At 42.1% G+C, this 121,896-nt stretch overlaps 2 protein-coding genes across 3 annotated transcripts; one reads left to right on the top strand and one right to left on the bottom strand.

Moving 5' to 3' along the window:
- Nucleotides 1-2,094: 2,094 nt before the first annotated feature.
- On the top strand, nt 2,095-17,660 carry RNF20 (ring finger protein 20). Of its 2 annotated transcripts, none has more exons than XM_050912914.1 (20): nt 2,095-2,158; nt 2,417-2,587; nt 2,720-2,887; nt 3,005-3,152; nt 3,313-3,495; nt 4,742-4,860; nt 5,752-5,898; nt 6,085-6,162; nt 6,475-6,594; nt 7,878-8,057; nt 8,253-8,388; nt 9,055-9,176; nt 9,508-9,899; nt 10,504-10,621; nt 12,226-12,375; nt 13,345-13,557; nt 14,687-14,812; nt 15,887-16,027; nt 16,384-16,485; nt 16,690-17,660. In XM_050912914.1, exons 2-20 carry the CDS (start codon nt 2,459-2,461, stop codon nt 16,864-16,866), a joined length of 2,949 nt encoding a protein of 982 aa, XP_050768871.1. In that variant the 5' UTR covers nt 2,095-2,158; nt 2,417-2,458; the 3' UTR covers nt 16,867-17,660. The 2 variants fall into 2 exon arrangements, with proteins under 2 accessions (XP_050768871.1, XP_050768870.1); XM_050912913.1 differs by having other exon boundaries at nt 2,120-2,158; nt 2,421-2,587.
- A 3,375-nt stretch (nt 17,661-21,035) lies between these two features.
- On the bottom strand, nt 21,036-94,565 carry GRIN3A (glutamate ionotropic receptor NMDA type subunit 3A). Its single transcript, XM_050913469.1, has 9 exons — nt 93,879-94,565; nt 64,500-65,104; nt 58,134-59,181; nt 41,573-41,718; nt 40,018-40,133; nt 37,523-37,674; nt 26,365-26,529; nt 25,542-25,615; nt 21,036-21,935 (listed from the first exon to the last, which is right to left on the bottom strand). The coding sequence occupies exons 1-9, from the start codon at nt 94,563-94,565 to the stop codon at nt 21,599-21,601; spliced, it is 3,330 nt and encodes a 1,109-aa protein (XP_050769426.1). The 3' UTR covers nt 21,036-21,598.
- Nucleotides 94,566-121,896: the final 27,331 nt, after the last annotated feature.

The following is a 121,896-nucleotide window of genomic DNA, read 5'->3' as shown; positions in this document are numbered from 1 at the left end:
ACGGGAAGAGGTGTTAGGTAGGGCACGTCCCTGAGTGTCTGTGGGCATCGGTGAAGTGGCTCCCTATGTGAGCTTGGGGACTCAGTGGCGGTTTGGAGGGGGCTTCTTGCTCTGTGTGGAGAGAAGTCTCTGGTGGGCGATGTGGAGGTTTATGTACCCTGTGTGGGGCAGTGTCTCTGGGGGACATGTCTGGGATTTGAGTGGGTGGTCACGAGAGATTTTTGGGGAACTCCAAAGAGCTGTGGGTTCTATACACAAAAAATGAAAGTGTAGAGAGTGGCTGGTGTGTGTAGGAAGCCGAATGGTGAGCTTTGACAGGTTGCTTGACTAGAGGTGCCACGAGCGTGTGAAAGGGCTCAAACGCGGTTGGTGGGCATGGGTTGTAGATGAGTGGCTAAGTATTAGGCCTGGGGTAGTTTGCTCTCTGCAGGTCATTGATGGTGGTCAGAGTAGATGACTTTTGGCCAGTGGTAGGTGTGGGGAGTGCCAGGTGGAGGTGTATTTCGGTCTCCGTGTAAGAGGATTTTAACCATAAGAGGGGGATTAAGATGAAGCTGAGTCCCTGACAGGGGAGGACAGTCAATCTTTGATGAGTTAGTGTGATCTTTTTGGGGGGAGAAGAATGTGAATAGCCTGGAACTGAGGGTAAGGTTGAGTTCCTAAAGGAAAGAGAGGATCTGTGGTCATGAAAACTTAGTGGGTCAGGTCTTGGCGTACAGTATGTGAGGAAGTGAGTAGTGGGGAGAGGGGGAGGTAGAGCTGTGAGGGATGGTGTCCAAAGGCAATGGAAGAAATATTTTGTCTGTGGACAAAAAATGTGAAAGGCAATAGTCACTGGTGGCTCGCTGGACTGATAGGTAGCAGATGTTTTTAAGTGACAGCTGTTCCCTCCACCCCCTCCAATGGCCTAGTCATTCTAGCTAAACTCAATACCCACTGAATTCTGTTGCTAAAAGGAGGAAAACGGTTAAGTGGAAGTTGTCTTTGTTTATTTTTTAATTTTGAGATGTATTTAATACTTATGTTAAAAGACAGGTTACAGGAACACTATATGTGCTGTTTCAGTAACTCATTTAGAAATAATCTTTATATTATTTTGCATATGGTGAAGGGCAATGCCAAGCTAAAATGCTTGTTAAATGATAAGATTTGGCAAAGCAGTGTACCAGCTTAATCTTAAAAATACAGTAGCCTTATTACTTTCAGTAGAACTGCTCAAGTAAAGCACATACATAAGAGCTGGCAGGTTCAATTTGTAACCCTTAGTTTAAGTGTAAATGCCATTATAGATTTAAATGGAACAATATGATTCTTACTTGTATGGTCTGCATTTTGTTTACTTCTGGGTTTCATTTAGTTTAGAGGTAGAGATCTGCGGATCAAGTTGGCACAGCATCAGTGAATATGGGAGAAGAATGCTCCTTATGTCTAGTGAAGACCTAATTGGTTTAGTTTTCCATCGCTAGCAGCTATATTTGTTTTGGAAACCCTTTAAGGAGATATTTGTTATTTTGCTAAATAATATTTTAGGGAACTGCAAGAAATACTGTTCAAACATAAGAAAAAACTGTTTTAATGCTGAGGGTCATCAGGTACTGGGGTAGGTTGCCCAGCGACATTACCGAGTTTCTATGTCTGGAGATACTCAAAAGCTGACTGGACAAGGCCCTTGGCAACCTGCGCTGGCTGACCCTGCTTTATTCAGGAGCACTGAGCAGCTGATCTCCAGAGATCCCTTCCAGCCTCAACGATTCTGTGATTCTTTAACTAGTAGTCCAGAGCTTTTCAGATTGCATTAACTGGGGATAAATACTCTTCAGACGTGTCTGTGTCTCTCCTGATACACAGGAAAACTCTTCAAATGTGTCTTTACAAACCTTGGCTTGAAATCACTTTTCAGTTCCATAGGATTTGTAAGATCTCTGTGTAAGCTCTTTCAGGGCTCATCTTCAAAGTGTTGCTGCCCTCGGCTTTAACTGACTTTGAATGTTGATATAGTAAGAACAATTTGGTTAGTATGAAGTGAACTGGTGCCACATATACACAGTCTCAGTTGCTTGTTAAAGTCTAACCCAGATAATTTTTGTTAATACAGAGAGAGATCAAAAAAGCAGAGACTGAACCTGCATGAAGATTTTTTTCCAAAGAGCGTGATAAGGTACAGTGCTTCCATTTTAATATTACAGAGCAGTGGATTTTTTTCCCATCAACTTGCTGTATGCAGTGCTAATTCTAGTGGTGTCTTTTAAGACTTAATGTTTGACCAGTATTTTCCAAAACCTTTTGAGTTACGTGGTCTGTACTGTGTTGGGCGTCTTGTTATTATGACGGATCAGTATGTTAAAAACCCTAAACTGAGTTGATTGTGTGGGTGTGTGTTTGCTGGGTTTTTTTGATAGTGTTCTTTAACGTTCAGGAAGAAGTTAGAGAAGGCAGGAGTTTATATGCGTCAGCAACCATGTCTGGAATTGGCAATAAACGAACAGCTGGAGAGCCTGGCCCTTCTGCACCTCCAGAGAAGAAGGCAGGGGTTGAAGATTCAGGCACCACAGTGGAGACCATTAAGCTTGGTGGTGTTTCTTCAACGGTATGTCTTCCTTGCACACCCCCACTCAACCTCTCGATTTTTCATCTGGAAACAAAAATATCTGTCTGCCTTCTGTATGAGCCCAGTGATCTGGCTTGTGTGCAATGTGCCCTGACTTGTGCCTCTGCACAGGAGGAGATGGACATCCGGACCCTACAGACCAAGAACCGGAAACTAGCAGAGATGCTGGACCAGCGGCAAGCCATTGAAGATGAGCTGCGGGAGCACATTGAGAAGCTGGAGCGTCGGCAGGCCACCGATGATGCCTCTCTGCTGATTATCAATCGATACTGGAACCAGGTTAGTAACACGCTTTGTTATTTTATATACACTGTTCTCTTGTCTCTTCTTCTGTTCCACTGCACTCCTTTTATTCACGTACATTCTTTGTCTTGTCTTGCCTGTCCCATCATTCAGTTTGATGAAAATATCCGCATCATCCTTAAACGCTTCGACCTGGACCAAGGCCTTGGAGACCTTTTGTCTGAAAGAAAAGCGCTGGTGGTACCAGAACCTGAACCAGACTCGGACAGTAATCAGGAGCGCAAAGATGAGCGGGAACGAGGTGAGGCACCTGGCTGGGGACAGTGGAAAAGATGGATTTCAGCTGTGGACAATGTTGATGGCCCTTTCTAAAGGGTGACAGTGGCTCTCTGATTGTGAAGACTAATGATATGTTGCCTGCCAGAGCGCATTTACTTTTTTGCGCCTCTTTCTGTTCCCAGGTGAAGGACTGGAGCCGGCATTCTCCTTCCTAGCCACTCTAGCCAGCAGCACTAGTGAGGAGATAGAATCTCAGCTGCAGGAGCGTGTAGAGTCCTCCCGCCGTGCTGTTGCCCAGATTGTGACGATGTATGACAAGCTGCAGGAGAAAGTGGATGTGCTGTCCCACAAGCTGAATAGTGGAGGTATGACCAAGGTGGCTGATGCCTGGCTGATACTCAAGAATCCTCATCTACCCCCAGCTTAAATATGATTCTGCATTGTAAGCGTTAAGTCCTAGTGCTCCTTGTGCTCATTTATTTTCTAAAATAAATTGGCTTAGCTTTTCAAACTCTCAGTAACCAAAACCTCTAATAAAGACTAGTACTATATGCTAGAAGTGTATTATAACTGTCTCTAAATTTGAATGCTGAGAACTCTGCCCAGTGTGTCAGGCTAAGGAAAGGCTTGTTTCTGCCAATAGTGTGTTCATGCACCTGAGAAGTTACAGATTACAGTTGAACCTTATCACCCAGTTGTCCTCAGCCACTGCATAAAAGGCTTCATGCTTACAAGTGAAGAAGTGAAATCAGTATTGCAAACTGATGGTGGACTCCTCCTCACTTGCAGTTTAGTAAAAGGTGTAGGAATAACGAGCTCCTCAGTTTCCACTGAATTTTGAACAAAATGGTAGCCATCTAATGTCTTGGTATGCCTAGTGTAGGAGTCAGTTTTGAACACAAAGCAGAGTTCTGCAGAAGAAAGCTAAATGACTAGCTTCTGAAAATTAACGTAGCAGATTTAATTTACACTCAGATGACTCTCTGAAAAACTTCATTAGCTTAAGGTTAGAATTTTAATCTTTTGAATGAAAATTTAGGTGGAATATCAACTTCTCCTTGATTTGCCTTCTGTCCAGACTGTTCTATATGCTCTGATCAAGGAGCTCTGGCAAGTCTAGCATTGGTGTAGCGAAGCGTTATTGTCCTTAGTTGGCACTCTTAAACTCTGTAGTAGCATCGGCATTAGTGCAATGTCAGCCTGTACTCAGTTGCTGTAATTGTCATCTGGTATGTTAGCTCAAGCCACCTGTTGTAGCAGGTTTACAGATGAATTTGATCTGCATTAGGTTGTCACTGGCTTAGGAGGGCATGTTCTGTGTTACTGATACTGACACAATTGGACTGATCTCTGACATTAGGGGATGGTAACTGACAATCAGAAATGGGTAGTATGTTAAACTGCAGAGCCTTTTGCTTAGTGAATGCAGGTCAAAGCTCTGTGTGGCTGGAGATCAGACCCTTGGGAACCACCTGCTGGAGAGATACAGTGAGCAGAAGTTAAAACCAGAAATTTCCTTTTCCATTTTCTTTTTTCTCTCTTTGCTGTTTAAGAATTAAAAACAATCTTCCTTGATTTCTGTTCATTTCCTTTTCTTTATGCATCTTTCAGATATTTCATTGATGGAAGAAGCAGTCCTGGAGCTCAATACCTACCTCTCACATGAAAATGGACGGCTGCAGGAGCTGGCTGATGTTCTTCAGGAGAAGCACCGAATCATGTCTCAGGAGGTATAAAAAGGAGAGAGAAAGAAATCTGCTTTGGGGTCCTGCTTAGAATAATTTGTAGTTACCATAGTTTGGAAAGCAGTTTATTGCCTTGGAGAGGGACAGGAGCAACAAGGTTTGAAAGTTGCCTTCTGAACAAAGGTTATGGAAACGGTTGTTGTTGTGGAGAACTGTATATAGATTTTTTGTGATTCGGGTTGATTTGCTTGTTACATCACTGAATGAAAGAGTGTAACCAAACCAGTGAGTTGAATGGATTTAATTTTAAAAGAAGGCAGAGCAGAGGAAGTGGTAAGGTGATGCTAAGGTGGTTGTGTAAACATCTGAGACACCTGACGTGACATCCCTGTCCTTTCAAATTCCTTGGTTTCTCTGGGTCATTTATGAAAATGTAACGACATTAATTACAAGATGATCCCAGTCATTGAGGGATTCACGTTATTGGCAGTATTTGTTTCAGAGGTTTCAGTTCCTTTGAAAGCTGTTTGTGTTAACACTGGCCTTGCTCAGTGTTAGACCACCAAGCACTTCAGTGGTCTGTAGAGTAGATGAACATACGGATTGAAAAGCTTTAAAAAAAAAAGCCTTTGAATAAGCGGAGGTGGCTGCCTCTGTACTTTGCCAGATATTACCAGCTTCTTGCTCTTTTTCCATTTTCAGTTTTGTCTTACTTTCATTACTGTGTTGCGATTCAGCCAATGTAAAATTCAGGGCAGTTCATTGAGTAGTCTGTCGCCACAGCAAAAGACGCGTGGAAAGCACATGAATCCAGGGTATGATGAGTAAGAGAAAAATTAATACTGAGCAGTCTCAGAAAATGTTGATTCTGTTCAATATTGGCTGAATAAAATGAATTGGCTGAATCAACTGGCTGAAACACTCTTTTGATTGCAGTTCTCCAAGCTGCAGGAGAGAGTGGAGACAGCAGAATCTCGGGTGTCTGTTCTGGAGACTATGATTGATGACCTTCAGTGGGATATTGACAAGATCCGTAAGAGAGAGCAGAGACTCAACCGGCACTTAGCAGATGTTCTGGAACGAGTAAGCACCATTCTCTTTGCCAGGAAACCAGAGAAATGGGTGTAGTTTTGAGATGTGTGACATCATCTTATTGTACTTTGCTGTGAGAAGTGAGAATCTAGTGCACTATCTCTGGTCTTGAATATGCTATATTAGTGGTCTTGGCATTTCATTGGGTGTTGATGAAATCCGTTGCCTTTTTTGCAGGTAAATTCCAAAGGCTACAAGGTGTATGGAGCTGGGAGCAGCCTCTATGGGGGCACGATCACCATTAATGCCCGCAAGGTAATGTCAGGGCCTTGGTTGTGGGCAAGAGGAAGAACAAAGTCAAGGAGAGCCTGTGTGTAGGGCCATAGATTGGAACAGAATTTAGATACATCCTTTGCCACAAATCTGGGTGACTCTGGGCAAGCCATTTTGTCTGTGTCCAAGTTTCCTACTTATGAAACAGACCTGATGGAAGTAGACTTTGCCTCACTTGGTAATGTTACCTGACTGTTAAGTCTGTAATTTCTGTTACTGTATGAACAGTTACTTAATTAGTACCCTCATTAGATACATTAACAGTAGGGTTTACAAGCAGTTTCTTCCCAACAGTTTGAGGAGATGAATGCAGAGCTGGAAGAGAATAAAGAGCTTGCTGGGAATCGCCTCAGTGAGCTGGAGGAACTACGCCAGGATCTTGAGGAAGTAACAACACAGAACGAAAAACTCAAGGTGAAACATCTGTACCCGTTTGAGGATGAAGGTGCTCTGTGTGGTTGGTTCCCCTCTGTCTTGCTGTACTGTGTCTCTGGAAAACCTCATTAATATTATTCTGTTCTGTATTTGCTCTTTAGCTGGGTTGTATTTTGTACAAGGTACAATTTAGCAAGTTTGTGTGACTTACACTTGCAGTTCAGTGCATTGGTGACACCATGTGGTGATCACTGGAAATTGTAGTGGTTTCTGATTTCCTGTGTTCCGTTCTGATCTGTTCGGTACATTTCAATGACGTCTAGTTAAAACTAATTTCATGTCTTTACAAGTATTGACCCCTCTTCCACCTTCCCTGTGCAAGTGGAACCAGAGAACTGAAAAAAGTCAGGGAACTTGTGTAGGAGAGCTAGGCTCTTGAAAGAGCTAATGAACTTAAGTCTTTCCCAGTGTGGTAGAATGGATAGATAGGAAACATCGTGTGAGTTTTTTATGTCTTAGAGGTGGTAACACAAAAAGCTGTGAATCTATAGTAGATAAAATATAGATTATTTTCTATATCATATACTTATTTTAGTGATCAATAGATATGTTAGCCTGTTGTAAGGAATGTCTGAGCTGATAACCTAAGTTTCAGAGATGAGATTTCAGAAACCGTCTTGAGGCACTTCTAAATTCTGTTGATCAACATGGGTTTGTTTTGAGAGAAGCACCATTTGGCTTACAACTTTCCTTTTCTCTTAATTAGCGTTAAGCTGTATGTGTGTACATATGTGTCTGTTTCGCTGCTGGTAGTCACAATCATTTGCTAACTTTTTTTGTAAGGAGAATTCAGATTCTGTACTTCTGCTTTCTCTCATTTCCTTTCAGTCATTATGTCTCTTACTGGTAGAAGGCTAACATAATGCCTACTTGCTTATGTATTTTCTCTAGTTTTCGTATCATATCTATGTGTCCATCTATTGATTTAGGTGATTGTAGTTTTACAGTGAATCCATTGAAAAGGTATATCATGTTTTCTAAACTCATATCTTTGAGAGAAACTATTGCAGAACCTGAGAATCAAAAACTCTTGTCATGTGACTATGCAAGAGAAACAGCCTAGTGCATACAGAGAAAGTATAGACTTTTTAAATTGATACTGAAGCATATCACTTGCATCTACTTCACAGCAATGCCGTTAAAGTTCTACTTTTGTCTTTGCTTGTGGCAGCTTGATTCACTGTTCTCCTGCCTTGCAAAATAGATGCCAAAGAAAAGGAGATAATTTTTCTTTCTGTGACATTTTCTTGTGTCCTGACTAGGTTGAGCTGCGACGAGCAGTGGAAGAGGCTGTGAAGGAGACCCCAGAATATCGCTGTATGCAGTCCCAGTTTTCTGTTTTGTATAACGAGAGTCTCCAGCTGAAGGCACATCTTGATGAGGCCCGCACTCTGCTTCATGGCACCCGCACCACACACCAGCGCCAGGTGGAACTAATTGAGGTAGCACCTCTGCTCCATCAGACTAGGGAACATTGTCATCCCATTGACCATCACTGCTGGGTTTGGGTGGCTCTGGGAATTCTCAGGAAATTTATCTTCCTGGCAGTAATTCATCTGTTCTGGTACCTCATGTTGGTGAGGTGAGGGATACTCCAGGGTCACAGCACCAAGTTCTGTCCCCTTCTTACTCCTCAGAGGGATGAGGTCAGCCTTCACAAGAAACTACGCACGGAGGTGATTCAGCTAGAGGACACCCTGGCACAAGTCCGCAAAGAATATGAAATGTTGAGGATAGAGTTTGAACAGACACTTGCTGCCAATGAACAAGCAGGTATGGAGTTTTTCTGCTGTACTTAAAAACAAACAACCCCCCCGCCCCCCAATGCCCATTAGAGGTTGCATTGCAGTAAAACACCTGGTCTGATTCTTTGTTATTGTTAAATACCTGTTCTAGCAGGTCTCTATCTCAAAAAATAAAGCTCTTCACCTGTTTTATGGAAGGCCAGTTCGATGTTGTCTGGCTTCCTTTTAGATGTTGCAAAATACATACATTTTGCTAATAATTTGGTTTATGACAGTATTTTGTGTTATTAAAAATTACTTTTTGGAGGGATTCATTTACAAGTCTGGAATGACAACCTGGATAGGAAACCAATAATTTTCAAATGTCATCAGAGGAAATAAAGAAGTTATTTCTAAAGTAGCATTTAAATCATAGGGATTTCTTGTAGCATGACACATTTCCCTTAGGAACGTGGGGAAAAAGTAATGTTAAGGGGAAATTAGGACTGGGAATTTGCAAGGACTTACAGATGCGTGTAAAACTGGTGTGACTTTTTTCTGCAAATGTGTTGTGTTGCTCTGTTGTGCGGCAGAATGATAATAGTCTTATTTTGGTTCTTTGTCATTGTCACTTAGCTTGTTATCCATCTCCATGAAAGTCCTCGCAGAAGGGCAGCAAAAGTGTGGTTTTACAGTTGTGTTTCTGTTTTTGTAGGCCCAATTAATCGGGAGATGCGTCATCTCATCAGCAGCCTCCAAAATCACAACCACCAGCTGAAGGGAGAGGTGCTAAGATATAAGCGCAAACTGAGAGAGGCCCAGTCTGACTTGAGCAAGGTATCAGAGCAGGAAATGCCAGAAAAGAGCAGAAAGTGCTTAGGAGAAGGGGGAATGCTGTCACCCTTGCCTGCAATATCAGCCTTTCTGTTACAGCACGCAGGATGCAATGTAATTTTTGATGGAGCTCTACACTCTGCTGCTTCCACTTACCGAATGAATGGTCTTCTTTTGTAGCTGTATAGTGCTCCATGAAAAGTAGTAGCAATTATGGAGGGGGCATGCAAGCATGGATCTGGGAAGACCAGGGAAGGGGGATAAGGTAGATTTCTGGCTAAGAACTTAATGGTTTGTTTTCTTCTGTGTCGTCTTTCTTGCTATTCCACAACAGATCCGCTCTCGCAGCGGTAGTGCTCTCTTACAGTCCCAGTCCAGCACTGAAGACACAAAGGAGGAACCTCCAGAGATCAAGCAGGAACCTGATGATCCTTCTGCCCAGGTGTCTGTCCCCAAGGCTGCTTCTGAAGATGTTAATGAAATGAAGGCCAGGCGAGATGAAGAGGAACGGGAGCGAGAGAGACGGGAGAGGGAACGAGAGAAGGAAAAGGAGAAAGAGAGAGAGCGAGAGAAAGAGAAAGAAAAGGAAAAGGAACGAGAGCGGGAAAAGCAGAAGCAGAAGGAATCTGAGAAGGAGAGAGAGTCCAAAGAGAAGGAGAAAGGGAAGCATGAAGATGGAAGAAAGAAGGAGGCTGAAGTGATCAAGCAGCTGAAGGCTGAGCTGAAGTAAGAGTTGTTGTCCCTCGCTTTCCTGCTTGAGTAGTGCCCAAACTGTGGTGTTTGTGTGAGATGACTTGTAGCTCACTCTTATGAGATTAGCTTCACTGAAGTGAGAAGTTTCTGGCACCCTCTGTATCTGATTGTGATTTGGACTATGTAGTAACATTTCTTCTACAACATCCTAAAGCATGGATTACCAAACCAGATACTTCATGGTGTGGGTCAAGTAATCTTTATTTGTTGCTGTCATAACAATTGCGTAAAGCTTTACAGCAGCAGGTTATTAATAAAGGGCATAGTAGTCTTCCCTGTCTTGGATGAGTACCAAAGCAGAGATGGATAGTTTGTTGCTTACTATTAGGGTACATGTTTCCTCCCCACCCCACTTCTCTTGGCTTTTCAACCCATATGTGCCTGAACATGTTTCTTTTCAGCCTCCAGCTTGTACTTCTTGGCTATTTTACATTACCAGGGTAAGATGAGCCAAGGACAAGTCCATATGCATGCCATGTGGGAGATGGAGAGAATATTGCTCTGACTCTTATGCTGGATATGTAACAGCATAGCTTTCCTGCTGCGTTCTCAGAGTTGTCTATCTCCCTGTCTCCAGGAAGGCCCAGGAGAGCCAGAAGGAGATGAAACTGTTGCTAGATATGTACCGCTCTGCCCCCAAAGAGCAGAGAGACAAAGTGCAGCTGATGGCAGCTGAGAAGAAGGCAAAAGCTGAGGTAAATCTCATTTCTCATCTCTTTTTCTCTTTAGCATGTTACTGAAAACTTCTTTTTGGATACTCTGCACCTGAACTGTGTTGTTTTTGTCTTCAAAACTGTAGATTGTTCCTCTTCTCATCTTTGTCACTTAGAGAGATTGGAACGTTCTGGAGATGAACAGGGAGATTTTGGGATATCCTTCTCTGGGAAGAGATGATCCCTTTGCCCAGGCTGAGGGACATGGCTGCCGCTTTCTCAGTTGCAGATTCAACCAGTAGCGAAGCTAAGCACATGTCCCAGAGACATAGGCACACAGAGGACACTGACATGCCAGTCAGACTGCCACAGACAAGGTGCTGCCTTCAACAGCATGTACATAGAAGACTCATAAAACATAAGCATAGACAGACAAGTCCCCTTCCTCCTCTTCAGCTGGTAGAGATAGAATGTCACTAGTGCAGGCACATGCACAACAATCTCTAGCTTCACAAGCACACACACATTCATAGATCCCTCAAGTACCAGTATGGGCCCTCTGTCTTGTCTGGTACCCCTGTGATCCCAGGCCCTCTTACCTTCCACATACAGGTCTCACCTGTAGCTGGCACTTATTCCATGCAGCACACATACATATGGGGTAGAGAGTTAGATTACACAGAGGTAGTTAAAAAAGTATTTAATAAGAAGATACAAGAAGATAGGACAGGCTGCAGTGATCATGCACAGGGCTGAGCCAGGCAAGTGTGTACTGACTGCCCACATTTTACATGTGACTGGCTCCTTTTATATCCTTCTCTGTCTAACCCCAATTTGTTCATCCTTGCTCTCCCTTCCCCTGCACGTCCCTCCTGGGTTTGTACAGCTCTATCGATTCCCACAGCCCTCCCAGTCCAGGATCCACCCCTGGTTTACAGTCTTATCAGTTGCAAAGTCCAGGTTGATCTTCCTGGAAGTGGTGCCTGTAGTTTCTTGGTAGCCTATCAGCTATTGTGACTGGGGAGGTTTGTTTCTTGTCTTTGTCTCCATGTTTGCTTTGTCAGGTCTGTGTCTCTGTATATTTTGTTTCTGGTTTTCTCCTTCCCTGCCCCCTTAGTTTCCCAACTGACAGGATCCACAGTCAGATAACCTTGCTGGAATAAACATTCTCACACTCTCACATGCTCTCATCAATTAGTGTAACTGACCAGGTTTGGTTCTCATCACTGCCTCCCTTATCATTTGTCTGTCAGGTTTGTGTCTCTGTATGTTTTGTTTATGGCTTCCTCCTTATTATCAGTTTTTGTATTGAAAAAGGTCCTTGACCAGACGCCCTTAAAGGAGCAGATGCTCTCCATCCACATACCCTTACATATACAACTCCAAGAGACTAATGTTCCTACTCTGATAGAAGATGCTATGGAATTTTCAAAGGTTTTGAAATCAAGATCTTGGGCTTACAGCCCATCTTTATGGTCCATCTGCCAGTAATACACTGTCCGGTCAAGATGAGATGGGTTTTCTTTTCCCATGCTTTGAAGGCAGTTTCTCCAATGTTTCAGAGAATTGTGGGGAAAACAGGCTCTTAACAATGTTCAGGCCACATTCTTGTGTTTAGCGTCATTTCTGTTTTGTCCTTGCTGTAGCTGGAAGAACTGAGGCAGAGGGTGAAAGAATTGGAAGACAAGGAGAAAAAGGAGAGTAAAAAGATGGCTGATGAGGATGCTCTCCGCAAGATCCGAGCAGTGGAGGAACAAATTGAGTATTTACAGAAGAAACTAGCCATGGCTAAGCAGGTGAGAAGTTTCTAACAAGTTCTGTCTTGGCTGGAGCACCTGGGAAGGAACTGCCTTCAGGTTACAGCCAGGAAGATTACCTGAGAGAAGGAATTTCTGTCTCTGTATGTGCCAGAGATGTGAGTTTTGTCCCTGTTTATCAAAGGGGAAAAAACCCAACCAGCCAAAACACCAACAATGGTCAAAAAACCCTCACAACACCAGGGTGTCACAAAGCTCATGCCGGGGGGTGGTGGGGAATGTTTAATTGTTTGTGGCCTGGGTGAAGAGCATAGAGGAGAGATGGCTGGATCAGCCTTTAGGGGAGGAGGTTACAATTTCTTTTTAAAAGTATTATCTGCACAGTTCATACAATTAATGCAGGTGCATGGTACTGTGACATACCTTCTTCCACAAAAAAGGGCTTAATCTAATGATAAGAGAGCAGGACCACCTCAGTAGGGGAGAGGCAAGCCAGTGACTTGACGTACTTTTTTAGAATTCAGATTCTTTTCCTTATAGTACAGAACTGTTCTATCTTGTCACTTACTCCTTTAATGTTGAAGTGGCCTAAGTGAGTTTAAGGGGCTTGGCAGCCTGTTAGTTGGAAGTTGTTGAGTTGTCCACATGTAGAATTCTTGGCGTAGTGTATATGACAGCTATTCAACTAGCTGCCTGAAGTTGGGAGTCGGTTTCTGCCCAGCTCTGACAACAACTGTGTCACAGCTGATTTTGCCAGCAGACAAGCCACAGTCTGTGAATGCTTTTGGAGATGACCATCTCTTTTCCACACCTTCTAATTCAGGTCATCTCTGCTGTGGTGCAGACTTCTAGGGAGCACTTTTTTCTCGTTGCTGGGAAGATACTGTTCTCTGATACTGAGATATCTTCCTTCATCTGTACTAGGTTTGGTGTCTCTGAGTAAAATGTTCAGGGTCATTGTAGGGGGTACAGGAGACAGTTTTGCCAGAGCTTGTGATCCTTTTGCAGGAGGAGGAGGCCCTGCTGTCGGAAATGGATGTCACAGGCCAAGCCTTTGAAGACATGCAGGAGCAGAACATCCGCCTGATGCAGCAGCTGCGGGAGAAGGATGATGCCAACTTCAAGCTGATGTCAGAACGCATCAAGTCCAACCAGATCCACAAGCTGCTGAAAGAGGAGAAGGAGGAGCTGGCAGACCAAGTTTTGACACTGAAGACACAGGTAACCTGGGAGAAGGAGAGAGGACAACAGAACTGATGGGGGAAGATGGAGGTGTTGTGGGTTAACTCTGGTAGGCAGCTAAGCTCCATGCAGCCGCTTGCTCGCTCCCCCGCAGTGGGATGAAGAGAGAATCAGAAGGGCAAAAGTGAGAAAACTCGTGGGCTGAGATAAAGACAGTTCAATAGTTAAAGGAAAGCTGTGCACACAAGCAAAGCAAGACAAGGAATTCCTTCACTACTTCCCATGCCAGGCAGGTGTTCAGCCATCTCCAGGAAAGCAGGGCTTCTTCATGCGTAATTGTTACTTGGGAAGACAAACGCCATCACTCTGAACATCCCCCGCTTCCTCCTTTCCACCAGCTTTTATTGCTAAGCCACAGCATCATATGGTATACCACATGTCAGTTCGGGGTCAGCTGTCCCGGCTGTGTCCCATCCCAGCTTCTTGTGCACTCTCAGCCTACTTGCTGGCAGGCAGCATGAGACACAGAAGGTCTTGATGCTGTGTAAATACTGTTCAGCAATAGCTAAAACAGTAGTGTGTTATTGATGCTGTTTTGGTCCCAAATCCAAAATATAGCACCATATGAGCTGCTATGAAGAAAATTAACAGTATCCCTGCCAAAATCAGTACAGGAGGGAATGTTCCCCTAATCAATCTAGGTATGCTGCATCAGACTTCAAAGGGACCTGTCTTAGTAAGAAACAGAGACTGCTGTATGAGTATAAAATATCCTGCAGGTTCATTGCTATGGAGAGCAAGAGGGAGAAGGCAAGTGGGAAGTCACCTTCCTGTCGTAATGGTACTTCTACATATATATTCTGCCATCCTTGGAACCAAGGTGGAACTGTTCACTACCTTGCAGCAATTCTCTAAGCCACCTTCCAGAAAATAAGACATCTTTGTTGCGAGTATTTGACTGCTAAGTTTTAAAGTGTTCACCGGAGAAGTCTGGATACAGCTCTTAGACTGCTAGTGTGTCTGTTCAGGGAGAAAAAGGCAAGCTGAAGAGGTACTCCTTGGTGATGGGGAGGCAGGGATAGTTCTAGCATGCAGCTTTAATGACAGCTCTGAAGACCTGCATAGCATGCATTTCAGTCCTTCTGTACCTCCTCTCTCGCTTTCCAAGGTGGATGCCCAGCTGCAGGTTGTACGTAAGCTGGAGGAGAAGGAACACTTACTGCAAAGCAGTATTGGAACAGGCGAGAAAGAACTAGGTCTCCGAACACAGGCCCTGGAAATGAACAAACGCAAGGCAAGTGCTTGATTTCCTCATGGATTGTAAGATGGAGTTGTTGTCTTGTGGGAAGCATACATATAAGGCTCCTAGCTCTCATTGGTATTACGGAACCTGATATTCCCTGGTTTTGGACTAATATACCAGAAGGCTGAGGAGTCCCGAAGAGAGTTCTGATTAAAGTATTGTAAACTGATGTTTCCTTTGATAAGGAGGAGCAGGTCATAGGTGTTTCTGTGAAAGTCTGATTAGGGAGCTGAAGTAAGGTGCCTTTAAAAGGAAACCTATCATGAAAGAAGAGGCAGCAGCCAGATGAAGTTAACTGAGGTCAAAGCTTTTATAGGAAAGATGGAATAAGTAAAAGGAAAATATGGCTGGGGAATGTTAAGACCTTTAACAAATGTCTAAGATCCATAAATTAGGTCTGTTACAAGTAAAATAAGACTAAGTCTCATGGTTGATGCTGCCTTTGTTGTTAAATCTTTAGTAGAAATGCAGGAATGACATTAAAACAGAATGGAAAGCAGAAATATCACTGTGAAGAGGAGATGGGGGGGAATTCAGCACAATCACTTGTGCTTAATACCACAATCTGTGGTATTGAGGGAACTTGGCTACTAGGTTCATTGGTGCAGGGACAGTTAGAAAGCAATAGGAGAACTGGCAAAGAGAGAAAATAAACACTTATCTTGCAGTTCTGACTAGTTCAGCTATAGAACTGCCTCTTAACAATTTAGTAGAGAAAATGTAGAAGGTGGAAGGCTGAAAATACTTGAACAAGAAGAGAATTGGGTGGTCATTAGTATTTTTCTAAGTGACATGCATTGCAGTGTGATGCGTTGGCTCTACTAAAGAGGAATGTTGAAGCTAAATGATTAGAACTGGTTAATAAGATATTTTGCTGTTGAAGTAATGTTTAGGGAGTAATTCCAGTTGTTCCATTTGGAAGTACCAAAATTAGATTGAAAAAATAGATCTCCAGCAGCCCGAGGAGTATTCTGTGAGCAGTCTTGGATTGCCACGCAGAGGGACTAGAAATCACTAGAGCTCTCTTTCCATGTTTGGTACTTCTACACTGGTTTTCTTTTTCAGGCCATGGATGCAGCCCAGCTTGCAGATGATCTGAAAGCCCAGCTAGAGCTGGCTCAGAAGAAGTTGCATGACTTCCAGGATGAGATTGTGGAAAACAGAGTAACTAGAGAGAAAGAGATGTTCAACTTCAAAAGGGCTGAGGTATATACCTCATGCACAATCCTTCGATATCTGTCTGCTTTGGTGTCTGTCTCCTTGTACATTGAGCTTGGAGTGGGTTTCCACTACACTACTTTTTTCAGGGTCCAGTTTCACTTTGATTTCAGCTTCATCAGGTCTTGGCTCTTTCAGGTTTTGTCCACTGATAACTGAAAATACATGTGGCACCAGACAATAATGTAATCTGTCGTAAGTCTGTTGGACTATCAGGGATGAAAGTATGGGTGGAGTGACTTAGCCAGGTGCACTGTTGCCCAGGTGCTAGTTCTCTTTGGTCCCTGAAGAAGCTGTGGCAGAGAATATACTGCTCATTTACTTGGTCTCTTGGTTTTATGCAGGAAGATATTTCTAGGTTACGCAGGAAGCTGGAGACTACTAAGAAACCTGACATGGTTCCCAACTGTGATGAGATATTGATGGAAGAAATCAAGGATTACAAGGTGAGTAGCTGTCTCTATCAAATTGCATCTTTAACTCTACTTTAGTCACGTTTTCAGTATTTGGTATCTCTTGTCTGTACTCTGGCCCTATCTTGCATTGAAGAAACCACCTCCTGCTTATGAGGAATAGAAGGACCTTCAGTCATCTTCTAACATACCTAGTGCAATGCAGTGGGCCCTCACTATAATGTTTGTGTCTTGCAGGCCCGCCTGACCTGCCCATGCTGCAACATGCGCAAAAAGGATGCTGTGCTCACAAAGTGCTTTCATGTCTTCTGTTTTGAGTGTGTGAAAACACGCTATGACACCCGGCAGCGTAAGTGCCCCAAGTGCAATGCTGCCTTTGGTGCCAACGACTTCCATAGGATCTACATTGGTTGATTCTTTCCACTGGAGTGACGGAAAGTTGCCGCTTATGCTGACCACGCAGCCTCGCTCACTTTCTGTGATTGTCACCTTTGGGGCAGTCAGTGCTTCTCTCAGCTGATCTGCAGTCTCTTCTGGGAACTGTGGTTAGGGTATGGAAAGAAACGGATTCTGGATCTTGGTTCCTTTCTTGTCCTTTTTCTTTTATTGCCCTCAGTTTTTGTGGATTCTTTGTGCCTGAGAGGACATTTCCCATCCATCACTTTCACACTGCCAAGTTGGGAACATCTAACTGAAGTCCTGCCTTGATGGGATGGAAGCTGTCTGTGGTGCAGCAGAGATAAATGAGGCCTTCATTTGAGGAGTTTGCTTTGGATGTTAATTATTAAATCCCATCAAGGTATGGTAGTGTTTTTGAGAGTGAATGGTTTCCCAGTTAAAGGGCCAAATAACGAATGAACAGGCACATCTGTAGACTTCAGTGGAGTGACTCCTTAGACATGTATCTTCCTGAGTCAGGGCAAGAATCTGTGAAGGCTGGTGCATTAGTAAACATCCTCCCTACACCCAAAAGCAAATGAACATCTTTGTGTTCAGAAGAGGAGAAAGATAAGATATTGGAGAATCTTTGAAAATAGCATTCCACTGATGAACCCTGGTTGATGTGGACATCTTCCCCTAGGTTGAGGCATTGCTGCCATTGTCCTTAGTTTCCAGAAAAGAATTTGTAGGGGTTACTTTGTTGCAACTTTGCCACAAAGATTAATCTTGTAATGCACAAAATCTAATAAAAGCTGTTGTCCGGGTTATTTTTCTGTTTTTCTTCCCCCTGGTAGTATCTGTCTGTGCTCCTGTCCTTTGTCCAGTTATTGGAAACATTTTTCAGAAGCTTTAAGCTTCTAAAGTAGAGAGATTAATTTCTTCCTTCCTCCTGTTTTGGTTAACTAAACTAAAATATGGTTAACTAAAACAACCTTTGTCCTTTCAGCTTTATCTTCACTACCTTATTCCTGGCACAACAGAAGGGCCAAGATACTGGATTATTTATGCAGTCATTTTGTCGTGGCCGCTGTGAATTTTGTGACAGGACATGGCATAGGTTATAGTCTCTATGCTCCCTGTAGGGCAAGGCTGTATGTGAAGTCTGCTCCTAAAATCAAAACGTGAAGTCATTTATTTACAGCATTGCTTCATAGGGCATAGCGTTTTTCCTGTACACTTAATTTTCTTGGAAGATGCAACTGTCAGAGGTTTGTCTCATCTGTGTCCCTTCCCTGAATCATAAAATCTGTATTACCTTCCTGTGTTTGCTGTAGGAGATAATAGAAACAATAGTAAAGTGAAAGCAATTAATTGCAGATTGTCTTACAGTATGCATTATTATTTTTATCTTTCTGAAAACATTCAGAAAGTATGAATTAAACCTTGTAAATTATGAATCCTGAAAAGTGAGAAGGAACACATGACCCGATCTTTGCAAGGGGAAGCTGGGATGCTGAGAGTTTGTGGTATGGCTTAAGTTCTGTTGCAGCATGTGTAGAAGAAACAAAAGCAGAACCCTCTCTGCTTTCACTGGAAGTTGCTCCCTAGATTACAGTTTGTGATGTCAAGCTGGAGAAAGAACAGTGCATTAGGAATACTAATGCTGATGGTAGATTTTGTGGTACAAATGCTTGTTCATCAAACCCAGGACCTGGGTCACCCACAAACACTGGATCTTCCAACAGCTTTGCTATAACAGCAGACTTCCCTTTACAGCTGTGAACAACAACCTGAATTAAACAGCCCTTGTAGAGGTGCAGAGCCCCTTTACCCTTTCCCAATCATTAAGTCACATCACTTTTCTGTTGAAAATCAAGCTTGAAACTTTTGTGTGCATACTGGCAGTGTTGGGTTCACTCTGGTCATGGTAGGAAACAAAGACTTGAAACAGTCTGATTTTGTTTCACAGATGAGGTTTGGAAACTCCTATTTTCTCTTTCCTCACCAAGAAAAAAGTATTTTCTTATTTTAAAATAATAGTTAAAGCTCAGGAAGTCTCTGAAGCTCATTTTGGAAGTGACTAGATTTCTCTCTGTGCTTATAATTTAAACATTGAGAAACTGAAAATTTTAGATGGTCTGATTTGACTTGCCAGAATGAGTGGAAATAAAAGTTTATCAAGACTAGAAGTATTTTGGGGTAAAAGAAGGGAAGGGGTGACAAATTTTCTTTATCAAAAACCTGTCTAAATTTGGCGTCTGAGCCAGAGTAATTAAGTGTAAACAGAGAAAAAGCCTCACCTACAGTCTCCAGTGCATCTTCTTGTCATAGCCAGTGTTCCCCGACTTACGCAGTCTGCAGGCGTTGACAGGTGTGTGGTACTCCCTATCCCGCAGAAAGCAATGGCAATCTTTTTTTTCTGTCTCCTACGGGATCAGGCTGGAGCAATAGTTGAATAAGAAAATAACATTGCCAAGATGTGTCTTTGGGCAACAATAACTTGGACCTTCTCCCAAAAGGCTTCTAGTTGGTGCTGCAGTAATTTGGAGCAATCCCTATTCTGCATTTGACATGGGAGTAGTCCCTAAGGCACCCACCAGAAATACAGATTTTTGCTTAACATTAATTATCAGGTGGTTGACATTTTTTCACTTAAACTTTTGTTTTAAATGAAGAGTGATTTGTTGAAAGACTGGGTGTTTGGATTGGAACTTTGAACTAAACCATACATTTTCGTTTAAGATACCATTAGCATTTTCAATTACTTTTACTTGTAAAAAAAAAAAAAAATTTCCTGGGCTCATGCATGTAGAGATAATAACATAAACTGTTGATAAACATACTGATAAAATTGGCCTAAAATATTTCTTTCCTAGTGTTTGTCTCATAATAATGAAAAGAGCAGTATTCATCTGTTCTAGCCAAATGATGCTGGAGGTTGTAAGGTACTGGATGCTACACAAATAAAAAGCTCTTCCTAAAAACCTGATTATCTCAATGAAGGAAGGATGGTAAGGGAAGGCAACAAAAGCAACCTAAGTGACTTGCCCGTAGTCATCTAGCTTGTCAGGAGCAAGGAAAGAAGGGACATCCTAGGTCTTTCAGACCTATCTGATGTGCAGGGCTCTGGATCCCACTTTCCTGTTTTATGTCCCAATTACTCTTTCCTGTGTTACGCACTGTATTGAAAGAAGCCGACACACTTGCTGCCCAAAAGCAGAGGCCAAGGACTGAGCAGGGAATAGAATATTAACTCCTCTTGATGAGGCTAATTAGTCTGGGTATCGCTGCTATCAGCTTTTAGTGGTCCACGCAGAGCTCTTAATTTGCAAGTGTTTTTCACAGGTTAAAGGTGCAAAAAGGTAGAATGCCTTTTTCAAACCCCAAAATACAGTTTCAGATCTGCCTTTAGCTTTTAAACCGTGCCTGGTGAGAACATCACCCCTGGCAACATTCACACAGGTGGCTGGAGATACAGGGAGGGTAAAAATGACTTTGGTGACGTATCTGGGAGACCAGAGTTAATTCTGACAGTGTTACAAATGTTCTTTTTCTCTGTAATACGGGATGTGTTGGGAAGTGTTGTTTAAAAATTCATAGAAATCCTGTTTAAATAACAGAGTCAGTTGGGTTGATGCAGTATTTATTCAGATGCTGAACAGCTTACCCTTCCTTCCCCTCTACTCATCATCCACGTGGGAGGGAGCTCCACTCAGTACATTGCCTTTGAAACCACAACTCTCATTCTCCTTCATGGTGAGCCCTGGTCCACAGGGAGGCTTTGGTGACTCTCTTTGACTTTGGTGGGAGCTTAGTGTCAGAATAAATCATGGACCAGAGCCCCCTTATGTCACTTTGGCTGTGAGAAAGAACCTTATTGTCAACTGAAGACAGAGAGTATTAAGGGAGTAGTTTCACATTGGTAAATACTTCACCTTCAGCGGCAAATAATGATTCACAGTACTGCCACCCCTCCCTTCCCCTCGTCCTTGCTCTGTGCCACCATGAACCCATCCCCTCACATCTGCCAGTGCAGCTGTTTGCATGGCTTCTCTCTGGGTGGGAGTGGAAGCCGAGCAGGGGCTCAGAAGCAGACAGAGGTGGTGGTTTGGTTTTTGCCAAGTTATTTTTAAGCTGGGTGAGTTCCTTTATCACAGTCACACAGTACCCACATCTGCATTTGTGCTGACAGAGCTGAGGGAATGGTGTGTACTGGGATGGCTACCAAGAATTTGTCTCGTGAAACCGCAGCCTGTGCCAGGAGGGAAGGGATTGCCAACACAGAACTAGCACCTGGTGTAATGAGGCAACCATAAGGAGCCTTAGCATGAACAGAGACTAGACCCATAGATATCACAACAAAAACATACCAACAAGGGACATGCTTCCAATGAGCAGTTTAAATTTCCTTCTTTTTTTTTTCCTTTTTCTTATTTTGAATTAATGCACAGAAAGAGCTAAAAAAGTGGGAACCTCACTGTACTTTCAAGTGGAGGAACCAGGAACTCTCGCTGTTGGGATGCTCCTTGTTTCTCCAGTCCCTTGGGAATGGCTGATGTTTGCCAGGAGAATGAGAAACTTGTTATGAAAGGAGGAGGACTCAGGAGGGTGGCAGTGGCTGTGGGCTGCTGCAATTCTGCTCTCATGAAGAGCATATTGCCTGCTTTATTTTCGCACCTCTTTCTGGCATTACAAAAGTGTGTTACAAATTTTACAGAGGAAGGGGAGAAAGGAAGAAAAGGGGAAAGGGCCCAGGTATGCTGGCCTAGGGCTCTGCAGTCCTGTTTGTCCTCTGATACTCTTCCAGCTCTGATTTCCTGTCCATGGCGAGTTGCAGCTCCTGCTTGATGATTTCGATCTGCTTCTCCAGCTCTGTAAGCTCTTGCATCACGGAGGTCTTAGCAATATTGAGGGACTCCGCTTTCCCGTTGGTCGTTAAAAAAGCCGGAGTCTCTCTCCTCACCTGTGGCAGGGGAATGTCTTGGTGCTGTCGGATCGTCACCTCATTTTGCCCTTCATCGGTGCACATGTATTTTTTCCGGTGACAGTTGCCCAGATTGGCTGTATTCCACACAGCATGCTGGCTGTTCCCTACGTGGGACCTGAACAGAGATGTGAGAGTTAATACGAAATCAGAGCCTGCTCTCGTGTGTATGCAACCCTCCCCTGTGAGCCATCCTACTGGAAAAATATGCTGCTGTTATGAATTACATAGAAATATTATTCCTTTATCCTTGGAATTATTTTTCTTGAGAATCACAAATCATGAACGTAAATGGCCAAATTTTTGTGATTAAACCATAGCAGGGACCAGAACAGATTCCTAAAATTCATCTTCCCCAAAACTTTTTTTTTGTTAGTTATGAAATCACAGTCCTCTCAACTCCAGCTCAGGAAAATGTGAGTCCTCCTCCAAAGCTTTCTGAAAGCTTTTGTGGTTGCAGTGTCCTAAGTTTATTACATTGTTAGTCCTTTGTGTTAGTACTCTGTGCTAGCTTGGGCATTTGCTCCCACGGAGGAGGAAAGACGCTGCCTAGAGTTGGTGTGGAGAGATGAAGGGGAAAGTGTGCCCTTTGGACTTCAAGTTGTGTTGAGTAGCTGCTTGCGCTTTGGGGGATGGACACAATGATGTGGTGTATCCAAACCTTGCAGGTACAGACATGAGCTTCCTGACAGAACAAATAGAATTTGGAGTTTTTGTGTTGGGGGAGAAATTCCCATTTGGGAACTTTTCCAAATGCTTCAATGTTTTCCTGCGGAAAAGTCTTTCCAAAATATTTTGACTCCAGAGAATCTTTTCCTTCTTTCTTGGGAACGCCACTCTGCAGCCCTCCCAAATCAGGGCATTTCCTAAGGTTTCTTCCTGAACAGAGGAGCACCCTGTGGTCTGCCCTCTCCAACTGGAACACAAAGAAGCACAGTTTGCTGTTGTGGGAGAGGAGCTTGGCTCTCCTACCTGCTTTACCTTTTGGATAGATCTGTGTGCGTTCATTTTATAAACTGAGGTTGAAACTCTGAAGTAGTTGCTCTTAAATCTGCTCCATCATAGAGGTCTTCTGTGGGTATCCTTGGACAAAAAGCCTGTTAGTGTGAGCTACCCATCAGCAGGTTGAGGAAGAGGATTACCATTTCAGGATTGGGATTGCTGAAAACAGTTGGTTTCAGGAGGAGTCCGGAGCTGGGAGCAGATACTTTTCTCACCTGTCTGCAGAGAAGGAAGTTGGAAAGTGGAAATTTCTTTAGAGGAGGTGGCGATCAGGAGTGTTCTCAAAAAGATGGGATGGCAGAGAGGGAGGAGGGGAGGCTTTAGGCAGGAGTGGCAGCCCCAGCCTGGGTCACGCTCCAGAGGGCTCAGGAAACCCCAGCGGGGACGTATATGTGGGGTTGTTTATTTTTGTGTAGATTAGCGATTTTCTCATATTTCAAAATAAAAGACAGGAAGACTCTCAAGTCTTGTGCTAAACTGGATGTGTGTTTTGTGATGCAATTATGTTAATCGCCTGAAGAGATGAAAACAAACAAGTACCTCTTAAGCACATTTCAGACAGGGAATAGGATTAGCCTGGGCAAGTAGAAACTGGCAAAGCATTTCCAGAGCCAAGAGCAGAAGGCCGCCACACTGCATTTCCACACAGACAGCGGTCTGGACAAAAAAGGCCACCGAGCAAAGAGCAGAACTACTGACAAGGGGCTGCGGTGCCCGAAGCTGTCTCCTTGCTGCGTAGCTCTGCAGAGCCCGTGGTCCCCGGGGTCCTGGGCAGCCAGCGTGAACAACTTGCCTTGGAGCAGAAGTACATGTCTCAGAGAAGCTGCAGCCCTTTGTTTTGTAAATTTCTCAGAGTCATATCATTAATCCATAATTTCTGATACATTTTTCTTTCCTCTCACAAATCAAAACAGCTTTTTGATAAAGTGTTAGTAGCTGACATAGCTTCTGCTGCTGCTGGCGGTGGTGCTTTTGTCTGGGGGTCTGGGCAGGTGGTTTTAACAAAGGCCAGAGTCCACAGTTAACACTCAAGTTTCATCAAGTAAATAAAACCCTTTACAATTTGGCTACTGATGCTGAGCAGCTCTCCTAGTTTTTGGAAAGTTATGACCTGAAAAAAACAGTCGATTTTCTTCCCTGAGGAAAACAGCAGTAGCATAATACAAATTCTTTCCACCTCTCTTCTGTATCTTGGTGCTTTTAATAATTCCACAGTCCCCAGGGGGAATAAAAGAAAAGTGTAATAATATAATTGAATGGAGAGCCGTGGGTCGTACCTTGCCACATCAGTGTTCAGGACAAGCTGGGCACCATGTTACTAGGTGTCTTGAGTTAAATTCACCGTAATTCTGTGCAAACAGCAGCTCAGACTGTGAGAAGAGCAAGGATGGTGGGTGGGTGTGCATGCACTCACACATGGGCTGGATGCTGTGTGGGCAGAAGTTTTTGGGCAGCAGCACATCTTCGCTCTCAATGTTGAAAGAATATTTGTGTGGTTCTTTTTTCTAAGCCATTTTCTGTGGGCCTTATGTCCATCTCTTTGTGTTACGAAATTTTTGCACTGCTCAGTATCTGGCAAATAATTCAGCTGGTGCTTTTTGTATCATCGAAGATACAGAGAGCCCCCTCCTCTGGAAGACTCTCCCTCTGGCTGAGTTACTGCCTCAGGTTGTGGGAGTGTGAATGCTACCACCCAGCGAGGGGGGGTGTAGGAGGAGGAAATGTTTTGCACCAGTCAGCGCCTACTGCTGTTCCAAGATCAAAAGTGACAAGTTTCTGTGTGCAAGGAGGTGCCATGCTATGGGGTTTTGTGGAGCAATAAGATGAAGGAATGAACAGAGGAAATTAATTGCATGCGCTCTTATATACTTCTTTGTATACAGTCTGGAAGCTTTTAGATGCTTACTTCTTACATTTGCTGCCATTAGTGCAGGAATGACAAACTAAACGCAACATACCTTTACATAGGTGGGTTTCAGTCATGCCAAATACCCAGCAACAGCCTGGAAGACAGCTTTTTTCTATAGTCTGCGACTAAACTTACCTGTAGAAAAGCAATACTGCTGCCTGTGTCCTTAAAAAGTGCACTAACAGTTTTGAGTTACTGAGCAAATGTATAGTTTTAATAAAACGCCTTGCATCCCTGGTAGCTATAGATAAGATTGTTTCCTCTTCAGAAGACATCGGCTCTGAAAACAAGGCAAGGTTGTACCTACTCTCTTTCTCCAACAAGAGTTGTTTGAGACAAAGGTTTCTGAAAAGACTGCATTTTCCTCTTCTCAGCTTTCTTACTTCTCATTCTAAAAAATGTGTGGTGGGTTGAAAGGTGAAAAAATTTCTAACATATATACTGTCTGACCTGTTATTCACTGTGAAGCTGTCTCACAGGGCCCTAGTTATCTGCCAGTGCTTTAGTATGTGAGTAATTAATTACCTAAAAACAAGGGCAGCAGACTTCACTGCAACGCCTGTCTTTAGAATGGGGGTGCTTATATTAGCTGTATGCGAAATCAAGAAAGAACGAAATTTCTAGATTTGATACTTTCTATTGGAAACAACTAATTAATTTCTGCCTCCCTCCCTTGCCACTTCTATCTTGTTTCTTTTTTTTTGTTCTATTATCTTTAGGGAATATTAGATCCAGAAGTAGATCCAGACACAACATATTTAATTTCAAAGTAATTTTTGTCATTTGTGTTTTAAGGCAAGCAAAACTTCCTACCTCTTTTCTACTCGTTTTGTCTTAGGCTGGTGTTTGTCCTCAATAAATGAACTGTTCAGAGCACGATGTAATCTCTAGAGGGAAAAGAAGAAAATAAATTAGTAAAAGCAAGATTAAGAATAGCTCCATAAATAAGTAAACAATTTGGGCTTTGTGTGATGGACTTGAGCATAAATTATTTTGCATGTTCAAGGATACAAACAATGTCTGTGCTTTGTCATTACAACACATTTATTGTCCCCTGGTTTCCCAAGGAAGAGCAATCTGAAAGGTTGATAAATAGTTTGCAAACAATCCTTGGCGTTAGAATTCCTCAGGAAAAAAGTGGATCTTGGCAAACCGTTGTTTTCTAAAAGATCCCTTTCACTGTGCTGCTTTAAAGGAATAGTTCTTCCTTTTTGTGCCTTTTGCTGCAAAGTAACCTCTTCCTTTAGAGCAAACACCTAGAGCAATTTTCTTCCATTATTTTCCCTAGCATAATGAAGGAGGTTACCCAGTATCTCCTGCATGCATCAAAAGTTTGGGAACCTGTAACAGTGAGATAAAATGTTCAGGATAATGTTGTTTCTGGTGTCCAGAAGAATTGTAAGGTTACAAGTGCAAAGGGAAAGGTCCCTTCTGTAGGCTTTGCAATTGTGAATATTTGAACTGTTTCCTCTGTGCTTCTCATTCCATCATTAAGTAAGCCTCTTCAAATTCCAGAAGCTGCTGTCACACTTCAAATGCCAATCATCAGTGCTCCTACAACCTGTTACACCATGTTCTTGTCCAGACTTTCTTAATCAGCCACATGACTTTCACAGGGTTCCTTGTGAGTACGTACCTGACTTGTATGGAGCCAGTACTTCATCTTGGATTTCTTCTTGATTCGTGGTAGGACCAGTCTGTACACGATGTGCTCCCCAATGGTAGTGAGAATGGACAAGCCAAACCCAATGCATAACATCACAAAGAGCCCAGAAAAATGCTTGATGCCCATTTGCAGTGTCTGTGAATAAAATCAAAAGGGGAAGTTAATGAAGTAGGCTGTTAGTGTATTTCAACAGATGCTTCTGTTTTCTCATTTGGAAGTGTGGTCTGACTGAATACAGAGTGGTGAAATACTGCAGAATAGTCTGGATACTGTTCACAACAAAGCCTTTCTGGGCTGCAGAAAACTTGGTGTTCAATCAGAACAAAGGACCTGTCATGGGAATGAGGGAATTTTTTTCCTTGTGCTGTTTCCGTAATGAGATTAATTGTTGAACACGTATGAGAATCCAGTATTTGTGGTGTCTCTGCATTTGTAAAAGCAAATACTGCTTGACAGAATACAGTCAATGAACTGTAGAGCAAGTCCTTCATCAGCAGTGAGCTAAGACCGCCTGTTCATATTTTCTGGGAATTGATCATTAACTTCCCCTTTTTGTGCTTTACCCTTGATGGAAGGTCATGGAGAAAATGTTTTGAAGTAGTAGCACAAACACGGCATCTCTCCACTCCCTACATTAACAGGACTGAAATTGTGTTTGTTAGGAACCCGACTGCAGTTATGAAAAACAGGAACACTCTCACCTTGTTCTGCCAACCCACCCTTTTCATGTAGGGTAGGAAGCCTTTAATAATTTGAGACTCTTATTGGCATTAGTCATGTCTGAAGACCAAGAAACCAAGTACAGCAGCAATCTATACTACAAACACCTGCACCCCAATGGGTGGGTCAGGTTTGCATGTTATGTATAATCTTAGTACCTTTCTTCTCATGCCTCCATAACTCAGTTATGCGTTTACCAGTAACTACAATCTCTTGCTAATAATTACTGCCCACAGACTATTTTGGAAATATTTCCAAGAATACAAGTTCTACTTGTGCCTTTCTATTAAAGAATGTTATTCCCCATGTCAGAAAAAAAAAAAGGAGCAGAAAATTGCTTGGGTAGGGTTGTGTGTCAGGAGATGATATCTGGGATGCTATCGCCCTGGATAATTGACCTGTGTGTTCCTTCAGTTTGTTGTCAGTTTGGTGGGTGGGTGGTGGTGGGGATTGTGCTTTGTTATGACTATAGCTGTGTAATCCAGAAAAGAAACTGGATTTAGTCAAAAGATAAATCACAGAATGTTTGAAAAATCTTGTTATGAGGTCATTTTAAGCCAAAGGGTTAATTAGTGATTAGTCCATTGAAGTTGAAGGCTTGGAATTCCCTTTGTGTACTTTTGTTGGGCGATTATGAGCAGTATTTCTCTCTTCTGGTTTTTGTATTTGATTTCTGTTCTTTAAAACACAATGATATGAGACAGCACATCACAGATTTTTAACAAGAACAGAGCTTCAGCAATCTAGCAGAGTGAGAACTTTTGCATGTGGCACTGGCAATGAACTCTTACTTCAGGGGTTCTCTGCCAAAATCAACCTGCTTGCCCCAAAGCCCACTGAGCAGAATTTGTGGGAGGAGAATTTTTGTACCAGTGAATAAATACTTCAAGGGTGTTGAAGGGTATAATGGGGGTGTAAAAGCAATTTCTAAAGAAACTTACTGCAGCCTGGAAAGAAAGTGGAAAACCACAACAGAGCGATTCTGGGGTAGAAAGGTGTCAGCGTCTTGGCACGAGGGTTTTCTGGTGCTGAGAGTGCATCAGTTCAACCTAAAAGCAAAACTTCCCTCTCAGCATTGGAATTTCTTGTTGGCAAGAGCCTGTTGTCCTATACTTTGTCCTTCCAGTTAGGGGAACAGGAAGGTGACACAAAAATCACAGGCGGTAACGCTTTAAACCACTCAAAAACCGAAGTGTTTGACTGGAGGTCTGTGTTACCTGGCCTGTTTCTTTTAATTAGCAGTGATGCCCAACTTTTAGCCCATGTAGCGTAAAAGCAGAGCTAGGCCCCACGTCTGACCTTCTTCTCAGAGGTCTTTAGAGCCAAGACCTCAGTATGGCCCATCTCTGAATTCAGCATGTATAAGTATCTGTAAGAAGCAAAAGGACTGCTATCCGTACTAGCCGAACATACTGGTTAAATGTGTTTTTGCTAATTCTCCAAGAAGTATTAATGCAAATCACTTGCTTCCAAAAAAGGATGTTCAAGGGCAAGTATGAAACAACTTCCTTAGAGATGTAGAGTTAACAGTAGATATAAGAACAAATTGAATGAGAAATAGAATAATAATTAAAAAGGAATAGATTTGCTCAGTCATCTGAAGAACACACCTATATATATATATATATATATATGCTCCCAGGCTACTGCTGTTTGGTGTCATACAGAATAACAGTCTACAAGTGGGCATTGCCATAAACTCCCTTGGTGGCAGGAATCAGTGAATCAGCTGGGTGAAGGTCCTTTTGCTTAGCTACTTGAGAAGTAATGCAGAAGTCCCCAAAGGCAGGGGAGATCAGTAAGGAGGCCTGATCTGCTAGTGTTAGGTTGCTGTATGGTAGGGAGCATTTGTATTGCTCTGAGAATAGGAACTAGGTCTAATGGAATATGATAAAACTCTAGCCATTCAAAATAATAATAAAAAAAAGAGACACAGTGGCAATTGCAGTGGGGATTACTGCATGCGCGAGACGTCTCCTCCAGCCTGAGGTCGGTGTTTGATGCCACTCCAGTACTGCTGCAGAGAGCACACCTGGCCAGCTCCTTACATGAAAAATAACTCCCTTGCCTTCAGTAAAGCTGCTCTGATTTATGCTGATGAGGGTCTGGCTCACTGTCCTGTCCGCTCTGCAGAATAGTTTTCTACCTTCCCTGGAAACAGGTGAAAGAAATTCCAGCACTGGCATCTCAGATGCGTTTTTCACTTGTAATGGATAGCTTTTGAAATTGTCCCAAACAAGACATCTTTTCCTAGGAAAGGAAATGCCAAAATAAAGCATCAATAATATTTCATCTAGGAATACAGCAGATAATGCCTTGAAAGAGCTGCCTGATAAAGGCTGCACAGCAGAGGAAAATTTTGAGACTAAATTAAGTGGGGAAACAAGGTAGGGAAGAAATAATTAGCACAGTGTGTCTTACAGCGTATGGAGTGATTATTTATAGCAATATCAGCACATTTACATACCATTGTAAAAAGGCAATTTATCAGCTGTTCATAATTACTGTAGAGACACACACATGTTAAAGAATAAAGGAAACCATCTAATAGAGGCACCTCTCATTTTCATAACCTCATGCTGACTGGTATCAGAGCAGTAAGCTTTACCACTTATTTTGTAGTTTGTGTATGTATTTGTAGGTGCATATATAGAATATATTTGGAAAGAGCAGCAATAAACTGGATTCTCTGTATCACTGCTTTCCTCTGCTGAAGTGGTAGGGGTCAGGTGTGTGTGTGTTAGGTCTTTGCTGGCAATAGAAAACCAACTGATGACTTTCTCTCCTGCAATACCTCTTCTCTTCTCTTCTCTTCTCTTCTCTTCTCTTCTCTTCTCTTCTCTTCTCTTCTCTTCTCTTCTCTTCTCTTCTCTTCTCTTCTCTTCTCTTCTCTTCTCTTCTCTTCTCTTCTCTTCTCTTCTCTTCTCTTTCTCTTCTCTTTCTCTTCTCTTTCTCTTCTCTTCTCCTTCTCTCTTCTCTTCTCTCTTTTCTCTTGGAATAAAAGCCCATAATGTGGTGTCTTCTCTATTAACCCAGGATAACAATACAGTCCTTGCTCCAACTTTGTAATCATAAATTCAGGAGGTAGATCCCTGCATTTTAGGAGAAGGACGTCAATTATGCCCATGTGGTGGTTCTGAAGCAATAAGCAACCATAGTCAATCCTGTGATGATTACAGCTAATGGGTGCTAAGCACTACACTGGCAACAGCCTCTAAGTTATTTGCCACTTGCAAATTGGGAAATTGGCAGTTTCTGAAAACCAACAAATACAAGAACAGAAGTGGAGGTATCTGCTTTTTTTATATATCCTTGGAGAGACTCTTCTGATTTATCAGCCCATATCTGCAATTGCTACCTGAGTATTTCCTGCTGTCTCCTCTGTAGTTACAGGCTTTTTCTTTGTGCCCTGAATAGAAGGAAGGGGATGCAGAGAAGAGAGTTTGATATTTGCATTCTCTTTGAAGGGGGGAGCAGAGACAAAAAACATCACTGAGTGATTTCATTACTGGATTTCATGGGCAAAAGTCCTGCTTTACTCCCTACTACAAGAGACTGTAAATGCTTTACTCTCCCTGGTTGTACTGACAGCAGTGAATTAAGCCATCAAATATGCCTGTGGTCCAGCTTTGACTAATTAGAAGCCTCTGAAGATTTTTGTGGATACTGGAGGTTGGCAGCACAGCACAGGTATTGGTGCTACATACTCCTGAATCCAAACACTAAATAGGGATATCATGTGTTTATTAGCTATAATAATAAGCTATCCTTTTTGATAGCATTTTCCCCACAAGGATTTTAAAAAGCTTTGCTGAGATCAGGAACTTAAATTCTGCAGCACCTCTGTGAAGAAGGAATTATTTCCCGCTTTACTAGGGATAAATGGATATGAAGGGCAGATTTCTAAACTGATTTGGGTATCTCGGTAGGTTTGCAAAATCCTGCTGATGCTGATGCTTGCATTTAGGTAACTGAACAGTATTAAAACCTGTCCCTGTCTCCAAATTGTGGCATTTCTTGTAGCTCCAGAGACTGTCATTTATTTATTATTCGTTCCTATGGCTTTCTGTGTTCTCAAAGAAGTGGCAGCATTGAAGTAGTATATATTTAATCTCTTTACAGAGATTATCCTTAGCAAAGACCAGTGACTGTGGCTTTAGGGCTTCAAGTGCCAAATTTTAAGATACTGTAAATCTCTGTCTCGCGTTAGCATAACAAGTTCCTTTCCCCTCTTGTTGTGAGGAGTTTTGCACAGATCTGGAAAAATACTTCCTTTTGTAATAAATCTTTTTCTTTCAACTCATCCATTATCCAAGCCCTGTCCGTAGTGGGAAGAACAACAATACAAATATCATCTGAATTAGGTACTGAAAAGATCTTTGCTTCTATGATATTACAGGCTGGTGAATTGGGAATAACAGCTTTGTCTCCTCAGATAGTGAACTATTCTTTTTTTTCAGTTTCATTTCCAGGAGACTCAAAACATGCTTCTCCTGACTCTGTTGTCAGACCCAATATTCATACACTCCTTTCTTCAGGACCATTGTGAAAAGTGTTTTTTTCCCCAGGGCAAGTCCAGATGCCACTGGCTCTTCCTACATTGAGACGACGCCTTTACAATGCAATGTCTGTCATTTTGTGATACCCTTCTTCATAACGTTCCCAGTGCTCCAGTGGGCAAGGACCAGCTCTCTTCCCCAGAGAGCATATGTGCAGACTGAGCAAATTGTCTGGGCAGCAAAACCTTTGTTCCTGTTCTTTGTGTTTGTTTTTCACGCACTGGTAACAAGGTACCGTGAAAGGTGACTGACGGGCAGCTTTTATTTATGAGCACAGGGCAGTTCATTCCCTTCATGGAGGGGTCTGCATGGCCTTCCCTTGACACCTGCAGTGCACCAGAGACAAACATATAAACCACATCTTCAAGGTAATGGCTAGAAAACTATTGAGTTGTCAGGTGATTGGTATAACAAAAAAGGAAACTAACTGTTGACCTTTAAGGAGACAAGGCAAAACTCAGAGCAGAAAGGCACAATTTGCTGGATGACAACTGGATACAATCATGGCAAGATGAATGAGGCACTGTCTGATTGTGCATCCTGGGTGATGCTGCGGCCAAAGATCGCCAATTCAGGCAAAAGCCATGGCAGGTCAAGTTTGAGCAAGTTCCTTCAAAGACTCCGCAGAAGAGCCATCAGTGGATCCCACCACTGATGAGAGAAGAAAGGATGAAAGGAGTTTGTCTTCGCTGTGTGCCTGGTCTGGATCAGATGGAAGCCCATTGTCAATGACCGATCCCCACCATTAGCAGCATGGACCTCTCCCTCAGGCACTGGCAGGAGATGCACGGCACTATGCCTTCCCCAGTGTCACCACCCGTGGAAAGCAGTAGGTCTGCACTAACAGGGTCAGTCTGGGCTGCCATTGTTTGTGTGTTTGCATATATTGTTATTGTTGTGTGAAGCCTCAGTAAGTTGTTGGTATTAATAGTTGGGATACTGTTATGTAACAATATATAATTTTTTATTCCATGTATCGGTTGTTATCTGACTGAACTGCCAGTCTATGTGCAAATCAGTCTCTAAGTTCCAGAGCTTCAGTTGTCCTGTGACACTTGCGAATGGAGAATATATAAGCCTTTCAAGTGAAATAGAAGATACCGTTTCAACAATAACATTTTTTAAAATGTAGCTAAAAAGCTGTGAAACAGTCTGTACGCATAGTTAGCTTTTCCCAAAGCCTGACTGCTCCCTGGACCAGCAGGGGCCCTTCTCTTTCATACTGTCTTGAGAAACGGCAGTGTGCCAGCTCATCTCCTAAACACCCTGCCCTGATCATTACTGCCTGGTCTGAACAGTCAAAACCACTGCTAATTGACAGGCAACTTGCCTGTTCAGGCCATCCACCCTGCCTGCTGTCACAGTGGCTTAGTGCCGTAGCTGTTTCGCTACCATGAGCAGAAAGTTGCAAAGCTGCCAATTCAGTGTATTTTGGTTCCAAAAAATGCCACAGAAAGAATTTGCAGTCTCTCCTGAGCTTGGGTGGAGCTAATGTGCTGGAGGGGAAAGTCCTAGGAGCCTGGCTCCTGCTGAAGTGGCATTAATGAGATTAACAGTAGGGCAGAGGAAGGGCTAAGTGTATTGTATAAAACGAATGACACTGATTGTGTCCAGATGTAATATGTGCAAATGTAACTCTGCAAACCCCACTTCCCTCCTGCACCATGCTCTGCCCTAAGTAGGGACTTAACAAATTTACAACAAAGAAATTCCTTTGCAGACTAGCGTATGACAATTTTAAATCAAGAGTACTCAAGCAATATTGCTAGTGACTAGCAATCAGCGTGAACAGCCACTGCTACCAACAATTACTTGTGGTGGAGAGGGTAAGATGCAATTCACTGCAGCAATTCATTCCAAGTTTGAGTTAGCTGCATCCCCCATGAATGATCCCGTGGGTGCCGGCCAGAGTAAGATGCCTTGGGCAAGTACTTTTGCTGAAAATGTTCATACAGAACAGTGGAGTCAAGCCCTACTGACCTCTGCACTTTCAAACTCATCTTTATTTGGTTTCTCAGCTTGAGGAGTCACTGCAAATTTTCCAGCCCCAGTCTGAATCATGCCTTTCCAAGACAACTTTGTTTTCAAATGCAATTTAGAATGAGCAAAGTGCTGCCAGATAGAGAGAGATGGAAAGAGCTAGCAGTGAGTTGTGCCACAGGAAATATAATTTCCCAGTGTAAGATTAGAAAAAAATTATGAATAGGAAGATGAATCTCAAAACAAATCTAAAGAAAAATTAACCTCAGTGGGCAGGAGTGGCAGGTGGATAAGAATCAGGTACAGCCTAAAGAGGTAATGACAAAAAAGGAAGATGGATATTTATTTCACCCATTTAAAGGCTATACTGATCAATATTTCACCTACATATATTCCCATTTTTGGGTGATTACTCTTCGTCACCAGGTGCAGTGTGTCACAGACCAAATTTATCAAAAAGACACAGAAAAATACAAAGCCTTACTCTAGCTATCAAAAGGCAATTGCTGGGTCTTAGTTTGGTATATAATCCATGTGAATGACTACCCACTTAGAAGCTGAGACTTTTCTGAAAATGAATTATCTGCTTGTGTTGAACATTGTCCACACTTCAGTGAATCTGTGGAATGTTACTGCGACTGACTGCAGGGAGTTAAATAACGGAGATTTCTGGGCTGTACAGGAGTAAAGGATACAAACTGACATAAAGATAAGACCAAGAATAATTCCCATGCTTCTTGATGTAATGATGGGGAAGCTATGCTTTAGAGAGTGTCTGCTGCTTGGCCCTGTTTAGTTCAGTAAATTTGTCCCAGCTATGAAATTGCAAGTTCTAAAATCTGCAAGTTCTTGGCCAAGAGGAGTAGATGAAGAGGAGGCATTGTTCATGGGAGATATGGTAGAAGAATTCAGGAAAAGGAAGGTCTGGACTTAGCAGACCTTACCCCCCACAACAGCACAGACTTACAAGTGGTCTTTTGTTTCTGCTCGTTCATTCTGATTGCATAAGGCCTTTGAGTACGTGAGGATTTGTTCAAAGACAAAGTCTTTGAGTGACTTTAGAGTCCTTCAGTTCAGTCACCTGAACTAGTTTGTTGGACCTCGGCCTCTGCAGAAAAATGCAGTTATGCATGTTGGGTTAGCGCAACTGAAGATCAAATAAGTACTACAGTCAGATAACCAGCCTCAGAGCAGCTAGACCTGCCTTCCTTTCTGGTCATGACATGGAGGTTACACTCAAAAGACTGAATTATTTTAAAGCACAGCGTGTCTTCCAGCTGTGACCCCATGCTTAAAACCTTCTGCTATTCAACATTGAGAAAAAAGGAATTCCATGGGACTACTGATGCGACAAAATCATAATTTTCTTTTCAGACTGGAGCACCTTTTTTCCCACCTCCTCTCCCTTTGTTGGCAGGCCTTGAGGAATCTTTGAGTACTTAAACCATGTCATTGTTTTTTCACACCAGGAACATAGGGAAATTTAAGGCTTACCTGGAAACCAGTGACTCTCAGTATTGCATCACTGAACATCAAGGAGTTAATGAAAATCTAGGGAAGTGAAAGAACTGGGTTTGCCTCAGAGATAATGTATTAGCAGTAGCTGTGCAGGAAAATGGTACGGTCTTTCCTCGTATTTTTAAATTGCAAAGAGCTTTCAGAAGAGTAACTGTAAAAATGACATGCTGCCTACCAGATTTTTTTCTCTCCAGTTTGAATGCAAGGTTTATTCTATCATTGCTCATGTATGCTTTTCTTCACAAAAAGACAAATCCAATTGGTTTTATAATATGCCTTCTGCAGTTTGCCCAGCCAGGGCTTATTTCTTCTACTACTGTATTTGCTATGGCAGAAAAAAGTTCCTGTTTCTAGAGACAGTCTCGAGATCCTAAGGCTTAGAACAGTGGTCTCCAAAATTTTTTGATCATGCACCTCTGTCAGTAACTTTTTGAGCATGCGCTCCCATATATGTATATTTATTTATAATTTTTTTATATATATAAATACACGTATTACTGAAGTTCTAATATTTTCTTCCTGCAACCCAGTGGATCATCTCACACACCCCCAGGGGCTGTATCACCACACTCTAGAGACCACTGGCTTAAAGGAGAAAATATATATTCTGGGAGAAAAACAGTACTAAATAAAACCTTATTTTTTAACTGGAAGATGTTTAGAATTGATGCTGTGTCTTAGCTATTTCTCTAGGAATACCGAGAATACAGCCCTGGATACAGCTACTGGAGTAAGATTCTCATGATCAGAGGAAGCTCCTTATGTCTCATCACTGGGGAATTACTAAGAAGGTAAGTTTGTCTCTGCTATAAGAGTTTTCAGTTTTAAGACAGTTGTGGTTATTAATACCATACCATCTGGTAATTTTCCTGAGATTTAATTCAAAAGATTCTGCTAAAATGTAGAGTAACAAGAGGTCATTGAATGAAGTGCTTGTCAGGAACAGATGTCAGCTACATTAAAACGAAAATTCCCCAGATACATGTCTTGTTAGATGATAATATAATCTTCAGAAATAGCAGTGAATACACACTTTTGTTTAAATGTGCTTTCTTGTGTTGAATTAATCACAAAAAAAAGAAAAAATTGAATTAAGTTGAATAAAAATAAATTGAATTTTCTTCTTTGAATGTCTGATGTTAAAATATAATTTATTTCATATTGACACAATCTTAATGAAAAAGTAAAAAATGTAGTAAGAGATGCAGAAATACCCCAAGAATCTATGTATTAAAAAAGTCAAATAAAGATTTTCTTTGTCTTATCTCTAAAAAATGCTAGTTTTCTAGTGATTTAGTCAGCAGTCAGAGGTTTGCAGACAAGATGCTCAGATGACCATTGAAGAGTGGGAGTCAGAGCCCTAGGAAACTCGGCTACTCTTTTAGGGGGAGAATGGCCATGCTACCACTTCCTCAGGGAACACGTAGCGTTGGTTAGATATCTGGCTAAAAGCTCTGAGGAGGAGATAGCATACTTCTAGCTACGTGTTTTGTACCAGTGAGAATATGTAACCTACGTCTTTTGGAAGACCTTGAGCTAAAAGTGTATGCTCTAAGCTTCAGGCATGCTGGATCTTTTGATTCCTCAGTACTTTACATTTTTTTACTTGACAGTCTAGGCAACTTGACAAAAACCTGCTGTTCCGGTGAGTCTTTTTCTCATAAATAATGGCCTACATCTTCAGCTGCCACAAGCTAGCATAACTCCTCTGATTTGATACCAGGACGTAAATCCATGGAGATTTACTTCCATTTCCTGTAGATTTACTTAGGCGTGAGACCTGCTCCTCTTCTGTTCTTAGCATGGTATCTTAGTGGATCGTTTCTAGGCTGAAGTCCTATCTTTGGTATGAGTAGCTGCCACCTATGTTAGGAAGTGGTCAGGGTTATATTAGAAATTTGGGATGTACTAAATTCCCACTCTCTCTGCTTCTCTTGCTCTCCATCTCTGTGTTAGCTGTTTTAGCTATCACTCCCGTGTGAGATGGTCCAGAATCACTGACAGATCCTGCAGATGGTGATACACATAATTGAGTGGAATCAGATAGATTTGTTGTGCAGTGTGCCAGATCACTTTTTTTAATGCTATGTTACATGCCCCATTTGTCTCCAGAAGTGCTCTCTGATGCATGCACTGCATGCCTAACTTAGCAGCACAGTCTTGCTGATGTTTTTCTTGTGCTGATCTGAACCCTGCTGGGCTTAGCATCTCTTGCTTTTGAAGCCTAATGCTTCCCTTCAGCTGCAGCCCATCTCTGTCATGTGTGTATGTCTACTGCACATTGTGAATGAGGGAAAATAATTGGCAACTTGAGCAAATCCTCATTTATGTGACCCAAGTTCATTGCTTACCTCCGTGACAGCAAAGCTTCTTTTCCCACATGGAACAACCTTGTACCATTTGTCATGCAGAACATCCATGAAACCGTGGGACTTGTACTGGCTTATCAGTTCAGAGATGTTTGAAGTGAGTGGAGAGTTGGGGGGAAGACCAATACCATATCCTAGAAGGAAAAACAGTACAATCATCTCTCTCTTACTTGTTTGCTTTTTGCTAAAGTATGTTCATTTCAGCTATCAACTACCAGCGTGGCAGATCAAGTTGGCATTCTGTTTCAGCAAGCCAGTTCAAACCTGGATGCTGGCTTACCGTGGACTGAGAATACTAAGATGAGACTTTTTGCTGTGCAAAATAAAGTAGCCTAATACAAACAGGATATACAAATTCAAAATTATCAAGGCCACAAAAGTAATATGTAAAACTGGAGGTTCAAGACTTAAGATGGAGGTACAGATAAATAAATCTGTCTTATCTCTAGAAACACAGCCTTTTGCATGCCCTTGCCATGGGTTCTTCTTTTTTACCTTGTTTTAGCAATGCAAAAAGGTCTTAATGTCAAGTAAACCATACTGTGATCCCTTTACATATTGTTAGAGCAGTGGCTGTGACTGTGGTGTCATGTGACGTTTTCTTTTCTTCCTATGTATTTTCTGATGAGGAGCTGTGTGCATGTAAATGTACATGGGAGCAGTCTGTATTGTTGTCACACAGCAATTTAAAGCCGAGGGGCTATGCTTTCCGCTCATGCAGTTCTGCTCTGGCAGTGACATGGACCTTCAGATACTAATAAATACAGTTTTTAGCCACTGTGTCATCTTTTACCACATTAAAGTGCTGGTAAAGGACTTGGTGTAAGTGAAAACGGACTCAGTAACTCTAAATATGGTCTTTCAATTTGCAGAATCTGAGTTTTGACTTTAGAAAAACAAATACAATCCATGCCTGGAAGACACAGAGTTGCATGCAGAGATGTCCTGTCAATTGCCTGCAAAGATTCCTTTCTAGTCCACTGTGGATTTTTGTTTTTCAGTTCAGAATTCAGAATTTCAGACTGTTTCCTTTAAAAAAAAAACAACAGAGGAAGAAAGAAAAAACCTCATAAATGTACAAGTGGTAAATTTGCTATCACAGTGGCTTGCTTTTCAATGATGCAGAGTGATGTGGTGATACACGTACCTACAACACAATCGTTTCCCTTGCTGCTGTTTTTTGTACATTGTGCCTATATTTCCACCTGAATATATTTGCTAACATTGAAGGAATGGTTTCAGAGAAGGCATAGGTAGGGTTCACGAATACCACATTTTCAGCATATTGAAGTGTTTCACAATTGGGTGATATGAAGTCCAGTTATGTAAAGACGTATAGTTCGGGGTTTATTTGGGGTTTTTTTGTATTGAAATTTGCTTTACTTGATTCAAAGTTGTGGAAGCTGACGGTTTACTTCAGTAGAGCTGACCTTTCTGAAATGGAAGATTTATCAGGTTGCACGCACATGGTGAAACATGCAGCTGCACACACACTAATCCTGCTACAGCCTGAATAGCTCTGCATGCATCTATCCTCCCCGATAACAAAACGAAAAGAAGAAAATGGATTGCTTTCAGGTCTCTGGTGTGAATTCAAATGGGAGACACTGATGAAGTATAGCAAAAAGGAGCGTTCCACAAAATGCCTAGCGCTGGTGACTGGCAGCTGAAATGATTAAAATGCTCAGCTTCCTCTGGCCTTCATTTAGCGTATTGACTTCCTCAATCCGGTTTGAACGTTTCTGAAGGAGGTTGTTTTAATGTGCGACGGGAGCAGCCAGATTGATTGCCCGTGGAGGGGAGGAAAGAGGGAGCTTCAATCATTTTCATTGGCCATCTATCACAAAAGTGATTCCTGAAGTCTAATAGCTGCTAATGTGCTCACCCGCGCTGGAATCAGCTTCAGACAAGCCTTGCTTCTAGGCTGCCTTCCGATCTGTCCTTGCTAATACACCAGGGCTGCAGGAGGCTACGTACCAGGGTAGGCTCCCTTCTTTAGCTTCAATTAGCTACAGATACAGTGGGAATCTTAAGCTGACCTTTAAAACGGGAACAGTATTTATCTGCTTCAGATGAGAGCAAAACTGTAGAACAGCATTTTGAACATGTTTCACTGAGTTTTGAACATGTGTAATGCAAGTGAGCCTACAAAAAGCAAGCCTCATTTCAGGAGCTACTTTATTTCATTGTGAGCAGTGAAATGGACTGTACCTCCTACTTGTTTGGAGACGGACTGTGTGAGCACTTTGAATAACTCCTATATGGAGCATGGCAACAGACGGTACAAGTGATCTGAAAGCTTAAAAACCACAAAAAAGGGCGAAACCTTTGTTCTGCTTAATCACTGAGAATTTTACCATAATATTCAAGGGGTCACAGTTTCACCTGCATAATTTCCTTGACAATACCAAATCACAATAAAGCAAGTGCAACACATGAGAAATAATAGAACAGTATGTTATAAAACTGATTATTACCTTCAATGGCAAAGGGTTTTCCCACAGTTAGAAGCTTGCAGTCAGCATCTATTGATACTTCATAATCTAAGAGGGCTTTATCCATGATAAAGGCATCGAGTTTCTCTGGATCATGCCTGTATTAGACATCAAAGTCAGAAACAGAATCACTTCACAGTCTAAGACTCAGTGATGCTCACTGAACATTTATCTGTGCAGTTCTCTGGAAGATTACTGACTGAAAACAGACACCAGGGACTGCTATTTTAAATGCAAAACTGATTTATATTTTGAAGAAGGGAATTGTGCATGAAATACAAACTTTGCGCATCTAGAGCAGGACAGCGGGCGTAGGACTTACTTTGCTCCCGTGAAATACTACTGATCTGAAAGATGGAAAATACTACAATATGTTAGACTTTGACTCAATTGAAAGGTAGCACGAAGAAAAGATCAAAAATTGCTAAAATACTAGTGCTGTCTTGGTTTCTTTGTGATGTTAAAGTTACAGTCATTAGAGCAAAAATGCAGGAGGATAACTCATACAAAGGCGCTTCTCCTCCTTTCTCCTTGAATGTGAGGTAAATTAATTTCCTTCACCCAGATCAGCTTTTCTCTATGTTCAGTTTTCATGAATACAAAGGGCTGAATTTTACTAACATAATCATTTATGAATAGCACGCGTGCATAAAATGATGATACAGAAGAACAGTTGCAGTGCCTGTTCTCATCTGCTCCAGAGACTGCACCCTCCACTCTTGTCACCTTAAAGGTCCAGGTGTTGTCCTGATGTGAAGTTACATTACTTCATTGATTTTGATGGATTGATTCCACTTTAACCCAAAGGAACTGCCACGTATCTTAATTATCATTAGGATGGGTCTGGGAAAAATACGTAAACAGGGAACAACTTCTGATGAAAAATTCTCAGGCCATCTGTTATGCAACTTCTATGTGTACAATGAATGAATAATTTCAGGCTTGTTATCACCTCTCCTGTTGCCTGGCAGAGTGAATCAATTGTGTGACCCCAGATTTTTAGGCACAAATGTCTCTAAAACACAGTGACACCATGATTCCCTAAAGCAAGAAGACTTGGTGTTCATTACTTTTTACCAGTCTAATGCTTCTTTTATTAATTTTAATGATAAATGTTTTAAGGTTTCTCTCTGAAAACCTTCTCTCCTCCCAGCATGCTGAAGATGCTGAGGAACCTCACTCACAGCTTTTACTTGGACTGTGATGTTTTTTTCTGAATGTTTCTCACTGCCTGACAAAGGGCTCCCAACCACAGAAACCTGCCAGGATTTATATGTTGCCCATGCTTGATGGCACCCTAGCAATTGGTGCGAAGCGCTGCTTCCCCTGGAAACACTTCAGCAGGTGCTATGCTAGCTTGCTCTCCAAGTGTCGCTCCCTCCAGGTGATTATGCACTTTCTTCTCTATCATCTGCCACACTCCCTTCAATGACTGTTTTGTGGGATAAGTGACACTGAAAGTGGGAAACCCATCACCATCTCACTGCGGTGCATTCTGGTCAAGGGATCACATCTGCTGTTGCATGCAGAGGCTCACTTTAGATATGCCACTCCATCCGGGGTTGCAGGGACATTGTACCGTCGCATGTACTCATGCATCTCTGGGAAGCTTTGCCTCACATAGTCTTCTGCGCTGCTTTCTCGCACAGTTCCAAACCGAAACCCTTGGGATGGGTGGTGGAGCTGAGGACATGAAATTACATATTAGCAGAGTCATTTGCCTCCTTCACATCCAGTATCTTGGTCTTATGTGTCAATAGTTTGTCAGAAATTCTCAGCATTCATAGACCTGCCTCTGATGTTTTCCTGCAGTCAGCTTTCAACATCACAGAAAAAGTCTGAAAAGACTTACCAGGTGACTGATTAGCCTGTTTGTGTACTCTCAGGATTTTCTTCAAATGTGAAAAACATTTCCTTTGAGACACCCTGAACCCCCAAATCCAGGTGTTTAGTTGGATTAGGCTTTAAACCAGTCAGTGTTTCAGGAAGTGTCATGAGAAGCCTCTAAGCTTGCTAGGATCCACTTTCTGGGGCTCCAGGTAGCCAGCAAAGGACCCAGAGTCTGGATTTGTTTTTGCAGAATGTCTTTTACTGACTCCTTAAGGATGAGATTTAGTCTTCTGCAGAAGGTCAGCACCACCATTTCATTTCTAGAAGCCTAGACACCATACCACAGACCACCGCTGTCTTTGCTGCCATTCTCCACAGAGAAACTATGGACTGAAGTGTCGTGGATACCGAAAAGTCTCCCCTGGCAGTGAGAAGGAGGAAGAACACCCCTCAGCATAGCCCAGCTTGTAAGCTTGATTACCAGGCTATACACATACAGACTATGTTTGCAGTTCTGTGTCCTTTCCTTTTCACAACTCGCTCCACCTTCTGTATTAAAGCCCTGAGTAGTTTGGATGCGTACAAGTTTCACAGATCTCTGTTTCTAAAGTACCTTGTTTGTCTTTGGAGCATTTAGTGACTCGTGGGGAAATTCTCAAATTGCGGTGGAGGTGTCAGGCTGTGTCCTCTACTATGCCAAGTACTTGAGATGGCTGAGTGTTGCCAAGACCATACTACTTGGAAAGCCTTCAGCAATGTCCCAGCCTCTAAAAGGTCAAACTTTCAGAGCACAGGAAGCCAAATAAAGCTAAGGCTGAAGTAGTCATGCTCTGTTTGCTTCCCAGGAAGCTCATGGTCTTCACAGCAGCTTGCACAGATGATCTCACCATGGCCATGCTCTGCTTTGCAAAGACCAAGCAAAGAGGCATTCTGCCGGTCCATCTGGCTCGCTGCATTATCATCTATGTAAAACAGAGTGTAGGGCAACACAAAGCAATACAAAAGACCTTTCCCACTCTTCTCTTCAATTACCCCATGGATAGAAGAGTATTCCTAGCTTTTTTAAGAACAACAGAGGTAGGATATAAATGCACAGTCATTTAGTTCAGTCTGAAATGGAACAGAAAAAAGTCTTTTGGATGGTATTTTGATGTCCTGGAAGCTATGAATATACGTATTTCTGGTAATTTTTATCTGGAAAGTGGGCAGGTGCTTTCCATATTGTGCTCTGCTGATCTGGTCCCTGTGTTGCAACCCAGGAATCAGACCTGCGGGTAAGCACAAGACTGTGGGCATGGAGGGAGTCTTGGCATGTTTTTTGAGGTGTTCTGATCTGGATGACCATGGGACAAGCAATGCAGGTTGTGCCTCCATCCAGAGCTGGCCATAGTGCATGCTGTGCCAGAAGGACTGTGGGCGCAGAGGGAAATGTTCTTGCCTGGAAGTGTGGAAGCAGCATTCAAGTGCCAGAAGACATAAATAAGAGAGAGTTGTGCTGTGACAATACATCATGGAGACTTCCAGCACAATGCTGTCAACCCAAATCTAGGTCTAGTCTCGCGGCACTGAGGATGACATTGTTAAAGAATGAGCTTGGAGTGGGCTCCATGCACTCTATGTCCCAAGAAGCTTGTCACCACAGTCAGTACTATTTTTTTAGGTTTTATTTCTTAGCAGTTTCAGTGAAGAGACCAAAAAACCCACTGAGTCTCAACACTGAACCGTATTGCCACCTTCAAAGTCAACTTCAGTGTTTGTTGTGGTATTTGTGGCCCACCTAGTCATGCCAATGGCAGTGCAACATCTGATCTGCAGATAAAGACTACTGATGCCTGACTTCACTGGAAAGTATCCCTCACTCAGACCGTCACCAATGTCTACATCTAGCTAAGTATTTAAGCCTGTACGAGAAAGGCTAGTACAAAAGAGAGACTAAACTGCACCTCCGTGCAATTTTCTGTTCCAAATGCTTTATTGAGGACTGTCCATGCTTTGCTTTGTGTTGGGCACATTGTCAAATTTCACCACAAATGATGACAACATTGGAATATGTATTAGATCAAAAGTCCATCTGGCTTAATATCCTGTCTCTAGCAACACCATATGTCTGGTGGGAAGTCTTGGAAAGTCTATGTAAGGAAGTTATGCAGTGATCTTTTGCATCCCATGCTCTACCTGCTTTTGGTAATCTATGCTTTTTCTTAAGCATAATTATGTGTCTGCAACTTTGTATTTGATGACTCTTGACTCCTCTTATGAAGGATAAATCTTAATATTGTTTTAATCCTCTATGTCTTTTGGGACTTCTATTTTCTGCTTACTGCTGCTTATCTACATGAGGAAAAGGTTTGCTTGCAGCTATATGAATAGTGGATTAACAACGCAAAATGCTGCCAAAAGCAGATAATGGACTACCTGCACTACCTTCACTGCTAATCTACTAAGACTGCTAAGGGTTACTTTCTTCAACAGAAGATAAAAACTTCAGGATGGAAACAAGGCTCATCAGTTGTCACTGCTGCCTTCTTACTTTCTGTAGTCCTCTCCTGGGAAGATTCTGTGAAAAGATGGAAACCACAAATATCTGTGTCCCGACAGGACGGGTAAATTTCATAGTCTTCCTGTGAGTCTTGCCTTATTAGCTGTCTCTGTTTTTATTTAGCTTTTCTGTTTCTCATGCTCTGTTTCTTTTGTGTTTCTTATATTTTAAGAGTCCTATAGTGAAAGAGTCTTTCTGTTTTCTTTAAACCAATTCAGAATCCTAATGCCTAGGGCTTCAGAGAAATCATGAACTCTGAAAAATCAGCATTTGAAGAATCACAATTTGAAGAATCAAGAATGGATTATAGTTTTTTTTTAAAATGGTGATTTGGGGGAGACAGTTACTTGATTTTTTATCAGTAATAGCAAATATAAAAGCTATGTTATTGAGAACAAATAGCTGTCCAAATAATAGGCATTTCTCGTACGTGCAAACTACACTTCTGTGTATACTCCACTGTGTTTTTCCATTCAAAGCTCGGTCAGTGTGAAAGGTGAATAACCATCACAAAACAGGTAATGGGCACTAGGAACTGTTGACACTTTTTGTGTCCATAGAGTACCTGGAGATTTGTTGGTGATTCAAGTACGATTAAAAAGAAATGAATGCAATAGCTGCAGATCCATATCCAGACATGAGTCTTCTTGGCACTCGGCTTAGATAACCTTACAAGGTCCCTCCAAAATCAGATACTTATGGTTGTAAGAAATCAAAAGAACAAGGTTTGGTTTGACCTAGAGAGAGGCTTGCACGGGACAGTGAAGTCCCAGCTTGACAATTCATTGAACAAGATGTAAAGATAGTTATGGGTATAGATGATATATCCCTCTTTATTTGTCTCTTTAACTGCCAGACCTCCCTTTTGAAGACCTGGGAGCAAAGGAAATCACTCGTTTTTTAAAAAGGGTCATTGCTCCTGAATACAATTGCTCCTTAGCCAGTAGGCTAACACTGTGCTCCCAAGCAGCCTCTCCCATGCAGTGCACAGGACCTAAGCGTTGCTGCCGCACGTGGGACTCGTTAGTGTTTAGCGAGTAACCAGCCCTTTGAATGCTAGCTAGCAAGGCCACCACAGCACCACAGTGAACTGCAAACTGTGCCGGCCGAGCTGCCAGGTGGGAGAAGTAGGGGAATGCCAACGGCCTGGGCAATGTAACAGTGTGTATATGAATATATCAATGGAGTAGTTAAAAGCCGATGTTTTTCAGGGGTTAAAAAGCTGTTTAGTGTTGCTGGTTAGTGGCTCTCCCAAAAGAGCTGAAGGCTCTAGCAGCTAACAATATCATTTTTGCACCTCAAATACTGGAGATCAGGGATTTCATAGTAGTAAACTGAGTTTTATACCTGAAGCACTGGTGTATACCATGAATGGCCATACTACTTCGGTGCATCCCAAATTTTTAGAACCATCTCCCCAGTCTACTGTGAGAAAGCTGTTGCACATGAAGTTGTGAGACAAATGGTGACATCCTATTTGGCTCTGGGTTAGTACGTGGGGAAAACTGAAGAGACGGTCATGAGAGCCCTCACAGCAGAGGGATATAGTGCCAGAGCAGGCTGAGCACTTGTCATCTTGAATCAGTACTCTTGACTTCACAGGTTCAGGGCTGTGGCAAGACCAGAGGATCTTGCTGCATAGGTCAGGGACAGATGGTTCAGGAAGATGACCCACCTTCTGTGAAGACAGAGCTCTTGGGAGGGAGGACTAGGAAATGCTGCTGAGAAGTGCAGGATGAAGGTGTCGCAGAAAGGCTAAAGAGCTTTGGAAGTGAGTACGCTTTCTGGAATTGGGGTACCAATGCTGTCCCTGTGACCTCTAAGGACAATATCTACTGTGGGATGCGTAGGCTGTGCCAGTATTTCCAAGAATAAGTCTCACTGTTTAATAAAACATACCATGGCTAAGAAAACAAACAAGGGATAATGTTTTCTTACACTGTGTAAGAAAACAAGGGGTAATGTGAATGCCTCCAAGTGCTGAGGAGGTGAAATGCTTGTTGGGTCACTTGAGCACTGATACAGGGAGGTCATGTAGTGTTTAAGGAAACTCAAGAGCTCTACAGAACATCCAACTTCTCTGACAGTGCCAGGAAAAGCTTTGGGACTTCTCAGAACCTTCTGTACCTCGTATAGCATTGTGCTACTAGACAAATGATGTTTGCACTGCTTACTGCCAAAGGCAAATACTGCAGCTACCAGTTCCCTTGGCTTGGCACCTTACTTCTAGATCTTGGTTTCTGTCTTCTGTTGTTAAAACATCTGCTGAGTGGGAAGTGGAGAACTTGTTTTATTTGGAAAGATGTTGAGAAGAATTGGGCATCTGCATACATCTATGGCTTGGGGTGCCAATTATGCATTAAAATACCAATGTGACAAAACTACAGGGGCAGAAACAGGAAAATACAATCCTAAATGTCAGGGATTTTGCATTACTTGGCACATTTCAGTTTATGTAATGCAGTGCCATTGCATTCAATACCATCAGCTAGTCTGAGAACACCTAGACTCAGACTTGAAAAGACTCAGGCATAGAAATATCCTATGCAAGTTGGGATTTAAAACTGAAAATGCATGAGGTGCTGCCAGCAGTTAACCTTGACATACTCCAAAGTCGGGCTGTTGGGTTTTGAAGTCTTTCTAGCAGGTTCTGGCTTATGTATGACCTTTCAGTGCTGCAAAGCTAGAAAATTTGGCTCAAAGACTTTTCCCCCCTTAGTGCCCTGTTGTTATGTCTACTATCATTTTGAGGTTTGTATCACACTTGGTTGTCGTGTATTCTTGCAGTGTGTAATTTATTATTTTATATTCAGGTGTTCTGAATATAAATACAATGAAAAGATGGTCTCAGCTCCAAAAAACAGGCAATACAATATTGCCTTCTGATCCTGTGGAGTTTGAGCTTGCTGGGAGCTGTGAAGAGACAAGGAAGGTCTAAACAGAACAACTGTTGGCAAGTGAAATTATGGCTATTTTCTATAAGCAATGAAGTGACTGAAATCTAAGAAATGCTTTCCCCAGTACTTGATCGATGGGGTGCACTAACTGCCTCACTGAATCTGATTCTGAACTATTCTGTGCACCTTGATAGCTGGCTGGAGTAAAAATGCTTCAGGAATGCAATTTCTAATTGGCATCTCAAATCATTAAAATTATTTTGTCATTCATTCAGTTAGCCTCTCCTTTCCAAAATTCAACTCCATGAATTATTCTTTGAGGGAAATGAGAAAAGGGCAACCCAGTATACAGTGGAATGCAGTGACAGTGACTGCACCCTGCAGTGACAGATGCAGAGTTAACATGGATTCAGCTTTTACCACCACCTACAACACTGCTTTTTTAATTTTAACAGGGTATAGAAAGAGGGAACATGGCTGAAAACACTCTCCTAGCTTTTACAACTTCTGAGGAAAAATTATTATGAAAAGGTTTCAGTAGCTCTGCCCCATGATAGTGCTGGTTACCTGGTATAACACCAAGTGTAGTGTTTAATGGACATCTCGCACATCAGCAGAAGGGCTGTTAGTGCCAGCATGATCTCTGCCAGGGAACTGGTGCAGAATCTTGGAAACCTGTTCAGTTTCAGTTGCTAATTGCTGGAGAGGGGTAGCATTAAGTGGTCAGCTCTGCTGTGAAGAACTGACATATAGAGATCTGCTGTTTTGCAATTAGTCTTCTGTCTCTGGCATATGAAGCAACAGCATGTTATCTTGCCTTATGTAACCAATACATTTAAGTGGTTGTCTAGCTGCTAATATATTTTTCATGACCCACTGATAAAAGAAATGCAATTGGTAGTGCTAAGCAAAGTTTCAGGGAAAAAAGAACAGAACAAATGAAATTTAAAAAACCCCAAACAATGTAGAACTCTGTTCATGGGCTTTTCCCTACTTATCTGCAAGAGTTTTTGAAAACGAACTAGTGAATATTTATGGGGTGCAGAAGGAGATGAAAGAAAATAAAATTATTCACAGTGAAGCACATGAATTTCAGATTTTAGCAGATGAAAATTCACAGCTGAACTTCTGGAAGTGGAGGCTTTGTTCAGAAACTGTCCCATGTGTTCAGGCTTGGGAAGTGGAGATGTACCCAGGGCCTCCAGGAGATGGTGTATGCAGAATACATTTGAAAGCTCACTTTCCCTTCCCTGTTGCAAAAAGTGTCAGTGGAGCTGATTCTTGGCTTGCCAGGAAAATGTCAGATTTTGTTAAAATCCTGCCACTTCGAATCCAACTCAGCCAGGTCACTGAAGTCAATAAGCAGTTTCAATCTAGAAATAAATGCACAGTTCAGTACTGACAGTTTATTCTCCTGCATTGCAACAAGAGCATACATGAAAAGAAATTGTGCCTTAGGTCTCTGTTTAAAAATATAAAGCCTCTGTACTGATGCCTCCTATGTGAGTGCTAATAATTAATTATAAGATCTGCTCTGCTCCTCTGTGTGCGGCAGAAGCTGTACAGCTAAGGGATGAGACTGGGGACTCTAGTCTGTGGTAGGTAGGTTAATTTCTGAAGATTGCCTGCTGATTGAGTTGCTGGGCAGTGTTTTAGTGCAAAAAGCTCCATAAGAACAGAACTCTAGTGAATATGAACTTAAAGGTGTGTTTATCCCTGTTTCTTAATAGCACTTAAAGTGTTTTCTGGACAGAGGGATCTTAGACCTGGGATTTATTCCGGGACAGCTGAGAACTGTAAGATAGTAATTGTAAATTATTGTAGGAAAAATGGATAGACTGAGGGAAAAAAAAGGATGTAATTCCCAACAGGCAACAGATCACTGTTTCCAGTTGTACTTCAGCAGCACAAAGCAGCCATAAAAATGCTCCACACTGAGTCACTTCATCGACCATGTTGTTCTGCTTCCTTCCTGTAAAATAGGGCTAATGCTGCTCTAAGGGAGGCAAAGTCCTTTTCAAATTAGAAGCAAGGGAAGGAGAGCTGTTTGGCTGAATACATGCTGAAACTACCACAAAGACATGGGAGATTTCTGGTTAAATAACCCCTCTTGTCGTTCCATGCCAAGTCTCAGGTCTGCGGATGAAAAGCTATCACAGCTCTCTACAAGCGACTGAGGCCTGGAGGGGGAAACCTAATATGACAGTAGCTCTAAGCGTAGGTAGCTTTCTCGCCTTCAAAACAATCATCTTTCAAATCCTTTTTCTTACAGATTTCTCCTGCTCCAGTTGTTGCTGGTTGATTAGGGCAACACAGTCAGTCCTCCTGCCCCCTGGCCATACGGCAACTGTCCCTCGGGTACCAGGGCTGAACACAATCCTCTGCAGTGACACTGTCTAAACTTGTAAGACAAGACTAGTGCTCTGTGGTTTCCAGGAACGGAACAGACAATGGTTTCGTGTTGCATATGGGTCACCAGTTACTAGGACGAAGAGGTTTCCAATTTCAGATCGTGGAACTGTCTACCAGCGCAGCCCTAATTTCTTAAATACCTTATTTGCTACTGGCTTTTGGTTCAAAAGGTAAATCAGAAGGAGTCCTTTGCTACTGACAGATCCAACGTTGGAACTAAATGTTATTTTTTTCCTTCTTGGAATCAGTTTGGAAGTGAGGCATGTGTTAAGCACGAAGTGTAAAAGAAAAATGATGGGCTTATTTGGGTGCCTTGACCTCTTGCACAGTGAAATATGGACAACAGTACTTGACTTTACCTGGTGTTCAGTCAAATCTTGGGAGGAGCTGACTGAGGACTTCCATCACTAGGAAGGTGAGCTAGGCTAGTATCCAGGTCTCTGTTTATAGATCACAATGGCTGTGACTTTTGTGAACAATAATAAATATCCTCAATGCTGCTAAAAGTCAGCTGTATGATGATCTTCCATCTGCCAGGCGATAAGATCAACCTTAAGCATCTTCACTGGCCTCTGCTCCTCTTTGCCAGTTACTTCAGTAACATCTTCTCCTCATATTTCTCTGTTTGCATTATTTCTTGCAAGGGTCTGAGCCCATCTATGATGCAGTTGCTCTTTCTGGTGGTGGGCTCACTTTTCTTTTTTTTAAAACAACATGACATATAGGTATACTGCAGCTTGAAGAGTAAGAAACTGACATGAATACAGCTGGGAAAATGCTAAAACACGTTAATTCCTTCTGGTGCTGAAAGAACAACCTTCAAGACCTGCACCACATGGAATGAAGACAGCAGGACTTCCTCCCTTCCACCCCTACCCCTACATTCTTTGGATCAAACAATTAGCATGGTGAGGTAAAGAGTGGCCAAGACAGTAGGTGACAGTACAAGGCATTCTATGTAGGTGAAGACCGGGAGGAGTAGGGGTTAATATGCAAAGACACCAAAAGATAATTGTTGGAAAGAAGGCATAAAAAAGCAGGTCTCGATGGGAAAGGAAACTTGGAGAACACTGCAGTGCACTGTCTGATAAACTGGATATCAGAATGATAAAAATCCAAACTAGACAAGATTCTGAGCCTCCAAAGCCGTAACTTTACAAGAAAGCTTTAACGAGGTGACGGGGAAGCTAAACAAGTCAAGTGTTCACCACCATAAATTGCATGGGGAAGCTAAAGAAGCCAAGATTCCACCTCCATAAATTGCAGGTGTCTTTCATTCCTGTGTGAGATTGCTCTGCAACGCCTGTTCTTTATTCTGACTGGAGTTTGATACTTAATTTCTCCTTTGTCTGAGATTTTTTCACTTTGGTCTCTGTGATGCTTAAAGTCCTCTTGAGTTCAAATCCTTCACTGACTCATTAATACTCAGAAAAGCACCATGTATTAATTAGCAGGCTGTGATGCTGTGAGTCATGACCTTCCTGTGTCCAATGACTTCCTGCACAGAAACATATGCTCTATAGATTCTGCAGCCAATTTCTTTTAACTGTAAAAAGAAAAAAATCTTGCAGTCCTGTACAGATACTAAACTCCATGGGAGCAATAAGATTTCTGTTAACTCCACTGAGTTTGCTGCTTGGTTTTTTGCTATACAATTTAATGCATTTAATGCATATTTAAATACATGCTATTTCATTATGTATTTAATGCATAGCAGTGCAAGTGGCACTCCTTATAATGATTCATCTTAGGTTGCTGCAGTGAAAGACCATGGCAGTCTTTAAGAGCATTTTCTTTGGTGTAATTCTTACAAGACTTCCTTTTTTCAGGAAGAAAATTTATCAATAAATACACAACAGTTATGGCCTCACTCTAAAGCTTGCTGAACTTGAGGGAAAATATCATTAAATGCAGGGGTATTTGAATCATGCCTCTAATGATGAAAAAGGCCTATAAAGTGGCTGGACCTTTCCTTTTCTATGGTTTGGTATTGCTAAAGCTCATCTGCAGTTACTTGCCAGTTGGTATTTCTGAACTGTTTTAATACATGTAACAGGGAGTTTTTAACTGACATAATAATGGCCATAAGGCCTCTAAATTAACTGAGATTTTCATAAATCAGAAATGAGAGCTTGCACCCTCACATTTTATATTTTAAATCTAGAAGCAAAAATGTGGGTGATTGTACATATTGAATTCCTGAGTAACAAAGTCTCACAAATATCTTGTCTGGATTACTCAAAGTGCTTACTTTTGCAATAAAAAGATGGACAGCTTGTAAGAGCAAATGTTCGGACAATGGACTGGAAGAGAAGCAGAGATTTCTGAGGACTAATCCTGAAGCACACCAAGGCTGTTGAAAGGACTTGCTGGATGGGGCTTGCCAGAGTGATTGCAGGTGTCTGCAGTGTATTCCTTGGGGTATCTCTGTTTTTTGTGAGACATCAGTGCTGGCCATGCTAGTACACCATCATGCATGATGGAGAGAAGTAGGCACTTCCAGGGAATGGGACGGTTTGGGTGATCTCGTCCTGAAGTAAGTGTCTTCAACAGCAGCCCAACGTGCCTACCTCTCTCAACTAACTGTAAAAGCGTATTAGACTGAGTAAATCATACGTAATGTCTCCACTGCAGACATGTAAAGTTAGGTGAGATAATACAATGAAATTGCTGATGGTGGGATTCACAGGTGTAACCCTTTTTGTTAAATGCATCTCAATAGGTTCGATATTTTCTGTCAAAATACAATGTGGAAAGGAACTTTGTGATTGTCAAAGGGTGTTTTGAAGGTAAAGTGATCCAGAGGAGTAAAAATATAACCACAGTAAATTAACACGCATAGCTACTCAAGTGATTCCTAAAGATGGCAAAGAAAAGCTGACAGCTGCCACAGAAGTGACAATGGTCAGATAGCACCTGAAAAGCTCATTATATCGTTGAAAGAGTGACGCTTTTAGCAGAAAGAAAGGCCAGGCATTGGACCACCTTATGGAAAACCTGTCCAGCTCCTCAGCTTCTGCTGTTGTATGCTTTCTTGTTGGCATGTTTGAAATGTTTCTTCTGTCCTCTGGGCTTCCACAATTATTTTGCCTCAGATAATGTGAACTACTTAACACGCTCCTGACTTTATGGTGCATCTCCAACATGTGCTCTTGCATTAGAAGCCTGAAAGGAAAGTCCCTGCTTCAAGTTCCCTTGCCACTAAAAAGCCCCACTCCTTGGGGAGATCCTGTAATACAAGACCTTATTTTTGGATTTAATAATGAAGAGTTTTACTGGATCCAGGCCTTAGTTGCAGGCTCGCTGGGCAAAGGAAGGCACTGACACTGCTATGTACTTACAGATAATTTCTTCTTTTCCCTGTCTGTGGCACTGAGACCTAGATTACTCACATGCAGATAGTACTGCTTTATGGAAACCATACTGGAAACTGAAACATAAAATATCTGGACATGTCACAAGACTGGCTGAAAGAGACAACAGCCATAAAGATACATGCTTCTGAAGCAGAATGGTAACAAATTCTCTTTTTTGTACCCAGAGCCCCTCGCTTATCAACGTGCCCCTTTTCTGCTCAGTCTGTGCCTAGGAGGCTGTATTGGGTCTAGCTGAGATGGAGTTAATTTTCCCCACAGCAGCCCTCGTAGTGCTGTGCTCTGTATTGGTAGCTAGAACGGTGTTGATAACACACCAGGGTTTTGGCTACTGCTGAGCAGTGCTCCCACAGCATCAAGGCTGTCTCTCCAACATTCCCCCCCCCCCCCAGTCAGCTGGGGGTGGGCAAGATCTTGGGAGGGGACAGATCCAGGACAGCTGACCCAAACTGACCAAAGGGATATTCCATACCATATGACGTCTGCTCAGTACAAAAGCTAGGGGGAGGAGGAGGAAGTGGGGGGCATTCGTTTGTTTACGTTTGTCTTCTGGAGCAACCACTACGCGTCCTGAAACCCTGCTTCCTGGGAAGTGGCCGAACATCGCCTGCTGATGGGAAGTAGAGAATAAAATCTTTTGTTTTCCTTTGCTTTCGTGCACGGCCTTTGCTTCTGCTTTATTAAACTGCCCTTATCTCGACCTGCAAGCCTTTCGTTCTATTTTCTCCCCCTGTCCAGTTGAGGAGGGGGAGTGATAGAGCAGCTTTGGTGGGCACCTGGCATCCGGCCAGGGTCAACCCACTACAGAGGCTGCATTCTCAGCTTGCTGCTGTAGATCTGTAATGAAATCACCTCCTGTCAATCAGGAGAAAGACAGTGGCCAGCTGTCCTAGACTTATCTGTTCCCATCTGCATACCTACGTGCTCCTCTAGCACCAGCTCTGTTTTAAGGAGTTACCTATTGCAACCTAGTCTTGCCACTGTGAAAATGTGCATTGGCACTAGCAAAGGATAAAAACTTTGGGTGGTGGCTTTTTCAACTGTAGCTAAGTATAATGTCATCACCAAGGGGCTAAGGAGCTATACAAAAACCAAGGTGATAAGCAGGTTTGGGAGATGTCAGGAATAAAGCCAGCTGTCTCCACGTCATTACAGGTAGGTAGGACAAATGATCAGACCAGCCCAAAGGCAGGCTGCTGGTTTGCATGCCTGTAGGCTGAATAACTGACCCTGTAAAGAAGTCAATACATACAACAGCGTATCTGGTCTGCCAAGCACTCTGACAAAGAAGAATGTTGCAATTTTTTGTGCATCTGAAGATGTGACATTAGGAGAAAAACTGAAATAAGCCTCTGCGATTCAGATAAGAGAAGGGACAAAAGCAGTATAAAATGATCCAAAAACAATGTTGTTCCTCTGTCTCTATCTCCTCTATCTGCAAACAAGCTTGTAAACTTCTTTGCCATGTACTGTAAAGAGCTTCCTAAGAGGGAATCAGGACACTGCTGCAACTTTCATTCAGGTAACCGCCACGTTTATCCTGTAGCTATCCTCTCGTGTTCAAAGAGCAGACTGAACATGCTCAGGTGAGTTTCTTCCCCAAAAGCTGTGTTTGCCAGTTTCCACTGGCAAGAGGTGATGGTCTAAAATGTGTAAGATTAGAAAATGGGGGGAGAGGGGACAGCTGTGGCCCAAAATTGCCCATTCTCTTACAAGAGTAAGATTTTAAGGTGGCAGGACATTCCTTTAATATTTCTGCAGCTTACTGGCTATGTTGTAGCTCCTACCGTAAAAAGCCACCTGAAATGTGACCTAGTAAAGGGAGTAGCCAGCTTTGATGGATACTCCAGACGTTTGGCTTTAGTGACCCACCCTTGTTAAGACTCTTACACAGAAAATACATACCAAGTTCCCCAAATTCAAGACGTATTCCAGGAACTTAATTCTCCTGCCTCCCGCTGCTTGCATTCTGCTCTTGTTTGTCTTGCCTTACTGGCTGCTCCTCCTTTCAACAGTGTGATGATATTTCTATATTCCCTTACTTCTACTTCTATATCACTAGTGCATTTAAAGGTCCAACTGAGATATCTCTAATTCTGTATTCCACTGTACCTTGTGATTAGTGGTTGTACTGCAACTCATTTTCTTTTGATTTCTGATGAAAATGTTGTACCTTTGAGACTTCAGCAACATGGGAGGACCCTGTTTCCTTTGCTGAGCTGCAACAAGCAGCTGCTAAAACACTGTAGTGATTGGTCAATTAAACATCACTGTTGTAACATGAATTTTTGTAGAAAGGCAGATGCTATTTATTCAGGCAATATCTAACCTTGTCTTTTTTTATTAAGAAGAGAGAGCACAGATATTCCCGGCAATGCTGACTTTAGATAACAGGTTTCTAATCTTGAAAAAAACCTTTTAATTTTTCCCAACTTGCCTTCCTTCCTGTCTGTTTGCAATCTCAGATGAGATTTGCTGTTTGTGGCTGACAGCCTGAAGAAATTATGTCTTACATCACCTCAAGAAGATTGCTTCTCTACTTTGGGCTTTGTTTTTTAAATACATTTCAAAAGCACAGTACAAGGGCATATGTGTCCTGAGAGCAGCAGGAGAATGTTTAAAAGTATATTAAAATGAAAAAGATTATTTCTGCATCCTGCTGCCTTCTTTTTGAAATGAGTCTCCACCACTGAAAAGAAAGAGGTAAGGAGATCTGGAAAAAAACCCATAACATCTTTAAATCACGTAAAAAAATGCTTTAAGTGACTAACTAAAAAATGGTGCATATACCTCTGCAACTGTTGTGCCCAAAACATTTCCTAAACCTAAGCTTTAAGTCTTAGAGAGAACTTTGAATAGGCATATTCAGTCATTCTCACACTCAGGCTTTGTGTGAGAAAAGGTTAAACTAGTACATTTTCTATTATAACTACTCTTACAGACGAAGACTTTGGAGGCAAATGCATGAATGAAATATGTGAAACTATTTTATAGTTCGTATAATGGCAGGCAATCCTCCTCCACAAAATCTACTTTGTCTTATTCCCACATTGGAAACTAGTAACTACTCAGAAGCTTAGATCTAGTCCACGAAGCAGAGAAGTGCCTGTCTAGGAAAGGCCAGTAATGCCACTGATTTAATGGGATCACTGAGGTTACCAACCATGAGTCATCGGTGTTTCTGTTCAGGACTAAGACCTGTGTTTGCAGCACCTGATACGCTTTAATACTCTGTGCTCAATTTTGTAACTCAACAGCCAAGCTTTACAGTGCAGCTTTAGAATAATTTCATCTTCTTGCAATTGCAGAAATTTCCCAATACCTGTCTTAGAAACTCCATGTGTGGTCACAATAATGATGCAGAAAAATAGGATGTAATCTGATGCGATTTGATTTGATGGATTAGGTGATAGCCATGCAAAGAGTAGAGGACAAACCTCATTTTCAAGCCAATATTATGGCTCACACAACAATGACTGTAACAGAGATATGCCTGGAGCTGTGGAAATTCAGCCGAAAGCTCTCATTTGCTTATTCAGAATGCTTTGAATAAAACAAATACATGATTCCTGGACTTTTGCATCTTAAATTGATGAAGTTATTGATGTAGTATTTATGATATTTTTTCTGGGAGGGGAAGGGCAGATTATTAGTAGCAATTTGCTTTAAGCCATAAATCAATTTTAGAGTGCCTCAGGCCAACCATAAAAAGTATGGTTCTTTGTTTAAAATATTTTTGGTAGAAACAATCTAGGTAACATTGGAGGAAGTGAGTCAGAACTCACAAAGTCAAAACTGTATGGTCATTAGTCTGAATGCAAGGTTTTACTAACATAACAAATGGAGCTTGGCCTTTGCTGTCTGGAGGGACATATGTAACCTTTATTTACACAATTCCAAAGCAAAATAAATGTTTGGTTCTTTAGTTCTGAAAATTACTTTTTCCAGTGGCACAATGTTGTATCAATTCAGTCACCTGAGACAAATTAATGGTGGATAGTTTCAAAGCTATGTACCAGCAGTTAGGTTATGAGTATAAAACCGTGGACAATACAATCACACGTTCACTGGAGAAGGTGCCAAACAAACAAGGGAAATTTGCTCTTGCCACCCTGTCCCCTAGAGTAACTGTCAGGTGAAGAGGATGCCTGCTCTTGTGTTACCTGCAGCCATGTATTCTCTCTACAAACCATTCTGCATGCATGTTTTCATGATCATTACTTACTGGCAAATAAAATCAGAATAGTCTTATAAAATGACTGGACTTAAATTCCAACTGAAGATCCCTTCATCCCCCCCTTAGGAGTCGGGGAGAGAGTGGGTGGAGGCAGTCCTGCTTCTGCATTTTTCCTTGCCTTACCAAAAAGTACTATGAATGAGCTATTTGCAGATGGGCTGTCTACAACATAATTCATCTCCTCCCATGACAGTTCCCCAGCAGAAACAACATTGCAAATCAAATGTCTGAGTACTTGTAAAGTGAATTCCACTGTTTTGATGCAGAAGGTAGGATTTTTCAAAAGATTTCAGTTCTGCTCCATTTGATTTAGCATTCATGGGGAATTTTGCCAGCAACACCTTTGTAAGCACCAGTATGGCCTGTGAAATACTTGCAAAATCCTACCTAGAACATCACTGGTTTTGTCTTCGTGCTGTGTGGTTGTTTTGTTTGAGTAGATCTCAAGATGACCCGAATTGTCCAACTGATCAAAACAACTACAGCCAAAGGGACACAGAACTGAAATCAAACCCTTAATCTGCATGTGGAAGCCACTTTTCTTCTCTGCAGTGGGCAATGCCAAAATCCTTCACCTTCCTCCTCACCTTCAATCTTGGAAATCTCCCCCCTACACTTCTATGGATGTTTAAAGATCCTCTCACTGAACTTTCCTACTGAAGTGCCGTCAGGTGGTTGCTAACTGTAGCGCAACTGCTGTTTTGCACACAGATTGCTTTCTGATTTTATTAGAAAACATAAATTATGCAGCAGTGAATTTTGACTGGGAAGAAGAAAAGGCTGAGTTAATAACAACAGACATGCTTTACCTTTGGGTCATGTATTCCAGAAAGCTCTTCATAGATCTTCTCTCCTACCATGACAGCAGCTAGGTTGGCTGTGTACGTGGACAAACAAAACAGACAGAAAATAGCCCAGAGATTCATTAAAAACCTTCCAGTCCAGCACTTGGGGGGTTTGATGGCAGCTGTTCTTCCAAACAAGATCGCATAGCAGACGTTCAGGGCAGAGGAGAAAGAGAAGACTTTGTTCCTATTCCTTCCCTTGGGGGTCATCCCAAAAGGACTTTTCCACTCATATAAGGTGAGGAATATAGCTGTGATATGCAGAGCAACAAATATCCCCAGCCACATAGTCCAGTGAAGTGGCCACATAAAGGCTCCAATAGGAGCTGCTGTGTCTCTGGTCCTCACCAAGATGCCCAAGCTGGTTGAAAAGAAAGGGCTGGTGAAATCAATCACTTGGCTGCGGGCAGTGTTAATGCTAAATGATGTCACTGCCATGTGAGCTGTGCCAGCAAGAAGGTCTCCCACTAGCCCTGTCCAGTGGCCATTCTTCCAGGCTCCATATTTTCCATCACCAACAATATACAAGTCAAAATCAAAATTCATATCCTCAGCTAGCTTCTCCAGCAGGTCAATGCAGTAGCCATAGCAGCACTTCTTCAGCTCAATGGGAACGGTGTCATTCCCTCCTTGAAGGGTTTCAAACAGATTATCCAGCATGGCTGAATCATTGGTCAAAGGATCCAGGCACAGCTGCCCTGCTGGGCAAAGACCTTCATCATCTACATCTCTTGTAAAGACAAATGGATGCTCAATGAGAGTTACCACTCTCAGGTGCAGCCGGGTGGGGTGTTGCATGTGATTTTTATGTCTCTGGGCCTGTTCTGGCCATATCCCATAGTCCATGATTATCTTTCCCTCTTGCCAGCTTCCCAGACGAGTCCACATTGGGTTCCCGACAGGGTCATGCTGCAGATTCCAGATGAAGAAGTTGTTTTCTGAGCTGACAATGGAGGAACCTTTCACCTTAATGTGGCCACTGAGACCGTCAAAAGTTGTGTTGGCTAAAAACCTGTTAGAGGGAGAAAGCAGAGTATCAGAAGCAGACAAGTGAAGTCATCATGCTAAAGCATATGCAGACCCCATGAATTTATGTTTAAGAGAATAGATTGGGGATGTGTTGAACACCTGGATCATTAATAGCTTTCCTATGGCACGATGAACAAGCCACTTAATTTATGACTAAAGTACTTGGGAATGCTTGCCTACATATCTTATCTATGTAAATGAAAACTCTTCAGGAGAGATATTCTTTTTACTTACTAGAAAAAATGAGTGAGAGAACACCAATTTTTTCAGTTACCTTTGCCTCATAAATTAATGAAACATAGGTTAGTTCTAAGCTGAACTCACCAGATCTATAGTCAGTTTCCTAGATAAAAATATGTATGAAAATGGAAGAGTGGAAATTATGTATGAAATGTCCTTCCAAGAAAAATCCTATAATCTCAGTAAGATCTAGCTTACATAAGAGAGGCTACTGAAGTGCTGTCAACAGCTTTCAAGCACTCTGAAGTGAACCAATCTGGATTCGAAAATGCAAATTTGGCATTGGTAAATCACTGTTAGCCACTTCAGAATGAAGAAAGGGACTCAGTGAAAGATAGTTGTCCTAGGACAGTCAGTTTTAATACTTACAAAAAAAAAAAAAAAGTTGTTTCTTAAAATATGTTCAAAAGTAATGTTCTTAAAAGTACAATTTTGACATCGTAGCAGATCGCATGAAGTGTGCCAGTTTTGCACTGCACATTTTGCTATGGGCTTTTACTATTCCAGATATTCACAATAAAGTTAAGTATTTCCTTTGTATTGGGTGGCAATGTTTGCTAGTAGTTGTCCTCCCTGTATGTTGAATTCAGCTTCTGGTAAGTCATTATCAAACAGGCTAAAATGACATGGATAAAGGAACAGGAAACTGAGCAGGAACTAAGTGTTATAAGGAGAAAATCCTTTTTAGTGTAAACATTATGACCAGCTGAACTGCATTCTGTTAATAAGAAAGGTGCTACGCATTTTGCAGGGGCTGTATAAGTCTTAGTACAGTGATTCCACTAAAAAAAATGAGTTAAATTGCTGCAAATATGGTGTAAGGTAAGTCAGGCACATATTTTTCAGTAAGAGGCATTCAGAAGACAGACTTATTTAGCTGTCATGGTAGAATATAACACCTCACATTAGTTCTGGGAATTGGATTAAAGCAAGTATTGAAAGAAGTATAAAGGCTATAGCTGTCCTTCCAGCCTCAATAAGCAAGACATAAACTTTAAGCAGTGTTAATTGTTTATCAATAGTTAGAGCGGATAAAAAATAACCTTAAATTGATTTGAAAAGGATAAATCCACAGCAAGTGTGTGTGTGTATGCATACTTCTGCCCATCTCTACCCTTTGTTTGATGACTATTGATGATTTTTGATGGAGTTTCAGCAGTTAAAACTCTGGACTGTGTAGGTCTCAAGACTGTATCAGTTTTTGTCCTCAGCAAAGGGTAAATTTACAAAACTAAATAATATAATTCTGAATGTTGTTGTGTGTGTGACAGCCTTCTCTGAGATGACTTCAAAATTCTTCTTATGCAGTCTATTTTGGGTAGGTTGAGTTTGGAGAAAGATGATACAGCCAATACTGTCAAAAGCAATTGATCTGTACTTGTGTTAACTTGGGCCTGAAAATTATGCCTAAAACCGCACATAGGTGTTTATAAATGGGACAGATGCATAAATGTGGTTCTCATTTTTAAAATCCTTTACCACTTAGTCTAGTGTTAGCTAAATGATATCGTAACTTCATTAATCAGTGGTGGCTGCCAATGTTTGACTAGTCCTTTCCTCCTACCCTGTGTTCCATATTTGATGGTGTACTTGCATGTTTGGGTATGTAAACACTATCAAGACAAAGTTTATAGAGGAAGGCAATCTTAAGCACTAAAGAAATGTTTATGTGCCCATAAACTTATCTGGTTTTTATCTCTCCTCCTCAGTCATTGTAAAAAATTGTGCAATTTCTTCCTTCTTTCTTCTTGCTGGGCTTATATGCTGAAGCCATCACTATGACACTAACAGTAAAACCACTGCATGTGTAGATGGGTCTGTACGTAAAATTTTGATAGAATTGTTTAAGTGTGGAAAATAGTGTTAACAGTTCACAAAATGCCAAAACTGAGGGAGACAAGTCCTCAGATGGAATAAGCTAGCAAAGTTCTGATGAATTTGGCCCCATGTTGCTCCTACAGCATGACTTGGATATCAGAATGCTGCAGACCAGGTGGTTTGGGAGTAGATGAAGCTATGGAATAATGCATTATTTTCTGCAGGTAGAATGAGAACAGTGGAATTTATGCACTGTGTTCTCTGACTTTCACTGTAGAAATAAGTGTGCCCACGAGGGTGGATCGAGCCCTCTGTACCTGTCCTGTGGTTGAATTGTGTTAGAAGCGGTTACCTGAGAGATTTAGTAGCATTTAAATGTATGACTTTGCTACCTTATCGAGTTAGTGGCTTACTTCTGCAGCTGATTTGCATGTTCTATATTTTTGGTAGTGACAGGACATTAATCAAAATAAATGAGGGGAACCATGTGGAAGATGATACATTTTAACAACACTTTGTTTTATACAGGAGTGGCTATGGCTTCTAATCATTTGCATACGCTGTATGCAGCACTAGTGAAACTCATGCCAGGGACTTCACATAAAAACAGATCCTCAAGTTTCACAGCTGAATGAATTTCCTTGATGCTATGTCAATATGTGTGAGCTGATGATCACACTGATAGGCTGTGATAGCTGTATCAAAGCTTTACTAGTGTCACTTCAGTTTGACCAATGAGTCCGAAGTGTGTCATTTGCTCATTTCAGCTTTGTTTTTCATGTGCTTTGTTGTAATTCATGTGCTCATTAGAGCTTTAGCAGTACTACCATAGTCCAGCAGTGATATCTTTATCGTACCTTTAAGAATGACTTAATTAAATTATTTCATTTTCTTTCAATCTTGATGGCTTGGTCATGCCACACATTTCTTGGGAAGTTTACTGGAGGCAAGAACTAGAATGGGCAAGCAAATAGCAGGCTGCTGAAATTACCCAAGAAGCAGAGTTAAAGCTGTAAGACTAGTTAAAGCTGTAAGACTAATTAAGCTGTAAGACAAGGTAAGGCTTTGAAATTTTAATGCCTTGTTCTGTCAACAAGGATGCTCCCATGAGCAGGCAGGAACAGATCAGGGAATCGATCTCATTGTAACAGGAATGAAGGATGGAGACTTACAACAGTATAACCTTCAGGGGTTTGTACATCTATATCCATATCCATATAGATAAAAGCATGTGGTGCCATGGACCAGATCTTGGTCTTGTTCACAATCATTATTCCGCTCCTGGGTGGCATTTAAATATCTGCACAGCCAATGTATAAGTGCAGTGTTGGCAATGAAAGCTCAGGTATCAGCTGTGCCAGCTTGTGGGACTGCTGTTTAACCACACGCTGCAGTTAAGGGAAGCAAAGGTCTATGCCTCTGTGCCTTCTCCATCCTTGCCCACCACAGCTCCAAGGCTACGTATCAAGACAGATGGGTTCATTCAGACAGAAAAATGCCCACATTAGTAAACACTCAATTAAGCACCAGATAAAAGTTTCATCTTTGGAGGCACACCACTTGCCTAAAAGCACTCGTGCAATGGACAAGGTTGGTCACAGTTAAGCCACTCATCGGTGCCTCACGCCTGAGAAATTACTGGTACCACTCAGAGTTAATAGCTATGCTGCTAATTCAAATACATCAGTACTGGCCATCAGGTATCTGTCTCACTTGCACACTACAAAAACAGCTGCAGTGATCAGGACAAGGGTTTATCTAACCTGTTATTCTGTCTTTAATAGGGTCCACAAGCAGACGCCCAGGGAAACAAAGGCTAAGCATATGATCCTTTTTTCTTTTCCACAATACCTTTACTGAGATTAAGGGACAAGAAATTTCATAGATGTGAAATTGCATATTGTCTCTCAAAATATAACAACAGTTACATCAGTCACTGTTCATGAGAGCTAACAGTTTTCTGTAGAAAGGAATGATGAAGAAATATTTTGCAGGAATACTTTTAAGAGTTTTAGTTTTGCTTTTTCTTTGTCCCTTCCTTAACCCTCAAAAAGTCTGTTCATAAAACTACTGTCCTCAAATACTTGTTACTTTAAGAAGCCTCTTGCTGAGTTTTACTTCTCAGGGACTTAGGTATGATCTAGTTAAAATACCCAGAATAATGAGACAAAATTAACATCACAAGTCAGTGGGGATATGGCAAGCCAGTGCAGTATTTATTCCCAAGCCTTGTTTCACTCTTTGGAAACAGGGGGGTTTTGGCCCCTAAGTTGTGGACGAGTGCTGACTAAGGAACCGTTAGGGTCTCAAATGGTTGTGTTTTGAGCAGTGCTGTTACCACATTATTGTGAAGACACATCTCAGATATCATTTCAAAAAAAGTTGCAAACATACAAAAAGCTTCAAGAACTTTTATCCTAACTCCAACCAACAAAATCTGTAGGCTGAAACCCAGGTGTAATAGGGGGAAAACATGCAACACTGGATGTAAACTAGCTGATGAATTCACATACTTAGCAAAGACCCTTTTCTTTGTTTTTAAAAAGAACCATGCAATTTTTCCTCTCATATGTTAGAAACCAGAATATTTCTAGATGTGAATCCCCAAGCAGTTTTGGGAATAACTTCAGTATAGTGACGTGCAGTGGTCTGCAGGAATAGTTTTAGCAGAAGCTGAAAGAGGAGCCTCCCACAGTAAGCAATAGAGTGCACTTTGTAGTTTTGAGTGCTCTCACCACCAGCAGTGGCCTCTGAGGTGGTCAAAGTGCATCTTTTTTGTTTCTTTTCCATGGCAGCATACTAGCAAGGGCTACACATCTGCTTTTATACTCTCTGATTGCTTTGGTAGCACAAATATTCTTACTGTGTTTTGTATTCTCTCAGGTATCTCAAAACCTCAGAGAATTTGACACTAGCCCTGACTTTTCCCTCTTACGTGTACAAACATAAATAGAAGATACTTTCAGAGCATAGTCTGTAACCTAGCCTATGTTTACTATGTGATCTCTACTTCTGTGGAACAGTGTCATCTTCTACAACTGGCTTAATCTCCCTCTGTGGCTAAGTTTGAGTTTCATTATTTGCCCAGAAGTAATGAAGCAGGAGGAAATACTGAAACAAATGTGTATATTATGGAGCAGCATGATAGCTAAGCCACTGAGAATGGTGGGGAGGGGGAGGAAAATTATTTTTCTTGTATACCACAAATATTAGCTACAAAAAAAAAAAAGGGGAAAAACTTACTTTGACAAATACTGCCCTGAACTGATATTCCTTTCATCTGTGTCCATGCAATTCATTGTACTTGGAATAAGAGCTAGTTCAGGTTGAATCATGGTGGCTGCTGCTACAGCTCTTGCTACCAGCTCCATTGCATCCTGTACATAATGCTCGAAGACTGACTGTGTTGTCTTGCCATGAGCGATGAGACCGAGCGGCAAACCTTCTGTCCTCAGTTCTTCCACGTTCTGTGAATCCCCAATAATCCAGTGAAGTTCTGGAGGCATCACACCGAACTGGGTGGTTATTTCAAAAATCCTCCGTGTTTTTTCCATGTCACATCCAAACATCACCATGGTAGACGTCGTGTCTTTGATGCTCTCCAGGTAAAACTGTAAGTAGTTCAGAAGGTCACTGGTTGAAGTGAGGTTTGCTGTGATGTTTATAATGGATCCCAAGTGGAACTTGGAGCTCTGTTGTGTGAGGAAGAGAAAATCTGTGATGTTCCACTCCTCCTGGCATAGCATCAGGCTGAAATTATACCAGCTGTTCATTGCAAGGATCGAGAAAGTGACGTCAGCATCAGAACTCAGTGAGTTTTCTAAACTCATCTGCAGGTGAAGGGGATTCTGTAGTTAAAAATATAAAAGACAACTGATCAGAAATATGCTGGACCCAAAGTTAATGAGTTTGCTTAATTTTTATTCACTCGTTCAGTTCAAAGTAATCACCTGTCAACCAAGAGAAATGTGTGAGAAACAGGGGAACTTACACCCACCCAGCTTAAATGGACTGTGATTCATGGGCTTCCTCGGCTAGCGTTTGAGTCAACCTCAGTAGTCACCAATGAGTCCGCTTCCAAGAATTTGTATTTCTTTCAACCCATTTGTACTTTTGGATTTCTCGGCATTCTCAATCAAAGCTTGCCCTGCTCTCCTAACAGGGGTGTGAGAAGGTATGCCCTTACTGTTCAGGTAAGGTGTTAACCCTGGTGTTAATGTTGAAATTCAATGGATGCTGACAAGTTCTTTGGTAAACAATAAGAAAAATAAAGATGACCCCTCAGTTCTTTTTATTCTCTCTTTTTTTTTGGTAGTTGGGGGCTTTGTTTACACAGACACATGGGTAACCTAATTAAATAGATCACAGTCTACAATCAATGCACATCATGTACTGCCAATAAAACATGAGAAGATTGATTCTTTGGTAAAGGACAAGCTACTGAATGCACAAGAGGCTAAGATACGCATACTGTGATTTCTGAGCTGAAAAATATTTGATAAATAAGCATTCCATACTCATTTTTTCCATGTCATTGGTAACAGAATTTAACCTGTTACGTTTCCCAAAGACCTTGGCTTTATCTTTTCCAGAAAAGGAGGAAGGATGTGAGCTAATTCATCTGTTCTCTTAAGGTAAATATTTCTTCCTTTCTTATTATTTGATGCATAAATACTTTTCCCTTACTCTTACTCCTCCCCCCCTGTGGTCCCAAAAATAAAGTTAAATTTTATCTACAGATTTAGTCAGGAAGAAAAAAATTAAAGAACCCAAGCAATCTCTGGCATTTTGCTATGAAATAATTCTCTGTTCTACCAAAATGTTTCTATCAGGCCTTCAGCTAGCACATTATATACTGTTCCAACTCTTGGTTTCAGCTCAGAACATGACTGTCTTCAGTGTAGCTTTGCTAAAAAAGTTATTTTACTTTACACTGGCATTTGATTCCAGCCATGAGATTGTTCAAAAAATGTGAATTATGATGCCTGTTTTAGTGCATCTTTTGGTTCGTGAGATCTTTGTTGTGACTTTGTCAACATTTGTCTGTATTCATGCCCCCTCAAATTGTATCTTATCCTACACAGGTACCTGAATTTTATCTATCCATTAAGTTACTAAACACTTAAGGTCTGTTTTTCATTCTCTTAAATTTTCAGTAGTTAACATGTATTATATATAAGAGAGATCAAACCTTTACTGTGTTTAAAGTTGGTATAAAATGCCGTCATTTTTATATTAATAGTATTTTACTGTTCATTATAGGGTCCAGTTTGTATGGATCTTAGAAATGTCATTCTGAATTTGGAATAATATATTAATCGCTCAATTTAGACTAGTTTTACTAAAATAAAACCCTGGGCTCTCCAATACAGATGTAAGGGGTGGAATGAGAAAAAAAACCTGAAGAGCTAAACACTATTTATAAGCAGCAAGCTTTCATTGTGTTAATTTGCAGCTACATGAACTCATCATCTGTTTTCCAGAGCAGATGATTTAAATTCAGAACTTGATGAAGAGAATACTGTAATTGAAGATGCTCTCAGTTATCTCTTGGTTTTGGTACCTGTGGCCTTTTTTTACACAGACACATGAATAAGCTAATTAAACAGATCACTGTCCACAATCGATGCACATCATGTACTGCCAATAAGACACAAGAGGATTGACTCTTTGATAAAGAACAAGTTACTGAACACACAAGAAGCTAAGCTGTACAGACTCTGTGAGTTCTATGCTGGAAAACATTGCCTACTAATTATAATACATGATTAGTTCAGAAAAAAAAAAGAATTGTGCATAATATCTGGGTTTGGAAAACTGATTTGAATAAATTAGTCTCTGCAAACTGAATCACAACAAACTTTTTTCCTGAGGTTATGAGAGGATGAGGTAAATTAACTTGTTTGTCTCTCACTGCAAATAGAAGGGAGTAGAAAGGATTTTCCTTGTGTCCTCTCTGTCCAAGATCAAGTAAATGTATGAACACTTTTTACACGGTGATCTGTCTCCCATCAGCAAAACTTTGCAAGCCTATTGGCTTAGTTGAGTGTTAGAGAAGAAATGAGTTATTCAGTATACATAGGACATTTTGCATATATAAATCATAGCACACAACCTGACCATACCTGTACAAGGAAAAGCAAATGTCTTCAGTATATTCAGAAGCATAATATCCCAAGCATAGTACTATAGCTATTATGGTATAGGTGCAGGTATAAAAAAAAAATCCACTGGATGCAGAAACGCACCATGCGCTGATGAGTGATAGAAGTTGGCAATAACACCTGTGTCCACACTGTTCAACAGAACAGCCCCAGGAAACAAACTTGAGCATTTGAGCTGCTTAGTGTGCCCCTGGTGTGGTTCTGGCGCATGCCAATTAGCTTTCTCATACCATGCACTGGCAGTTTGGGTCCTAGCACACTTTGGGGATCACTCCCAGCAGGCAGTATGGATAAGACTGCATGAGAACTGGCTCTCCATCTCACCCAGCAGGTTTAGATCTTTGAAGACCTCTATGTCCTTGTGCTAAACCCAGTGCATATGCACAGTTTCACATATGCAAGACTGCTGCTGCTTGCCTACAGCACAGTCCTTCCAGTATTAAAACACTTTGAACTGATAAAGGGACACAAAAGGTAAAAAATACACCTTAGGGTCACCGGGCATTACACTGGGCCCAGAGCAAACATAGCACCAAGCACACATAGTCCAGAGAAAGTGAAACTCTGCCTCAGGCCCAGAAAACTGGACATAATGTTACTCAGCAGTGCAGGTGAAGGCAGTTTCCATCTGACTTGGTATTCTCAGGACTCTCCTATAGCACTGCAGCTACGGGCTTAGTCCTCAGGAGCTCCAGCATTGGTCCCTGTCTTATGTGCAACATACTTGGATATGTCAGTGTGGTCCAACAGACTGTGCTCGTACTGAGACACTGCTCCTCACTGAATGCAGATGGATTTGGGATAACCTGGCTTAGACTGAGCCTGCGTTTAAAAGTGCTTCTTGGTGTGAAACCATCTGTGCTTCAGCTGTCACTTTCAAAAGCACACAGGTGCATCTACGTGAGCACTTACCACCACTGTGATTTATTAGTTGCTAAATTCCCTGTTAATGTGCTTGAAAGGTAAACACTCAGCCCTGAAAAAGCAGCAAACACAGTCTCTTTTCTTTATTAAGTGTATTGGGACTGCAAAGCTGTCTTCAGAATTTTTCTGATACAGTAATATACATAAAATTCAGTCACTAGGCATTTGTCTTCTGCTTAACTTTCAGCTAATTCTCAGCCCACCATACAAACACCCCTGTAGACATCTGGGAGGAACAGCAGTTAATGTTTGCTCTGTTCTGGGACTCAGGGAAGGGGACACCTGATGGGCAACATTGTTTCTCATCTCAACCAAGAACTCCTCTCTCTGGTCTCATCTAGTGAGTGGTTGGTTGACTTCACCGGTTTTATATGCAAAAGAAGATCCTTTTAGGAAGGGATGTGGAGATGTGTGGAGATGTTTGGATTTAATACCTTCTTAATTTTATTTTGAAAGGTTTATTTGGCATTTGTAGGATGCGGTTGAACATATAGGCTCTGAAAAAAATTACAAGGAAGTCACATGTCAGTATACAGCCTTTGATATTACAGTGTTCTTAATGCTTTTACATATTGTTATTGATTTGTCTTTCTTTAAAATAATTACTGCTTTTTAATGAGGAACTTCCAAAAATTGTTCATTCAGTCATTCAGTAACAATCACTGAGACAGCATAATTTCATAGCAAAGGCTTTTGACAACTTAAATGATAGTTTAGATGTGTATAACTTTGTACTTATCATGGAACAGAAGATTTGTGAGATAGTATCAGTGTATTGAACTGTGCCCATCCATCCTTATTAAAGTTCTTAGGCAAACTCCTTCAGTACTTCACTTTAGAAATTGGTAAAGTTTGGCTATTTGAGTTAAACTGTCAATTAAAGCTTATATGGAAATTCAATTGCTTTGTTTAAATTTGACTTTAAGCTGTCATTAAAGATGATATGACTTGCATCAGTTTTTCTTCAAATTACACAAACAGATAATTAAACCTCATTTGAATAATGTTAATTGTGATCTATTTTTAATAATGTGTTTGCATTTACATAGTGTCACTAGCAAAAACATTTTCTATGTCTACGAGAGCTTAATTTTTTATTGCACGTCATTAGCTCCTGTTTTATAAACCAGCCATGATCAACTGACTTCAGTGTTTACTTGGTAAAGAACAGGCCTAGAATCCTTAATTTCTGACTAATTGCCTTCGGATCAGATGATACCAACAGTCTTTCCACTGACTTTCAGTGGGCTTTGGACCAAGCCATTCATGGAATATTAAGCTTTACATGGTCTGATGTGTTTCACTCCCGTACATCAGCAGAGACTGTAACGACTTATTTGCTTTTCATATCCCAACCAGAGCAGTTTCACAGTTTCATTGCCTGAGACACCTGAGATAGATAGCAGGTTCATTTAACAACTGCAACATGATTTGCATTTCATGAATGCAATACTTTTCAAGTCTCCATTTCAGTAGTCTTTAGACCCATCCTTAGCCCTTGTAAATCTTGTGAGCACAAATGCCTGGAGCTGGACTGACTGACACCCTGAAGGATCTGGCCATTTATCTCTTCAACCAAACTTGTAATGCTAATTAAGCATGGTCACAGTGACATTTTATTTGACATTATGATAGCTTCATTAGCAGAGTTAAACATATATATGTGAATATGCTTTTGCTAACTGTGTAAGAGTAAATAATACACAGAAAATATTATTCCCCTCTGACTCTCGGGGGCAAAGGCCATGCTCAAATACATATTTATGATAAGAAACACAAAAGAGAAAACAGGCTATATAATTACATCAGAGAAAGCTCCACAGAAGGAAGAAAGCCTTCTGGCTTATAGTGCAACTGTGGGGACTCACAGCTTTACAAACAGAGCCAAATGGCAGCTGCGAGCAAGCTGATGCCGCAGCTTCAAAAACTGGGAAGCTCTTTCTTCCATGGTTGAAATTACAAAATTTAGGCTTAAAACCCAGTTCCCTAAAGGCTAGGGGGATCATCTATTGCCTTTTCCTTTCATGCCATGAAAAAAGGTGCTATGAAATGTTATTCTATTTTTTTTAATATCTGCCTTACTGCTGAAACTGCAATGCTTCAAGGAGGATTTTGTGTTGGCAGCTGACAGATCGTGAGAAGGACTTTGGATGGAGAGGTCCTGCCATCCTTCCCGACCAGCCGCTGAGCTGCCCACCATACCGCAGCCCAGTCGCCGCGCGGTCCGCCTGGCAGCAACAGAGGGAAGGTGTGCTCCAGCACGTCCACCTCCAGGCTGCAGTGAGAAACCTCCTCTGCCCGCAGGGGAGACTGTGGCCAAGAAGCCACGCACCCGCAGGTTCCCACAGCGGAGGATGACGCATCCAGGTTGTCTTCTCAAAATCCATTCTGCAGCTTCCACAGAGACACAAGCAGTGCGCAGGGCAGGCACGCATCCCTCCGCTCCCCTGTGAAGAGCACGGGGAGCTGGGCCTGGGTGTTGTGCTGCTCCCGGGCTCTCTCCTGATCCCAGTTAAACCCCTAGAGCCTTGTCATGGACATCAGTAAGCTTTAGATTTGGCTCCTAGGCCTTCATCCAGCAAAACACTTAACCATCTGTTTAAGCAGCAGCATCAGTATGATTAAAAATACCAGTAGTACGTTTCTTCTGCTATTTAGACTTTTGGTTCTCTGGGGAAGAAAATCCCAGACCTGCTTTGGCCCAAAGAGAGGAGGATGACTTCAGGAATTCCTCTTTTCCTTGTCTTGCGCATCAGGTCTCCACATACACACCTGTTTGACCAAGACTGTAATTTGAAACAGGGCAGGTCCCCGCACTAAAGGCTGTTTTTTGCAGATGGTTTAAAGGCTTCTGAGAGAGAAAAGCTAGTTTAGACTAGCCAGAGCTATTCTGATTCCTGCAGCAAAAGATGCTTGGCATCCATCCAGGCAACGCTTATATGCAGATCCTAAAAAGGCACTGACTGTTGATTTTAAAAACCACAAACCCACAAGAGTTAGATTAATTCAAGTCTTGACTTAGTTTGTCCTGAAAATTATTTCTCTCGTTAGACCAGACAGTCATGACCTGAGGTTGCTTAGCATCTCTAATGCCTACATACAAATACTCCAAACTAATCTGACTATGTACAGCTCTCTACAAGGTCAAAGAGGCAATATAAAATACGAACTTTCAGCTGTTCTTGGAAAGTAAGACCCATTATTCATCTTTATAGCCACTTATAAATTATCATAAGTAATACTACTTCAAAAACTTAAAAGTGTTCTTTGCTCCAGGAGGAAAAAAAAAAATCCAACATTTAAAGTTTGACAAAGAATATTTCATACAGATGCCAAGAGCCAAAATAGTTCTTCCTTCCCTAAAAATTATCATTATAGTTAAAAAAAGACAGATAGTTGCTAATACAAATAGATCAGGGAGCTACATTAATTCTCCATGACAGGCTTTCCTCCATCATTAAAATGGCAATGCAAAACTCTAGAGAACGACCTCTGCTCCGTGGTACATTTCAAATGGGAGAAAGAGATGGCCGGGTCCACATCTGTGACTTGCTCCCAAGTGTAACAGTATTGTAATCAATGTCTGCAACACCCTTGCAAATGTTTGGGTAAAAGATGCCACGAGATACTGAGTGTGAATACTAGCCACAATGGACAATTTTTTACTGCATGATATTATTTTCTAGAAGCTCAACACTGTTATGGAATCTGGTTGTCACAAGTAAGTGAGCACTTGTCAGCAAGAGCAAGGAGATCTTGGCTAGCTCTACCCCAGGCTTGCTTTCTAATGCCATTTCCCAGTAACAGATTTCCTTACGGCAGGCCTCATCTAGCCTGTCATATTTGTGAGCTCGATTTCTCATTTGGTGTTTGTGCTGCAGCTACCCCAAGTCTTCCCACACTTGTAAAGGATGCAAAATACAGTGATTGTTCCACAGAGGTGTATCTTTTGGGGATTCTTCTGAATGCTGCTATAAGCCTGAATGGTTGGAAAATAACATTTAGCAGAATTTAATTCTTCCCTTAAGGAGACATGGCATTCAACTCGAAGCTCTTCAGCAGACTGTCTAGGGGCGTTTGTGTGCTTTTCTTTTGAGAAGCACCTCACAAACACTGGTGCTTTTCACATCCTGGCCATCGGTCAGAAGGGCTCTGTTTTAAAGCGACTCCAAAGCAGGCAGCCTGAGTTTTCCCACGTGTGTTATTCAGGCAATGCACAGGGGAAGGGCTTTCTTCCCCCAGTTTTGGTTCATGAAGGCAGGCAGCAATTCAACTTTTGATAGCAGCAGAGCCAAAACCGTGGCAGCACCTGGGAGCAGACAGTGCATGCACTTAGGGCTTGCTGAGATCTGCCTCCTTGGTCCTGGCACTCCTAATGTCTGAGGTGCGATGCAGGAAGACCCTGTTGCTGTAAAGAAATTCTGGTAACACACCAGTGGTGCTGTTTTAACTTGAAGAATATGATTTAAGTAGCTACCAGACCACTCCGTGTGTGTGTCTGCTAATGGAAGAACTCTTCCTAGTCTTTTAGAGTGATTACTAACAACCCTAGATCAAGCATATAGGTGTGATCAGGCTGCAGTAATAAAATGATACTTGGATTATCAAGAAATCACAGTTCAAAGGCTGCTGAAAAAAAAAACAAACGGGGTTGTATCAAGGATCCCCAGAAGCACTATCACAAGATGACAGCAGAAGCCTTAACACTGCAAGCACAGGATGGCACCAGAAGTGCCAGGACTAAAAATCACAACTCACCGATGGTCAGCTACTGGTCGCTAGGAGATTGCAACCTTGGGAGCTGAGTAAAACCCGGTTTAGGGAAAGTAAAGAACAAGTATCCAGTATGTAATATGTACCAGATATCGCATACGTGGATATAAGGTGGAACTGCAAATGAATGAGGAATGGGCAAGTAAACACAGCAGACATGCAGACAGCATTAACAAACATATAAAAGTGACCAAAAGCAAACCCAGAGGAGGAAGAAACTCCCGCCATCAACATAATACTCATCCCTTTAGAGGTCTTGGGACACAGATGACTTGCCACTAACAACCCCCACCCCCTGGAAACACACACACACTTGCTCTGTCTCCCTAAAGAAGATTTGTTATGCCGACCTCGGGACCCAGAGGTGCACAGAAGGGTGAGCCCAACACCTGAGAAAAGAGATATGGGAACTGTGTGTATGACAATCTGAACCATATCATTACTGAGAATGAGCTGTAGTACTTGGATAATTTGTCTATAAGTGTTAGCATCATTGGGACCAATACTACTACTTTGATAGGACTGCTAGGACTTCAGTTAGACTAACAACAATAAATTCTTGGCTTCGCATATAGAAAGGGTTTCTAAAGCTCAGGTTAATTGCATGCGGTGTTTGCTCTGATGCCTCGCTCTTGAGGACTACCATTAACACAGTGCAAAAGCTGACAAAGAATTTGGCAACCAACGCTGTAATTACGATGCACACTGCCAAGCATTGCTCCGCACCGGGCTCCTTGGCATGTCACGCCTGCCAGGCTCCTCAGTGTAAAGGGCTCTTGCAACGGCATTCCCATCCTTGCCCTGTTACAGCAGCTTCTACCTTTCCATCAGCAAGATGGACATGTTGCAGTAGTATCACTAGAAAATGCTACTTTTTCACAAGTACAACAGGCTAGGGGTACACTTTCTGTATTACCTAGCCTTTTAGGCATGAGCAAAATTCTGGCCAAACAAAAAGAAATTTTCTGGAAGAAAATGTAGAGTAGAAGGAGAGGGAGTATGGAGAAGACTGCGTCATGTTATGTAGGTAAGAGAAGTTTGATCCCAGTTTACAAAAGCAGCTGTTGTCCTCTCTGATATGCACCCAGTGTACCCACGCAGCATTTAATCCAATTAGATTTTATTCACCATTAACATCTGCAGCAAGGAATAAAATCTAGAGCACCGTTTTCACTCACGAGTCCAATTCCAGCATGGCTTTAAAGTGTCTTCAATTCTTCCTGAGCATTTGCATTCCCCATAACCTCAGTAGCTGTGCCCCTGCGTCTCATTATTTTTACAAATGACTATGTGCCTACCAACAGGCTGTGCAACGCTATCTGGCGTTCGCAGCTCAGCAGAGTGAAACCAGGTCATTCGATCTTGTAGACAAATGGGGAAGGAGGTAGCAACTCAACAAAGACACCTTCCCCGTTCATCCTGAGCCAATGCTGTAAAACGACGTTCAGGATGTGGCGTGCAGGGCTGTCGTCCTGCAGGCAGCATCTCCAGACACAGGACAGCCCTGGCTGCTGTGGGACTCCCTGCACTCCTTGCAGGGCACTGGGTGCTGCTCCTCGAGGACAATGACCAGCAACCAAGTTAGCCTCTTCATCTCTACGGGTCCCTGCCTGTTGAAGAAATGCCCACGGGTTGTGCTGCATGAAGTTATGCATGGAGCAGTCACTGAAATGATAGCTGTATATGGCAATATACAGTGGGAGAAATTAATGCTGACCCATGTCCTGTTCCTCAGAAAGCCCGCCCGCACCAGCTCGTCATCGCATCCTCTTCTGCTGGGCCTTACTCCAGGCATGCTCCACAGGATTAATTTTACCTACAGGTGCATTTTGCTCTGCATTGATTTGTCGTATGAAAGAAAGCTGAGAATTAAGCTTGCAAAGACGGATCTCTTAGCTCTATTAAATGAGGCCAGGGTAGATTAAGTTAGTAGTTCATCTTTCTGAGGCTAGACATGTAAATCATGGCTCTAAGGTAAATTCTTGTGTATACTTGCTTGGCTTAAAATCAGGAACAGAATTTAAACATCTCCACTTGAGCTTTCTTATTTAATACACCAATGATTTAATTAGAAAGATGGCAAATTAGAAAGAAGAGTTATAATTGGATCTCGGGGCAGGGGGTGAGCAGGGGGAAAAAAAAATTAAAAATCAAACATCTGTTTTAAAAAAAAATACACTCTCCTTGTGGTGGGGCAGGGAGCTGACAGAGGGGACCGGCCACCGGGACATGCCATCCCAAGTGGCCATGAAATGCCACTCACTGCCTGCCCAAAGTCCACAATGCTGCCCCGCCGGCCAGGGCAGGAGGGTCTCATCCTCAACGAGCATCCTTGCCTCGCTGGGCACCTTTCACTAATTGTGCCAGGCTGTGAAGCTACTTTCCTCAGCAGGAGGCAGTTTTATTTGCATACGAAATAGTTCAAGGGTAAGTGCCGCTGAACACCAGCAGTTGCTGCAGAAGGAAAAAATAAATAAACTGGGAGGTGTGATGTTTGTTAGCTCCTCGGCTGCAGAAGACAAAAATCTGACTTTTGAAAATGCAGCAAAACCTAGTGGCTTATATTCACTGTAAATTTTTTAATCACTGCTCCCCATTTTTCCTTCCCAGTCCTGAATTAATACATTGTCATTAAAAAACAAACAAACCCCTAAAAGACAACTGTACAATTTAGAAGTTTTGTGGCAGCGTTTGCAAATTGCTTTTCTGGGCATGCAAAACACAAAATAAGGCATGATCCTGTAATCAGGAGGCGCCTACCCCCCGCCCCCAAAAGGCAGAAGCATTTGAGTTTCCAATAAAGCGTATAGCAACTACCCACAAAAGTGTGTGATTGCGCAGAGCCCGTTACCAAGGCACACAGGGAGAGGAGGAGGAGGAGGAGGAGGAAGGGGCCCTGCCTGGCTGTCGAATATAGAAACTGAGCGATCCGCTTTGAAATCCCCGCCTCGTCTTGTGCTCCCTTTGTGAGCAAACCTCTCTCTGTAAAATGGGGATAACCCCCTCTGCAGTGCCCTGGGGGGTACGGATCACCACTGCAGCAGGGCCAGGCTTCTCACTGCTTTGTGAAACGGCCCTCTGCTCATCTTAAGGCTTACAGCAAGATAAATATTTCACACCCTTTTACACAGGGAGGGATCAGAGGGGGAGGGGGGGGGCGGGAAAAGGTTAAGTCACATGTCTTGGAGACTATACCAAGATTTTGCCAGAAGCAGAATCTAGGGCTCAAATCTCCTATTCCTTCCTGTGCTAGACACAGCTGCCTCAATAGATAAAAGAATCTGGAAAGTGTTACAAACAGACATTTATTTTATGGGTTATTGTTAAATAACTTGGGCATTTGTACCATTACACTACTCACACTGCACTGGTCTGTCCTTCCAGACTAGTGTTACCCATCCCACTGATACTTGCCTTATCAGGACCCCATGTCTGCAAGCACTTGGATACTGTGATTTCCTCATTAGTTTTAAGTCGATAAGCACCTTAATAATTATCCATTGTATTCCAAAAAAGTGCTGCATAACAGAGTCATGAAACGAGACCTTACTGTAATAGGTACTTCACAGAGCAGAAAGTGGTTTACAGCAAGCAGTGTGATGAGGCTTGGGAGAATGTATCAAAAATCACCACCCATGCCTGTTTCATCCTTTGGTTTATAATGTGCAAGATCATCAGGGGAACATTTACAGCTCCTAGTTGTGACTCAATCTTCTACTCTCATCTAAATGCTTGACAGAAGATACATAATACCATCACCTCTCTACTATGCACAAATATTTGCACAGATAACTGCTACCGGGTTTTCTTTTACTCTGCACCTACCATGGACATTTAGACCAACAACGAAGTGATTGCATAGAGCTTGTAAATCACTATAAAATATGAATGATACTTATTAAAACCTCCTTTGTACTGAGTTTAGACTCAGTGGAGCAGTGGTAACTGATACTTCACAGGCTTTAAGCGATGTGGCCATCCATATGTACGTAGTATGTGATAGTGGGCACAGACTGAAGATAAGCATGTGACCCTGCACACTGGGAAAAACAGCATGCCATGCCTGATGGGACCATCTGGCTGTACTGAAGATTCATGTTGCCGTCTGACACCATCACTCGCTGGAAGATAGCACTAATCACAAGACACTGGCACTGGCCAAATAAATGTAATTCTCTTTTCCTTCGGCTCTGCCTGTGGCAAGTGCAGTCAGTCCCAGTATCACGCCGTCAGGAGAAGCTCATCAGCCCTCCCCTGCAGATCCCTTTCCTGCTGCAATTGCATAAAAGCATCATACGGACAAAACACTACTGGTGCCAATGGAGCCCGAAAACTGCCTGGGTGCAGCAGCTCTACCGTAAAGAGAGAGCTTTTTGCCTTACAGCCTTCCCTCCCTTTTTGTTGTGCTGCTGGTGCTCAGCGCGCAGCCCACGGGCAAGCTCTGCGGCAGAGGCCAGCACCGCGCTGCTGGTGAGGCTGGAGAGCTGCATAAACTGCACAGTTGAAAAAAAATTGGGAAATCCATACTGCACCAAAGAAATACAAGATCTTCCCTTGTTAATGAGAAACTCAACAGCATATGGACAAAAATAACTCAGCATACTGCTCTTACTAGCAAAACCTTTGGTGGTGGGGAAGTTTAATATACTTTTTACCCTTGTAGAAAAAACCAGTGAGGAGTAGCTGGACAAAATGTTGTGATGGAAATAAATACCAAATTTACTTAATTGTAAATAGTTCTTCATCCTACCTATTTATGCAAAAACTTATTTGCACTGCTACCTTACCTTTCTTGAGGGGGAAAGGGAAAAAACTGTTGTGGCAGGTTAATAGGGGTTGGCTTCGTTTATAAGAAAGTAATGAAAGTAACAGCCACAATTTAACAGGCTGGATGTTATTGATGGGAAGAATGTTTTGCAGCATGGAAATGAGGGGAAAGGCCTTTACAAATCTAGTTTTCTTTTCCATATTGGCTCTACCTTCTCTGCTGCAATTCCTTTAAATTTCCACTGTCTCCATATCTTATAAAATAATATATCTCCTCCTCAAAGTTATGTAGGGTTTGCGCAACTCCGTGACAGCTGAAAACCACTACACTCATTGCAAAGCACCAATTACCCACATACATTGGGTATTTATTTTTTAAGAGCTTTGTTCTTTAGGATCTGCTAGGGCTGCACATTTCTGTAAGCTGTGAGTCAAAAGGCCCTCAAATATGCCGAACCAAATGAATCCATAAACTCTTGTCTGTGCTTGAGCTTCCTACAGATACACGAGACGTTTTCTTCCTCACAGCTCAGCTCTTCCTGCCCTGGCCCATGTGATGACGTGTACGGATGCTACGCTCTCTCTAGGTCAGCTCTTTAACCCTGACATCAGCAGACGGCTGATGAGTGATTGCAGCTAACGAAGAGGCCCTCAGCTCCCGATAATGAACTCTATGAGCGTTTTGACAGAGACGCTCTGTCCGCAGCCAGACCAAGCTCTCTGCGGGTAGGCTGGGTGCAGCTGGGGCAAATAGCATCTTTATTTGTGTAGCTGCAAATCTGAAAGCATCAGATGTATTAATGGAACTGCCTGTGTACGACTGCCCTCCTCTGCACTTCGTGGCTTATAAACTTCAAGCACAGCAGCTGTAACTCGTTTTGAACGGCACCTCATTCATCAGAGCCACCATCCTTCCTACAGCCTTTGCCAGTCCAGCATTATAGACTAATATCACAGCTGAGTCTAACACTACCAGTGCTACGGACTAGAAGAAATAATGACATTTATGAATTTAACAAACAAGACAGAAGTTATGAATTTAATGATCCGGGAGCCAGTCTTGAGTTATGCAAAATACATTGAGTTAGGTATTCACAAAATTGCTTCAGCATAATTGTCAGCACGTGGATTGTTTGCAAACAGCTAGCACAAACTACTTAGTGTTAATCATTTGTTCCGTGACATAGTTAGTCATGCACTATTTCTGCTTCTTGAGTGGGTGATTGTATCCTCCTAAAGGAGAGGGTAAGAACCAGCGAAAATGAAGCACGCCCTGGGAGTTTAACATGGATAAGCGCTTGTGATAAAATACGAAAGCATCATGTCTCACTAATCTCAGCAAGATGTTTGCGTCTATCCATCTCCATGCAAATAATCCACGATGACTCTGCAGAGTCTGGCAAACCAAGCCCAGGCATGAGGATTTGACATCGACTATTTTTGGTGCCGTGATTCTTTTTAACTCTCTGAACAAGAGGAAGTGTTGCAGAGGAGTACCTAATTCCCCCAGACAACCTGAAAGGAAGGGATGACAGACCACACCACTCCTGTGAGTTTGGCAAGAACATACGATCACAGCTGCTGCCTCTCTCTGCAGGAAACAGTACTGCTTCAGGGAGAGAGAACCTATAATAAAAAAAAAAAATCACAAAAAATGTATATTCCCTGAAGAAATAGGAATGTATTCTTTTTTCTTTCCCCATTTCAGTTTTCTCTGTTTACATTATGCTAGCACTTGAATGCAAGTCTCGGTCAGTCTTCCAAAAGATAAATTATACTTCTACACATTTTAGTGACCTGGGATGGAACTAAGAAAGGTGAAAAACCGTAAGTTCTGAATTTTGTTCGAATACCGCTTCGGTATTTTGCATCAACACCGAGGCTGCACTGCCCCATCTGAGCAAGGGAACTGAAATATTCTGTAAAATTCCCTGCTTAAATCCCGTTACCAGGTACCACACAGAACACCACGATGTATTATTATATAAACTGGAGTGAAACAGCCAGCCAGCTGTGAGAATAAGAGAGAGAGACACACTCACAGAAAGCAGGATCTTCTGTGAAAGGTTTGCTTTTCTTTTCTGAAAGGTAAGCAACGTTTGGAGAACAATCTTGAAATGACTGAAGATTTTATACATGCTTGAGCATACTGACTGACACACATGCGGACTGTTAAACTCGGGGGGGACCAGGCAAAGAGGTGTGAATGCTGCTGGAACAACACCCTCTGAGCTCATGGTGAGGGCAAGGGAACTACCCCACGAGGAGGGCGGCGGCGGTCTCCTGGCCCACGTCGTGCGACTGGTAGCACCGCGCAGGTCAAATAAAGTCCTCTGCAAAAAAAACAGATTTCGTGCACAGCAGGGAACTTGCTCTCCGAGTTGGCTGTTTCTTCCTCTCACCGCTAATACCCTTAAAGAGGATGGACGCTGCAGCACCATGCAACAGCTCCAACAGTGACCACATTGTTGTTATGTTGGGCAGTGATCAAATGCGCACACAGACTCAGCACGTCGTTAACAGACAGGTAATGGGTTGCTGCTGATTTTGACAGCCTTGGACAACTTTTAACGTTCCAGAGGAAACTTCTGACAAAGCAAGGAAATTCAGCTGGACTCCTCCATGCCTGGACTGGTAGACCAGTAACTATTCCAGTACTCAGCCCAGTGTATTTTCCCATACGTTTTAAACTGTGTTGGAGAAGACTGAATTTCCCAACTGAGTCCCCTGTTCAATGATCAGACTGCATACTCATTTCTCCCCCCCTTACTGACAATAATAAGCCATTTTGCTGCTTATTATTCTCTAATAAGACTGTAATAACTTTGTATGACTCTCAGAAGACATGCATTTGCTCTCATAGTGCTGGCATAATACGGATCCACAAAAAGGCGAACTGTCTGAATTACTCTTGATCTTACTCAGTGAATGGCTTTCTATAGATTTTTAAGTGAAGGGAACTCTCTGGTGAAAATAAGGCAAAGTCAGGTAAAATTAAAGGTTAAAGTTGACAGCAGTCTTAAGTTCACTTATGAGTATAGTTTTAGTATCACAGCAAAAAGCCACAGATCCTGTTGGACTAGTTCTTCATCCTAAGCAAAGCCATACCACACTTAAATGAACAGGAAGTCTGACTATATTGGTTTGGTTTTTTTAATGACGGCAATTGCATCAGAAACAACACATAGATACTCACATGAATGAAATGATTCGCTTCAGCTGTTCTTGTTCTCCTCAACATTTGCTTTTCATGAACATTCCAGTAATCAAATTACACTAGGACAAATGCTCATAGAAAAAAAATAGAAAAACCAAACACTTGCAGTATTTGCAAGTTCCAGCTTCCATGTATATCTCCAATTCCTGTGTTTATCAGATTGGAAGAGGAAGAAAAAAATCATGCGGCTTAGCCAAACAATCAAAACTGTATCTCAAGCTGGTCGCTATTCAAAGCCAGTGAAGTAAAAGGAAGCACTTTCATACATTTTTTGGAAGGTTCTGGGATGCAGTTATTCCTAATACTTACATTGTTCGTGCTTGTTCCAGAAATTTCAGGTGGTTTTCAGGCAGAAAAAAATGTCTGTGATTATCAGATGTATTATTCACTGTGAATTCTCACTTCATTTTCCTCTTAAAGTACACTTCTGGGGAGGAATACAAGAGCAGTATGATCTGGGCAACAAGCTCCCATTCTCTGTCAAGCAAAGCATCTTTCTCATGTTAATCATGTGGTATGCTGCATCCCACCACAGGTCTCAATTTGCAATTTATTCTTTTGCTGTAAACCTGTAAGGGTTGAGAATACCCAAGGAGGACATCACAGCACAGCTAACTTTCACATAACTACATGTTACATATTTATATGCACTGTCAAAATGGTGGGAAGATACAAAATTGAGTTTCACTGGAATCTAGCAGGCTGAGCTATTTATAAATAAGTGTCTTATTTTTGGTGCTCTTCAGAGAATGTGATGAACAGTGAGTGATGAGCAATTTATGTTGCTGATCATTTGTATCACAATAGAGCCTTGCGGTCTTTTTCTGGAGTCAAGACTCTGTTAATTTAGGATCTGTATTATCCTACAGTGGAAGACAGGACCTCAGAACAAAGACCAACAGGCAAGATTAAGAAAGGGTGAAATGAAAATGCTACACTGAAAATGGAAGAGTAGGTAGAAAATGGTGTAGCTGAAAAAAATTTGAGGGTTCCTGGGGATTCTCAGCATCAATATTCAAAACAGACCGATCACCCATCTCTCTCTCTCTCAAAGGAAATTCTCAGTGTGAAGGAATCCATTCCTACAAGTATTCTGCACTGAAAGATTTTCTACATATACAATGAAAGACAATATTAAACAAAATATGGCATAATGAATGTGAAATAAATGCCGTTAGAAGGATTACATGTTCTAAAGAGATCTTAGGGGTATAACTGAATGAAAAAGCAGGTTTTAATTAACAAGTGTGTAAGTACCCTCTACTATGTAAATAATTCATGTGTATAAAAAGATGATCATAAGGGTGACTGAATAATCATCATTTTGGCTTCCCTGTGTTGACTGCTGATGCTAGATTCCTAATCAGAGGCCACAAGAGTATTGTTAATTGTACCAGCCTATCCAGCCTATTTCTATACTGATACATTGTGATATCAACTTTTAAAGAGGTGATTAATAGGTGGTTTTTTCCTCCCCCACATCTCTGAGGAACAAACAAACACTGATGCCATGTTTTATCATTTCCCCCCATTAGCTCTGCAGTAGACAATTTTATAGATGCCAGTGGGAGTTTGGCATGAGCTGCCCCTCTGTATGGTAGGAAGGTAGCTGGTAACAGCAGCAGATCGTTTGCCTGCCACACCAGGCAGTGCAATTGGTTTTGCAGAAACAGCAACGAAGCGGGGATGTGGGGATCATACAGCACCACACCACCTCCTTCTGCAGTCCTGGAGCAAGGTAACATCACTAGATGTTACTGGTGCAGGTTGCGTGCTTGCTGGATGACTGGGGAAAGACGGCAGAAGAGCAGAGCCTTCCTTCAAAGCGTTGCTTGATTTTATACTCTAGAAATAAGAATAAGCTCCTGGAAGCTCCGATTTGGCAAGTGCAACATGGTGCAACGACATCTGAAGTTTTCATGTCTCAAAGCTTAAGCCAAAAATAATCAATGCTTTTTGCTTTAACTATTTAGCTATGTTTGCCTCAAGGCTGTTACTGGGTATGTATTTCTCCCCTCAGAGCTCTATAGTTTATCACCTATCACATGCAATTTAAACAGATGAAACCCAGGCACATAACTCTTTCACCTTGTTGCCCTTCCAATGTAGGAGTAAAATCAATGCCATGGTATTAGCGTACTGAGAAAATGTAAATCACAGCTAAAACAGTTCCAGTACACTCTCAAAAGAGGGCAGCTATCAGCTCCAAGTAAAGGTTAGATCTATTTTTCCCACGTTCTGATGCTTACATTGAATACAGTACATTCTTAAAAACAACTGTTCTCCTACAGCGAGCTGTTTAACTGATATATATGAGTGAGCCTTACATGCTGAGAAAGTGATAAATAATTATGCTTTCACCTAAAATAGCACCGGAAAATTATCAAACTGTGAACTCGTAATACTGACTTCTCATCTGCTTTGCAAAAAAAAGTTCTTTTTAAGCCAGTTTAAGTGAGTACGCTATTAAGATGAGTGTAATGTAACTGCTTTATCAGTACCATCATTGAGAGTGCCTGGTGCATAATACAGCTGCTCATTCTGGGTATTAATTGCTATGTCTAATAGTTTGTTCCTTGCAACAAATGCAAAACTTCATTTTTAAAATCTCAGTTTATGTTTGAAGATCTATCTCGTCTTTTAACTCTGTCTTAAGTTAGAAGGCCTTGTAAAATTTCTTATGAACACCATGGGCAATCATTTCCTTCACAATCTTAAAAAAGCTGGAAGTGGAATAGCATGCCTTTAGGGAAATACTAAGAGTTTAAAATATGCCTGTGCAGCATATTCATAGATTTTTATAATGCATTTCAAATACTTTCCACATTGTAAAACAGGCTTTGGAAACTATCATCACAGATGAAAGCTGGTGAAGAAAAAGTAATAAAAATACTGTAGCAAGAAAAGGAAAAAATGGTGCCTGCTTCTGAATTCCCTAACATTTGATTTCTCCTATACAATAATTACCATCAAATGATCACAGTAATTTCCCCGTTTATTGTGCTTTACTGGCAGCTGAGGGTTCACGTCCACTCTTCTCCCCTCCTTCTCCACCTCCCCATCTGCTGCCTGCAGCCATGCAGATTCAGGTGACTGAAACATTTCAGATAAAAGTTAATTAGCCAGCATACTGCACACCAGATCTTTTCAAACCGGTGCCAAGTGGAAACCTTCCAGTTGGTTCCTGAGGGCTTTCCCAGCTCACCACTCCTGCAAGGGTGCAGTCCATTGCAAGGGAGACTCCATGCAGCAGGGTGCATCCCAGAAGTTCAGCATCATCTCTCGACTTGCTGATAATGCACTCATATACCTCGCAGAGACAGGGATGGCTGCTTAGCACAGCAGTGGTACACACATGCTCTCTGCTTATACCAACAGGGTATATATATGCCACAGGGATGCAAGATGCTTGTGAATAGTTGTATTGTACCACACTGTGGGGAAATGATACAGTGAGCTCAGGAATGAGTGGTGAACATCAAGCCTGAACAGAGATATGTTTTGAAACCCTGTGTACAGCCAAAACCAAGTCTCAAGGCCAGCTGCACATAAACATTTGGTTGCAATGCCCTGCAAAGGTGACATGTAACAATTACTGTGGTTTATTGTGGTTTGTGGTATGCCACGCTGTCAAGTCCCTTCTCAGTTCTTCATGTAGTTGTCCGTAATTACCAAGAGTAATGTTAGTAGCTTGATGTGACAGCTGTGAAGCACTTGGGGCCAGATTGTGAACTTCTCAGTCACACTGACAAGGAGTCCCTTGCACAAATGGCTTTGCTCGAGTGTGACTCCCTTAATAAATGAATCATCTATCATTGCTGCCTACTCAAGCTTATTTCTTTCTCCCAGTTCTGCTGTTACTTCCACCATCTGCACATCCTCTCCCCGTGGTGGTGAGAACCAATTTGGCTCATTGACAGGGTGTTTGGGAAAATGTAGAGACCTTCAGGGCCAGACCAGAAGTAAAGAACAGTCACTGATGTCCAAACCTGCAATCCTAAAGCCGCTGTGCCTAAACTTGCTCCCACTTATTAGGAAATCCCTTTTGGGTACCTGTTGGTATGATGCTGCGTGTATCCAAGTGACCTTGGTCTGTCTCCTGGTGCTCTGAAATGCTGACCAGAAGATGCCTGACCCCAGGTGCCAGAGCATCAGGCGGGGCTGTGTCCTGAGATGCCCAAGTGTGTCTCTCTTCCTGTAATTCTCAGCACCAAGGAGGAAAAAAGGCTTCCACTAATTAGACTTGCCCACACCAAAGCTTCACACCCTTTGCAAGAAGCCCCTCCAGCAGCAGCAATAAACCACTATCTATCTTTGATCTAATCTCTATTCCTTTCACTGCTTCCTCGATGTTGGCTTAGCAGTTCCCTGGGAGGTCTGCACTATTTTTTGGGGAAGCATTGCTCACTGGAAGTAACCGTCCTTAGCCAGGGATCAAGACAGCCCTGTTAATTCAACCCTGACTTGGGCAAGCTGTTTTGCTCTGTGCTTGGTGATCCCAGCTCTTTGTACAGTGCTTTCATGTAAAATTCAGTTCCCTTGTTCTTATGCTTCTGGAATCACAAAAAAGTAGAGAGACAGAGAAGGGCACCTCTTCTTTTTTTCCTCAATTCAGTTTCTTTTCTCCTTCTCTCTCCCTATGTCACTGACATTTATGTTTGTAGTTTCCTTGCTTCCTTTTCTTGTTTTCTTCCCTCTCTTTTCTCTGGCTCCTTTCAGCTATTCAGAATAAACTCTGCAATGCATAGCTATTGGTATTGCAGTGAGGTTTGGTGTACTCTCTTGTTCAATCAAACTGAAAAGATGATCCTTCCCCTCTTTAAAAGCCCTTCAGTAAGATCTACAGAAACATGGATTTATAGCCTGATTCCTCTTTGAAAGACAAATCTACATTTTTAAAAGAAACTGTGCTTTTTCCAGTTTTCTGCTAATTACAATAAATGCATAAATTCTAGCCATGCTATGCCTGGATTTCTTTCACATTAAAAAATTACATGGAAATCCACAGAGGAAAAGAATAGAACACATGAGATGGTAAAAATTTTATTTGATGCCTTAAAGCTGTAACTAAATCCAACATAGCCTGAAGTTCTAATACTGTGAGTTTTCAATATTTCATCAGTTTAAATAGTAAACAACTCATTAAATATACCCTAGATGAGAACATTTGTAAGTAGTCTCTGAATTTAATTGTGAGCATTGAATGGAATAACATATAGCATGACCAGATCCTTGGCTGTTTTCTAATTTCCATAGCTCTGCTTCCATTTTAGTGGAAAGATGGGGTGCTTTCTCTGACTTTTGTGAACAAATTCTTGGGGGAAGTTATACTGAACACCCCAACTTACATTTCTAGAGAGTGTTTTCTTTGTTAATAATCTATTTGGTACCATAACTTTTGTATTCATATAGTATCTGCTAGCAAATTGTCTTTAACTTTGTCTTTTTTGGCCAAATTTTAATTTTTACTTAGTGAATAAAGCTAAGTATTCTTTGGCATTTCTTCTGATAATGCACGTCATTCATTAAAGTAATAATCAACGATTTAACCCTGTCATAGTTTAATCACTCATTCTCAACAAGAGCTTGTGCAGTACATTATGAAAGACCTCTTCTAGGCTATGCAGTGAGGAAGACACTGTTTTGTGAATACCCAGAATAGCAAAAAACCACAAAAGAAAACATCATGTATGGCATTGGATTTGATGTTAACTCAGCTTTTTCTGCATCAGAGAAGCACCACAGGATGAGGAATGAGAAAATCTTGTTACTAGCCAGCTCAGATATTTTCTCCAGAATCTAGTATGAGTACAGCAAGGAAGGAGGCTAAGAAACAGATGCACATCAAACTACAAAGCAGGTATCTTTGCTTTTGAGTTTTCATATCAATTCAATATAAATATTTGTTTTCCATTTATGTAGGAAATGTCTCCTGGTATAGTATTTAACTACAAGAATCACCTTCCCACCACCCCCTTCCCAAATCTTAACTCTTCACCACCCTTTTCAAATGGAATTGATGTAACTGAAAATACAACAGAATTTATAAAGTTGACTAAGTGATTTGATAAAACTTGACAGAACTGGATGTACTTCAAGAACAAAATGATCATTGGCATAATTTTATCTAAGGATACCCAGAGTCAGATACCTTAAATAATTATAGACTCAGTGCACATTCTAAATCTGGGTAATAACCCCTTGCTGTATTTGAGATAGATTGCTCACTGTTGATGTGAAGCCACTCAAACAAATAATCTCTGGTGTATGTATTTCAAATAATGCTGCACTATCCAGTTTCAAAGTCTGTAGTACTTATATCCCCCTAACTTTGAAATAAGCAGACATTCAAGCTGTGGCATGTCCAGCATTTCCTTAAATAGTAATTGCCAGGAAAAGAAAAATGCATGGAAAATTATGGATGGTGAATAAAGCTGTGAATAGTGCTTGTGCAAACCAAGCCTCACAACTTATATTACAAATACTATTAAATAAGAACACCTTTATGCTATCTAAGCTAAGTGTTGAAGAAACTCAGGGGAGTTTAAGAAAGAAGCCTGCTGTAAGATTTCAGTGAGACTTGGGTGGTAAGGAATACTAAATAACTTTCTAGTATTACAAACAACTTCCAAGTCTTGAACTAATATGCCTGAAAACACTTCTTCACCTCAAAAATTTGCTCCTCCATAAGCAACAAAACACCTGGGAAAATAATACATTCTCATACCTTGAAGTGTTGTATACATTCACCATATACCATGCTAAAATACTCTAAGCTGCAAGATCCCTTAATTTCAAAAGCCCAGTGACAGGACAGTGAATTCAATGGGTTTCTGAGGGGCTTTCTTCTGAAGCAGAGGGGTTGGAGATAGCACTGAAAGGTGCTACTCGGAAAAGTTCACTCCAGCAGAGTTCTGGCTCCATCTGTCTCAACGGGATGTCAAAATTAAGGATCCAGATGAGAGAACTGAAAGTAAAAATATTCTCACCACTTTCCTGCATTCTGACAAAGGATCTTTTGCAGTCATGATGAACTGAATCCTCCTTAAACATTTTAACTGGAATAAACAGACTAGTTCTTTTTCTTCTTTTCATTGTCCCATGCTTCTGAGTATGCAAAGCTTGTTGATAGAGGAACTATCCTTACAGAAGTCCCCATGGGTAGGTAGGCTGCAATGTTCTGTTTTGCATGACTGGATGCCTTTAGTGGTGTTTTAAATAGTGTTTATTATGACTCTGAGAATTTAGGAGACAAGGATAACTTCTTGTATTATCAAGGGTGCAACACACAGAGAAAACAGACCCTGAGCATTAAACAAGGTGAAAAACCACAAAATACAGAAGGTGCCAATACAAATCCCAAATGCTATGCCAACACCACTTTGTCAAAACTTGAGCACTTTCTGACCATGGACAAGAATATAAACAAGGACTCCTTTCCCTTCAACACACATCCTTTATCAGCTTAAAGGTAACAGATTGGCTTCAGCTGACAACACAGTGAACTACTCTCATAGCTGACAATGTTCAGCACAGCACAGGAGCACAAGTAAAACCATTCTCAAAGTAACAACCTGAGAAAAATGTATGATATTGGGGAAAAGCACGTGAGAGGCAGGAAACTGGATGAGTTAGTAAATATTGCACGATTGCTTTTTAACAGAGGACTGTCACAATGAGAAGACCTCTCGCATGATGCTAGGACCACAATGCTGCCAGCAAAATGTCAGTTATGCCTCTGAAATCTGTGTTTAAAAGAATTAATGACTCTACAGGATACAGGAGCAAAACTGTCAGTTACACAAAGCTTTTTTACATTACCTGGCAATGTAAAAGGACTCTCACTTTATAGCAGATCTGTGGCCTAAATTGTGCAAGTTTCAAACGCTCACTATGAGCAAAACTGCACAGAGACTTTTGGCTGAAAGAAAAGCAGCTGAACATTTGTTTGCACGTCCTTCCAATCTCCATCCTTTTTTCCCTCAAGGCACCTCTCATAAACCCTCTTGAAGTGCACAAAAGGTATGTGCCATACTATTTATGCAGTGTGAAGTAAGGAGGGTTGGTAGTCACAGGGAAAGACCGAATACATATTCCTCATCTACGCAGTAACTAGTACAAACTTCAACATTTGGACTAAGTCAGATTAGCAATGATAGTTTGAATTACCAGAGCCTGCAGCTAAGCATGTGGTTTGCAGTCTCTCCGGGAAAATGAGATTTTAAAAATTTTGGGTTTTTTTGGCAGAAAAGAACACTTTTCTGCAAAAATGCAATTCTGGCTCGAAGGAGGAGAGAAAGTGTCTTTGGGTATTTAGTTGGACAACAGCTTTTCCACGTCTCCATTCCCTTGCTGTAATTTCTGCCTGCCCGCATTGGTGCTCTGCATAGCCAGCGTCTTGCAGGTCAGTATGACTTCCAGGGATACCGTACACACAGTGGTACTCCTGGCTATTTCCAAAAGGGAAAGATGTATAATTCCCCACCCAGGGTGGTTCGATACATATAAACTACAAAGCTGTTTTCACAAGAAAGCTTAATTCCTTTAAAACCAAACCAAAAATTAAATGTTAACGATCAGTTTCTTTTTGCAGCATCTGTTCTGAGGCTGAGCTTGCTACTTCACCAGGAAATTCACGGTTTAACCTAAAACTCTTGACTTGATTTATTTATTCTTTTGACCCTCTCTGAAGCCGTAGCTGTAATCAGCAGTGCTGCAATTCCAGTTTCTCAGGAAACAAGATAAAGCACGGACTGGCCATGCGAGGACTGATGATTCAGATGTACTTTATTCTGTTTCGTTGCTCTGAGAAGAGTCCTTTTCACATTAAAAGACATCAGAGCTACTGATTTATCTGAAACCCACTGAAAATACTCCTTAAGTTCTGAAGTTCAGAGAACGCTGCTGCAAACATTATCTCCCCTGTGCTTCTGATAGTATCACCTATAAAATGGATATTATAGGCTATTCTTCCCAGACTCTTGGCTCTGAACTGTAGTCCTAGAAGTGATACCACTGTATTTATTTATGGTTCATGTTCCCTGGATCTTTTCCTTGTTCCATCCCTGGGAAAATTATTAATGATGTTGGAAATCTTGGAATGAAAAAATGAAGTGTGTTTCTTCATACAAAGGTAGGTAACGTGACAAGCCTTGCCTCAATGGCATCAGTGCTCATGAGCTGTTGTCTCCAAAATAATGAGCTGTCCAAACTTCAGTGCAATCTGCATTCATGTTAGTAGTAAAGAAATCCAGTGGTTTTTTCCTTGTTGAATGATAGTGTTGAATTGTTACTTTTGCTTACCAAGAGTGTGAAAATTTACTGGAGTGACAGTAAACTTGGAAAAGTAAACAGCTTTTTTCAGGTCACAACAGCATCTGGATTTACTGTCAGTATATGTTAGTCGTTAAATCACATATACAAATGAAAATGAAAAAAGTATGTCACATTTTACTCTGTGTAGCATCCCTTGAAGCCATGTGTGCGTTTTGCACACACACAATCCTCCACCTCCAGCAAAAGCTGCTGCTTGTGAGAGAACAAATGCTGTACCACACTTTGTGATGGTTGTTGTCTTGTGACTGTTAATTGTCATGGGGGAAGACTGTTTGCTCTTTTTTTTTTTTTTTAACTTCAGGAGAGTACAATTTAATGAGAAACAGACTTTGAAAGAAGTTCAAACAACCACAAAACTTTTGAAAACACTCTAGGTATCCATCTGACGGTAGTTGCCTAGCTGTCACACTGTGGATTTCCTCTCGATGTTACACGTTTGAACTACATCATCAAATGTCACAGAGACAACGGCCAGTATTATTGAAACGTATTTCAGTTCTGGATCCTTATCTTCCTTTTCATTTTAAGTATGGCTTTTTGCCATGTTACGGAAGATTTGCTCAAAGATCAACGTGCTTTTCAATTCCAATTAATATCTGCTTATTATAAACTTCTGTATGAAGTAATAATGTTAACATTCAGCAGCAGTACAAACATTGTATGTGTACATTCCTGTCCTGGCGTAATGTGGAAAATGAGACCTGCTTAGAAATTACTCTCTTAAAACCATCCTAACAAAAATTCTGAATGCTGAGGAGAAGCAGCTTGACACAGCATCTAGTGAACATCAGGTTCGTCAGCATGTTTGCCCTGCTCCTCATATGGCAGACAGTGGGAAATGCTCTTCAAGGGCAAACAAGTTTTGGGTCTGCTTCTGTTCCTGCCCGGAAGAAAGCTAACTGCAGGCAGCCCCCCAAGGTGTGCTGCGGTAGCGTTTTGGAGGGAGGGAGGATTGCTCTGCCGAAGTATCGGTGGGAATGGTGACCCCAGGGAGGCCAATGCTTCACATTTCAGAAGCAGCATTAGATCTCCGTCTTTTCTTCCTGACTTTTCTTCTCTGAAAAACTGCATGCTGGGCCTATTAGCAAAATTTGTCTCACCTACAAAGACGTCATTTACAGTTGCCTCCTCTGAAATTGCCAATCAGTAGAAGCGACCAGTCTGTGGCTCCAGGGCTGTTAAGCCAGGAAGGTGAGAGGTGCATGGTACGTTCATTTCATGCCAGTGCTGGCGTGGGACTGTGAGTGACACAAAATCCTGGCCTGCAGCAGGTAGTAAGACACCAGAGGCTGCTGAGGCCAACATCTCCAGGGTCCCCGGGGTCCAAGACGCTGCTGGAAATCCTGTAACTCTGGGAAGTGTGCAAGGTAAGGCTGCTGGAGCATTGCCTCCAGAGTTAGCCTTAAAATGGTATTTATTACATGAAGGTATGAAAAAAGAGTGTTCAGAAAGATGTCAGGCCCTCCAAGCCAATCTTGAGAGACTAATATACTTGTATTACCTGCTGGCCTTTGAGTAAGGCTGAGATTTTTTTTAAATCCACAGAGCCTTGAAGAGTGATTTTTTTAGCTCAGCTGAAAAAAACCAGACTCTATTCAGCACAGGTTCAATGTCAGGCATTGCTTTCACTGTCACTGAAGACAATGACACTTAAATATCTGCTTAAGAACAAAGTCCTGATTTGGAGACATTGATCCAGTTGGCTCCCCACTGAGAACAATGTGAAAGTTAAGCAGGAGCTGTGAAGTCTGTGGAAAGGAGCAAGGACTCTAACCCTCTGCTATATGCGTTTAACACATCTTGTGTCCTCAGGCAGCTTTGGATGAACTTAGACCCATCTCGCATGGAAGAGAAAATAATTCTGATTTTAACAGAGCGAGGAGATGCTGGGTTCAGGACCTGGTCTTCAGGAAGCTTTGGCTATTGAGTCTAGCACAACTGCGAGTGTAGCTGCAAAGCTGGTAGATGTAACTGAGCAAACCTGGATGCTACTGGCACCAAACACGCATCAATAGTGGCATTCAGTGGCACTGATTACCCTTAGAGTTTCTGCATAATCTACAGAAACCTGAGTTACATGGGTTTTGCTGAGGTAGAGAAAACTAGCTGAGTTCAGACCAGCATACACCAGTCACACCTTCAATTACAGACCAGGAGCTGCCAGCACGGACTTTCTTTTCCTACCTTTTCTGTCACAATCTAACACAAAAAAATACAGAAGTCTAACAGTGATCCAGGCTGGGTTTTACATTCAGTTGGTAAATTGAAATTTAGAATTAGTTGGTAAACTGAATTTTAGAAAAATTCAGTTCAGCGAATTCAGCAAATTCAGTTGGTAATCTTTTTTTCTGATTACGTTTGAGAGCAAAGTTGAGCTATCTCTTTTCATATAAAACAACTATTCCTCCTGGCTACTTAAATGGCAGCTTCTGCCATTTTACTCATGGCTTCCCTTGCATGGGCCACACAGAATAAAGCATTTTCTTCCAACTCTTTTGCCTGAAGATGATTACTGGCATCAAACACATTTGCAAAATATTGAACTATCACCTTTTTCCAGAGTTTGTAACACTAAGTTGCCATCTCTGTATGACAGAAAGTTTAGTTCCCCTTGGATACTACTACTATTTGTGCCTAAGACAGTCAAACACAATGAATTTAGTTTCTACTATTTAAGCTACACAATCAAACACAGACACAGTCAGACTTTAGTTTCTACTACTTCAGTTAGGCAATTAGATTCAGCAAAAATCTGATCTAGCAGTAGCGCATGAACTATGAGTAAAGAAAATGCTAATGCTTTAGATGATAGCTCAATGCAAAGTCAAGTTACAGTGAACAACTTCCTTGAGAAGCGTCATCTAGTGAACAGCCTACAGTGCCCACACACAAACAGCGCACAGCACTTAGACTAGTAATAAATAAACACCCTGAATGCTGGTTTTAGCCTTTTTTTTTTTTTTTTTACTAACAACCTTCTTTTGGTCTGCAAAGCATGTCCTTCTCCAAAAGCCAAGCTAAGGACCTCCAGAAGAGCGGCTTCTCACCAGTGCATGTGCTGGACTCCCTTTCTCTCAACTCTACAACTTAACGCGGCGTATGACTCCGGGCTCACAACTTAGCTTTTGCCACGGAGCTCTGCCTTTCCACAGAGAGGATGCTCGTCCCCTTCCACCCCTGGGCTGAGAGCAAGGGCCAACACGGGAGAGGATGCAAGAGGAGGGGAAAAGACCAGAAAGAGCGATTCCGTCGGCCCCAGAGTCAGAGTGCTTCTCCCCGGGCAGGGCTCGGGCAGTGTCCCTCCCCACCCCGACCACCGCCCGGCTCCCACGGCCGTGTCCAGCCGGCACCCGGCCGGACCCCGACCCTTCCCCGCAGGGTACCCCTGCCCCTGTGCGGGGGGGAGCCCTCCCCGCCGCCCCGCGCACCCCGGCGCCTTACCGGGCTCCGCCGGGGGAACTCGCCCAGCACGATGCTGACCACGGGGATGCGCAGCGCCGCCGAGATGAAGTCCAGCTCCAGCATCTCCCCGCGGCTCTGCGGGAAGGCGAGGATGGCGGAGACCCCCTGCACCACCACGGTGTGGCAGAGGCTCTGCAGGAAGGAGACGGGGTCGTTGCTCCAGGAGGCGCTGGGGGAAGAGAAGGGGAAGAGGGGCAGGTCGCCCAGCCCCGCCTCGATCGCCATCACCACCTCCAGGGACAGGTTGTAGGGCAGCAGCCCGGCCACGCCGTTGAGGTTCGCCACGGCCAGCAGCAGCGCGTCCCGCGGCGAGGGCGAGGGGGGCGGCCGCCGGCCCCGCGGCCCCGCGGCGCTCCCCCCCTCGGGGCTGCCGCCCGCCCGCCGCCCGCTCGCCGCCTCCCCGGGCCAGGCGGCGACGCGGGGCTGTAGGTGGGTGGCCCCCACCCTGACGGTGTGCCCGATGCGCCGCAGGATCTGGCAGGGCTGCGGGTGGGACGCGGAGCCGGGCACCGCCGCCAGCAGCAGGGCGCAGGGCGGCAGCAGCAGCAGGCACGCCCGGCCCAAGAGTCCGCGCACCCCCGGCCGCCACATGGCCGGGAGCCGCCCGCCGCCTCCCCCGGCCTCGGCCCCCGCCTCAGCCGCCCCGCGGGCGGCCGGCAGCGGCATCAGCCGCGGCGGCGGGCGGCCCCCGCGCAGAGCCGCCCCCGCCGCCGCCCATGGGGCCGCCGCCGCCGCGCCCACGCCCCGGGGCTGGAGGGGGAGCTCGGCCCCCGGCCCGCCCCCCCCACGGACCCGCGGGGCTGGAGCGGCCCGGCCCCGGGGCGGCACCCCGCGCCGCCGCCCGCAGCCGCCGGCAAGGCGCCCCTGCCCGGTTCCCCCGCTCGGCTCCTCCGCCCGGGCGCTCGCTCTGCCCGGCTGCCCTGCGCGGGGCGAGAAGCTGCCCTGCCCCGCTCCCCTCCGCAGCCCGGGTCCCTTGCAAGGCTGCCCTCCCCGGCTCCCCCTTCCGAGCCCACCCTGCGCTCCCCCGCCCGGCTCCCCTCCGCAGCCCTGCGCTGCACCGCACTCCCGTCCCCGGCTCCCTCGCAAGGCTCCCCTCCGCAGCCCCCTGCCCGGCTGCCCTGCAAGGATCCCTTTTCCAGCCCGCCCCCCCCCTCCCCTCCCCTCCCCTCCCCCCGCCCGGCTCCCCTCCGCAGCCCTCCGTGCGCTCCCCTGCCCGGCTCCGGAGGCGAGAAAAGTTGCCGGGCGGGCGCTGCCGGCGGGGCTGCGGGCGGTCGCTGGGCTGCGCTGCGCTCCCACCGGGAGGGACGGCGAGCGGCAGCCCCGCGCCGGCTCCTCCCCGGGCAGCCGGGACTTGTAGTCGCCGCCGCCCCCGCGGGCCGCCCCGGGGAGGAAGGAGGGTTTTCGGGGGATTGCCCGCTCCCTCCGCGCCGCCTGCGTGCTCCCCCGGGGAAGCGTCCCGGGACAGCCCGGACGGAAACCTCTGGCCGGGTGTTGTCGCGGGGATCTCTCCCCCCCACCACCACCACCCCCCCAGAGCCGGAGAACTGAAAGAGTTTTCCGGCGCCGAGAAGAGACCCCGGGCTGCTCCGTCCCCGGAGGGCTGCGGGCCGGGGCCCGGGGCTCCCCTCGCCCCCTCGGCTGCGGGGAGCCGCGTCCCTCGCCGCCGCAGCGTGCTGGTCGGGAAAGCCAGCGCTGGCTGCGCTCGATGCCTTTCTCATGCGCTGCTGCCTCAGGCAGAATCATTATTCGGCATGCGGGACCCGAGATCCCGGCTCAGCAAGCCATGGACACTTTCTAAAATTGCTTTTGTGATAGAACAGCCTTATCCTAAGAGAAAATAGGGCAGAGTAGAGATAGGCGTTTGTGTGCGTGTCTGCAAGGGGCCGTGCAAAGTCCCGTCCTTGTCTCGGTTCTGGTAATTGGGTTTAATCCTGGGCAGTCGGGAGCCGCGCTAACGCGAGCGCTGAAACTTTGATACTCCGATCGGGGCACTGACACACTCAGCGTTGTGCCTCTGCTCCGTGATCGATCTCCAGGAGCTTAGAGGAAGCCCTCTGCCACAGCCACGTTCTCCATCAGAGGGGAAATAATGTCGCGGCTCTCCCCAGCAGCGAGGTGCAGGCTGCCTGCCGACGGGGGGGTCGCCCAGAGACTTGAATATAGTTTCTGTCTGTGGGACTCCTGTCATCTTTCCCTGGCTGATTCAGTCCTGTTTGAACGCAGTGCGGTTTCCTGCTGTCTGCTGTCCCGCGTGGAAGGACAGCTTGAGACCTTCACTCCGGGAGTGGTTAGAAACCTTTTGGTAACTTCTTCATGAGCAGTTTACCCTGACCTAGTGGTAGCCTTATTCTTTAAGGGCTCTTCTCTGAATGTTAACCTTCTCTCCCCTTTCTTTGAGATTTATCTCCAGAGCTGTTTACGAAGAAACATGATATGCTCTCTTTCTTTTTCTTCATTTGGTATGCACAAGATCTGTGTAGAAGGAAACACTTTTCATCATGCTGTATAAAAGAGGTGGTCATTACCCTCCAACAGGTCTGAACTGCACGTTTACTGATTTAAATTCATCCTTCTTGAGGGGAGGTCACCAGAGGTGTACACAGTCTTCAAAGTGAGGTCTTACCAAGGTCTTGTGCAGCTATGCTGATACTTCTCTGTCTCTTATGTCCTCATCTCCATCATGTTAGCACCTCATCATACCTGCCTGCTGTTACTATCTTCCACATGACCTGCAAAGCTAGTGTTTCTCTCTCTAAATTGATATGTGGTTGCAAAATTGGTTCCTAGGTGGAAAACTACGAATGGCAGAGTGGTGGTCTGTAGGCCAAGACTGACTATACCAGCTGCTACATGTAAAGGTGAGCTAATACTATGTTTAAGAGTTGCTAACAATTACCTATTCCCCCTTTTCTTCTTCCTTTTTCTTCTAGTCTTATAATCACATTTTTATTTCTTGGTGTCTTCTTCTCTGATCAACCCAGGTTTCTCCTGTCCCTTTTCCTCATTTTTTTTTGGAAGGAATCTATCATATTAACACAGGTATTCAAAATCTCCTCTGTTAGCAATAAGGAATTATTGGCTGGGAGAACTGGCTTTGAATATGGTAAATTTCACACAGTGCAGAGAAAAATGGTTTTTTTTCTCCCAAAACCACAGGAGTTATCTTTCAGGTTGTGAGAATGAGCTCACTTGAGATCTGTACAACTCCACAGGCTTTGTCTGTATTTGCATCCTTTTTGTCAGGTTTGGAAAAACCTGGTAAGCACGTAACTTCTCTGCTGTGCAGTTAGGTAATTACTAGTTCTCCTGTGGGAATTATTTTTATAAGAAACGGTTCCTCTTCTGTGTAACAGACAGCCCTAAATTGTCATTCATTTGAAGCTGCATTATAGGAGCAGATCTTTCTCTGGCTTTAGGGCACAGGTGACACTAGTTTAAAAAAGCAAGTGTATTTGTAAAAAAGAAAATGTAATCAAACTTACTATTGAAACAGCTCTGAAAATTACACAAGAAATTGATCAATAAAGGGAAATCATTCAGTATCTCCATCTTTTTGGGTTCTTTTCATTCATGGATAATCTATAACCAGATTGCAATCTGCTTTTTTGATGATGCAGTACCACTCTTAGGATTACTACTGTAAATAATTCCTGGTCTGGAGCTCATTTTTGAGCGAGTCATAGCAAGTGGTCACAGTTAGAAACCTGAACTGTACAGAGTGGGCAAACTCCCCAGGCGATGTAATAATTTTGACTCAAATGGCTCTAGCTCTTGAAGCTATCTTCTCAGCTTGATTATTTATAACAACAAATTATGAATTTGTCTTCTTTGCAATTTGTGTTTATTTTTACTCTTTGCTCAAATATTCCTGTTAATAAAGTTCTCTACAATACCCCTGATATACCAAAGTGCTTAAACACAGGGGTTTTTTAAGAAGACATTTAAATCCCTAAGTGCTGGTCTGTAAGAGGCCGGAATATTTTCAGAAAGTGACCTGAAAAAGGATATAAACCCCACCAAAGTGTATACATGTAACATTTAGAAAGTTGTGTCATTAATTTTTCTGCTTTATTTGTATAAATATGCATGTGGAAAAGAGCACAATTGGTTTAGTCTAATAAAGGAATTGGAGACTGCTGTGTGTCAATTGCACCCTGCTTTTTAGCAACACTGCAGTCCCTCTCCCAAGGCTGCCGGCAGAATAAACTTTTTGACAGATTCTTGACTTTTTTCATCTTCAAGCAAAGGACTGGCTGCCTTCTACTCTCCTCCCCTCTTTTCCCTTTCTCATGGTGGTTACTGCAGTAGGAATGTCCACTCTGCTCTTTTGCTGTGTTAAATATTCAACTGAAATAAGACCAGGCAGATCCAGGCAAGTGGATGGACCTCCTCTGAATGGGTTGTCACCTTGGGTAACCATGAGTACAGCAATGCTGGTGGCATTGATTGCTGGGGAATGGTGACCACAGAAACTGTTCATCCTTGATCGGTGGCTGAGCGTCACAGTTAAAGCCGGTGAAAACCCTTCAGCAATGAAAAATGCAGTAGGGAAATGTGATTAAAATCACCGCTCGTATTTCTCTTGCTGCTGTTTCCGCTTGCTTGGCTCGTTGTCATTTCTTTGAAGTAGAGTCGGTTTGTTTGCTTTCTGGGCTGCAGAACAATTGTGTTTCACAGTGACCTTCTGCAAGGCTTGTGCCCTCTGAGCAACTTGGCTTATTTGGAAGTAGGTTATCGCTGTCCTCCCGTTCATGTCTGTGTTGCTCTGCTCCCTTTGCTCTGAGGGAGAAGCTCCTTGGGCTTGCCAGAGCGTGATAGCCAGATTGCTCAAACTCATGTTCATCTGCCCCTTTTTTAGCTGCTCGCATTTTTCAAAATGCCCAAATCACTAACTGAGATGAAGGGTACCACACACTATCTCTTTAGCCTTGGAGAGGGTGAGGGATTTATTTTGGGTCAGCCTCGAATGAAAGTTTTTTTCCTTTCATAACCATCATTGAAAAATGAGAATTAGGGAAAAACAAACCATTCAGATAAAAATAATTCCTTCATTCAGTAGGAATAAATGATTTTTTTTCTATTTAAATGCCCAAATTTATCTAAATGCAGTTTCAAACATTTCAAAATGCTATGTTTTTCATTTGAATTGCCATTGAAAGGGGAAAAAAAAAAAAAGACGTCATCTGGATGTTCCTTACTTTCTGTGCTCCACACTCTTTTTCCAGCCAGAAGAAATTTGCAAATACTTTCAGATATCTAAAACTGCATTAAGAATGTTAAGTAGGGTATTATGTTTGAAAAATTTCACATTGCTGTAGTGCTCGTCTTGTGTGAATTGACAGTGCAGCGGCTACTCCAGACTTATGCCTGCAAATATCCTCCTGTGGGCAGGCCTGGTGTCGAATCCAAACAATCGCTTTGAAGTCAAATTGATTTTCACCAGTGAGGGCTACGTGCTACTTTACTGCCTCAGAAAAGAGACTGAGACAGTTCTTGCTCCCTAAACAAAACTCCCATTTTGTTTCTTCTGGCAATATAAATCCCGACAAACTCTGATACTGTCAGAGGATGCTCAAAGAGTCAGTGAGGAAAACAGGCGGTGAACCACCAACCATCTTTGGTCCCTTTTAGGTAGACGAGCCGGCAGGAGATCTTGTAACATTGCCAGATAGTGGCACACATCCCACCAACCCCTCTGGTTTTGGTAGTCTCCTCTCTGAAACTAATGCTACCACAGGAAGATCTCAAGACATTCCAGGTACCTATAAATGCAAAAAAAAAAAAGTGGCTAGTGTTCAGTCACTGCTTCTTTCCACCACTGGAACTGTATAAAGGTGCCTAAAGTAGGCATGAATATACTCTCACCGTGAGACCTGTTTCCATTGCCAGAATGAGGAAGGAAGAGTTTAGTTGCAGGTGAAAGCGCTATTTTCTCTGTTAATGTGAGCGATCCGATCGATGGTTTTATTGCTCCTTGTCTGAGGTAGTGGTGTATATCTTCCCAAACAAGTAGCTATAAAACCTTTATGAGATCCCTACTTGCCACATATTTTGTTCATGCCATATATTTTGAGTTTGACACTTAGTTATGTTTTTCTCATTGCTGGTCCTTTTATAGCGCTCCCCATTGTTCTCACCTTTGAGATACATTAATCCTGGGCAGAGCTACAACTAGTAGAGAAGCACCATAATGACTCAGTTGAGTACTAAGCCTCTGGCTATAACTACCTGAAGTTTCTGCCACTGCCTGTAGTTGTTTTTATTTTTAAGTCTTTTCCGTTCTGTTGTCACATCTCCTGTGTTGTTCCTTCATAGTTAATATGATGGGGATGAAAACAACTCCAGCAGATAGGAATGGTCCCAGCACTGCTTACAGCATCGTGATGGTTGGCACAGGATGGTTATCTGGGAATCCAGGGCTAGGTGGAATGTAAAGTCTCCCTCTTCAGTCTTGGACTCAAAATCTGGTGGAGCCAACTGCACAGGAAAGAGCTGTCTGGCTGCTCCAAACCTGAAGGCACAGGAGAGATCTGGCCAGGGGACTTTAATCTCTACTGAAAAAGCACCAGCTATATGCCAGAAATGTGTTATCCCAGTATCCACAGGGAGCTGTTGAGGAAGAAAAGTCATCCCCACTGCAGGCCGGCTTCCCTGAGCTGGCAAGCCCTGAGCAGAGAGTATGGAAGTGGTTCCTAGGGTGCATGTGTTTGTATATGTTTGTATATCACTACAGAGCAGAGAGAGCGGCTGCGTGGTGCTTAGTTGCTGGCTGGGGTTAAACCACGACATGTGAGTACACTGATTTTTTTTCTGACTTTTTGTCAGCAGGCAGGCAGGTACTCTCTTCCCCAATTTTTCTTCCAGGTAGTAGGAGATCCTCTATCATGGACCTGCTCAGGACATCCCCCATGAAAACAGGATGCCATTCCATGGGCTTTTGTAGGACCAGGCTGCATTTAATGCAGCTTTCCCTGTACATATTTGCTTCTTTATTCCAAGATGACAGTTGAACGCTTGTGAAAATTTTGGGAGGCGGAAGAGAAAAAAGAGAAACAAGTCAGTGTCAAAATTGTTACCAACATCAATGTCTTTTGAGTAGTGAGGTCAGACAAGCACCTTCTCACAGAGCAAACCCATATTTTTGAAAAAAATACCAATACTGCTTTGCTGGCATCGTAGTGCCCTCTGCATTATATAATTTTCCCCACGCTTCTGCGGCAAATATAAAATTATTATAGCCTGTGTGCAACCTTTGCACTGTTTTGGTTGGCTTCAAAAGGCCACTTGGTGTAAATGCTCAATAAGGATGACGAAAGACTGTTTAACTTTCAGGCAAAGTCTTCAATTTCCACAAGGTTGGGAGGGCACCCCCCACACTGCATCACCCTGGCAAGATCACATGATTTTTACTGTTCATTCCCTCCTGCTCCCTCTGACTTAGAGGTGGGGGTAAAAGGGGAGGGAGAAGAGTGAGAAATCATGGGTGCTTATCAAAGTTAAATTATAAGGAAGGTGTAAAAACCAGGAAAAGACTGAATAAGCAAACTAAGGAAAGGCCACAACAGCATCTGTGTAAGAGATAATTCACCCAATTTGTCCAGCTAAACAATTGTCAAGTTTACTGAGGGCTGCAAAATTGGCAAACTGCCTCATCTCCTCCAAGAAGCTCAGAGGCAGCGTGGGCTTAACCCTTCTGTTTGCTGTTTAAAGAACTGATTTTGCAAACGCTTACTCAAAGCAGCTGGGATGACCTTACTCAAAATATTGGCTTTAATAAGGATTTCAGGTACAAGCAAAACCAAGTTGGGCAGGAGTTGGCTTGCCAGCCGCAGTCATGACAACTGCGTTCCTGAAAGTCCATGGGCTCACTCGTACGTTTGGGCACTGCCTGAAGCTGCACAGCAGAAGATGCAGCTTGTCAGGGATGCACCTGAGGATGCCACCCTGAAAGAGATGTGAGTCCCTCTGAGGATGCAGACCTCGTGCAGAGCTCCGTTCCCTAGCTTTCATCACAAGGAAAAACCTCCTCAGGGTCTGTGTTTGCACAGTGTGCTTTCTAGCCCCCAGGCAGGTGTGGTACCCGCACGTGTTGATTGAGCCCTATGTGATTGTAATATTGAGCAGCAGGCTGCTGGTCTCTCCAATAACTTGCTTTTTCTGCACAGTATTAGCTCACTGGCATGCGTGTGTGTGTGTGTGTGGTACGCGCATGTAACAAATAATGGATTCCTTTAAAGATGCTTCTTGTTGAAATGTCCCTTAAGGCATGCCATACTGACAAAAAACCCCAAACCAAAGCCCACTCTATTGTGCCTAGGCATAGTGCTCAGCTAATGACTCGGGGAAGCCCTGGGAGAGGTCACACACCTCGCTCACTCTTTGCTTCAGTAAGAGATGTCCTAGGTGTCAGCTGTGCTATCCAATCTATCTTTCTGAGTCAAATACTCTGATAAGGGCATGTGCCTGAATGGAGATAAGACTCTTCTGTGTCAAGGAGGTATTCAGCCGTTTGTTCCTATGCATCTGAGCTCAAGAATAGGCTAGCCAGCAGGGGTATAAGCTGTAATATAGTCTAAACTACAAGTAAGTTCCCTTCAAAAAGATATCAGAAAAAATATGTGATACAAGTAAATGTCTTAGAAGGCTAAATAATGCTGAAATTTGGCAGGATTAGGCTCACATAGGAGATTATGTTGGCAGAAGGGAAATGTCTGTAAAATGCTGACACGTGAGATAAAGTACAAGTGAGAATGGCATTCACCCAAGGTCATGGTTTTAGAAGGAAATAGATGAACTAGATGTGTGGCTTTTGTTCCAGGGAGCCTTTAAATAATGTGATGCTGGATGCTCTCCTGGTAAGGTCGTACAGAAGAAGCAATAGTTAAATCAGACATGTACATATGACAAATGGTTTTTATCACGCTCCAGAAGCAACCTAAGAACTGAAGAATTTGCACATCTGCTCAATAAAAATGAAGTCTGATATTTATAAAGGCTGTTTTTAAAAACACAAGTTCCCTTTAACAACAGACTCGTGAAATTCCGAAGCACTAATGCCAGTGTCAAATTATTCCCATTGTACAAATGGGCTGTCTTGGAGCAAGCTCAAGTATTTTTAACATGGTGCTGGATAGCAATGGATAGGTATATCCTATGAAAAAAAAGAGTAAAGATAGCTCAGGGTTTATGATGTAATCCTGGGCTTTGAAATTGTGATGTGCTTTCCAGCTCTGTTATACACTCCATGAGTCCTTACTGAGTTTCAATTTCTTGCTATCAAATACAGACTCCAGCACTGCTCTAGCCCGTCACAGGGAAACAGAAAGGCGTTGCTGGGAAGGAAACATCTCTGAGAAAACAGAGCACCACTTCTGCACCACCAGAGATTCTTGAAGCATCCTTTTGACAAGCTGCTTTAAACACCTAAGAGCTCTGTGATGAGGAGGAAGAAAGTCAAGGTTTTTCTCTCTTGTTTGCAAGCCTGGAGAAGGAGCAAATACCAGCTGTAACTCTTACAGATGGTGTGGCTAACCACTGTTGTGTAAATCTCCAGGAAAGACCCCAAAGCATCAAAAATGGAGACATAATCATAACATGTTGAACATGACTTAGATTTCTTTTTTTTTTTTTGTGACTGAAGCCTTGTGCATTCCTATCCCCCGACAAAGAGCTACAGCAAAAAAAAAGCATTTTTGCTTTTTATTAGAAGTACTGAAAAGGAAGGCAAAGCAGCCTGATGCATTTGAAAGGTAAATTATTAAATAAGGCTCTTCAGATAGCTTGCCTTTTTGCCTTCTGTATTTTAAAAAGATTTTTATGGTAGAAGTTGGTTGGGTTAATATGACCATAGACAGTTTAGATGACAGCCCTCCAGAAGAAAGCAGTTGTCTTTTCCTGGTTATTTCCGCAGCGGAGCAGCTTCTGTGAGCTGGTAGAGAGAGAGAGGGAATCTGCTATAGACAACACATGCCTCTAGGAATAAAGAAGAAATTGCAGAGTGTACTTGCACCCTGAGCTTAGGTGATTCTCTCACTTGCTTCTAGAGAAGCAAAATTATGCTCTGTCCTTTACTTAGTTTTCATAATAAGATTCAGACCCACCACTGAAGGCCAAATGCTGCCACTGCTGAATTTGTGTGCTGCTTCCCCCCGGCAAACTGACCTCAGTGGGAGTACTGGTGGAGTGAGGCACTACGCAGTGGGAGCAAGCGGGGCATTTCTGATAATATGTCAGTGACATTAACAGCTGGCAACCTGGGCATTGGCTGCTCCTAACTTTAATGGCAGAAGCAGTTTTATGGCTGACAAAGGCCGATGAGAAATGAAAATTTTAGAGGCTGTTTGGAATGCAGGTCAGATTTAAAGTGGTCAGTGTCTCCTATGTCAGACTTTTTCTGCAGACAAACTTGGGAACATCACTTGGGAATATATTATTTTAGCTGATGAATTTCAGTATAAATGGGAAAGATGTTCTAGAGTCTCCAAGTAACTTTTGCCATGGAGGGGTCGTCTTCAATAGCAAACTGAATTGTTTGCCACATGCACACAAAATGTTCATGCACTAAACCTGAATAAATATGTAGGGAGGAAAGCAGAACTGTTGCTTAGCCCCATGCATTACTTAAATGTCCCAAAACATTACCCAGCCATGGGGGATATCTCATGTGGAACTGTAAGCTGGGAGTATATAACTACTTGGTTTGGCTAGGAGTGGAACACAAGGAGAAGAGAAAACCAGAAATGTACCCACTGAAGAAAAAAATTATCTGATGTGACTTCGAGAAAATTTCTCTCTAATAAGGGATTGTAAGTATTTTGGAGTGCAGAAAAGTGAGTGAAGGAAATCCAATATTGAAGAGCCTCATGACAAATTGATATAATCTGAGTCTACCAAAAAAAGTAGGTGGTTTCTGCAGGTAGTATTTTGAGGAAACCTTTCTGGTTTTGATTAAGCTACTGGTTGTTTACAGGAGTAGATTCAGTGGTGTCTAACAGAGTTCAGCTACTCCAACTGAGTGAATTCTGTGTCTTTTGTCCCCTAAAATTATTTACACATATAAATTTAATACTTTTGTCCTGGGTTTGCTTTGTTTCTGCAGATATCCTAACAAATTAGGAAAAGGAAATTCCATAAGGGCGATGGACTTCTTTGAATATATTTGTAAAAAATAAATATTTCATCAGTTCAGGGCTGATAAGAGTCCTAAACTGTATTGATAGGTTGGAAGCTGCATGATTGCATCACATGTTGTTAAAGTCGGAAGGAGAAAGAAGCTAGAATTCCCTTAGTCCCCCAAATAAATCCCCACCTGATTAATTAAATGAACGAGTTCTAACTCATATCTGTTTCTTACAGTTACAGTTTTGCAATTAATAGAATAAGAAAGTTGTCCTGAGCCCTGTGTGCCTGATGAAACCTATCATGCGTTTGAATTTTCTATCAACTACTTGCAAGAAGCTGCTTTTGAGAAATCTACAAGCTGAGACTGCATTTGACAAATAATTTGGGGAGCAACAAATATTCCAGAAAGAAGCATAGGCTGATTGCAGAACAGAAAAAGAAACGAGATTCACTAAGGCTGCTATGAATTATTCACTGATGACTAATAATAATAAAAAAACCCTCAAAATTATTGGGCTAGATATGCTATCCCTGCCTTGTTAACAACCCACAGCTGATATGGAGCACTGCAAGTTTGTCAAGGGGCTAAACCTGTCTACAGGAAGAAGTTGAATCTCTTCAGCCTAATATAGCAACTGGTTTAGTTACAGTGGTGCCAAACACCCAGGGAAACAATCTTAATCTAAAATAAGCACCATTCAGACTAAAATATGTGTGCTTTTATGCAGTTCTCCAGACTGGTTTAAATAAGTCATTTAAAAAATCACATTTTTATTTAAAACAGTGCTATTTGTTCCTTGCTCAATCCTTTCATTTTTCTGTGAAACTTGTAGCAAATTTGGAATAGGAGCTAATACACATAACTTGAGACCGAGATGTCTGTGTTATTACTCTTGTGTTAAACAGTAAAACCGTAATAATCACCTGTGAATAGATAAAACAGTGTGCGTGTTCCAAACACGTAACAAAGGAAGAGCTACATTTGTAGAACAAGTTGCATGTTGCATTTTCTGTGTTGAGAAAGGTCAAATTCTAGACTGGTCACGAGCCAGAGATGGCAGTCAATGGCATTACTTGAAGGAAACCAAGAGGAGAGTATGACCACACACCTTTGTGACTAGAAAATTGAAGACGCTGAAGAGTCAAGAAAAGCAGAGTGTGATTGACCTGCTCTTCCTAGGTCAACTGGCAAAGCTTATTAATGCCATGATGATTTAGGAAGCTTTCTGACAGTATCTCCTGAAAGGTTTTCAGGGCAGACGCTTTGGTTAAGTTCATTAACTTGTGTTTGAAGTTAGCTTGGATACAGATGAATCATATGTTTATATAATGTTAGACCTAAATGAGTTTATGAGTCTAAAGCCAATAAGCATTCAGTAGAAATTGGGCCCCCTTTGACTGTTCCAGCAAGAAGTCATCAGTTGTGGGAGGAATAAGTGTATGAGTGTAGTAATGGTTTAATCACACCGAACACATCATATTATCTCACAGAAGACCTTGTGATCAAACCAACTAACTAGTAATAACAGCGGGGTCCTGGTAGAATGGTAAGCAAAGTGGGGAAAGTCCATGACATGTTACTTGCTTTTGCTCGACTGAGGTCAATGTAGTTGTACAAATTAACAGCACCTGCTGAGGACTGGGTAATTTAAAAGATTAGAGCCCCCCCCAAGATATTCATACACTGAGTTAAACTGCTGGAAGAGCAAACATTGAATTCTGCTGGTACCATGCCAGGGAAGCATATCCTGCTAAAAATTCTGCAGAGGACTGCCAGAAAATCAGTAAGCATTTGCAGTTAAAAAGTTGTCAAAATACTCTTGTAAAAATAGACTTACTGTGAATAATGAAAAATACAGGTGAAAAATGTGTACAGCTAATGAGTGAACAGAAAGCCAAATGAGTTAGAAATGCTTTAAATGCCATTTTTCATTGTGTTAGATAAAGGGCAGCTTTCTAATTAAGTCAACAGTTATATATGAAGTGGGGATATATTTTATGTCCATGTGAAGTTCAGAAGTTTAGAAAAGATAATCTTTTGTTAGGGATTCAGAAGATTCTTAAAAACTTTGGAAGCAAACTGTATTCCTACTGTAGGTTTTCACAGAGCAGACAGTAACAACATGGATAATAGATGGTACTTTGGGGGAAGGCAGGGCTCTTGCAGCTGAGGATGAGCTGGGTGCTCACTGTGCCTCACACTGTGTCTTCTCCACCTGAAGAAACCCTGGCATGAGGGAAAGAGAGGACCCAAGGTGTGCACAGGGAGGCTGCCTGGCCTGGGTGATAGAGGGAAGCAGGACTACAGAGAGCTGCCATGCCTTTTTGTTGGCATGCAGGGTTAAACGTTCATTGGCTCTGCTGAAGAGTGCTATCTCATTTGAAGAGTCACATTGAAGTGGATAAAGATTTTAAAAGGCAAGAGTTTGGGAATGGTGTAAACCCTGATGACCTTGAACCAAACCTATTATGGCAGTTAAGGGAAAAGTTGCTTTTAGACCAGTAGTTTTCTAATTGGAATCACTTCCTTAAGGGGGTGCCATGGAGTAGCTGATGTTGACTCCCTGGTGAAAGCACAGTTGTCTGATTGAATCAGTCTGGTGTCTTGATATGTGCTCATGTGGCCCAAAGAAAGGTTATGTTAAAATCCCACAAATATGTCTAAAGCCACTTTTATAGAAGTTGTTTAGTTTCTATAGAATATTTTTAGTGTTACCCTTATTAAGTTCCACATGACACTTCCTCAGAGGAAGGCAAGACAAAAACCTGAAAGAATAAAAATCTTACTTGTCCCCCAATCCATGCATTTTTGTACATTTCACATAGAAATACAATAGATTGGTTTTGCTCTCTGCTGGTGGTTATGGTTTTATCTCCTGCTGCTAAGGTCGTCTTCTGGGTTCGCTGAGTTCTTTCCATCTAGATGTCTGAACATGACATGTAGATTTTGGAGTTCAGTGATGGAAATAAGATCAGTGATATAACCTAAGTAAGTCAATCAATCAATCAATCAGTCACAGTACACTGGTTTCATAGACGTTTCAGAATATCACCTTCTACCCCCGGGTCTGATGAACTCAGTAGCACCTGGTGGGGAGGGGGGGCGATCAAATATTTTCTCACTTAAGAGAAAGTATGTCTGTATGTATTTTCAAAACACAATAGAGACTTGCTGCAGCTGATCTCATCAGCCTGTTTTTCCCTTCTCTTCTGTTTCTTTCTCTTTCTGCACTTGTTCTGTTACTGTCTGCATCTTCACAGCCTGAGATCTTTTAGCACTTTGCCTTGAAATCTTCTGCCACCTCCAAGCACCATCAATAGTCACCCCTCAGGCAGTAATGTTTCTTTTTCTATCTTGTCTAGAACTCATGTATCCACTTTCTACCACTCTGCAAACCTTAAGCAAGTTAGTAATTCTACTCCAAGTGACGTGAGAGCAAAGTTGCACAGACAAGTATGTACACACTGAATTTTTGCAGCTGTGTGAAGTATGCCTGAAAAGTTCTGGAGTATTTCTGTGTCTGAAATACACCATACAAAATATATTTTTAGTCTACTAACACATTGTGTTAGACATAAAAGACACATGAGCAAAATCATTCTCAAGTCTATTGACTTACAAAATGGCAAAAGAATGGATTCCTGATGTAAATATTATTTATTTCTAGCCTATTCTGGGACATGTTTAGGCTTATCTAAGCAATTTTCCCCATGCTATCTCAGAGTCTTCTTTAAGACTCCAGTAGTTTTCCTTTTTTCTCATTGCCTCTCTGCATCTCTTTTTATTTAATGATCTTCACATCATAGCAGCCTTTTCTGCAATGGAAAAATTGCATGGGTTGAATGCGTTTCTCCCACTCCTTGTTATTTTTGAGGAGGGACTGTTAGAGCGAGTATTCCTTGTGCTGGGTCATTCAAGGGGCTGAGGATCAAATTCCCAAAGGTGCGTGAGGTGCTTATGCAGCTCTTACATCCTGAGTGACTATCACCCATGCATGATTACAAGGACTGAACTGAGATTCTGCGTAACAGTTTTCCAGTATCTCCAGTAGACATTTTTTTTCCTTCAGTTTCATGACACTGACCAATGCCAGGCACGTGTTAGGATTGGCATTAGCAAGATACTCTCCCTCATTGTAGAGAGGCAACAGTGGATATTGGATTGTTTAATCTGGGCAGGCCTGTTTAATAGGCCAATTAATTAGACCAATGATGACTCTGCAGTAGTATGATTTATAAGGACAGTGCTTTAGTAGCAACAGAAGAGCTGCAAATGCTGACATTACACTGATCTACACATTACACTTACTTTATGAATTTAGGATTTGTCATAAGACCAGAAAACCTTGAGCTTAGAGATTAGAATAAAAATTTACGCACCTGGGAGTGTGAAGAGGCAGCACATTGAATTTACTGTTAAGTAATTAAACCCTGAGAGAACTTTACATCTTTCCACAACAACTTCTGAAATTGATAGAATCCCTTCCCACCATTAAGAGATTTTTACTTAAAAGTCAACTTTCAGACATCCATATGAAAAATGTCGATATTAGCTTCTGGAATTTCATAACAGATGAATATTTTAAAACATCAGAGCTTCTGGGACTTAGTACTGAGAAGAGTGTGTATGTTGGGGGCTTGAAAGAGTTTGGGGTTTAGTTTGGTTTTTTTACTAAAATGTTTCCTACTTCATTTCTGCCATTTTATGGAAGGAGCTCCCAGTTAGGAAAGGTCTGTAGTGGTCTTTTAGAAGACTTTTTTTACCTTTTTATTTTCCAAACCTGAACATTTCACTTTTAAAGCAGGCCTGTGCATTCTCTCTTCGAGTTACCTTCAGCGTAGCTGAGGGATGGCATTCAGCACCTAATATAAAAATGGACTTCTCCAAACAAATTCAAGAATCAAGGTGAAATATTGAGAAGACACTGGCTTATAATCAAAAAGGAAATGAAATACAAAGAAATGAGAAAAAAAAGGCAAGCACATTACCATCCAAGAAAGCCGGAATACTGATATTTTTCACCAAGCATGAGGACAGCAAATACTTGTGGGCAACAGCAAGTTATGAAATATGAAGCAAATTGTGCCGAACCACCCTGACTGCCTTTTTTTGCTGGGGTCTTTGGCTCTAGTGACAAAGAAAGAGCAATGGATGTTGTATTCTTTGACTTTAGCAAGGCAAGGAAGTGCGGGTGGAGGGCAGCCTTGGTCATAGTGACCATGAGAAGACCAGAGTTTTTAGCTCCTGGGGAAGGAGAGCAAAACCAAGAGGTGAATGACTACCCTGGCCCATGGGAGCAGAAGGATGCAGCCGAAGGCGCCGAGGTAGTTGGCCAATATCCTTGTGCAGTTGCTCTCTGTTGGTTTGGGAAGACCCTGGTGGCTGGAGGCAGGTTCCTGGCAAATGATGGGCAGACGTTACCCAGCTGTCTCTCTGACAGTGGGTCTGATTCCACTTTCAAGAAAAAGGAGAAAACCTGCAAACTCCCAAGACATGTTTTTTACATGAAACCTATGTGTTTGTTTTAATGTTCTATTTCTGTCCAACCTATATGAGATTTCTTAATACTTTAGTCCTTTTCTCACCACATGCACAGATAGTCCTGGTAGAGTTACTGTTTGACAGGTGGATTAGACTTGCTGAGTACTGGAATTAGAAGTCTCCTAAACATACATATCGTATAAATTTGGCTTTTTTTGAAAGTTAGGTTCACCTTTGTTATTTGAGTAAATTTAGCTTTTACAGGACCTGGAATAGACAGGGTTATGTTTATTTCATAGACAAGAAATACCAATCAGAGCTGATTTCATCATGGCTAGACTGAAGTCTCAGTTCACTCAGGTGCTTATCCATGTGCATAACTGGGAAAATGAATAGTCCTGTTGACTTCAATTCAACCATTCTTTTATCCCACCCAGTGGGAGGAGATGTTCAGAGGAAGGATTTTCTAAAGCCTTGAGTCATGGCCTGTTTCTGCTCCTCTATACAGGGCATAGCATTATGGCATCTTTTAAAATTGTTTTAGTTACTTTAACCATCATGATAATGAGTTATGAAGTGAGATTTCTTTTCCAGTCTGAGGTGAACTTTTGAAGAGCCACTCGTGTAGTTTGTGTTGATTTTTATTTCCTTTCTGATTTTATGCAAGAATTCCTCAATTTTTCTCTTCTAAACAATAAAACAAGGGAGTTTGGAAATTTATTATGTTACGATTTGCACAGAGCCTTGACTAACTACTTGGCCTTTATTTTATTATATAGGCTCAGTTTTTTGGGGAATTGTGAATGAACAGCATATGGATTCTTATTTCCTCCCTTTAACAGGGATGATGGATCCTTCTTGGTAGGAATTTCATCCATCTGTAGATATGGAAATCATCATAATAGTCTATTTGGCTTCTGCTAGTTCAATACTATAAAAGCATCAGGTGATGGAAACTAATAAACTGATTTTATTTATATATAATATAACAGATATAACAGATTCTGAACATAACTTTCTTCTGAATATAACTTTCTGAATAAGAAAAACTAGCTTATGCTTCTGTGCGTACATGCTTCTGTGCATAAAGTCTTTTTAATCTATTGAGCCGGACATTTTTGTGGGAAGAACTGAACTTGTTTTAAAGATGGAGTTTGCTACTTAGGATGTTCATAGTCAAAAAAAGTTCTTGGTATGGTCTATGGCAATTACCTGAAGATCTAATTTTGTCAAGGTCTTCTGATACTAAGATGCAAATAAAATGTTGTAGGGGTCCTTTAAGTGTGCTTTACCTGGATCTCATAAATCTGAAGCTCCTTTAGGAGAACATTTATCATTGGCATTAACTTTCTGAAGAACTATGTTAATGAAAGTAGATGAGAGAGACTAGGTCCTTCAAAAAGAATCATAAAGTGTTTTAAGAGTATATTATTCACCATGAGTTTTGGTCCATAAGCTGTTGTAGTGCCTTCATGGATAATCACTATCATTTTCTTTCTTCTTGAAAATTTTGAAGGAAGTTCATTCCTTCATTGTTCTTGCAACAACTCCAACTTGCAGGACAAAACCCAAATCTCTTCCACTTCTCCCTATTTTCCATTTCCTTCACAGGCACTTTGCTGTCCATACCCTGCCCTGTTCTGAAAAGTTCTCATCTGAGTTTCTTCTGGCCACCCTTGTTTCCTCTACATTGGGTCCTGATTTGACAGCTGCAAGTAGGAGTCTGTCTATTAATACTCAGAGCGCCTGCTTCAAACACACTCTCAGCTTCCTACTAATTCTTCTGGAGATGGTCTGCCAGTTGGTGATTTCCCAGGTCTGTTTGTTGGGGATGAAATCCTCCTGGCTATTGCACAGAATTTTTCTCATATCCATGTCTCTCATGACATCTGTTTTCCTCTCTGATATTTTGCCTTGTGGACCATTTGCAAATGGAGGGAAAGGATGGTGATCTCTGACCATCAGCTCTTCCTTGAAGGTCAGACTCAGGCAGACACTCTTGCTTCTCCTCATGGTTCGTACTCCAGGCTCTCCAGTATACAGACCCAGACATAAAAAAGGCTCTGCAGGTTGTTTTTGAAAAGGAATAGTCTACATTAGTTTAATTTGTCTAAATAATGTAAAATAGATGGTAATTTTTAAAGATCTTAGATGAAAAAGGTGTATCTTAGAGTCCTAATGGGCTGTTGTCAAGGACAGTTCAGTTCCTTTCATTAATTCAAAGCAAGAGAAAGTAAGATCATCCTGCATATACACAGCCAAAGTTGATTTATTAAAACCTTATGACTCACCAACTTCCTCCTCCTTCTCAAACCTGAATTTTGGATTGAAACCCTTTTAGAAAAATTCCTGTAGGCAATAATGAGGGTGGTGTTCATCAATCTGTGATGGATTAGATTTAGTAGAGCCCCAATTCCAGACAGTCATTGCTCGCAAGCTCAGTGTAAGTCTGACTCACGGTTCATTGCTGCTACTTGTTTTTTCTCCTGAGTCTTGATTCACCTCTTTTTTTTTCTTTCATGAGTAAATGAACATGTCATTAAAGAAACAATTCCAGTCTCTCTCTCTCTCTCTCTGAATAAGAGATTTGTGGCTGAGGGGCTAGGGAGTAAAATAAGAACTGAGGATTAGAGACTGGTTATCCTGAAGGTCCAGTTTTCCAAGACTGAATACTGAGGTCTTTCAGAAAATGAGGTAGTATTGATGTATCTAGTGTGGGAACCATGAAAATGGAGAGTCCAAAATTACTAATTGATTTTGAAGAATTGGACCTTTGCTGAAAAGGCTAATGTCTTAGGAGAGAGAAAAGAAAAAAAAACCAACACAATCAAAAGATTAACACTTTTGAGGTATATAGCACACTGGCAAATCTAGATTTTTGCCAACGAGAAGCAGCAAAATGGCTGCAGCTGAAAATTCAGAATAAGCATACTGACTTCTTTGTAGCCAGAGATGGGATTTATGGATACCCTGTGGTAACAGTACAAAAGAGGGGAAAGTGATGGATACCAGAGGAATGGTGTGCTCTGCAATTAGAGAGGGAGAAAGAACACTTATGCATTTTGTCTAAAAGCCTGTGCACTAAGGATTGCGTTGTCTGCTGTAATTAACTGAGTGAAGTAAGTGATTCTGTTGCAAAGAGGAAGGCCTCTGGGCAGTGCTGTGGTTTGCCCTGTGTCATAGGTGATCTTGAATGCGAGACGGCAGGCGAAAAATGTTTTTCAGATAATTTAGGTGATAATGCGTTGTATTCACCATGCTAGAAACTGCATGTGAATCAGATTGCACCTACAGTGGATTTAATGGCTGCCATGTGCCAACAGAATGGAATAAGTAGTGGGGATGGAGCAGTGGATCTGGTCCTGGGTCTCTGCTGCTGACATGCCATGTCTCTTCATGCTTGGCAAGGGAATCATGAACTCTGACCAAGCTCTGGGGTTTGTTATTTCAACTTCCATCAAGGCTAGTAGATGTCTGGGCTGGGGGGTCACACATTGGTCTCCTTCATACCTGCCTGCACTACTGCTGCAACTGAAGTCTCTGCAAGCACTTTGCTGAATATCTCTGCACACGAAAGGTTTTATGAAAGTCATTTGGGTCTGGCATCCTTCTCTTCATTCTCAGTCTTTTGTCCTTTACTGTGTTGCCAAAATCAGAGCAAATATGAGCACATTTGTGAAAAAGGCATTGCAGACATCAGGTGTTACCCAAACAATTATTTCTTACATGAGAAGTATGTTGCCTTGCCTGACTTAAGTCTCTAGAAATGATACTGAGTGTGCTGAGTACAAGCCTGGTGGTAAAATGATGGAAAAGCACTGTAAATCTGTAATTTTCCATCATGAATTATTCATGGACGTTACTCAAGTCACAAACAGGAAACTCGTATGTATAAAGTTAGCTAAACACAATCGTTCATTTATGAAGAGAACTCAGTCATGTGAAGGCTTACCATATGGCCCCCACTAGTAGAAGCAGAGATCCAGAGCCATATTTTCTGCTGGTGTACACAGGCATAGATCCATTGACTTTAATGAAGCTGCAGTTTACATTAGCTGAAGATCTGGCCCGTTTCCTTTGAGAGGTTTTGTTGTTATTTCTCTACTGACCCATTTATTTTTCCTTGTGTTGGTTAGAATGTGGTTATAAATCCAGGTTTATAATTTCTCCTCTACAATTGTTTAGGTTTTTTGTCTCTTCTAACCCATAACATGAATATTTCATGGGGGAAACTGGATATTTTGTGCTTTGCTTGAGATTCAAGAGAATTCAAATATTTAAACAAAGACAAGAAAAGGGGCTTGAAAACATTACTAATATAATGGTAATAATGGGTACCATAACACATTCAAATTAGGAGGGACTCAGAGCAGCTTGTTTCAGAGGACTAAACATCTTTTAAAATTAGCATCTCCTGTATTAAAAATTAACAGTAAATTATTACAATGGGTTTTGTTTGTCTCCCTCCTAATCTTCCAGCACTGCCTGGTGCCATATAATTATTTTTGGGAACATAGGCCACCTCTGTAATTTCTCCCTTACACACATGTTTCTTGCCCCATATTACTTGAGAGCACTGTGAGAACAGGATGGCTTTATGGGCTAACTGGAGGCTTTCTATCATGACCTCACAAAGGTGGTAAATGAGCAGTGGTCTGCATGTTGGAAGGTCTGGCTACAGCAGCCCTCTATGTTCAGTGCTGCCTGGACCTGGGTTATGCCTCCAAAAGCGAAGGTATTCAAAAGGTGCAAAGATTAGTGAATTGTAGTATTTTATGAAAGGTCTCATAGTAGATTGGGGGAAGAGATGCAATTAATAATAATTAAAAGTCTTGGAATGTGATGGGACAATTCCGCATATTTTTATGGCCAAAGTCTAACATTCATTAGATTGTGCTTAGTAAACATGCAAGGACATTACAGAATAAGATTACATCTGAATGCATTGACTTAAGTGGTGATTCACTATGTTTTTTCCTGAGCTGCTGGTTGGGCAAGGCAGCCAATAGCCAGCCAAATGTATTTTAAGCCACCCCAGATACTCCAGGCTTGGTAAAATTGCTACTAAATAATCCTGTCATTGCCTAGGAACAATTGCCCAGGATGCTAATTTGCAAAGCAGACAAATATTAGCACATCTAAGAAAAATCTCTGCTGTCTTCAAGTGCACTGTTTTAATGCCAAACTTTTGTACCTGGTCAGCTTTTAACAAACAGCAGGCTTGCTAACAAGGTTTAAGAATATATAGAAAAGCTCTCAGTCATAAGATACTTTCTCTGCAGCACACCAAGGAAGTAAGGATTTTTGAGATGAGAAAGGCATAACCACATGCAAACATGAGTCCTTGTTAGTGCTGCAGCCTTGCACCCTGCTGAGTATAGGAACAGGCTGCAGGTGAGAAGGTTGAACAGCTAAGCTGCATAAACCCCATCTCTGATGCTGGCACATGGAAAAGGTAGCACCAAATTGGAGTCCTGGGCAGTCTGTGGTCTGAATCACACCTACCATGCAAGTACCTGCCACAGGGCAAAGACGTCTTACTCTGTCCCATCTTCTCGATAGTCAACAGGGGCGCTGTGACTGAGTGTTGTTCTTCACTGCAGCATGGAAGAACAAGAAGGCTGCATGTTGGAGAGAAAACAAACTGGTCGTAGAGCTTCCCTGAGTCCTGGGGCATCAGTGGAACTGGACAGGCCAAGTAAGGGAATTCCGAAACAAAAGAGACAAGACTGGCATTGGTGAGGAACTGTTAAAGACTACTACTAGCAGCTCCATACAGAGCCTTGAACGGGAAGGCAAGGAGAGAGTTCAGATTTTGTTACCCTGTCAACACCAGCAGCATGGTAAAGAAAACATGGAATACCAGACACTAGGTAACTGCCATACCACTCTGGTTAAACTGATGTATCATACAGCTGGCACACCATTCGTGCCAGGAAAAACTTGACTTCTTAAGTTAATGACATTCTGCAGTATTAAAACAACAATTATTTTGAAAATTTTCTTATACTACCAGTTTTACTTTTCTTGTTTCTTTTTCATTCTTGAGTAATGGAGCTAATCTAATAATTTCATTTTCTCTCCAAGAAAAAGTGTATGTTTGGACCCGCAACAATTCAATATTGTTTGCGTCTTGCACAGTTCCAGGAACAAACCAGCTTTATTATTAAAATAAAACAAGTGTATTTCTTTTCCTCCTGTCCAAATTATGGCCCTTGCTTGAATAGCATACCATTATGCTGATTAGATTTTGTAAACTCTAAACAAGTGGGGCCTGAAATAACCTGTTACATATTTGTTTCTGAAGTCTCTAGTAGATGAGAACTTCATGGTTCGTAAATAAGTGAATTCCTTGCAGTTACACGGTAAATCTACATGAAAGCCAAGCGCTCAATGGGAAATCCAGTTCCTGTCCAATACTTCAACCACAAGGGTCTGTCTTTTCTCCTGACCATTGAAAAGATTGCTGTTAGGTGGTTGACAAAAGATGGCCAAAATTTGGTTTCAGAAAGGACAAGTGAAAGTGTGGCTTTGCAAATTATCATTGATCACAGATATGGCTTTACTGCTGGGAAGGGGAAAGAGAAGAGGGGAAGAATAAGGAGGCAGTAACTCATGGTTGCTTGGCACAGTGCTGAGATCTCATGCCTTTCCTCAGACTCTTGACCCTCACATAGGCAGCTGTAAGGATTTGGATCGGAGATGTATGTATTTCTGTGATGTGCTAGGGAATCTCCTATGTGTCCACATCTGAGGTCCTCTGGCATGACCCTGCTCCATAATTCTGACCCAGGGCTGGTAGGAAAGGGGGCTCTGCCACTTGACTTGCCTTGGGATTGTGCCACTGCTAATCAAACATCTCCCTTTGTGGAGACAGGGGCATCAAGGATGTACATGGAAAATATGTTCAAACATAAATGAAATACAATTTGTTCAAAGTTCCACAGCAGCCTCTAAAATGGAGGATTTGCTGTGCATCATGCATGTGTGGGTAATTCTGAATCCAGTTTGGGATGAGCGATTGGAAGCATATGGTGACAGCGCTTGTGACAGAGTTTTACTTAGAAATCAGAAATCAAAGCAAAAGTTGACTAGGAACCAACCTCAATTCACATCCAGATTTGGACTTAAATTTTGTGTATAGTTTTTTCCCCCTTTTTTTCTTTATGGTGAGCCCAGTAAAACAAAGCAAATAAATAAATCCCGGTTCTCTGGGACATCTATTCTTAGAATCAAATGCCTTTCTTACACTTCAAAATATTTTCCTACACCCAGTCTATCCATGTGGACTCAGACTGAAGAAGAATTTTCTGTGTTCATTACAAACCTAATAGGAAAACAGCAACTCAGTATACTCAGTCATGATCAGGTGAAATAAAGTGTGATGGCAATACATGAAAGAGTACAACAGAAAACAGGAAATCCTGCCATTCAAAGAGAAAATAATGAAAGCTATGATGTGTTACATTTTCTGTGTTGTGAAAGGTCAAATTCTAGACTGGTCACGAGCCAGAGATTGCAGTCAATGGCATTACCTGAAGGAAACCAAGAGGAGAGTGTAACCACACACCTTTGTGGCCAGCAAATTGAAGACACTGAAGAGTCATGAAAAGCAGAGTGTGATTGACCTGCTCTTCCCAGGTCCACTAGCAAAGCTTATTAAGGCCATGGTGATTTAGGAAGCTTTCTGACAGTATCTGCTGGAAGCTTTTCAGGGCAGGTGTTTTGGTTAACTTTACTAACTTTTTACCACTGATATGCCAGTTCATTCAGATTTCATGCTGAGGCAGAGAATAGAAGAATCTCAGTTTTTGGAGTCTCCTTTAAATAAATGCCCCACACATGCCTGACTCAAGTGGAAAAGCTGGACTGTGAATTTACAACACAGCTTTTCATGCAAGTTAGAATTTCATGTATTCTTTCAACCTGGTTCTTAAACCAGAAATTTCAGACAAAACAAGAGTTTAAAAATATGGTACAGCTTGTTTCCCTTGTTTTGGAGCACCTTGAATCTTGAATGAAATTACAAGTTAATACATAGGTTTATGCCATTTGTTTTCTTACCCTTCTAGCTATAGACACAAAAAAGGCAGAATGTTCATTTCAGGTGTGTTTTTGTAAATCTCATATAGGAGGGTTTAAGTATACCCTGCATGAGAAAGACCTTCCCTCTGTAATTCCCATGATTTTCATGAAGCAACCGAATGAGATGTGAGATTTTTAACCAGAAGAGTCAGACAGAACTATGTTTCTAGCAATGCACTAGGAATGGGAGCATATATTTTCATGCGGCTAATATGTCAAGAGCTGACATAGCCAGAGGCCAATAGCTGGAGCAAATGAGCAGTGACTCATGGATGTTCACTGACATTTGTTATAATGTGAACAGACTTCTTAGGAATCCTTATGGTAAAAATCATCCAGTTTAAAGAAAATGAAGACGAAACTAACACCTGGTATAACCCATGCCATTGGCTAAAACCAGTCCTATAAAGACATGCTGCAGTGCTATGACAGGGATCCAGAAAAAATGTACTCTTAAGAAAGACAAAGTATGTCTCTCTGTCTTACTGCTCATGCCAACCCAGGAAACAAAGATAACTTCTGAAATCATAGCAGAAAAGGAATTTCTCATCACTTCTACTTCACTTGTAATTTTTCAGAGTCTTGAAATACTTGCCTGTCATAGTATTAGGATGTTGTAATGATTGATCAGTTAAGATTAATAAATACACAGATCTCAGGATGGAAAGCACCCTTACAGAATAATAATCCTGAAACCCAGCAAACTCACAGCCAGAAGGGTCCAATGGTTCTGTTTTTCTGTTGCTCTGAGCCCTAACAGGTATTTGTCTCATAAATGTCATTTTGATAACACAAGTTGGCTCTTGTTTTTGTTGCAGGTGCCAGCTTGTGAAAGCCACATATTTGGGCTCAGCGAACAGCCAAAGCTTTGCTAGAGAGCCTTTCTGAGGAGCTCTGCTCCTGATTTAGATAAAGTGACTGGCCTTTTAAGTGCTCTGAAGAAAAGCTGCAAGAGTGACCTATTCCCTGAGAAATTTTTAATATCTGGGCTCCTTCCTTTAGGGGAAGAGATTGAGAGCTCTGAAAATGAAGAGTTTTCTGAAAGTTATCTACATTTTTTCATTGACCTGAAAAGGATATGAAAATAGCCTATCTTGTGAACTTTCTAGTGTTGGCTTTTTTTGCTTATTGAGAAAAACTTTTAGTTGTGGATTTCGAGAGATTTTTGGTTTTGCTTTTTTGGAGAGGGCTCTATTCTTTCCAGTTCCTGAAGCCTGAAAATTCAGACCATGAGAAAGTTTATCTTTTTTCACTCTTACATTTCACCAAACCTAAAATTCCTTTCTGTTTGGTTTGAATTTCAGATACGGCTATCATGAGAAAAGTATTCTTCTAGTTTCTGATTTTCAGAAATCCAATTTTCAGAAATAAATCCATCTTACACTGGCAGGCCCAGAAACCCACAGATAACTTGAAGTGGGACAGCCAAAATTGAAGCCAACTTGAAGTCATGAACCTTTCTTCTTTCATTTACATCCCTTCATTGTGCACCAAGGATGTCACCTCTATGTTTTCCATATGGTGATGAACTGATTAAAACAGAGATGAAGCTTTGCTTTTCATAACGATAAAATCTTACATGACTGAAGATGACTGGCAGGAGACATGGCATTTTTCCACTCACCTTGCACTCCTCTCTCATTTCTCATTGTTTTTTTGGGTGCTGTATTAAAGAATTTAATAGCTTGCAGGGCGTCAGGCAACAGGGAGGCTGAGGAGCTGTGCTGAGGAACCTTGTGCATGCCTTCTCCTGTCCTCCTGCAGCTCCCCCTCCTGTTGCTTTCCTTGTATTTAGACTGTGTGAGCTCTTTTGAGGGTCCTGTTTTGCTGTTCTCCTTGTGCAGTGCACTGGAATAGTGAATTGCTGCCCCATGACCCAGTTCCGTAGGAAGGAGGTACTGATACTATGTACCATCATGCTGACTGTCTGAATAGGCAGGTAACCAGAAGCAATAACTGCAGGAGGGAACAATTGCCACGTTCACTTCAGGCATGTTTTGTTCTGAATGTCAGCAATTAAAGAGTGGCATATCCAGCACCTGCTTGTGCAGACTGCTGTAATGTAGTTGCTCTAATCACCTCTGGAATCATGTGTAGATTTCTGGAGTTTGAAAACATCCCATCACATATATCTTTTCTCACTGCTTTAGGAAATGACCTTTTTGGTTGGTGTGGTCCCTGATAATGCCATCAATCCTGCCATCTTCAAAACAGCTGTCTTGATGAACATAAATAAAATCTTGTCTCTTAGAATTCTTGATTTTGTCTATGTGCATGTTTTATTAAGAGGAGAAAAAAAAAATCTGAGCATACAGTATCTGAATGTCTTATATAGTGATCATATGATTAAAATTCTCTCAGAATATCTGTCTGCATTTTTCACTTGCACAATGCAACCTTAATGGCTGGTAAGTGCTAAATTTTGTCACAGATGAAAAGAACACAAAAAGTGCAAAGCTTGTTAACATGAGCCAAGCCTGCCATTTATCTGATATTTTCAGCACATTGAATGTATTTAAGCAGTTTTGCTGCCATTATGGAACTTATTTTAGACATATCAAGTGCCAATTTTCTTTCAGATCATAAGGAAAGATGAGAGAACAGGAATTTAGTTGTTTTGTTGATAAAGCTTGTCCTAGATCATCATAAAAAAGAACTGCAATAACGCAAGGCTGCTTGGTGCACACAGTGCAGCAAATAGCAGTTCTGTGATAAGTGACAGAATTAGAAGCTAATTCCTGCTGATACTTCTTATCTATGGACCGAAGTGTAATTGAACCAAAATGATGGGAGCCACAGAGAAGCACAGAAACACACTTCTGTGATAGCTGGGTTTCTGTGCTCTGAGAATGCTGAAGCTGGGGGCTGTGCTAAAATGACTGAAATCAAGATGACTGGGAGGAGACAGAGGTGAACAGAAAACTTCCTCTCAGGCAGGTGTGGGATAGAGACCAAGTATGTTTATGTTCCTTTAATGCAGGAGCACTCACTCTGTAAAAGACCACTGACTCATACTAGTCATTGGATTGGACATTTATTTACCTTTTTGTCCTGCACTTTGAGCAACATATAGAGGCTGCAGGATGAGAGTTTGACTACCTGTCTCTGAAAGTGATGGTATCAACCCATCCAATATACTTCAGACACTTCTCTTCTTTTGCTGACCTTGGTGGTGGAAGATCAGGACGCTATTACTCAGGTGCTGTGGATTTTTTAATTCTGCTTCTAGGAGAATTGCTAGGAGAATTTACAAGCCAGAGGGTGTTTCAGACACAATGGCTGGACACTTGCAAAGTAGTTTTTACTCTC

This window comes from Gymnogyps californianus, chromosome Z (assembly GCF_018139145.2).
Source record: "Gymnogyps californianus isolate 813 chromosome Z, ASM1813914v2, whole genome shotgun sequence".
NCBI lineage: Eukaryota > Metazoa > Chordata > Aves > Accipitriformes > Cathartidae > Gymnogyps > Gymnogyps californianus.
This window is presented reverse-complemented; position numbering and strand designations above follow the sequence as displayed.

Coding starts and splice junctions, on each gene's coding strand:
- RNF20 (XM_050912914.1), top strand. CDS start 2,459: ATGTCTGGAATTGGCAATAAACGAACAGCTGGAGAGCCTGGCCCTTCT. Junction 6,595..7,877: donor CACAGAACGAAAAACTCAAG/GTGAAACATCTG, acceptor TGTCCTGACTAG/GTTGAGCTGCGACGAGCAGT. Junction 8,058..8,252: donor GCCAGGTGGAACTAATTGAG/GTAGCACCTCTG, acceptor CTTACTCCTCAG/AGGGATGAGGTCAGCCTTCA.
- GRIN3A (XM_050913469.1), bottom strand. CDS start 94,565: ATGCCGCTGCCGGCCGCCCGCGGGGCGGCTGAGGCGGGGGCCGAGGCC. Junction 25,616..26,364: donor ACTGGCTCCATACAAGTCAG/GTACGTACTCAC, acceptor TTTTCCCTCTAG/AGATTACATCGTGCTCTGAA. Junction 21,936..25,541: donor ACAAAACGAGTAGAAAAGAG/GTAGGAAGTTTT, acceptor ATCTCTGTTCAG/GTCCCACGTAGGGAACAGCC.